Source organism: Pelodiscus sinensis, chromosome 4, assembly GCF_049634645.1.
Source record: "Pelodiscus sinensis isolate JC-2024 chromosome 4, ASM4963464v1, whole genome shotgun sequence".
Classification (NCBI taxonomy): Eukaryota; Metazoa; Chordata; order Testudines; family Trionychidae; genus Pelodiscus; species Pelodiscus sinensis.
This window is the reverse complement of record NC_134714.1, coordinates 127,194,854-127,330,765: the sequence shown is the minus strand read 5'-3', so window position 1 is coordinate 127,330,765 and position 135,912 is coordinate 127,194,854. Positions and strand designations below refer to the sequence as shown.

Sequence of the window (135,912 nt, the reverse complement as noted above, 5' to 3'; positions counted from 1 at the left end):
AGGTCTCCATCAGGTGTAGCTGTTGTAGAATTTCCCCCCTTAGATTTAGGCAGCTGCTGCCAGCAGTACTGCCTTATTAGCTCAGCGACTGACTGGAGGGCAGCAGCTGCTGGCCAGGAGCCACCTATAAAGATAATACTGTTGTCAGCAGCACCCAGACAGCAGATGCTGAGAACTAAGCATGGCAATGCTAGAACCTGCCACCCCCGCCACCGAATAGCCTGCCACCTGCCCCTCAGCGGGTGATGAGACTCTTGGTTTCCACACCATCACATTTTAGATAGAAACCGTGAAGCTGACCATTATGAAAATCCTATGAGTGTGCAATGGAGCAACACGAAGCATGAATTTGTTAGAGCCCCACCCCTGAGGCTGGCACATGCTGGAGAGACAGGAGATGTTTCTAGTGCCATTGGGCCCAATACTGAGCCCAGGGTTTTCCTGGCCACCCTGTTGGCCCTCACCCCTGCTCCATGGGAGTTGCTGGGCCAGGGGACTTAGGTGGGGTGGTGGCTGCCACTGGGCCAGGGTGCTCTGGCAGGAGCTGTTGCTGGCCCTGGGGTGTGGATAACACAGTGGCACAGGCTGGGTTGGTGCTGGAAGCCCTGGCTCTCCTGCAGCCTCTGTACAGGATGGTTTTCCTGCTCCACAAGGTCATAGATGGGGTAGCCCCGCGCATGCATCTGCTTGGCTGTCATGGTGCTGATCACCTGCATGTAGCCGCGGCCACGGTACTGGGGCAGGGTGTTGCTATGCCCCATGGCACCAAAGGGGTCCAGGAGGCTCCAGCTGATGGGTGGCTGCTGGCATTTAGGAAGCAGAACCTGGGGAAGTGGAGGACCAGGTTGACCAGATATCGCCGCTGTGCTCAGTCCCCCCCCATAGGGCCATGTCTCATTCAGCATATTAGTGTGAAAGAGCCTCATGGCGGACTCCAGCCTGAGAGAACAGAGAGGGGCAGGGTAGTGGCAAGGGGAGAGAGTGGGGGAATGACACACTGGGCCTCTCCTCTCTGTGGGGCTGCAGTGGCTACTATTTGAAACCCCAGGGGTGGGCGGGGGTTAGCCCACCCACTTCTAAAAGCCCCCCCCCCAGCCTTGTGATCAACTGATTCTGCAGGACAAATAATGAAAAACAGTCAAAGGGGGGGCGGGTCAAAGGTTTAAAACCAGGGAACCGGATGGGGACACGGAGCAGAGAACCTCGGACAGCGCCCACTGCTCCTCAGAGCTGTCCATGGAGCCAGTGGACGCCGCCCGGAGGAACTCTGCCCGGATACGTGAAACTAGGGAGGAACAGAAGTAGGCCCCACAGTCGCAGAGTATCCTCTCGTCCAGCATCCTCCCCCTGGCGCTGTATATGGCAGCTTTTGCCAGGGCCAGGAGTAGGTTGACAAGGAGGTCTCGTGAATTTGTGGGGTCACGGATGGGGTGTGTGTAAATGAAAAGGTGTGGGGAGTAACGCAACCAGAACCTCATCTGGAGGAGCTGGAATAGGGGCTGCAACCTGGCGCACTCTAGGTATGCATGTGCCAGGTTTTCCCTCACACCACAAAGGGGCAGGTGGCTGGGATGGGGATGAACTGCACCAGGTACACACGTGTGCTCATGGCTCCGTGAAGGAGCCACCAGCTGATGTCCCCGATGGGCTGTGGGATTCAGAAGGAATAGACACTGGACCTTCTGGGTTCCCCACCCTCAAGAGGTCTTAGATGTCCTGCTACATGGTGTCGGGGCGGGACACAAGGGTGAGGAAATGCAACGTGCAGAGCACGAGCATGTACAGATGGTCTCTGGGCATCTACTTGGAAGCAGACTGGCTGCAGATCCTGCAGCCGGCTGAGGCTCCAGGAATGGGGATGCGGGGGAGGGAAGCGTGGAACAGGGGCTTGTAGTGAGGGGGAGTACCCTCTCAGTGGGCTCGCTGCAGGGAATAGAAAGTGGGCTGCGACAAAGCCACCTTCACCTCCTGGACTATGCACAGGGAGGTTCAGGGGGTGGAGTCTCATGCGCTGAGTGAGCGCTCACAGGTCCACCCAGTCCCTCTTGTCATAGTCCAGGAGCCTTGGTGGTTTCTGCCAGGATCAGCCTCCGGCACACCGAGGGGGATTCCGCCACCTGCACGCACAAGGCTGGATTGTGGAGCAGAGGCTCTTTGAGGAGATCTGCTCCCTTGGTGGACACAATGGACCTGATCACCAAGAACAGCTTCCAGGTCTGGAGGAGGTCCTGGTAGAATTCCGGCAGCTCTGGGAGGTCTCACGGAAGACCGCTCCGGTGGATGAAAGAGCTGCCGGTCGTATCGGAGCCCTCGGAGGTGGCAGAGGGAGGCGTGCACCAATGTGCTCCACACCTTACTATCTGCCCTATAGAGGAGTCTCTGCAGGCGGAAGGTCCGGACCTGGCTGCGCATGCAGACCAGGCTCTGCCCCCCACTCCCTTCTCCAGGGGAAGACACAGGACCCCTACAGACACCCAGTGCAGTCCTAGCCAGAAGAACTCCAGGGCTATCCTCTGGAGTCTGATGGGCACGAGATGGAGGGCTTCTGAGAACTCGGCCAGAGAGAAAGGCAGCTCCAGCTACTCCTGGTCACCCATGCTGACCGTCGGGAGTTTGGTCCAGAGTACCCTGCCGGTGTCGGCATGTCAGATCCAGGGAGAATAAGCTGGCGTAGAAGGCCCTGGCCCTTCGGCGTGTCTCCTCCGGATCCGTGAGGGGGGTGCCGTTCTCCACCAGAAAGCAGAGGACGTGCTTTTTGGCCCCCCTCTTTTTCTCCAGAAGAAGCAGAAGCCCCGATCCATCTCCCGAAGGAGATGGATGCGAGATCGAACAAAGGCACCCCGGGCCTGGTGCTCAAGGGCCCAGAGCTCCTTCCGCTTCTCCTAGTGCGCTTCGCGGAGGGGTGGATCCTCGGGGTCAGATGCCAGGTGCCTCTCAAGCTTTAAAACCTCCAGCTCCAGCTGCTCCATCGCCACATCCCTCTGCCGGCTGGTGTCCCAGGAGTAGCTGCAGCAAAAGAGCTGGGCGCTCACCTTCCCCACGTCCCACCATTGCTGTGCCGAGGGAAAGGCGGGCCACTGCCCCCGCCAGGCTAGCCAGGACTCCCGGAAGGATGCCATGAAGCCTACATCCTCCATCAGGCTATTGTTAAAATGCCAGTAGGCTGGCCCCAGCCTCTGCACTCAGAGAGGCCTTCACAGCCACCAAATGGAAGTCCGTGAAGGGGTTGGCCAGATGCTGGAGGAGTGGGCCCGTGGTAGGTGGAAATGTGATAAATAAATGTCCAACCAGGAGTAGGGCGCCCGATCGTCCCCCCACCCGGATGTAGGTGAAGGCGGTGGTGTTGTCTGGGTGGTGGTTGCGCCAGATGTCCACCAGGGAGTGGTGGTCTATGATCTCCTTGAAGATGCCTGCTGCGGCCTGGAGGTTCTCAAGTCCTGAGCGATCCCGCTTCTCAAGGGTGGTGTTGAAGTCCCTTCCCAGGACCAGGCATTTGCGAGGATCCAGGGTGCTGAGGAAGGTGGTCGCCTGCTGATAAATGGTCCTCTGATACCCCCATTTCCACCCTGCGGTGCCTGAGCACTCTAGTGCCTGCCCTGTCCCCAAGCAGCCAGAGGGCAGGCCATGGGCATTTCTGATCCATGTGCACCCTCCCGCCCCCCCCCCCCCCCCAGGCAGACACTGACCGGATCTCAGGCATGATGCTGGGATTCGGGTGGAGGTAGGTGAAATACTTGGTTGCCTCCAGCTGTAGCCCCTTGTCCTTGATGACGTCACTGGCGGTCTCATACACCCCATCCTGGAGCCCTGCAGGGTTTAGTGAGCAGTGGGAGCCCTGAATGGGGAATGTGGCTGTGAGGGCCCTAGCCTGGCGTGTGAGGAGGAGAGGGGACCAAGGCAAACAACTACCAGCAGGCAGGTCTCAGGAAAGGTTCAAGCAGAACCATGGCCATGGGGAAACATGGGAGCAGCTTGTGACCCCTGAGAGTTCAGGGTCTGGCAGCATCAGGGGGGACATGCAGTGGCTGTGGGGCGCAAGAGAAGGCAGCCATAGGCGTTACCGCAGATGCGAAAAGTCCGACTCCCGTTAATGGCGCCTGTGCTACCCAGAAAGGCCTGGTAGGCACCCAGGTTCCGGTAAAACGCTGCGTACATGTTGGTGTAGAAATCAGTTGTCTGATACCACTTACTGTGGGGACAGGGAGCTAAGTAGGAAACTCCCAATGGAATGAGTGATGTGCTGCTGTAACCTTGAGTAGGCTAGACTTGACTGCCCTTCTTCAGTGTCTAAAGAAACCCCCACTTCCACTGTAGTACTGGAGACCCAGAGTTTAGTCCGTAAGACATTTCAGCAAGAATTGCACAGTGTCAGGCTCCCTACATTCAAGTTCCAAAAGAATGAATTTAATTGAATGACTTTATAAAATTGTATGAAGAAACAATCTAATTCTTACAACAGAATACAGCTATTGTATACTCCACAAATTATATCTATAATTACAATAAACATAAGTAAAGAGAAAACTAAAAGTGAAATTTGAACAGTTCAGTCCACACACAGTAAGAAAAGACTGATAGGTCCTAAGAGCTTAGATTTGGTTCACCAAAGTCTCAGTTTGTGCCCATGATATCAAATCTGCACCATGTGTGAAGTCTCTCTCCACTTGCTTGTAGGGAATCCTCAGTTGGAGTCCAGGCAGACTCTTCCTCTGCTATGGCCACGGCTAGGTAGGCAGCCAGCTCACTGATTAACTAGTCAGTTAGCTCACAAGTGAACAGACTTAAAGAAACCCTATTACAAGAACATACCAAAAACCCTTGAGAATAACAATAGAAATGACTCTTTTCCCCACTGCTACATTTACAGAGGAGCTGAAGAATCACAAAGACTGAGAAAGTGAACTAGAACAGTTTGACTAAAATCAAAACAGCATTGAAAGCAGACAATTAACACAAGTTATTTTCCCTCTCAGGTTCCCCTAGCTCTAAGTAGCATTGGCCTGAGCCCATGGTAGAGGATTAACATCACCACCTGCTGCAAAGTGCTGCAGAGTGAGGAACAGCAGCTAGGCCTCTACTCCTGGCTTAGCTGCTTCCAGCTCACACGGGCCTTAGAAAAGCATCTGTCCCGCCTGCTTGCTCATGAAGTCTGACCCCAAACTACTAGACCCAACTCCAGAAGTGTCTGGGTGCAGTGCTGAATCTGCCCCATAACACTCAACTCACTCCTACCTCCCCCCATAGGGGTCTCTTAAAGAGATAGCTCCCTATTAAGTGCATGGGTTACACTGCCACCCCACCCTGAGCCAGCCTGGCCCCTGGTGTGATGCCCTCTGATGGGAAAGGGCCCCAAATCCCAATCCCCCCCCCATTAGCCAGCCTGGCCCCCTCATATCCAGCTCCCCCTCCAAGAAAGGTCCAGGTCCCATTCTTCACCCCATTGAGTCAGCCAGGGCCCAGGTGTAGTGCGGTGGCTATGGGGTGGCACCTCTGTGTGGCTTGGTGAGGTTGGCTTTGAGCTCAGGCCACAAATCCACCAGCACCTCATGCTCTGCCTGGTTCCAGCTGTTTATGTTCATCACAGCACCATGGACCTGCCAGAGACTGGAGGGAGGGGTATCAGAGCTGGGGGAGGGGCAGCAGTCCCCCCTCCCACGAGTCAGGCAGAAACCCCCAAGTTTTACCAGAGTTTCAAGAGTTGGGATCTTTTGCACCGTGGCAGAGATTTTTGCCCTTCTCCAAAATGGCCGCCTTCTCCCCTCCCTGCTGATGCCACAGGCTGCCCTTAGTGAAGATGGCCACATGTGATAAAAGGGGTGTTTTTTGGATTATTTTTATGAATCCTATGTTTGCCTCAGTTTCCTCCATGCGTTGCCTGGCTCCCCAGTGTGTGTGGGGGGAACTAAGTGTGGCCTCAGGGCAGCCTAAGAGACATGGGGAGCAGGCGGGTCACCCCTGGGTTAGGCCGAATAAATTCAGTTGTCCAGGAATTGGCTGAACTGACCCAGATCGGAGCAGAGCTCAGCTCCAGGACAGAGGCCTGTCAGGAGTGGGGAGAAAGCTCCAGTGAGACCATGTGCCAGTGGGCTAACAAACCTTTCCCTGGTTGGAAAAGCTGCCTGGTGTCTCTGCAAACATTGGCCATACGAACCATCTAAACATCCTGGGGGGGAAGCAGGTCAGTGGTAAGGGTACATGCAGGGGCGGTAATGACCATGGGAGGCAGGGCAGGGATGTGGGGAGGGGGTGGGGGCGTCGGCACAGGGATCATAGGAGTCAGAGCAGTCATGGGGGCACACGCCCTCCTAACTCTGGGGTTTATTTTCCTTATTGGTGGCCCTTGGGGGGGGGGGGAAGAAGGGGCTGGTAATATCCCCCAAGTACACTTGAGACGTGATAGGCTGGCATGGAGCTAGCTGGCTATACTGGGTGAGCAGCAGGTATTGGTGCTGGGTTTGGACTTTGGGAGATACAAGGATTAAGTGCTGCGGGGAACAGCCAGTGCCTGTGGGGACAGATCTGTTTCTTCATGCTGTCCCCTGACCCAGTGGTTGGGGGCCTGCCCATAGCCAGCCAATCCCCATCCTGTCCATAGGGAGAGACCTTTCTCCCCAACTCCCATCACTGTCCCAGGAAGTGGCACATGGGGGGCAAAAGACGGGTCCAGGGACCTCTCAGCTTTGCCAAAAGAACACATGCTATGGGCTGACCCTACAATAACAAACAAGTCTGGCTACGGCCCTGGTGATCATAGACCCTTCAATGACAAACCCAATGTGCATAGGAGTTGCTCACACTAAGGCAGAAATTTTTATCTTCTCAGAGCAGCATTTCCTGTGGATTCTCCTCTCCCTCTAAGTAGCAGAACTTCCTGCAGTTAATTGAGGTTTTCAAGCTAAAAATCACTTTTCATGAGAATTTGCACAAGTGTTGCTAGGATCTTCCCAGACCCAAGCAATGGTGGGTCCAGACCTCAACGGAGTGACATTTCTTTCTAAGAGGCAACTCATTTTCACACTATTTTTTCCTCAAAATTTTTTAAAATTTGTGTTTGATAGTCAAGACCCTACTGTGAGAGGCTTCAGAACTTGGTTAGTGTTGTGTAATGGGCAAATCACATGTAAAGAGTTCTGAGGTAAACCACGGTTTTCTGTGGAGTTAATATGGAGTCTTTGAACTCTGACCCCTGGGCTCCATTTTGTCACCTCGCCTGTGAACAGCCAAGGTCCTGGGCCTGCACTAGCTCTGGCGGGATGGGACTGTTTTTTCCCGCCAAAACCAGCACCCAACATTCCATCACCTCAGAACTTTTCCTGCCCAAGAGACTATATAAGGCGCCACTTAGCGCTTGCCTGTGGCTGTCTGAGACCGTGTTTGCGGTACGGGCCTCCGCGCTGCCCAGACCGACCCTCCATGGGCAGCAGCACTCCCGAGACGAGGGTGAGGAAGGAAAAGCCTGCGTGGCGCATCAACAACATCTTCCTAAGGAGAAAGCCACTGACTTGTCGCGAATCCTGCAGCCGAGTCACCCTCTTCCTCGAGGGCTTCTCCACTGGCGAAATGGCCATCCTTCGCGGGACTCCCCAGAGTTTCCTCCTCAAAGGCTTCAACTTAGCCGGAGAGTCGTAGGTCCTGGACCTCGTTGCCGCGCTCTCATCAGCAGCACCTGCATTGCAGGTAGGACACAGGTCTCCGTTTGGGGGTGGTTTTATGGAGCCACGGGGAAGTTTGATAAGGTTGGAAACTGAGCTTCAAGCTTCGGGCATCAGTCACTGTTCACTGTAGAGTGTGTGTGTTTATTGACCCCTTTGTCCCAACACTGATACAGTTCCCTTGCTTATACTTTACCTACTGTCTCCTCTTTCTTTGTATTGATGTGAGTTTGGTTAGTCCGCAGGTGACACATCCTGGAAAATAGGTGGATCTGCACCTTCGGAGAAGGGGCTTTCTTATTTTTATTCCCTCTGTAGTTTAAAGGGAATTGTCTTCCTCCCCTGGGCTGTGTCCAGACTCAGGGGTTTTTTCGGGAAAAGTAGCCTTTTTCCGAAAAAACTTCCCCTGCATCCAGACTCAAGCCGCGTTCTTTCGAAATTAAATCGAAAGAACGCGGCTTTTCTTTTGATGGCGGTAAACCTCATTTCACGAGGAAGAACGCCTTCTTTCGAAAGTTCCTCTTTCGAAAGAAAGCGTTCTTCAATGTAAATAGGGCTTCTTCAAAAGAGAGCATCCAGACTCACTGGATGCTTTCTTTCGAAAAAGCAAGCCGCTTTTTCGAAAGTTCCGTGTGCAGTCTAGACGCTCTCTTTCGAAAGAGGCTTGCAGTCTAGACATAGCCCTGGAGGTCACATTTTCTGGCGACCACAGCAGGGCCTGTTTGGGAATAAACCACCCATTTTGGTCCTGTGAGCGTTCGATATTGGGTTTTTGTTTGTGACCGTGACTAACGGCCCAACTGACCCGGGAAGGGAGTGGTTTGGGTAAAAACCTCCCCTTTCTGAAACTGGTGGCAAAGGGAAGGAATTTAATTCCGTCCTACAGAAATCCTGCCTCAGTGGTCAGGGTTGTAGGGATGCCTGGCCCCCTCACCGATACGCCGTTAGCAGTGCTGGCAGGCCCCTTACTGGTGTTTAGTGTCCCTCTATGAAGGCGTGGACATGGGGCCATACTGGGCCCTATAAGGGTTGCCACCTTTCTTAAGCTGGCAATAATTAAGGTTGGAGGGGTGAGCTACCTCTAGTGTTCCCAGTAAGCTAAGTGCTTGAGGGGGAGGGGGGTGGCAGCTGCCCAGGAGACATTCAGGTGCCACCCAGCTGATTAGCACAATGGCCAAGGTGGCCACAGACAGCAGCCTGTGTCTTTACTGGTGGTGCACAATCACACATGCCTTGGTGCACTTAAGAAAAATTTATTCTGCTCATGGATGGACAAAATTAGAGAGAATATTGGCTACCACCTCCTGAAAATTGGAAATGGCTTTCTTAGGCCATAAGAGCTGCAATATTTTGCTGGGCCCTGCTTTATTGCTAGGGTCTTATTTGGAAGCAGTTTTCTTTTACGGCCTTTCTGTCATCTTTTGCGATGTAGCCTTTTGCAAAGGTCAGTAAGCTATCAAGCCTGCCCAAGACAGATTGCCGTTGTTTTTGCAACTTTTCTGTTAGCTAAAGGTTTAATGGGACCCAAGGAGACAAACCCTTTAACTGCTTTTAGTTCCAAGTTAGATTAAATGAACTCGGACTTTTGAAGCAGGAGGCCTTCCACTTAAGATATCCCATTGGAACAAAAACTGGAGTCCTCACCCTCTCAGTGTTTTGAGGAGGACCTGCCTAATACTCAGGGATGCACATTGGCTCTTATAGTGACTACCATAAGGAGATATGATCAGATATTGCTGGTGATCAAGCAAGAGAGTAAGGCCCTCACCCCAGAGCAAGTAGGGCTCTTGGGAAACAGATGGGACCTTGAAATAAGGAAACTGTATTAAATTAGTTGGCTAAACTGTAAGTGACAGCAAATCTTAGTCAAGATGATGTAATGACACTTAAGAAAATGTATGTCCACTGAGGAATTTGCTATTCTACCCTATGGAACGCTAGTTGATATGAATGCTGATCAGTCAACTGTATATAAAAGTATATTGAACTTGTACTTCCCTAATGAGAATATTATGAGTAAGGCATATGCTGAAAGGCAAACACTAGATGAACACCCAGAAAAGTACATTTTATGAAAAAAAATTAGTGTTTTGGTTGGCTGGTGTGGGAGTGAACTAGGGAAGGAATAGCACAGTTGAGTAATTGATTAACTGATAAGCAAAAGATTATAGGTTAATGCTATAGACTACATGCATCCCCCCCCCCCCCCCCTCGCCCAGTAATTTTTTTAGCAGTCTGGTCAGCAGCCTTGCTCAGATCTGGGTCGCGCTGGGTTCAGGAGCACAGACCACCACTCCCTCCCTCCCTCCCTCCGTGCCCCCCTCTCCCCTGGTCAAGGGCTGCTGCCACCTCTGTATCAGAGGCAACATCATGGGACAACAGTCAGCCAGTCTGTGAGGCGAGCTGGCTTTTAAACTGGCTCCTCTTGTGGACCAGCTCCTGCTTGGCATCCTGCACTGCTGCCATGGATACGGAAGCAGCAGCACGGAGTGACAGAGGGCTCCTCGGGAGTGGGGTCAGAGCCCACTGGCTGCCACCCCTCTGACCAGGAACTATAGAATAGTTGAGTAACCAATAAGAATTCATGAGGTTAATCAACTATTCAGCTGACCGATTTATTTAACATCCCTAGTGTGAACAATGGTGGTGTGATTGACTGGGATATCCTGGAACTGAGGGAGTTGTTTGTATGGTTTGTTAGCCAGTATAAGGCTGAGACTAGACTTCCCCACAACACCTCCTGCCTAATTCTTGGTCTATTGCTTTGATTTAGGATTGCACTGGGAGCCCCCAGGCTGGGCCCGCTTTGGCCTTTTCTCTGCTCTGTGTCTCTCAGCCCTGTCCCAAGGCCCTGGGATGTTTGGTGTCTATTTGCTGTGGCCAGGATTTCACAGGGGCCACTATCAGCACAGGGGAGCATCCATGGGGTGCTAGCTGGGCAGGTTTCCACTACCCCAAGATGGAAGCCCCTTGGCATGGGGCTGTCATGGTTCATTCCCCGCCAGGAGCAACGCAATCAGTATCTGCCCTGACTCAGCTTGATGCGTGACACTCAACTTGAATCCAGGCTCGGAGTCATCAGGCTGGTCTGGCAAAGCTAAGCTGAAGGCTGGGGCCCTGCTGGCAGCACAGCTGCCTCAATATCCAGCTCTTTGGGATCCATCTTGGCTTGTCTCTGTGAGTTCCTGGGAGGCTGAGTTTCTGGGGTTCTCCAACACAGTTGCCTCCCTCGCACCCTGTCTTTTGGTTCCAAGCTGCAGTGTTGCTGTGTCCACGTCTCCCACTCCCTTGTCTCCCAGGTGGCCAGCACTAAGTGACGGGCAAACTGCGGCATTAATGCCGCCTAGAAATTTCAAGGGCCCTTCCCAAATGTGGAGCCCAGCAAAACTGCCAGGTCCGAACACCAGGCAGTGAGGAGTCCAGGGGCCGGCCTATGGGCCTGAACTCTACCCCTGTCCAGAGCCCTGGGCTCCATCTGCCCTGAGTGTGTTAGGTGCGGCTGTACAGAATGGGGGAGGGGTTTGCTAGAGCAGCTCGGCAGAGCTGGGTGTGAGACGTGGTGGTTTCAGGGGCTGTTCCCCCTCAGCAGAGTAAAGCCCATTTCCTGCGCTGTGGGATCAAAGGAAAGGTGCCGGGGTAGCCTGGGATCCAGGTTGCCTCATTGTGAGTTATGCACATTGTGTCACTACTGCGGCAGTGGGTCTGGCAAGGGACTGTCAGGAGGTAGGTGAGCACATGGGAGAGGTAAATGTCAGTTTTGTTGGAGATGGTGGCATTGTGCACCCAAGGGGGGGTGAGGCTGAGGGGGGTACAATTGAGCAGCTGTGGGTGGAGCAGGCTGGGGCCGTGTGTACACTGAAAATGCTGCAGCCCCAGTTCTGCACGGGGCTTAGCTCAGCGTAACCACATCCTTCCGGAGGGGGGATTTTCACTGGCTCAGTGTAACTCTCGGTAGTGTTGACCAGCCCTTAGTGTCCGTCTGCTAGGCTAGCCTATGGAGCCCCTGCTCAGTGCATTAGTTTATGGCCCTCTAACTTGGTGGTAGTTATGACATGTGAAAAGACACCAGTGTCTTCTCCCTACCCTCCACCATCCCCTCCAACATACAGCCTTTTTCCTGCCCCAAATTTCCATGTCCCCCTCTTTTTCTTGTTCCACTGAGTTACAAACAGTTTGAAGTCAGCTGTGCACAGTGCATTGGTAGGTGCTTATGTGAAGAAAATCTATTCTTTCAGAGGTTGAGTGGCTGTATTTTGGAAAAACTTCAACAAATAGTTTAGTAGCACTTTGAAGCCTAACAAAACATGTAGATGGTATCATGAGCTTTCATGGGCACAGCCCACTTCAGATCGAAATCTTATTCAAATGACCTCAAATGTGGGTCACTAACCCTGCGTTGTAACCCCAGGAGGTGCTCCAAACTGGAAGACAATCCAAGTAAGCATGGAGATCATAGAGAACTCAGAAAAATTGGTTTTAAAAAGAAGCCTTTTTCTATTGTAACCATAGCCAACCTGGTACCCAGCTGTCATATTATATGAAATGAGCACCAGCTACTTTGCTGTTTCCAGATCCCTGGCCTGGGATAATCCTGCAAATACGGTGGCTCTGAGCAGTGTGATGGGGTCCATGACATCCACTGAAGGAGTGCATCCCATGGCAATGATGCAGCTTGGGACAATAGCTCCATTTGTCTTGGGTGTGCTCAGTCTTCCTCCTCTGGCCAGTTCTCAGGAGCCTGTGCTATGCACTGAGCCTGGTAGGTCTCAGCTCCTCACTCCACTCTAGTGGTGTAGTTTTGGTGCATGCTTCCAGGATGGCTACACTCTGCTCCCTGCTAGTGGGACAGGGCTTCCCTGGATTCTGGCTGGCACTGGGGGCAGGGAAAGGAGGTCAGGGTTCCCCACATCCCAGCACACATGAGAAGAGACAAGGAAAAGGTAAAAAAACAAACCTGCAAAGTGCCATGGACCCACAGATCCTGGCCCCTGCATAGGGTAGGGAGAGGGGCTCAAAAGGTTCTGAGGGGGGCCTCACATACCCCCAGTGGGCAGGACCTTCCAATATCAGGGCACATTGGGAGAGAGAATGTGGCTGATACTCATTTCCCTTCCCTGTTACCATCTCATCACCCCTCCCAATATCCAACTCCCTCACTGGAACCCCCTAATGCCTCTGATCTCCCCGTAAATCCCTTCCTTTTGCTGCAGTCTCATTCCCCTGCAGTCATATTTCCCTCTCCCAGCAAGCCCTCACTCATGGCATTTATTTATTTGTTACTTCAGGTGACACTTAACCTAGTATTTGCTGTCCTGCAGGTACAGTGTCCCCAAAGGATATGATTAAAAACCCCGTTAGCAGGGGAAAGATGTCACAGCGGGAACAGCTCGTTCTCAGACTTCTGCCAAGGGTCAGACGTGAACTTACAGCCATTTAACCACCATGGGGCCATACCACCCCTGAGTCACAGGGCACTATGGCTGGCATAGAGCTGTATTGGGTGGGAGGTTTTTATAGTTGCTAAGCTACCTGAGAGCCAAGGAAGGGTCAGCAAAGGGGAACTGGGCTACTGGACACTACGTGCTTAGGACTTAGGGCAGACAGTTGTGGTAGATACACCCAAGAATAGGGTCTTAGCAAATTCATGACTGTGAAAAATGTGTTATGGAGCATGAAATCTGATCTCCTCCATGAGGTCTGGCTGTTGAGCGTGTCTGTCATCGTTAGCTTTCTGCAGCTGTTACCTTTACAAAGTGGACAACCAGCTCTCCAGGAGACCCCTCTGAAGGTAGTGCTGTCGCCAGCAGCTGCTTAGAACTATGGATGGCAATCCTATGACCTGCTGCCAACCCTGAATGTCCTTCAACCTGCCCCCACGGCTGGTGGGTGAGGAGACTCCTGGTTTCAACACCATCAAATTTCAAATTAAAGTGCATGAAGCTTATGATTTATTAAAATCCTATGACTGTGCAATAGACCAAAATGGACCATATATTTGGTGGGACATAGTCCCTGAGGCTGGTAAATGTGATGGAGAGGTGCTGGAGAGATCAGAGATGTTTCTGGCTCCACTGGGCAATATGCTGAACCCAGAGTTTTCCTGGCCACCCTGTTGGCCTTCAGCCCTGCCCCATGGAAGTTACTGAGCCAGGGGACTTAGGTGGGGCGGTGGCTGCCGCTGAGCCAGTGTGCCCTGGCAGAGGCTGGCGCTGTCCCTGGGGTGTGGATAATGCAATGGCACAGGCTGGGCTGGCGCTGGAAGCCCTGGCTCTCCTGCAGCTTCTGTATAGGTTGGTTTTCCGGCTCCACAAGGTCATAGATGCGCATGCGTCTGCTTTGCTGTCTCAGTAATGACCACCTGCATGTAGCCACGGCCACGGTACTGGGGCAGGGTGTAGCCGTGCACCATGGCACCAAAGGTGTCCAGGAGGCTCCAGCTGACAGGATGGCTGCTGGCGTTCAGGAGGCAGAAGCTGGGGAAGTAGAGGACCAGATTGGCCAAATATTGCCAGCTCTGCTTGGTACCCCCATAGGGCCATGTCTCATTCAGCAGGTCAGTGTGGGATGTCCAGGAACGATAGCCTCATGGTAGAGTCCCGCCTGAGAGAGGAGAGAGGGGCAGGGTTGCACCAAGGAGGAGGGAGGAATTGGTGGGCTCAGGGGGTAGGGTATGGGAAATGGAGCCTCTCCCCTCTGGGGGGGCATCAGCTCCAATCAGACCTTGGGGCTGCAGAATTTGCTGGCTCATGGAAGTGGGGAAGATGAGGTCTTGCCCCACTAATGCAGGTGGGCGTAGTGCTGTCATGTCCCTGATCAGCAGGTCTCAAAGGGGTGGTCCCTTCAACATGGCAGCTTCTCCCCATTCCCAGAGCCTTCTCTGTGGGCCTGAGTAAGGCACCAAAGTCCTAATGAGCTTTGGGAAGGGTGGGCAGCCCTACCCTGGGGGACCCTGTGGCTGGCTAAGCCATGGCATGAGGCAGGTGGCTGGGGGCTTTCCGTTCTCTGCCTGGGCTGCTTGCCACAGTGCAGATTTGGGGCAGGGTGGAATTCAGGCAGCTCTTGGGGAAGGGCATCATTTGTTATTGAGCAAGGGAGGCCATTGCCACCTAGTGGTGGTCTTGCCCCCTCCCCCACAGATCTATCTGCTCGGCTTTTTGCACCAGCAGCCTTTGCAGGATGCACCTGCAATTATATTTCAAAAGGGCTGTTTGAACATGACACCGCTAGTCTTGCGGAGACAGGAGCCCCCACTCCTATCTCCACCATGCTCAGCCTGAGCTCTCTAGTACCTGCTCTATCCCTGAGCAGCCAGACATTTCTGATCCATGTGTACCCACAAGCAAACACTGACCGGATCTCAGGCATGGTGCTGGGTTCTGGGTGGAGGTAGGTGAAGTACTTGTATGCCTCCAGCTGTAGCCCCTTGTCCTTTGCAATGTCCCGGGAAGTCTTGTACACCCCGTCCTGGAGCCCTGCAGGGGTTATTGATAGGCCGTGAGCAGTGGGAGCCCTGAATGGGTAATGTGGCTGTGGGGGGCCCAGCTTGGCATGTGAGGAGGAGAGGGGACCAAGGCAAACCATCAGCAGGCAGGTCTCAGGAAAGGTTCAAGCCCTGAGGCCATGGGGGTGTGAGGGAGCAGCTTGTGACACCTGAGAGTTCAGGGTTTGGCAGTGTCTGGGGGTGCAGGGTTTGCCCTGATGCTGGGGGGAGGGGCATGCAGTTGCTGTGGAACGCAAGAGAAGGCAACCCCAGGCATTACCATAGATGCAGAAGGTCTGACTCCAGTTAATGGCTCCTGCACTGCCCAGCAGGGCCTGGTAGGCACCCAGGTCTGGTAAAATGCCGCGTACATGTTGGTGTAGAAATCAGAGTCGTCTGATGCCACCTGCGGTGGGGACATGGAGCCAAGTGGGACACTCCCAATGGAATGACTGATCTCCCTTCCCCCCCCCACCCAGCCAGCCTGGTCCCCACCATAGTGCCCCTTAATAGGAGAGGCCCCAAATCCCAATCCTGGCCCCCCTCCAGCCAGTTTGGCCCCCTCCCTGGGGCAGATAAGAGCCAGCTCCCCCTCCGGGGAGAGGGCCAGATCGCATTCCTCATCCCATTGAGCCAGCCAATCCCTGAGGTACAGCACAGGGCCTGTGGGGGCACCTCTCTGCATGGCCGGGTGATGACAGCTTTGAATTGGGGCCACGAATCCACCAGCACCTCGTGCCCAGCTGGGTTCCCGCGGTTTATGTTCATCACAGCACCATGGACCTACCAGAGACCGGAGGGAGGGGTATCAGAGCTGGGGGAGGGGCAGCAGTCCCCCCTCCCACGAGTCTGTCAGGAGCCTCCCAAGTTTTAACAGCAATTTCCAGTCTCTCATGTTCTCCTGCACCTTAATGGAGATTTTTGCCCTTCTCCAAAATGGCCGCCTTCTCCCCTCCCTGCTGATGCCACAGGCTGCCCTAAGTCAAGAAGGCTACGTGACAAAACCGGTGTGTGTGTGTTTGGACTATTTTTATTAATCCTATGCGTTCCTCAGTTTCCACCATGCATTGCCTGGCTATCCAATGTGTGTGAGGGAGGGACTAAGGGTGTGTCTAGACTACATGGCTCCGTCGACAGAGCCATGTAGATGAGGTTTCTAGACATAGGGAAATGAAGCGGCGATATAAATAATCACTGCTTCATTTACATAAAAATGGCTGCCGTGCTGTGCCGATTAGCTGTTTGGCGGCACAGCGTGGTAGTCTGGATGCTCCGTTATGCCTCGTGGAATGGTTCCCTATGTCTAGAAACCTCATCTACGCGCCTCTGTCGATGGAGCCATGTAGTCTAGACATACCCTAAGTGTGGCCTCAAGGCAGCCTAAGAGATATTGGGGGACAGGCGGGACACCACCTTGGCTGGATAGAGTGAAGACAGTCATTCAGGAATTGGCTGAACTGATCCAGACCCCATGACTCAAGGACAGCCGCTTTCTGGCAGGCAGCCAAACAGAGCCCTGCTCAGGGACAGAGGCCTGTCAGGAGTGGGGGAAAAAGGTCTCACCAGAGCTACCTGAGGAAGATCTGACATGTGCCAGCAGTTAATGAGCAATTCCCTGGTTGGAAAAGCTGCTGAGTATCTCTGCAAACACTGGCCATATGAATCATCTAAACACAGGGGCTGTGTCTAGACTGCATCCCTTTTCCGTAAAAGGGATGCAGATTAGACACATCGCAATTGCAAATGAAGCTGGGATTTAAATCCCCCCCACTTCATTTGCATAAACATGGCTGCCACTTTTTTCCGTCTCGGAGCTTTGCCAGAAAAAAGCGCCAGTCTAGACGGGGATCTTTCGGAAAATAAAGCCTTTTCCGAAAGATTCCTTATTTTAAGAGGAATAAGGGATCTTATGGAAAAGGCTTTATTTTCTGAAAGATCCCTGTCAAGACTGGCGCTTTTTTCTGGCAAAGCTCCAAGCTGGAAAAAAGTGGCAGCCATGTTTATGCAAATGAAGCAGGGGGAGGGGTTAAATTTCATTTGCAATTGCGATGTGTCTAATTTGCATCCCATTTACGGAAAAGGGATGCAGTCTAGACACAGCCATAGTGTGGGGAGTAGGTCAGTGGTTATAGTATGTGCAGGGCTGCAATGGCCATGGGAGGCAAGGCCGGAATGAAGACACAATGGCCGGGGGAGCTAGGGCAGCAATGGGACCGCAGTGGATGGAGGAGGCAAGGCAGAGATGGGGCTGCAGTGGCGGGGGAAGGCAGCACAGCCACGGGGGCACAGAGGGGCAATGCCTAAGCACACCTGGGTTCAGGGACTGGTACCCAGCAATGACCACAGAAAGGGGGAAGCGGAGCCAAGTCTCATCTCATCCCCCACCCACCCTCCTGATCCTGGGGTTTATTCTCCTCCTTGGTGATCTCTGGGGCTGGTGGCCCACAATATGGGGTATGAGAGAAGGGGCTGGTGATGCCCCTATACACTTGAGGAGGGAGGCAGAGCTGTCAGCTCTCTGATAGGCTGACATGGAGCCAGCTGGCTACGCTGGGTGAGCAGCAGGAATTGATGCTGGGTTTGGACTTTGGAAGACACAAGGGTTGAGTGAGGTGGGGGCAGCTAGGAGAGCAGCCAGTACTTGTGGGGATGGACCTGCCCTCTCCGTTCTATCCACTGTCCCAGCGATTGGAGCCTGCCCACAACAAACCAATTCCCGCCCTATCCCTGGGGGAGGAGGGGGGGAGATAACTTTCTGCCCACTCCCATCTCTGCCCCAGGATGCAGTGCATGGGGCAAGATGGATCCAGATCACCGGCAGTGTCTCAGGCAGGCCCCTCCACAGTGTCCCTTCCAGCAGCCGCAGCTTGGAGGAGCAGCTCAGGATCAGCATCGCCGGTGGGGATAAGCCCAGCCCTCCTGTACATGGCCAGGGCCCCTGCATGACACCCAGCTGCTGCTCCATGGTGGGCAAGGCCCAGGCGCATGGTCCCTGGGCTCCCTCTCTCCCCACCCCTCCGTACACATAAGGGGAGCATGATGGCACTCACATGTGGAGCCCTCCTCGGCCTCGGACGACACAGCCGATGTACTCTGTGAGGTGCCTCGGGGGTCCTGGGTCCTGGGCAGGCTCCCTGCAGGCTCCTGGCTCTTGGTGTCCTCCTCCTCCTCCTCGGAGTCAGGGACGAGTCCCTCTGCCCCGGGGTCGATCACCACCCGGGGGGCATGGACGGTGTGAACCCCCAGGATGCAGTCGAGGGCCTCAAAGTGGGGGCAGGTCTCCGGGTTGGCCTCTGGCTGGAAGGCCCTGGAGTAGGACTGTCGCAAGTCCTTAATTTTGCAGCGGACCTGCTCCCAGGTCCTCATGTGGCCTCTGGTGGCCAGGCTGGCAGCCATGCGGCTGTAGACGGCCGTGTTCCTGTGGATAGTGCGGAGATCATGGATGTTGGAGGCTTCCCCCCAAACCTTGATGAGGTCCATGATCTCCGCACTAGACCTGGCGGGCGCCCGCCTCTTGCGGCCCCTGCCTCTTGCGGCTCCGGGCAGGCTCCTGTGAGCCGCCTGCCTGGTCCCGGGAAGAGGGGGAGGGCTGGGTGGCAGCGGGTGGCTGGCTCATGCCATGCCAGGTGCAGGGTCTGCTGGCTGGGTGCTGGCAGGCTTGCAACTGGCACAAGCACCGTAGCCAGACCATGCCTCTTTAAGGGCTCCGAGGCTGGGAGGGGGGCAGAAGAGTTTCCCTGGTTGTGGCCACCAGGGCAACCTGGGAAGGGGTAGCCTCCCACTAGTTCGAATTAAGTGGCTACACAGCCCTGAATTCAAACTAGGCGTTAGTCCTCGTAGAATGATGTTTACCTAGTTCGAATTAAGCGCTCCGCTAGTTCGAATTAAGTTCAAACTAGCGGTTTGCATGTATAGTGCATAGTAAAGTTAATTTGAACTAACGGCTGTTAGTTCGAATTAACTTTGTAGTGTAGACATACCCTAACTCACTGGCCAGGAGAGTTAAATGTGAGGAGGAGAAGAGCGGGGGCTTCTCTTGGTCCGGACTGATGCTCCGATCTTGACAAGATATGTACAAGACACCACATCTTTTCTAGGACTTTTCTCCCATCCAGTTCTATACATTTTGCTGTGTCAGCTCTCAATCAATCACCATCGGTATTTTCGCATCTATTTGTCTGGAAGTCATTTTTCTTTGTCATCTGATGACAGTATGTTGATGCCTTCTTCCCAGTATTTGTCTAAAAGGGGTGCTTGCTCATAATTCCAAAGCCATCTAAATGTCCTGCACTGGTCTGTCTTATATTGGGCCCAATTGATGGTACTATGGCACCCCCGAGTCTTCCAGCTTCTTTAATCATCTGGATTTAAACTGCTGAACCTGCGGGTTATTTTTCTCCAAACACTCATATTCCACACTCATTCACTCCCCCTCTCCAGGAACTACACAATTGTGACATGGGAAAAGAGATACAATTGCCTTAGTAAGATATCAGTCTACTTCCAATACTAAGCTTCTGTGAGTACAAACTTTTAATCATTCAACATATTTTTTATAACGCAATCTGTATTCTAATTACTTCCAAGAGCAACAGTATGAGCATGCTGAATCGCAATTATTCTTCTGATCTCTTTCTGCTTTGACATCAGATACAGAAACAAACAATGTGCCTGCTGGATCTTTATTAAGGGCCTAGAACAGTGTTTCTCAACTTTATTTAAAAAAAAAAAAAAGTACCCCCAGTACTTATAGTTTTCAGATACACACAATTTTTTTCTACCGTTGCAATGCTTTTGTTTAAACAACTTAATCGTAGCCGGACGGGGGATGACATTTTTTGGTGTAAAAAGTACAAAAAAGCGCCGTAAAACTTAAAAGTTTTCTCCAAATTTCAGTTGTGTTGACATACATCCCCCCCCCCCGACTTCTTTTGAGTACCGCTAAAGGTATTCGTACTACTGGTTGAGAAACACTGGCCTAGAAGACTATTCTTCCCTGCTAATCAGAGAAGGGCAGCCGGGCGAGTTATAGTTTAACATTTATTCTCACGCTAATCCATTAAGCAGATTACATAAAACATTCTTAAACTCTGTTGTCTACACCAGTATGGCTGCACTCTGCTGCCTGCCAGTAGGACAGGACTTCTGTGAATGCCAGCTCATACTGAGGACAGGGAAAGGAAGTCAGATACCCCTTAAAGGGACAGTGTCCCCCAGATCCCACACACATGAGGGGAGACAAGGGGTCAGACACCCCTCTAAAGCGTTATGGGCCCACATATCCTGGCTCCTGCATAAGGGGAGGTGAGCCACTCAGAGGAGCCCCCTTGAGGAAGAGGGGCCCCAAGATTCGGGAGGGGGGCTCTGTTTCCACCAAAGGGACAGGTCTTCCCAATCCCAGGGCACACATTGGAAGAAAGAATGTGGATGATAGTCCCGCCCCTCCCTGCCACCATCATATCATCCCTCCCAATATCTAGCTTCCTCATCTGAAACCCCCCCCAATGCCTCTGATCTCCCCATAAATCCCTTCTTTTTGCTGCAGCCCCAGTCCCCTGCAGCCCTATTCCCCTGCCTCCTATTACCCTCTCCCAGCAAGCCCTCACTCATGACATGTTTTATTTGCTACTAGGTTAAGTGTAGCCTGAAGGATTCTCTGTCCTGCAGATACATTGTGCCCAAATCATAAGATTAAAAACCCCTTTGGCAGGAGAAGATGGGAACAGCTTGGGAACAAGCAGTGGGAACAGCTTGTTCTCAGATTTCTGCCAGGTGTCAAGGTGACCTTACTGCTATTTAACTATCCTGGGGCTGTATCACTCCTGAACCACAGGGCACTATGGTTGGCACAGAGTTGTATTGAGCGGGAGGTTGTTATGGTTGCTAGGTTCTCTATGTCTACACTGCAGGATTTTTCTAGGATACCAGAGGACACCACATCCAGAGAATGCATTTGCTCTTCTGCTTTTTTTTTCTTTTGGAAGCCCTGTCTTCCTCATTTGATAAGGAGAATGGATCTTCTGAAAGAGGGAGATTTTCCAAAATCTGGCCCAGCGTAGACAGGCCAAATTTCAGAAAAGCCTCTTCTGAAAAAAAAAATTGGAAAAAACGATGCAAAAGGCAGAGCGCATTTTGCATAGCTTTTTAAGAAAAAAAAAAAAGCTGTAGTGTAGGCCTGGCCAGAGAGCTAAGGAAGGGGGAGCTGGGCTGCCAGACATTCTGCCGTTAGGGTTAGGTTAGGTTCCACCCAGGGAGGCTGGTTATGGAGCTACAGTAGCTCGCCCCAAGAGTAGGATGTTACCAAATTCATGGCTGTGAAAAATGCATTGAGGAGCATGAAATCTGGTCTCCTCTATGAGGTCTGGCTGTTGCAGGGCATTTGCAGGATTGCTACTGTTAGCTTTCTGCAGTTGCTGGCAGCAGCACTTCATTTAGAAGGTGGGCGACCAATGAGAGCAGCAGCTGCTGGCTGGGAGCCCAGCTCTGAAGGCAGGACCTCCGCCAGCAGCAGCTCAGTAAATAACACCTCAGAAGTAAGGGTGGCAATTCTGTGGTCCCTCACCATAGCCTTCAACTTGCCTGATATTGCATCAGTAGACTCATTTCAGATTAAAATGCATGAAATCATGAAGCTGATGATTATTAAAATCCTATTAAATTGATCAAAATGGACCATGGATTTGCTAGTGCCTGGGATACATGCTGGAGAGACGGGAGATGTTGCTAGTTCCATTGGGTCCAATACCAAGCCTGGGGTTTACTTGGCCACCCTGTTGACCCTGAGCCCAGCTCCATACAAGCTGCAGGTAGGGGACTGAGGTGGGGTGGTGGCTGCCACTGGGCCAAGGTGCTCTAGCAGGGGCCATCACTGGCCCTGGTGTGTGGATAATGCTGTGGCACGGGCTTGGGTGACGCTGAAAACCCTGGCTCTCCTGCAGCCTCTGTGTAGGATGCTTTTCCTGCGCCACAAGGTCACAGATGGGGTGGGGTAGTGTAGTGAGCAGGGGTGGCCGCTCACTGACCCCTAGGGGGAAGAACCCCTCTTTGAGCCCAGGTGGCATGAGATGGGTCCTGCCCATTTAATTCCCCAGAGGCCCAGGGGTGGGGGCAGGGAGCATAAAAGCCCAGCCCAGGAGCTCAGTGGTGACCCAGCTGCCAGAGGAAGCGGAGGCCTGCCCTGAGCTCTCATGCCAGGAGGGCCCTGCGGATCTGGCAAAGACTGAAGACTGGCCCAGATCGCCGGGCCCAGGCTCAAAGGAGGAGACTTTTTTTATCCTACTCCAGAACGCAGAGTACCAGGCCTCCGAGAACCCGCACCTTGGGTTACCAGGTAGACCTCCACAAAATACCAGACACACTTCATCATGGGCGGGGGCTGGAGGCTGCGGGGCTGGCTGGGAGGAAGGAGGGTGGGAGGCAGGGTTGGGGGGTGATTGGGGGCCACGGGGCTGGCCAGGAAGAAGGGGGGGAGCAGAGCTGATGGGGGGGGGGGGAGGGTGCAGCCACTGGCCACAGCCAGAGTCCAACAGGCTGTGCCCCCGGCAGGCACTCCCTTTAGTTGCTAGTAGAAGCCAGGTGGGGATGGGGGAGTGACTCGGAGCCACTCCCCCCTCCAGGCTTCTGCACCCAACCAGAGGCTCCCAGCTGGGAGGCGGAGCCGCGATTGGCGCTGGGATCCTCTGGTTGTGCGCAGAAGCTGGGCTGATTGGCTTTTGCATGTGACCACAGGACTCCCAGTGCCAATCGCGGCCCTGCCTCCCAGTCACTCCCCCGCCCCTGCCAGGTTTCCATCCGGCACCCAGCCGGAAATTCAGAAAATACCGGGCATAGCACATGTCCGGTATTTTCCAAATTTTTCTACTGGACAGAGGGCGCAAATACCGGACTGTCACACCTGGCAACCCTACCCGCAGCTGACTGGGAACCAGGTAGAGACCGAGAGTTTGGAAGTGGCTCGGGGGAAGCTGACGATGGTCAGGTTAACCTAATAACCTTTTAACGTGTTGGCATGTTGCGGATTGGATTCCCCGCTGATCCCAGTGGCCACCAAGGCTGCCACTGCTAGGGTCCTGGGCCAGGATGTGGTGGAGTAGGAAGGGCCCACGTCCCCCCTGCAACCCCATGTTCTGGGTGGCAATGTCCCCCTCCTCACTTGTGCCTGGGAACTGTGTTGGTTTGCCTGCCCTACCTGAACCAGGGCTGGGTTGTATTGACATTGGACTGGTGTGTGCATTGCTCCCTGTCCCGCCCTCAGGCCCTGTGGTTTAAAAGGGGCTGCTGGACCAGTAGTTATAGGCCTGAGCGCAAGTCAGGGCCCAGGAGCAAACCAGCCAGCTTACAGGCAGCCCTGTGCCTGCATCTGCTTAGCTACCACAGTGTTAACCACCTGTATGTAGGTGTACCCACAGTACTGGGGTAGGATGTAGCTGGACACCATGGCACCAAAGGGGTCCATGAGGCTCCAGCTGATAAGGTGGCTGCTGGCATTCAGGAGGCAGAAGCTGGGAAAATGGAGGATCAGATTGGCCAGGTATTGCTGCTCTGCTCGGTCTCCCCCTGTAGGGCCACGTCACATTCACATATTGGTGTGGGAGATGTCCACGGGTCAGGATCTCATGACAGAGTGAATTTGGGGAGAGCAGATGGGCCAGGGTAGGAGCAAGGGGAAGGAGAAACAGACAGGCTCAGGGGTGAGGAATGGGACACAGAGTCCTTCCAATCCAGCGTGGGGCTAGGAGCTGCCTGGTTTTGTGACGTGTGGCACATGGGACCTTGCCCCACTAATGCTGGTGGGAGCGGCGTTGTGTCATGTCTCTGAACAGCGGTGCTCCGATGGGTGTCTCCTTCACCACGGCAGCTTCTCCCCATTCTCAAAGTGCTCCTTGGGGCCAAGACTGAGCTAGGGGCCTGAGTGAGCTGCCAATGTCTGAACAGGCTTTGGGGAGGGAAGGCACCTCTGCCCCAAGGTGGCCATTTTGCCTTGTGGGACCACTTTGTGGGGGAGGTTGCCTGTGGAAGAAGTGAGGCCAAAATCTGTTTGAGCTCAGCCTGGTCAGTTTGTCAAAGTGCAGCCTGGGCAGCAGTTGGACAGAGGCATAATTTGCTGTGGAACAAGGGCCCCCCCTCCCATGACATGATCCCTCAACAGGTTTATCTATGGTGCTGTTTGCCGTATCTGGCTTTGCAGGATGGAACGTCTGTGACGGACCGGGCCGTGTCTGGGCACAGCTGAAGGCGTCCGCTCAGGGCGAATTGCTCAAATCCGGGGCTCCTTACAGCCCCCCCTGACTGGTGACCTCTCCAAATAGGCCACGAACCAGTCTCACAGAGCGCTTCAGCTGCCTGCCTGAAGCCTCCCGAGCAAAACCCCTCCGACACCCCAGCAATATCCGTGCCCCAGATGGCCCAGGGCCTCATACACAGGTGGGGGGTCCTAGCACCCAATCCCACCTACCCCGAACAAGTTCTGTCCGGTTCCAAGAAGCCAGCCACAGATCCCTGGTCAATTTACCCTCTGGATCTTACCCACAAATCACGCTGGGCCAATCCTTTAGAATCTATATCTAAAGGTTTATTATTACAAGAAAGAAAAGCGTGAGAGTGAGGTTATTAAAGTACAGTACGTTACATGCATCGAATCTCCCAGTCCTCGATGCAGGCTCTAGCAGAGATGTTGCAGCTGCTGGTTAAAAGTCCTTATTGCACATCCTACGATCAGGATGGGTTCCCAGGTCTTCCGGGCTCTTCAATCCCTGCAGTGCTGCCTCTGGGATGAAGTGCTGAGCTGAGAACAAAATGGCATCGACCACATGGCCTCTTTATACCTCCTTCCTGGCCTCTTCTAGTATGTAGCAGGTCACCTGTTCCTCAGCCTCTCTGTGTTCCCTGCTGGCTGCTCTCAGGACAGCCCCCATTCTTTGGGTGTGTCTTTGGCCCATTGAGAACCATTGTTCCACAGGTAATTAGCATGTCCACAGGCTCCACAGGCTCGGCCCTGCCCAATGCTTAACCACATGCAGGGAAATCTTCAGTTTCCACACAGATTACAGATCTACACACACAGACATTATATACTCACATAAACAGTGTACACAGGATCAGAAAACAACAAGCTCCCATTCAATACCCCACATGGCTCCCTTTCATACAGATTTCTGGGGCCAACACCCCCACCTAGGGGTGCAGCAGCGATCTGGCTGCTTCCCTCCAATTCGGTAACGTGACACCCCCAACGCAAAATTGATGCAGGAAGTGATGCCAGTAACATCACTGAGGGCATCACAGGCCTCCCCAACCAAAATGGTGGCATGCCTCAGTTTCCCTTCTTACACAGGACCTTCTGGCTGGAACCCTTTTTGTCCTGTAAGAAGTTCCAAGACCAGTTACAAGTGTTAACCACGAAATAGCAACATCACAATGTCCCCTTACATACCGTCTGTCGTTTGGTACATCTCCAGACAGATTACATGGTATTTTCATAGGATCATGCACATCGCATACCTTTACAATTCTCTGCAACAATAGTACATTGGTTACAAGAATTAACATCAGTAGCAAGAACAATCCTATCTCAGGTGTATACTGAAATTCTCCGTCAGGCCACTTCTCTGGCCCCACACCATTGCAGTTTTGGCCCTTCAGGTTTAAACTGCAAATCTTCTTGGCCAAAACAAGTCCTGCCCCTCCCCCTTGTCCTCTGGGCTCCAGGCCTGAAACCTCTGGCCTGACCAAGACAAAGGGCTGGCTGGGTGTGACTCCCTGGCTCACAATGGCCCTGGAATTTCCCCCCTTCCCCCACTCAGTGGGGTAACAGCAGTGAGCTGTAGACTCCCAAGTCTCTCCTCTGTCCACCTCCAACCTCTGGTTCCACATGGAACCAGATATCAACTTCCCTGATTGAGTATGAGTGTCCACCGTGTCCAGAGATGGGAGCATAACTGCCATCTCCTGCGTCCTAGGGAGGGTGACCACACAGCTGTTCTGCTCTGCATACTTAGCTACCCAGCCCTTCTCCTGAATCTGAGACACTAACTTCCCACTCTCCTCACTCACCTGGGAACAATCCTGTCCCACACACACTGACTTCCCAGCAAGCTGGTCACCCACAGTCACTGGGTTAGCAGCCTGCTCCAGTTCTCTGGATGTTCCTGCCTCATCTGGAACAACCCTCAGTCCCTCTGAGACTTCTCCAACACCATCCACACTGGGTTTCCCTAAACCCAAGTCATTGGAGTCACTGTTAACAGACAAATTCTGTCTGTCAGGCACCAAAACAAGTGCCTCACACAAGAAGCTGCTGCCGTTTACAGGCAGAGCTTTCTCCTGAATGCCTTCTCCCAGCAAGGCCCTGTCACCTCCCTCAGTCACAGCAAACTGCTTGCTACAAGCACTGCCAGGACTCTCCTTCCTATGAGCTTCCTTAGGCAGCAGTTCACCCTTCCCTGGCTCTGCAGTAGCATTGCCCTGCTGAGCCCCAACCAATTCCTCCTGCAATTCCCTTACTCCCTGAGTCATCTCTGGCCCCTCAGGTGGATTCACAAACAATCCCCTCTCAGGCACACAGACAGACTCACAAGAGACAGGGTCAGAGGCATCTTCACTCCCTGTGCAGCTCTCTAGATGGCTGTAAACGTCCACACCATCATTAGGCACCAGAGTTAACACACCCTCATTCTCTCCTTGTGCCCGGGCTAAGGGGTCTCCCTGCTCCCACCGAGTAGCTCCCCCCTCTGCCAGCAACACAGCAGCATCAGGCACAATATCAGGGTCACCACTGTCTGGTCTCTGGGGTTCTGGTAAAACACTGACTGACTCTACCTGAGTCACCTCATCCCTCTCCCCAGCAGACACAAACCTTGGGCCACCCCCTTCCTGGGCCTTAGCCATATCCAGACCCAACTCTGGGACAACCACACTGTGTGACGGACCGGGCCGTGTCTGGGCACAGCTTAGGGCGTCCGCTCAGGGCGAATTGCTCAAATCCGGGGCTCTTTACAGTCCCCCTGACTGGCGACCTCTCCAAACAGGCCACAAACCAGTCTCACAGAGCGCTTCAGCAGCCTGCCTGAAGCCTCCCGAGCAAAACCCCTCCGACACCCCAGCAATATCCGTGCCCCAGATGGCCCCGGGCCTATACACAGGTGGGGGGTCCTAGCACCCAATCCCACCTACCCCGAACAAGTTCTGTCCGGTTCCAAGAAACCAGCCACAGATCCCTGGTCAATTTACCCTCTGGACCTTACCACAAATCACGCTGGGCCAATCCTTTAGAATCTATATCTAAAGGTTTATTATTACAAGAAAGAAAAGCTTGAGAGTGAGGTTATTAAAGTACAGTACGTTACATGCACCGAATCTCCCAGTTCTCGATGCAGGCTCTAGCAGAGATGTTGCAGCTGCTGGTTACAAGTCCTTGTTGCACATCCTACGATCAGGATGGGTTCCCAGGTCTTCCGGGCTCTTCAATCCCTGCAGTGCTGCCTCTGGGATGAAGTGCTGAGCTGAGAACAAAATGGCATCGACCACATGGCCTCTTTATACTCCTTCCTGGCCTCTTCTAGTCTGCAGCAAGTCACCTGGTCAGAGGCCAATCTCTGCTGGCAGCCCTTGGGTCTCCGCCCTCCTGCTTTAGGTGTGTCTTTGGGCCATCAAGGGCCATTGTTCCACAGGGCTTTGCTACCCAGCCTGTCCATAGCAATGCTCAACCACATTCACAGAAATATTCAGCTTCCACACATATTACAGATTCCTACCTACACACATAGACATTATACATTCACATAAATAGCGTACATAAGATCAACAAACAATTCAATCCCCATTCAATCCCCCCATACCAATTTCTGGGGCCAACACCCCCACCCAGGGGTGCAGCAGCGATCTGGCTGCTTCCCTCCAATTCAGCAACGTGACACACTGCTCTCAGCCTTCACAGGCTGTGGGGCACCTTCCTCAGACACAGGAAGAAACTCTTCCCCACACACAGACAGACAACCAGAGACAGTTTCACCCTTGTCCCAACACCCCTGGCTAATCTCAGGCATACAGCTGGCCACTGGGACAGCTTCCTTTACTGCCCCCTTGCTACTTCCACCAGCCAAATTGCCAGCTTGCACACACTGTGCTTCTTCACACAAATCAACTTCAGCTTGTGCAGGTTCAATTCCACAAACCTCACCAGCCACCAACTCCTCAACTAAAACTTCACTTTGGCCAGCCACTCCAGGCTGCCTCAGAGAAACACTTCCCTGATTTCTGGGCTCTTCTTGCCCTGGTTCTGATTCCAGCCTCACCTCTGAGGCATCAGACGGGCCCTTACCCACAGGCTCACATGTAGAGACACTTTCCCCTTGGTTACAGGGAGACTGACCAGCTCCAGGAAACTTTTCATACCCACATGCACCCCCTTCCCAAACCTCCCTGTTAGCTACAGGTAACACAAAAGGTTTGCATTTACACATGCTTTGGGGTTGGGTTTTCACATCAGCTGGGTAAAATACGTCTGCCATATCATAAGCATACCCCATACCCACAGAGTTATACATTGAACCTTCAGGAGGATACAGTCTCTCTTGTTCTTTTAGTCCCTTAAGCTGGAGGTCAAGTCTAGCATGTTCCTCCTTGGCTAGGGCCATCTTCTTCACATGCTCTACCTCTTCCCTCCGCTGTCTCTCAGCATATTCTGCCTTTTTCTCCTCAAGTTCTGCTTTTCTCATCTCAAGTTCCCGATCCAGCTCCTTCTGTCTCTTAGCAATTTCTTCATCTGCCTTCTGCCTTCTTTCAGCAGCTTCCTTGGCTTGCTTCTGATCCCTTTCATCCACATCTCTGGTTAGTAACAACACTACCAGATCTAGTTTAGAGGCCCTTTTCCTAAAGGCAATGCCTCTCCCCAAGCACAAATCCTTCAGAGCACTTTTGCTCAGACTCTCATATAATTCTGGGATCATCACAGCGGCTCTTTAATCAACCAAACTCTCAACACCAAAAATCAAATTTAGACAGCGTGGGGTCCTGATCCCAAAGCTCAATTGACCAAGATCTGTGGATCCTGCCGACTATGCCACTGTGACGGACCGGGCCGTGTCTGGGCACAGCTGAAGGCGTCCGCTCAGGGCGAATTGCTCAAATCCGGGGCTCCTTACAGCCCCCCCTGACTGGTGACCTCTCCAAATAGGCCACGAACCAGTCTCACAGAGCGCTTCAGCTGCCTGCCTGAAGCCTCCCGAGCAAAACCCCTCCGACGCCCCAGCAATCTCCGTGCCCCAGATGGCCCCGGGCCTATACACAGGTGGGGGGGGGGGTCCTAGCACCCAATCCCACCTACCCCGAACAAGTTCTGTCCGGTTCCAAGAAACCAGCCACAGATCCCTGGTCAATTTACCCTCTGGATCTTACCCACAAATCACGCTGGGCCAATCCTTTAGAATCTATATCTAAAGGTTTATTATTACAAGAAAGAAAAGCGTGAGAGTGAGGTTATTAAAGTACAGTACGTTACATGCATCGAATCTCCCAGTCCTCGATGCAGGCTCTAGCAGAGATGTTGCAGCTGCTGGTTAAAAGTCCTTATTGCACATCCTACGATCAGGATGGGTTCCCAGGTCTTCCGGGCTCTTCAATCCCTGCAGTGCTGCCTCTGGGATGAAGTGCTGAGCTGAGAACAAAATGGCATCGACCACATGGCCTCTTTATACCCTTCCTGGCCTCTTCTAGTATGTAGCAGGTCACCTGTTCCTCAGCCTCTCTGTGTTCCCTGCTGGCTGCTCTCAGGACAGCCCCCATTCTTTGGGTGTGTCTTTGGCCCATTGAGAACCATTGTTCCACAGGTAATTAGCATGTCCACAGGCTCCACAGGCTCGGCCCTGCCCAATGCTTAACCACATGCAGGGAAATCTTCAGTTTCCACACAGATTACAGATCTACACACACAGACATTATATACTCACATAAACAGTGTACACAGGATCAGAAAACAACAAGCTCCCATTCAATACCCCACATGGCTCCCTTTCATACAGATTTCTGGGGCCAACACCCCCACCTAGGGGTGCAGCAGCGATCTGGCTGCTTCCCTCCAATTCGGTAACGTGACAACGTCAAACACAGCTTTGCCCCCCGAGTTCTTCTGAAATGACACCTCCGGTGCTGGGGGAGCTAGGAACCCCCCTCCCACCGCACCCCTGTGCCTGAGCTGTGTCCTGTCTGCAGGATCCCTGAGCAGCCAGAAAGCAGACCCCAGGGGCAGGCCAATCCCAGCGGGATCTGCCATGTACCTGGGGTCCAGGTGAGATGAGCGGGGCCAGCCGGCTACTCCATGGACCCCGCCCGGCTTCTACTAGCAACTAGAGGGAGTGCCTGCCGGGGGCGCGGCCTGGTGGACTCCAGCTGCGGCCAGTGGCTGCTCCCTCCACCCCCCCCCCAGCTCTGCTACCCCCCCTTCCTCTGGCCCCCCCGGTCCCCGATCCCCCCCAGCTCTGCTGCCCGCCCCACCCTTCCTCCCGGCCAGCCCCGTGGCCTCAGGCTCCCTCCCCCCCTCCAGCCCTGCCTCCCATTCCCCTTCCTCCTGGCCAGTCCCATGGCCCCCGACACCCCCAGCCCCACCTCCTGCCCCCCTTCCTCCTGGCCAGCCCCCCCCCCCCCCCCCAAGATCGAGTGTGCCCGGTATTTTGCAGGGGGTCTACCTGGTAACCCTAGTGGTGGGATGTGGGAGGAGGAAAGTGAAGTTGTTGGATGCCTCAAACTCCCCCCTCCCACCCGGGCAATGTCTCTGATACACTCTGTCCTGGAACCATGTGTTGGTGGTGCCAGGCCTTGAGCAGTGGGAGCTCTGAAAAGGAACATGGCTGTCGAGGCTGAGCCTGCTGTGCGGGGACTTGAGGAGGCCAAACTGATCCACTGTGGCGTTGGTCTCACAAAAGGAAGCCTGCATCAGGTGAGCCCCGTCCTGAGCAGTGGTTTAATGGTTGTGTGTGGGAGGGGAAGTGTGGAATGATCAAAGGGCATAGCTAGAAATGAGGGGGGGCAGCTTCAACTTGTCCCCTTGGGTACTTTTCAAAAGGAAGCCCTGGATATTTGACCTAACACTTGTTGCTGCAGACACCAAACCGCAGACCAGGTCACCCCTCCAGACCACTGTGGCTTTCATCTCTTCGGTGGTGGGACACAAAGCCGACACTTTCTGGGAACAAAAAGCCCCTTTTAGGGACAATTTTATTTGAAAAGCTGGTGGATAAATGGGAAACTGTTGTGTGGCCCTAGCTGTGATTCTGCCACCCCCTTGCCCACATGGTTCCAGCCATGCCAGGGAGCAAGGCAGAGAAACACTCAAAGCTGTCTGCAATAATCAGTTTAATTGCAACTTGGATCACAAAGCACAAAATGGTTCCTGCTATCAGCCAATGACAGTGGGCGGAGTAAAGGGGATTTGGGTGCCTTGTGTTGGTGGTGCTGATTATAACAAGTCTGGGTGGCTTTTGGGTGTAACCTCAGGTCAGGAATCCTGGGGGGTTGTGGCGTTTGATTTGAGGATAATCAACATCTCTGGGAGGTATTTAACCCTTGAGTTACTCGGACAGGCTGTCCCCTGAGGGAGTCCTTGATAAGGAAACTCCCTTGGGCTGGCTGCTATCCAGGGGGAACAACCACATGGATCCCGTGTTAGAAGCGTTATGGCCAGAGCTCACCACTTAAGGAGGCCAATTGTACAGCTCCTGCCTCCCTGTTTAAAGCTGCTGTGTTTGTCCGGTCCAGGAGAAGGGAAATGGTTCTGAGGAGAGCAGGCTGACCCTGGCAGAGATGTGACGGGGAGGTGGAGAGGGACAGGGTGAGAGGGAGATCAGGGTGATGTCTCTGGCAGTTTGGATGACACATTGCTGATGGAGGAGTTAGAGTGGCAATACACAGAGGTAGCTGTTCAAAGGAAAGCAGGGGAGAAGGAGCGGAGCAGATGCAGGGGCAGGTGGACACTTAGCTTGATTGGCTGCAAGGTCATTGAATCACTACTGGGATGTCTGGCAGAGGAAGCGAGCTGGAGCAGTGTAGGGGAAGTGGAGTGGGGGTGCTGTGTGTAAGGGGTGGACAGTAGGGTCCACTGAGGAGGGCAGGATATGGGGTTCAGAAGTGTAGGACAGACCCTGTAAGGTTGGGCATGGGGCTATGGGGGAGGGGCAAGGTCTGTGAGGCTGGAGGTGGGAGATGTTAGTGGTTCCACTTGGCTTAACAGCCAGACTTGTCTGCCCTTCCCATGTGAGCTGCCCTGGGACACTAGGCTGGGGACTCGCTTGCTGCCCTGGGGGTTAGCGTGGGGGCCCTGTTCAGTACTGCATTGTGGAGGATGAAGTAGCACAGGCTGGGCTGGGGCTGGAAGCCCTGTTGCTCCATCAGCCTCTGCATGTTGAAATTCTCCACCAGCACGTTGCCGTAGCTGGGGTAGCCTAGTGACTGCAGCCACTTGGCCATCACGTTAGTCAGCACCGTACTGTAGCCTCGCCCCCGGTGCTGGGGCAGAGTGTAGGTGGGCCCCAGGGCACCAAATGCATCTGAAGCCAACCAGCTGACAGGGCGGCCGGTGGCATCCAGGAGGCAGGCACTGGGGAAGTGGCGGATGAGGCTGGCCAGGTATTTCCTGCTCTTCTCATTGCTCCCAAAGAGCCACATTTCATTCAGCAAGTCGACATGGGAGGCATCCAGGGACGAGAGCCTCACAGCCGGATCCAGCCTAGGGGGGCAGAGAGCAGCAGTGTAGAGCCCCAAGGATAAGGGATGGGAACCCCAGAATGATGAGACTGGCCCAAAGATTATGAAGTTTTAAAAAAAATACGATGTTGTATTGCTGGTCTCCCTTGAGAGCTTATCTCCCCTGTCCCCAACCCTGCCAGTGCTCTATGATTTATTATGGTGATAGCCACCCCCCATCTTCTCACCAGCTAACTTTCTGCCCTATCCATTCTATCCCTGCACAGGCACCCTTAGCACTGTGTCCATCCCCACAGCCTTCTGTTGGCATCTCCTGGGTTTTTCCTCCCCTCCCTGCGGGGGCTGCTGGGGCCTCCACTCTGCCCTTACTAGGTGTTCCTGTGGTGGGGGGGGAGTAGGCACATTGTGCTATCTCATTGCTCACAGCAGGGGAAGGGAAGGAGGGACAGGAACTGCCTGAGATGCTGAGCAATTTCTGCTTGCCCTTCCCAGGAGAAGGTGTCATGCTACTGCATGAAAGAGAGGAGTAGGGACCTCTTACTGTAGCAGCTTTCATTGGCTCTTCTGCAAGGCATTGTGTGGGAGAGGCAGCCAATCACATTGGGCTGCCCCATCTCCAATGCCAGGTGGGAGCAATTCCTAAGATGGCGTTTGGAAATCGCGCTCTAGAACAGGCCAGACTTAGGGGACTTCAGAGGGGTTAATGAGAGAGCCAAATAGAGAGGTGAGCGGTTGCCTTTTTGGGGGATGGAAATTGCAGGGTTAGTTCTGATCTGGCCCGAGCAAGGAGAGATCTGCTGGCCCAGGGGTGGGGAATGGGACATGGACGGAGCTTTTCCCCTCTTACTGGCAGTGCTGCCCAATGTCCCTTCTTGTTAGAATGGCGCACTTCCTCCTCTTAGAGACACTCCCCTCGACTCCTCAATTCACCTCCAGGGTACTTTAACCTGGGTCCAGGTGAAAATCTAAGCTCTGTATATGCTGAGGGTGGGGAAGGCTCCTCTCTAACCTGGGCCAGGCAAAATGTGGTGCTGGAATGGGGGGAGCTTGGCCACTCAGTGCCCAAGCTGATAACTGATTGCAGGGGTGTCTGGTGCCACTGGCAGGGCCCTATTGGTGGCACAGAAGCCATTTGGATCTGGGTCTCCTGGCAGAGGTTAGAGGTCCTGCGTAGGCACCGAAGGGATCTCCCCATCCCATGGGTGGTGCCAGCCCATGGCTACACTCTCCTGTCTCTGCGGATGTCATCGCTTTCAGGCTACACTCTCCTGTCTCTGCGGATGTCATCGCTTTCAGGCTCTCTCCACAGGCTCTGCAGTGCTGAATGCTTTGGAAGGGACCTTACAAGGAAGAACCGCAAGGGAACACCATCCACTGGAAGGCATGGGATGCGTAGTCCTAGGGATGGGGGTTCCACGACCACCACCCCAAAAGAAGATGATGGGTGGTGGTGGTCGGGGACTCCCTCCTAAGAGGGACTGAGCCATCCATCTGCTGTCCGTACCTGGAACCTTGAGAGGCGTGCTGCTTACCAGGAGCTCGCATTCAGGATGTGACTGAGAGGCATACCAAACTGATCAAACCTACGGGTCTCTACCCCTTCCTGCTTCTTCATGTGGGAACTAACGATACAACCAAGAATGACCTTCTGCGGGTTACTGCAGATTATGTAGCATTGGGAAGAAGGATCCAAGAATTCGGAGCACAAGTGGTGTTCTCGTCCATCCTCCCTGTTGAAGGGAAAGGACTGGGCAGGGATCGTCGAATTGAGGAAGTAAATGCGTGGTTGTGCAGGTGGTGTTGCAGAGAGGGCTTTGGTTTCTTCGACCATGGGACTCTGTTCTAGGCACAAAGATTGTTAGGAAGAGATGGGATCCACCTAACCAAGAGACGAAGGAGTATCTTTGCGGGCAGGTCTACTGAGAAGAGCTTTAAACTAGGTTCGTTGGGGGACGGTGACCAAAACCCTGAGGGGAGTGGGAAAGTCAGATACTGGGAAAGAAATGAAAAGAGGAACAAGCAACAAAGGAGGACCCCTGATTCGAATGGCAAAGATAGGGCAATCAACTGGTTATCTAAGGTATTTGTACATTAATGCGAGAAGCCTGGGCAACAAACAGGAAGAACTGGAGGCCCTGGCCCAGTCCAAGAAATATGATTTAATTGATATAACAGAGACTTGGTGGGATGACTCGCATGACTGGAGTGCTGTCATGGAAGGGTATAGAATGTTCAGGAAGAACAGGCAGGGGAGAAAAGGAGGAGGAGTTGCACTATATGTAAGAGAACACTATGATTGCTCTGAACTGCAGTATAAAGATGGAGAAAAATCTGTTGAGAGTCTATGGGTTAAGTTTAGAGGAGCAAACAACAGCAGTGATGCTGTGGTTGGTGTCTGCTATAGGCCACCGAATCAGGTGGATGAGGTAGATGAGGCTTTCTTCAGACAACTGAGAGAAGCTTCCAGATCGCAGGCCCTGGTACTTGTAGGGGACTTTAATCACCCTGACATCTATTGGGAAACCAATATGGCAGTACACAGGCAATCCAGGAAGTTTTTGGAGAATGTTGGGGATAACTTCTTGGTACAAGTGCTGAAGGATCTGACCAGGGGCTGTGTGCAACTTGACCTTCTGCTCACAAACGGGGAGGAACTAATAGGGGAATAGAGGTGGGTGACAACCTGGGAAGCAGTGATCACGAGATGGTAGATTTCAGGATCCTGACCAAAGGAAGAAAAGAGAGTAGTAAAATACATACGTTGGACTTCAAAAAAGCAGATTTTGACTCCCTCAGAGACCTCATGAGCAGAATCCCCTGGGATGCTAACATGAAGGGGAAAGGAGTCCAGTACAGCTGGCAGTATTTTAAAGAAGCCTTATTGAAGGCACAGAGAGAAACCATCCAGATGCATAGCAAGAGAGGCAAACATGGTAGGAGACCGGATTGGCTTACAGGGGAAATCCTTGGTGAGCTGAAGCACAAAAAGGAAGCTTACAAAAAGTGGAAACTTGAACAAATGACCAGGGAGGGGTTTAAATGTATAGCTCGAGATTGCTGGGTGGTTATCAGGAAAGCGAAAGCGCAAATGGAATTGTGACTGGCTAAGGATGTGAAGGATAACAAGAAAAGTTTCTACAGTCATGTTAACAAGAAGAAGGTGATCAGAGAGGGTGTGTGGCCCCTACTGGATGAAGAAGGTTACTTAGTGACAGATGTTGTGGGGAAAGCTGAAGTACTCAATGCTTTCTTTGCCTCTGTATTCACGGACAAGGTGGGCTCCCTGGCTAATGTGCTAAGTGATGTAAGATGGGATGAAGATGGACAGCCCTTGGTGGGTAAAGAACAGGTTAGGAACTATTTAGAAAAGCTAAATGTATACAAATCCATGGGTCCGGACTTAATGCATCCAAGAGTACTGAGGGAGCTGGCAAATGTCATTGAGGAGCCTTTGGCCATTATCTTTGAAAAGTCGTGGAGATCGGGAGAAATCCCGCGGGATTGGAAAAAGGCAAATGTAGTGCCCATCTTTAAGAAAGGGAAGAAGGACGATCCAGGGAACTATAGGCCGGTTAGTCATACTTCGGTTCCTGGAAAAATCATGGAAAGGATCCTTAAGGAATCTATTTTGAGACACTTGGAGGAGAGGAAAGTGATTAGGAATAGTCAGCATGGGTTCACAAAAGGCAAGCCGTGCCTGACCAGATCTGATTAGCTTCTATGACGAGGTAACTGGCTCTGTGGACATGGGAAAGTCAGTGGATGTGATATACCTTGACTTTAGCAAAGCTTTTGATATGGTCTCCCACAGTATTCTTGCCAGCAAGTTAAGGGAACGTGGATTGAATAAATGGATGGTAAGATGGATAGAAAGATGGCTAGAAGGACTGGTCCAGCAAGTAGTGATCAATGGCTCGATGTCAGGATGGCAGTCGGTTTCTAGCGGAGTGCCCCAAGGTTCAGTTCTAGGACTGGTTTGGTTCAATATCTTTATTAATAGCCTGGATGAGGGGATGGATTGTACCCTCAGCAAGTTTGCAGATGACACTAAGCTAGGGGGAGAGGTAGATACCCTTGGGTATGTCTACACTACCCTCCTAGTTTGAACTAGGAGGGTAATGTAGGCATACCGCACTTGCAAATGAAGCCCGGGATTTGAATTTCCCGGGCTTCATTTGCATAAGCGGGGAGCCGCCATTTTTAAAACCCCGCTGGTTCGAACCCCGTGTAGCCGCGCTGTACGGGGTTCGAACCAGCGGGGTTTTAAAAATGGCGGCTCCCTGCTTATGCAAATGAAGCCCGGGAAATTCAAATCCCGGGCTTCATTTGCAAGTGCGGTATGCCTACATTACCCCGCTAGTTCGAACTAGTGGGGTAGTGTAGACATACCCCTTGAGGGCAGAGATAGGGTCCAGAGTGACTTAGACAAATTGGAGGATTAGGCCACAAGAAATCTGATGAGGTTCAGCAAGGACAAGTGCAGAGTCCTGCACTTGGGATGGAAGAATCCCAAGCATTGTTACAGGCTGGGGACCAACCAGCTAAGTAGTAGTTCTGAAGAAAAGGACCTGGGGGTTACAGTGGATAAGAAGCTGGATATGAGTCAACAGTGTGCCCTTGTAGCCAAGGAGGCTAATGGCATATTAGGTTGCATTAAGAGGAACATTGCCAACAGATCCAGAGACATCATTATTCCCCTTTATTCGGCTCTTGTGAGGCCACATACGGAGTATTGTCTCCAGTTCTGGGTCCCCCACTACAAAAAGCATGTGGACACATAGGAGAGGGTCCAGTGGACCAAAATGATTAGGGGGCTGGAGCATATGACCTATGAGAAGAGGCTGAGGGAGTTGGGTCTGTTTAGTCTGCAGAAGTGAAGAGTGAGGGGGGATTTGATAGCAGCCTTCAATTTCCTGAAGGGAGGTTCCAAAGAGGATGGAGAGAGGCTGTTCTCAGTAGTGACAGATGGCAGAACAAGGAACAATGGTCTCAAGTTGTGGTGGGAGAGGTCCAGGTTGGATATTAGGAAAAACTATTTCACTAGGAGGGTGGTGAAGCACTGGAATGGGTTACCTAGGGAAGAAGCGGAGTCTCCATCCCTAGAGGTGTTTAAGTCTTGGCTTGACAAAGCCCTGGCCGGTTTGATTTAATTGGAATTGGTCCTGCCTAGAGCAGGGGGCTGGACTTGATGACCTTCTGAGGTCTCTTCCAGTTCTATGATTCTATGGGCTCAGCACCAGTCCCACTGGGTTTCTGTTGGTACCAACAGGACCCCAGGGCCCAAGGCTCTTCATGAGGAACAGCCAGCCAGAGTTTGGACATCCCAATGCCATGCTGGCCAGTGCCCCCGCCTCTCCGACTGTTTCCTGATCCAACATCCCCCCTCCTCTCCTCGGTATGGGGCCCTGCGACGCAGGCAGACACTGACTTGATCTTGGGCATGGAGCTGGGATCCGAGTGGAAGTAGGTGAAGTAGCGGAGCACGTCCAGCTTGGCCCCTCTGGTCGTGGCAATGTCTCTGGAGGCCTCATAGAGCCCGTCACGGAGCCCTGCAGGGGGCAGTGATTGGCCGTGAGCCATAGGGACAGGGAGTGAAGGGTGATGAGAAAAGGGCCCATGTATGTGGGACGTCCAGCCTGGCACAGGGGGCAGGAGTCTGAACTTCTAAACCCACCTGCCCCAGGCCTCAGGGAAGGGGATGTGGTCAGCTGAACCAATCTGAGCCCATATCTGGCAAGGGGCTACCCCATGTACGCCAGCCCCCCATATTGCTCTTGGGAACATCCTTAGAATTTTTGGGGAACAGAGGGTTTGGGGCTGGCAAGATCCTGGGGTTGGGAACAGGACAGCACAGATACTCAGTTGCTGGGGGGGCTCTCCCCAGTGCTGTGCGCCCGTGGATGCGGAAGGCCTGGTCCCAGTTGACAGCACTGCCCAGCAGGGTGCGGCAGGCGCCCAGGTCCCGGTAGTGCACTGCATACGTGTTGGTGCAGAAATCAGAGTCGTCCGATGCCACCTGCCGGGGAGACATGGAGTCAGGTGGGGAACTGCCAATGCAATGACTGATCAGCTGCCCCCTCACCACACTCTACCACTGCTGAACCACTGTGCAAACTCGACCCCAGTCTGGGGTCTCCTAGAGGTGAAAGGCTGCATGTCCCAGTCCCAGCCCCCAAGCCAGCCTCTCCCCTGTGGGGTGATGAAGAAGAAGGGCCTAAATCTCAATCCCTCTTCCCTCCCTGAGCCAACCTAAGTCTCTACAGCTCCCCTAGAGAGGAAATGCCCTGGGTCCCATTCCACAGGCCGTTCCCCCTTCCTTGGACTGAGCCCTCGGGCGACGGATCATCTTGGTGGCTGCGAGTTGGCACCTTTCTGTGAGGCCGAGTGAGGACGACTTTGAACTCAGGCCACGAATCCACCAGCACCTCCTGCCCAGCCGGGTTCCCGCCGTTTATGTTCATCACAGCACCGTGGACCTGCCAGAGACAGAGTCTCCTAGGCTCCTACAGCAATTGGAAAGCCCCACGGGAAGTCATCCAGTCCCGTCCCCTGCCCTCTGGTATGATCAAGCACCACCAGCACATGGAGGTGTTGGGAATCAGAGCTGGGGGAGGGGCAGCATTTCCAGCAGCAGTTCCAGTTTTCCCAGCTCTGTTGGGAGACTCCCGGGCTACGTCTAGACTGGCATGATTTTCCGCAAATGCTTTTAACGGAAAATCATTTGTGGAAAAGAGCGTCTACATTGGCACGAGCGCTTTTGCGCAAAAGCACTTTTTACGGAAAAGCATCCGTGCCAATCTGGACGCGATTTTGCGCAAGAAAGCCCCGATTGCCATTTTCGCCATCGGGGCTTTTTTGCGCAAAATGGTTCTCAGTTATCTACACTGGCCCTCTTGCGCAAAAGCATTTGTGCAAGAGGGTCTTTTCCCGAATGTGAGAGTCATTGTATTTGCGCAAGAACACTGATGATCATACATTAGATCGTCAGTGTTCTTGGGCAAATTCAAGTGGCAAATGTAGACAGCTGGCAAGTTTTTCCCGCAAAAGCAGTTGCTTTTGCGGGAAAAACTTGCCAGTCTAGACGCAGCCCTGATGTTTACTGAGGGGTTTTGGGATCCCTTGCACATTGTGGGAGATTTTAGACCTTCTGCAAAATGACCTCCACCTCCCATTCCTGCCCAAGGGTCTGGCACCACAGGTTTCACTTAGTCAACATGGTCTCCTCATAGGGTTCCCAGTTCACTGTGCACCTGTGAGGCCTCTCAGGAGAGCTACAAATGATGCCCTTCTGATGATCAGAGCACCTTCAGCTTGGTATTTTGTTTGTATGGGTGGTGCACATTTGTACATGCCGCAGTGCACATCAATAAATTATTTCTCACATGGATGAAAAAAATCTGCACTTGGATGGAAAAGATTAGAGGGGACATTGGTAACCACCTCACAATGGATTCAGTGGTCCAAGGCCAGGGAAGCTGACTGCTCAATGCTCTGTGAGCTACAGATGGGTTGTTCTGGGGAAAGGAAGTAGCAGCAAGGAGAACAGTGGAGAGGCTGGGTATGGAGGATGTGGCATGCACAAGCGGTTAGGGTGAAGGTCAGGGAGGAGGAAAGGAGAATGATGGACGTGCGCTGGGCCTGTTTCTAACCACCCTGGATCTACTCTCTCACTTTTCGTGTTTGACCCTGCCTAGAAGCCAATGGGCTTGTATCGCAGTGGAGACCCTGTGTGTATGTGTATTGCGGGGACCAATGCACTGTGACCGCTCTCACACACTGGAGCCATGTGACTGCACAGGGACATGGAGGGAGCCAGAGCAACCCAGCTCCCTGATTGCCTGGCACAGAGCCTCCCTGTGCAGTGATTGGCTCACAGAGTCCTCCTGTGCTGTAATTGGTTGATATGGAGCCAACCTGCCCTTTGATTTGCTGGGGGGTCCCCCTGGCTGTACTGGTTGAGCAGCAGGAATTGATGCTGTGTTTGGAGTTTGGGAGACAGGAGATGTGGGTGGGGATGGGGTGGCCGAGAGAGAAGCCAGAACATGGGGGGGAAGGTGCTGTCTGCAAGCAGGGTCTGAATCAGTAGTTCCATACAGATAGCTGGAATGGGATAGGAATCCAGGATGGGGTTATGTTCACTCAGTTTGCTTAGGCCTGCTAGGTATTCAACAGTTAGAATGGCGTGTTGCCCATTGTAACCAATGGATGGTGTGGGGTCACAACTGTGTTAACTTTAAATGCAGGAACTGCAAGATATGGCCACTAATGCAGGCAGTTATTGGGGGGACAGAGAAAAGTCAGACTGTGTTTAACTGAGTTCAGAGGAGAGAGAATCTGTCAGTGTACAGAATCTGGAATGGACGAGCCTTCTTCTGCCAAAACTGAGTCAAGTCTCCTCCCGTTCCAATGATGGAGCTAGAACAGACACCAGAAGGCAGCTGGTGGGAGCGGATGGTGGGAGCAGCTGGCAGGAACGGCCCATTCAAGCAGTGGGAGACAGCAGGTGGAGTGGCCTGTGGAAGCAGCAGCAGGCGGCCGGTGTAGCAGCTGGTGGGAGCAGTTGGACAATAACCGGTGGGAGCAGTGGTATGATACGTGATAACTGGTATGAGATGAGGACTAAACATCGTGACGCAAAAGATTCTCCCTGTGGATTCGCGGGTGCTGTGTTGCTTACAGGTTTACTTTGTTTTGTGTGTATCTGCTAGATTACTGTTATTGAACAGACTGTTTCTATCTCCGACAAAGTGCTTGCGAGAGGGGAAGAATTGCCTTTAAAGGGGCCCAATCGGTAGGTTGAAATTTTCCCAGTTTGCTGGGTGGGGGCTTGAGCCAACTGATCACATTGCTGAAGGAACCCCCCCAGATACTGAACCCGGCCCTTCTGGCTGCTGGCTGCTCCTGGCAGAAGGGTTACATGTGCATAGGCAGCCAATCCCCACCCCATCCCTGGGGAGAGAACTTTCTTTCCCACTCCCATCCCTGTCTCAGGAAGTGGCACATGGGGGTGAAAGACAGGTACAGTCACCAGCAGTGTCTCAGGCAGGCCCCTCCTTAGTGTCCCCTCCAGCAGCCGAAGCTTGGAGGAACAGCTCAGGATCAGCATCTCCAGTGGTGGAAATGGGCCCTCGGCAGCTTCTAGCAAACACAGAGCAGGGTACACCCTGGGGGTAGAGACCCATCAGTTCCCTACAACCCTCATTGTCCCCGCCTCCCTGGAGAAATGCAGAGTGTCTGCAGCCTCCCAGCCCTGTCAAAATAGCAAACTCTATGAGGTGACCGCACAATAACAAGCCAGTCTGGCTGTAGCCCTGTGATCATGAGACCCTACAATAACAAATCCAGTGAGCATGGGTGTTGCTCACACCAGGGAACCAATGCTTGTAATCTCATGGCAGCTTTGCCTGTGACTTGACTTGAGAATTTGCACTAATGTTGTCTGGATGTTCCCAGACCCAAACAGCAGTGGGTGAGGACCTCAAGTGACAGATTTCTCATCTAAGAGGCATAGAAATCTTTATTCTTTTTTCACACAATTTTGTTAAGCTGTGTTAGTGAGAGTCATGACCCTGCAATAACACTCCTGCCTGGGTGCAGCACCCTGCTCCCCAGAGACCCTACAACAATAATAGGTCCCGTCTGTATCTCTATGGCCCAGCCTTTCTAGGGCAGGTCTGTGCAGGCCTAGGGTGGCCCCAGTAGGTCCCACTCACCTGGGCAGTCTCAGCGCTGGGTTGAGGTGCAGCCCCAAAGAAGTTGGAGGGACAGGGAGCTTGTGGGGCAGTGAGGTCTCTGCCAGACAGCAGCTGGTTCTGATCCCTCCTTCAGGGGCTGTTCCAGCCTTTTATCCCTGAGCGAATGACTCATTAACAGAGTCTGTTTCTGGCTGGGAGCTGGGCCATTCATGTCCCTGCAGTAGCAAGGCAGGGTCAGGCTCCTTCCATGGGCTGAGGGGGGCGAGGTGATTTCCTGAGGCCGGTGGAGAAGAATGTTGAGGAGTCACAAGCACGGCCGGGAGTGGGGTTCAGGCAACCAACTCAGCTGGTCCTCTTCAGTCCTAACCCACATCCCCGGCTGTCCCAGCTCACGGCTCACTCATGGCAGCTCCTGCCTAACTCTGTCTCTATTATTTGACTCTGAGTTGCACTGGAAGCCCCAGTCTGGGCCCTCTCTTTGGCTTTGACCGTCCCTCTGCTCTGTGTCCTTTCCAGCCCTGTCCCAAGGCATGTGTGCCCTGGGATGCTCAGTGCCTATTTTCACCATGCTGTGGCCAGGATCTCACAGGGGTACTAGCAGCATTGACACAAACAGCTATGGCGTGCCGGCCGTGCAGGTTTCCACCTACCCTAAAATGGAATCCCCTGGACATGGGGCTGCCACAGTTCATTTCCCTGCCAGGAACAATGCAATCAGTATCTGCCCTGATTCAGTTTCATATGTGTGACTCAGGTGCAATCCAGCCTCAGAGAGGCATCAGGCTGGACTGGCAAAGCTGAGCTGAAGGCTGAGGCCATGCTGGCAGCAATAGCTGCCTCACTAACCAGCTCTCTGGTATCCATCTTGGTTTGTGTCTCCATCTTTGTGTGAGTTCCTGGGATGCTGAGTCTCGGGGGCTCTCACAAACACGGTTGCCTCCCTTTCGCTCTGTCGCTTGCATTGACATCTCCTGGTCCCTTATGTGCCAGGTGGCCAGCACTAAGTGATGGGCAAACAGCGGCGTTAATGCTGCCCAGAGATTCCAAAGACCCTTTCCGAATGTGGAGCCCAGCAAAACACCAGGTCTGAACTCCAGGCAGTGAGGAGTCCAAGTGCTGGCTCATGGTCCTGAACTCTACCCCTTCCCAAAGCCCTGGGCTCCAGCTGCCCTGAGTGTGTTAGGTGTGGCTTACGGAACAAGGGAGGGGTAAAGCCCCATTTCCTGCTCTGTGCGCGATCTAAGGAAAGGTGCCCAGCTGGCCTGTGAGACCCAGGTTGCCTCTTTGTGAGTTGTGCACATTGTGCACATTGTGTCACTGTTGGGGCAGTGGGTCTGGCCAGGGACTGTCAGGAGGCAGGTGGGCCCATGGGAGAGGTAAAGGTCAGTTTTTTTGGAGATGGCGGCATTGTGCACCCAAAGGGAGGTGCTGTGTGGTCTTTGGTGTCTGTGGCTGGTTCATGGCCCCAAAACTCAGTGGCTATTCATGGTGTGTGTGAAAAGCCTGGTGCATGCTCCCAGGATGGCTACATTCTGCTCCCTGCCAGCGGGACAGGGCTTCCCTGGATGTTGGCTTTCTCTGGGCACAGGGACAGTTGGTCAGATACCCCTGTGATGTAGTGTCAGTACCATGGTGGTTGCTGTGTTTGGCCAGAGGGCTGTGGATGACCCCTACTGGTGTCTGTCTGTAAGCACTGTCCAGCAGGGGGCGTCTTGAGGGCCCCCATGGCAGTGACCGAACTGGTTCTACCAATGAAAGGAAGGGATGGAACAAAGGCAGTGAGTGTTGGGGGAAGGAGCAGTTTCTGGCTGGAATCATGAAGGAGAGAGACTATGGAGGGGGCTGGGAGACTCAGAGCCAAGGCACCCCATCTCTAGGGGTCTGAGGCATCCTGGCCCAGACTCCTGTAGCCACGTCACGTCTAGGCTGCGCTGTATCCTGGAAAAGCAATAAACACTCTATTGTACTGGCTGGCAGAGTCTGTTCTCGCTGCTATGGGGCTTCATGATCAGAAAACACTATAATGTGCCAGGACCTCCAAATCCCGGCACCTGCACAGGGGTGAGGAGAGGGACTCAGAGACCACTTGAGGTAGAGGAGCCCCGGGATTCTAAGGGGAGCATCCAACACTCTCAAAAGGAGCAGGCCTTTGCAATTGTATTGGAAGAGAGAATGTGTATGATACTCCCTCCCCCTCGCTGCCACCATCGTATCACCCCTCCCAATACTCAACTTCCTCATCTGAACCCCCTAATGCTTCTGATCTCCCTGTAATTCTCCTCCTTGTGCTGCAGTCTCAATCCCCTGCAGCCCTATTCCCCTGCCTCCCAACTCCCTCTCCCCACAAACTCTCACTCATGGCATTTATTTATTGATTACCAGGTTAAGTGTAGCCTGAAGTATTCCCTGTCCTGCAGGTACAGTGTCCCCAAAACATAAGATTAAAAATGCCTTTAGCGGGGCAGGACGTCACATCGGGAATAGCTCATTCTCAGACGTCTGCCAAAGGTCAGAGATGACCTTAGGAACATTTAACTACGATGGGGCCGTGCCACCCCTGAGCCGCAGGGCGTTGTGGCTAGCAAAGAGCAGGGTGGCGGATAGAGGAGGAAGAACACGCTTGCTCAGGGGTGGGGAATAGGGCTCAGAGCCCATCCACTCTGGCCCTGGGCAACTGTCTTGTTTCGTCTTGTTTCGTGAGGTGTGGACACAGGGCCATGCCCCACTAATGCAGGCGGGAGTGGCGCTGTGTCATATCTCTCATCAACGGCGCTCTGAGGGGGTGTTTGCTTCATCAAGGCAGCTTCTCCCCATTCCCAAAGCGCTGCCTGGGACCACAGCTTGAGCTGCGGCCCGGAATGAGCTGCCAATCCCTGAACAGGCTTTGGGCAGGGAAGGGACCTCTGTCCCAAGTGGCCGTTTTCCCTTGGGCAGGAGGCTGGTGGAAGAAGTGAGGCCGGTGTCTGTCTGAGCTCGACCTGGGCAGCAGTTGGGCAGAGGCATGAATTACTGTCCCACCAGTTATTCTGCAGCTCAGTTTGCCTGGATTTGCAGGATGGCAAACAGAGCTTTGCCCCCCAGTTCCTCTGAAATGACACAGCTGGTGTTGGGGAATCCAGGAACCCCCCGCTCCAACCGCACTCCTGTGCCTGAGCGGTCCTATGTCTGCAGGGTCCCTGAGCAGCGAGAGAGCAGGCCACAGGGGCCGGGCCAGTCCCAGTGGGACCTGCCATGTACCTGGCCCCAGACGGGGTGAGGAGCGGGACCAGCCGGACAGTCCATGGACCCTTTGCCTAAGCAGCCAAGCGTGGCAGCAGGTGAGGAGTCCTGGGAAGGCCTCCTTAAACCTACGCCAACAAGGCCCCAATCACCAGGGCTGGGTGGGGGGGCGGGTGGCCCAGCTGGCATCTCTCAAAGGGGAGGGCCCAGGCCAGCCTGATGCCAGGCTCTGGGATGAGGCAACAGCTGGCACTGAAGGGGCATCGGATTAATGGTTGTGTGCAGGGAAGTGAATCAAAGGGCAGAGCTGGGGACACTGAGGGGCAGGTCTGGGTGTTTCCTTAACTGTGTAACTAGAGCCAGGTGAGTTCTCACAGCCGTGGTCCCCCACTGGATGCTGGTTTCTCCCTCCCCTTCATCTCAGCTCTGCTTGTGTCTTACACACCCAGTGCTTGGGAGCTGGGAAGTGTTTCCCTTCAAGTGCCCACAGCTGAGCTGTTGAGTGATTCTAGAGCTGGGGCATCTCCAACTGGTCCCCTTGTGTATTTTTCAAAAGGAAGCCTGGATATTTGACACAACACTTGTTGCTGCTAAAACCAGTCTCCAGACCATGTTATGCCCCCAGATCACTGTGGCTTTCAGCCCTTCAGGGGTGGGACACAAAGCCGACACTTTCTGGGAACAAAGCAACCCTTTATAGGGAAAATTCATTTTAAAACCTGGTGGATAAACAGTCAACTGCTGTGTGGCCCTAGCTGTGATTCCGGTGCTCCCCTCACATACATGGTCCCAGCCGTGCCAGGGAGCAAGGCCAGGAAACACTCAAAAGTGTCTGCAACAATCAGTTTAATTGCAGCTGGGATGACAAAGCACAAAATGATTGCTGCTGTCAGCCAATGACAATGGGTGAGGATAAGGGAATGTGGGTGCCTTGGCTGACTGGTGCTGAATTGAACAGGTCTGGGTCCCTTTTGGATGTAACCTCAGGTCAGGAGTCCTGGGGGTTTGTGAAGTTTGGTTTGCGGATAATCAGCATCCCTGGCAGGAATTTAACCCTTGAGTTACTGAGACAGGCTGTCCCCTGAGGGAGTCCTTGATAAGGACACACTTTGGGGCTGCCTGGTATCCAGAGGGAACAACCACATGGATTCTGTTATAAGCGTTATGGCCAGAACTCACCGCTCAAGGAGGCTGCTACAGGAAGAGATGTGACTGGAGGGTGGAGAGGGAAGGGGCGGTGCAGGAAATCGGGTGAGGTCTCTGGCAGGGTGAGGAGAGGGTGACACACAGATGATGGAGGAGTTAGCAAGTTAGCAAGGCAATACAGGGAGCAGGCTGCCCCAGGGAATGCAGGGGAGGAAGAGCAGAGCAGGTGCAGGTGAATACTTAGCTTGATTGGCTGGCAGACCATTGAGCTGTTGCTGGGGTGTCTGGCAGGGGAAGTGGAATAGGGAGGTGCTGTGTATGTCCGGGGGCACACAAAGGAGAGCAGGCTATGGAGCTGGGCAGACCCTGTAAAGCTGGGTATGGGGCTGTGGGAGAGGGGCAAGGCCCTGAGGCTGGAGGTGGGAGATGTTAGTGGTTCCACTTGGCCTAACAATGATCCCCAGACTTGCCCACCCCTCTCTTGTCAAGTGCTCTGGGTCGCCAAGTTGGGGACTCGCCCGCTACCCTGGGGGGTAGGGTGGGGGCTCTGTCCACTGCTGTGTTACATTGGATGAGGTAGAACAGGCTGGGCAGGCGCTGGAAGCCCCCTTGCTCCTGCAGCCTCTGCATGTGGAAGTTGTCCACAGCCACATAGCCGTAGCTGGGAAAGCCTAGTGAATGGAGCCGCTTGGCCATCACGTTACTCAGCACCCTGTTGTAGCCCCGCCCCCGGTGCTGGGGCAGAGTGTAGGCATGTCTCAGGGCACCAAACGCATCTGAAGCCAACCAGCTGACAGGGCGGCCAGTGGCATCCAGGAGGCAGGCACTGGGGAACTGGCGAATCAGGCTGGCCAGGTACTTCCTGCTCCTCTCGTTCCCCCCAAAGCGCCACGTCTCATTCAGCAGGTCGACATGGGAGACATCCAGGGATGAGAGCTTCACAGCTGGGTCCAGCCTAGGGGGACAGAGAGCAGCAGGGCGGAGCCCCACAGGTCAGGGATGGGGACTGAGACCCCCAGAATGATGAGACTGGCCTGATGATCTTGGGGCTTTAAAAAAATATGATGCTGTATTGCTGGTCTCCCTTGAGAGCTGATCTCCCCTGGCCCCAACCCTGCTAGTGCGCTATGATTTATTATGGTGATAGCCACCCCGTCTCCTACCTCCTCATAGGGGCATACCCCACCCCTCCCCCAGCTAATCATTCTGCCCCAGATGTTCTGCCCCTGTACAGGAACTCTCAGCCCTGTGCCCACCCCACAGCCTCCCCTTGGCACCTCCTGGGTTCTTCGTCCCTTCCCTGTCCTGTGGGGGCACCTGCTGGCTCCCCTCTGCTGTTCCTAGGCCAGCTGGCCTAGAGATGTGGGGAGCAGGCACACTGTGCTGTCCCATCACTCACAATGGGAGGAAAAGGAAGGAGAGGAACTGCCCTGGGATACTGAGCAATTTCTGTTCCCATGAGAAGGTGTCACGCTACTGCGGAGCCTCTTACTACAGCAGCTTTGATTGGCTGCTTTTCCCCAGTATGTCCTGTGGGAGAGGCAGCTGGTCAGACTGGGCTTTCACACACACACCCGCCCAAGCGGTGCGGAATTCTCATGATGGTATTTGTAAGCCGGTTTTAGACCTGGCCAGACTTGTGGGACTCGGGAGGGGAAAGACAGAATCAAGTGATGAGGTGAGGAGCTACCTTGCTTGGGGGATAGAAATGGGAACCAGAGTCTTTCTCTCCTGGGGGGCAGCTCTGATCTGGCCCCAGCACATGGGATATCCATTGGGCCAGGGGTGGGAAATAGGATGTGGGGACTTTCCCTTTATACCCACATGACAGCAACACTGCCAAATGTCCCTTCTTGTTAGAACTGAGCACTTCCTTCCTCCTTTTGGGAGAGACCCCCCCCCCCCCACTGCCCACATCACCCCCTGGGTACCTGCCCCTCCCTGGGTCCAGGTGAAAAGCCAAGTTCTGAACAGGCTGTGGGCAGGGCAGGCTCCTCTATACCCTGGGCCAGGTGAGACGTGGAGCAGGGATGTGAGGAGCGTGGCCACTCAGCGCCTTCTGGGTTTCCTAGCAGAGGGCAGGGCCCTGTGCAGGTGCTGAAAGGATCTTGCCACCCAATGGGTGGTCCCAGCCCATGGCCAAACTCCACAGTCCCTGCGGGTCCCTGAGGGAGGCTGGGCTCAGCGCCAGTCCCACTGGGATTCTGCTGGTGGCAACAGAACCCCAGTGCTCCAGGCCCTTCATGGAGAGCAGCCTGACAGAGCTTGAACATCCAAGTAGCCTGCGGGCCAATGCCCCCACCTCTCAGCCTGCTCCCTGCTCCACCACGCTCCACTCCTCCCCCAGTGCCTGGCTATGGAGCCCTGCGGCGCAGGCAGTTACTGACCGGATCTCAGGCATGGAGCTGGGATCAGGGTGGAAGTACATGAAGTAGCGGTACACGTCCAACTTGGCTCCCTTGGTCTGGGCGATGTCCCTGGAGGCCTCGTACACACCGTCACGGAGCCCTGCAGGGGGCAGTGATGGGCCGTGAGCCATGTGGCCCATAGGGGAATGGTTATGAGAAAAGGGCCCATACATGTGGGGAGCCCAGCCTGGCACAGGGGGCAGGGGTCTGAGCTACCAAATCCACCTGCCCCAGGCTTGGGGTTCGGAACAGGACAGGACAGATGCTCAGTAGCTGGGGGGCTCTCCCCGGTGGTGTGGGCCCCACGTTACCGTGGATGCGGAAGGCCTGGTCCCAGTTGATGGCGCTGCCCAACAGGGCCCGGCAGGCGCCCAGGTCCCGGTAGTGCACTGCACACGTGTTGGTGTAGGAATCAGAGTCATCCGATGCCACCTGCCGGGGGGAGACATGGAGCCAAAAGGGGAACTCCTATGGAATAACTGATCTGCCTGCCCCCCTTTGCAATCTTGGCCCCTTCTCCGCGGTTCCTTAGAGGTGAAGGGCTGCAAATCTCAATCCCAGCCCCCAAGCCAGCCTTCCCTGAGAGGGCCCTAGAAGAGTAAAGATCTAAATCAAATTCCTGTCCCCTCCCTGAGCCAACCTGTCTCCCATTCTAGGCCCCCTACAGAGGAAACACCCCAGGTCCCATTCCATGCTGTTCCCCCAGGTCAGGTGCAGCATGGTGGCTGTGGGGCTGCACCTCTCTGTGTGGCCGGATAAGGACAGCTTTGAATTCGGGCCATGAATCCATCAGCACCTCGTGTCCAGCCAGGTTCCCGCGGTTTATGTTCATCACGGCACCATGGACCTGTCAGAGACAGAGACAATCCTGCGCTCCCAGAACTGGAAGGCACCTTGAGAGGCCATTAAGCCCAGTCCTCTTCATTCATGGCAGGATCGAGCACCACTTGGAGGTGTTGGGAGCCAGAGGCAGGGCAGCAGTTCCAGCTTTTACAGCTCTGTCAGGAGCCTCCCGATATTTACTGAGGGGTTTCAGCATCTCGTGAGCCCCTGCACATTGGGGGAGATTTTGCCCTTTTGAAAAATGTCTGTTGTCTTCCATTACTGCCTATGGGGCTGACACCACAGGCTGCCTTTAGTGAAGATGGTCGCCACCCGGGTTCCCTGTAAGATGTGCATTTGTGCAGCTCCACAGGAGTAATTCAAATGCTTCCTAGATGTTTAGCAGGGAGCCCATGGCTAGGGTTTTTTTTTCCTACAGGTGGTGACATTCCCACATGCCTCAGTGCACATAGAAATTATTTTACACTTGGATGGAAAAAATCTGCAAATTAGCCGCCACCTCACAATGATTTCAGTGGGCCAAGGCCAGGGAAGCAGGTTGTCCCAGGTTCTGAGAGGCAGAGATGGGGGGTCAGGGGATCGTGAATAGCAGCGCGGAGAAGAGGCTCTGAGGGGTGGGGAGGGACAGCGGAAGGCACTAGGGGTTTGGCTGAAGGACAAGGAGGGAAAAGGGAGATGGGGACATGGGCCACGGTGTTTCTAGTCACCCTGGGTTTACTTTCCTAATTTTTGGGTCGGATCCTGCTGTGTGGCCCTTGGGCTTATATCGCAGAGGAGATCCTGAGTGTGTGTGAGCGTGGGGACAAATGGACTGTGACCCCTCCTATGCACTCACACACATTTGAACCATGTGAAGGGCCTGGAGTCATGAAGGGAGCCAGAGTGACCAGCTTGCTAAGTGTTTGGCACTGAATCTGCCTGTGCAATGATTGCTTCATATGGCAAGAATCTTCCGTATGATTGGCTGGGGGGTCCCGCTGGCTATGCTGGGTGAGCAGCAGAAATAGGTTCTGGCTTTAGATTTTGGGAGACAGGAGATGTGGGTGGGGATGGGGTAATCAAAGAGCAGCCAGAGCGGGAGAGGGTCCTGCCTGCAGCCAGCCAATCCCTGCCCCATCCCTGGCAAGAGAGAACTTTCTGCCCCACTCCCATGACTATCCCAGGAGGTGCCGCGTGGGGGGAAGGCAGGTTCATTTCACCAGCAGAGTCTCCGACAGGCTCCTCCGCAATGTCCCCTCCAGCAGCCGCAGCTTGGAGGAGCAGCTCAGGAGCAGCATCTCCGGTGGGGACAGGCCCTCGGCAGCTTCCAGCAATGACTGCGCAGGGGACGCCCTGGGGGGCAGAGACACATTAGTTCCCTGCAACCTCCCTGCTCCCACCTCCCTGGAGACTCACAGGGTGTCTGCAGCCTCCCAGACCTGCCCAAATAGCAAATCCTATTGGCTGACCCCTCTGTAACAAACCAGGCGGATGCAGCTCCTGTGCCTGGGTGTTGTTCACACTATTCCACCAATGGCTGTTTTCTCAGAGCCGCATTTCCTGAGGGTTTTCCTCTCCCCTACGGATCAGAACTTCCCTGCAGTTAATCCTGGAGCTTTTCACTTTAAAAATCCCTTTTCATGGGAATTTGCACAAGTGTCTCTTGGACGTTCCCAGACCCAAGCAGTGGTGGGTCAGCACCTCGACTGGACAATTCCCTTTGAAGAGAGAACAAACCTTCCCACTATTTCCCCCACTTTTTCGAGCTGTGTTTGTCTGGGTCAGGACCCTCCCATAACGCACCAGTCTGGGTTCAGCGCCCTGCTCACCATAGACCCTACAACAATAATACGTCCTGTGTGGCCCCAGGGCAGGACTAGGCAGGCCTAGGGTGGCCCCAGTAGCTCCCACTCACCTGGGCAGTCTCAGCACTGGGATAAGGTGCAGCCCCAAAGAAGTTGGAGATACAGAGAGCTGGTGAGGCAGAGAGGTTCCTGCTGGACAGCAGCTGGTTCTGTCCCTGCTGGTCTCTCTCTCGGGGGCTGTTGTAACATTTTATCCCTCAGCAAATGAACCATTAACAGAGTCTGTGCCTGGCTGCGAGCTGGGACAGTCACGTCCCTGCCGTAGCAAGGCAGGGTCAGGCTCCTTCCATGGGCAGAGGGGGAGAGGTGATTTCCTGGGGCCGGTGGAAAGGAATTTTGAGGAGACGTGAGTACGGCCAGGAGTGGGGCGCAGGCGACCAGCTCAGCTGGCTCCTCTTGAATCCTGACCCACGTCCCCGGCGATCTCAGCTCTGGGCTCTCCCATGGCAGCTCCTGCCTCACTCTGTCTCTCTTAAACAGAAGCCTTCGCTATCGTAACAGTAGCTAACCTGGTGCTCAGCTGGCGTATTGTATGAAATCATTCAGCAGCCGCTTTGCTGTCTCCAGATCCCTGGCCTGGGACAATCCTGCAAGTACGGGGCCCCTGAGCAGCGTGACGGGTCCATGGATCTCGGTGGGTTGGCATCCGCAGGAGTGCACCCATGTCGATGATGCAGCTTGGGACAATAGCTGCATACACCTCAGTGGGTGCTCCCAGCCCCCCTCATCTGACCAGTACTCAAGAGCCTGTGCCATGCACCGAGCCTGCCTGTTCTCAGCTCCTCACCCTACTCTAGTGGTGTGATTTAGGCGCATCTGGTCTGCGCTCTGCTCCCTGCCAGCATCACAAGGCTTCCCTGGATGCTGGCTCACACTGGGGGCAGGGAAAGTAGATCAGACACCCCCTAGAGGGCAGGGTCCCCCAGATCCCAGCACACATGGGGGAGACAAGTGTTCATATACGAATGTAGTTGTGGCAATATGGCCCATGAGGTTGAGGGCCAAGAGTACTCGAACCCTGTGATTGCCCCGACAGGTATCTATTAGCAGCGGTATTGACTGAAACCTGACCACAGGTAGAAACGCTCTTTCTGCCTTGGAGTCCAACCTCGCCACAATGAACTCTAAGTATTGGGTAGGGAGCAATATTGATTTGCCCTCATTCCCTACTAGTCCGAGAGACTGGAAAGTTCGCACCCTGCCTACCTGCGAAGGCGATCGGGCCTTTATAAGATAGTCGTCTAGGTAGGGGAATATGATCACCCCGTTGAGTTGCAGATGAGCACTGATAACTGAGAGCACTATTGTGAACACTCGAAGTCCGAATGGAAGGACCCTGTATTGATAGTGATTTTTGCTGACAACAAACCTGAGAAACCACCTGTATGCGGGGTGGATCGTAACAGGGAAATAAGCCTCCTGTAGGTCGAGAGCAACGAACCAGTCATTCTGCTCTAAGGCTGGGATAACTCATGCAAGGGTCACCATTTTGAAATGCTGTTTTTGAAGATATTTGTTTAGTTGCCTGAGATCCAAGATCGGTCTCCAACCCTCGGTTTTTTTGTGAATCAGGAAATAAGGGAATAGAAGCCTTTCCCTCTGAATTCATGCAGCACTCATTCTACCGCGCCGATCTACAGCAGATGATTTATTTCGGCTGGTTTGGGGGGGTTGTAGGTGGGATAGAGAGGAAGGGCATGGCATAACCGGTTCTGATTATCTCTTGCACCCATCTGTCGCTGGTAATGTTTGTCCAGTGCTGGTAAAATAGGCGTAGGTGATGGTGAAACAGTGGGATGGTAACCGGTCAGACTGGTTGAGTGCTCCCAACCAAGCAGTCAATCCTGCTGCTTGGGATTGGGTTGGTTTTGCGGACGGTTATTCTGATTCTGATGCCTGCTGCAACCTGGAGAAATGAGGCCCTTCACATGACAACTGCAGTGGCAGTGGCCCTGGCTGCAGTGTCTGCTACATCAGCTGCTATCTGTAAGCTGGTCCTGGTGGCAGGGTAACCATCCTGAACAATAGCCTTCAGAATGGGTCTCAGATTCAGGTAGAGACTCCATGAGGGTTGTCAGTTCTGAGCAGTTGTCGAAAATATGCTTAGATCAATGTGCCAAATAGTTGGCTATTGGAAGAAGAAGTGTTGATGATGTACACACCTTCCTTCCAAATAAATCCAGCCTCTTTGAATCTTTATCTGATGTTTGGCCTCTATTTTGTGCCACCCATGCTCTTTGTCGTTCCGCATCAACCACCAAGGAGTTGGGGAGCGGGTGGATGAATAAGAACTCTGATCCCTTGGGGGGACAAAATATTTCTTGTCCGCCTTCTTGTTTGTAGGCAGTACTGATTCTGGGGTCTGCCACAACTCATTGGTGACTTCCAATATGGCCTTATGTAGGGGAATTGACAGTTTAGGAAAATGAGATGTCTCGAGATTCTTGAATAGCCGGTGGTGTTTCCCTTAGATTTCAGTGAGCTGCATCTCCTGAGAGAGAGCTACTCTTTTGAAAAGCTCTTTAAATTGCCTGAGATCATCGGGGGAGAGGTATCCCCTGGTATAACCACCTCGTCCGGTCAGGATGACGATGGATCAGTAGGCGATATCTCAGGCTGGTGTGTTTCCTCCAGTAGGGGCTGCCCTTCCTTTACGTAAGTCTGGGTGGAGGAGCGGGGACCTTGAGTCACGTCGGGAACAGGGCGGGTCAGTCACCGGTGAGTATCTCACAGAGGAATCGTGTGTCCTAGATCTAGGAAGTGATCTGGACGAGCAATGATAGGAGCCGTGGTATGGCAAATGAGTTCTATAGCACGTACAGTTCTTGTATGGTTCCCGATAATTATAGGAGGAACAAGATGGCGAGCGGTCGGTGCCGCCCTTGGCATTGGTGCTGGTTTGGCTTGAGCGGAACTTGTTGGTGCCGACGGCGCTGACATACCGGGAATGGAATTTGACTGTGCCAGAGATGTCAGTGCCAATAAATGGTATGTGGTTGGCACCGAAGATCTGGATTTCACTGATTTGGACGTGCTGTGTGCACCGTAGACACACCTGAAGTGCCCGGTTTACTGCCAATGCTCAATCTTCCATGCGAAGTAGCAGGTAGAGAGCAGGTTTTACCTACCAGCCCTGTGCTCTTGGGAGCCAGGGAGTGACATTCATGGAAAACCATCCTCCCCCCTTCCCCTAAGCCTTTGCTAGAATCAGACAAAGCAATGAAAAGGCCAGGGAAGACACACCTCAACTAATTAAGGAAACACCCCAACCTCATCTGCATTGAAGATAGAACCGATTAGCATACAGAATGGAGATCAGCTCTTCCACTGCAGGAACCGCAGTGAACTATGGGATACTGAAAGCAGAGAAGCACTGCCTGATGGGAAATCTCTTCTCCAGATGCTAATGATCCTCGGCCTACTCACACCCAAATTAGTCATTATCAGACCAATTCTAGTAATGATCCTATTGACATCCCAAATACTGAAACTGCCTAGTTTCATTGTGAGCTCCTTCAGGGAACATCACCCATAACGAGGGATGACCAGTTTCTATTGTCCCTCCTCTTCCTCTTTGAACTATTGTCCTATCCCTATAAAACTCCTATCCTTGCTCCAAGAAAAATTGTTCTGATCCTGGATTTAAACTGCATCAGTCCCATTGAGACTTCTTCATCTCCTGTCTGATCATGCTGGGGGCTCTTCTCTGCTTGTCTCCTGCCCTCTGGATCCCCAGCTACCATCATCAGCTGGGAACCCCGATCAGTGCAAGCTCCACGGAGTGGTGAGCTCTCTCTCTCTCTCTCTCTCTCTCTCTCCCCCATCAACTACCTCTCTAGGCATAGCCTCCTGACCCTGCCCTGTCTAAACTGTTATATGGTTACCTAACAATTGTGATCAGTTTCAATTGAGATTTAATACTGTAACTGTTTGATATCTATTCACTACTCAGAAATAAATAACTTTCATTGTTAAGCTGGTTGCTTCTCTCTCTTTCTCTTTTGCTCAGTTTTCCTCAAGGGGTGTTTTGGCTTCCCCATTCGCTCTGTAACAACGCTTCTTGTACCCAAGCTAAAGATCCCTGTAGTGCTCAAAATCCTGTGGGGTTTGCTCATCGTGTGGTTCATAGAATCATAGAGCAGGAAAAGACCTCAGGAGGTCATCAAGTCCAGCCCCCTGCTCTAGGCAGGACCAATTCCAACTAAATCAACCCAGCCAGGGCTTTGTCAAGCCAAGACTTAAACACTTCTAGGGATGGAGACTCCACTACATCCCTAGGTAACCCATTCCAGTGCTTTACCACCCTCCTAGTGAAATAGTTTTTCCTAATATCCAACCTGGAACTCTCCCACCACAACTTGAGACCATTGCTCCTTGTTCTGCCATCTGTCACTACTGAGAACAGCCTCTCTCCATCCTCTTTGGAACCTCCCTTCAGGTAGTTGAAGGCTGCTATCAAATCCCCCCTCGCTCTTCGCTTCTGCAGACTAAACAGACCCAAGTCCCTCAGCCTCTCCTCATAGGTCATATGCTCTAGTTCTCTAATCATTTAGGTTGCCCTCCGCTGGACCCTCTCCAATGCGTCCACATCCTTTTTGTAGTGGAGGAGGCGGGGCCCAGAACTGGACACAATACTCCAGATATGGCCTGACTGGTTTACCAGTGAATGATTGTGGTGGGAAAGTGGGGATAGGGAAGTGCTGAACCTGGGGGTGTATGAGGATTTCAGCTTAAAGTGCTGTTTAATTCAGCCCATTGAGTCCAAAGGCACATGAGGGTCATAGAATCATAGAATCATAGGGCATTGCTGTCAAACCCAGTCAGCTGAGTCCAGGGACATATGTGGGGGGTCAGCTTGTGAGTGCTGATTACCCAGTCCTCTCAGATGTGCTCTGTTAGTGGGTGTGAGTGTCTGTGGGTACGTCTACACTACAGCGCTAGTTCGAACTAGCGCATCTAGAACTAAAAACTAGTTCGAACTAGCGTTTTGCTAGTTCGAACTAGCACGTCCACACTGATTGGACGCAGGGGGGCATTTAAGGGCAGCTGAAACCGGTTCTGGCAGGGCATCAGGTCAGCAGTTGCTTTGTGTGGCTGCTGTCTGAGGCTATCTGAGGCTCGTGCTTAAAGGGACCCCCCCTGGACAGCCGGTTCTCAGCTTTTCCTGCTTCCTTGCCAACCTCACCGAGGGACAGCAAAGCGTTGGTCTCTGTGCCCGTCTGTGTCGGTGCTTCCCTTCGGGGGGGCCGCCGCAGGTGGCAACATGGAGCCACGGCTCGCCCTGCACCTTCTGGTGCACGTTCTGGACTTGCTGCTGCAAGCCTGCCAGCAATGGCTCGAGGCTGCCTGGCACCACCTGGGGAACGTCAGCCCCCTGCCTCTCCGCCTGGCCGCCCTGGGGGCCGTGGAGGAGCCGCGGCGGTGCCCCGGCACCGGCGTGCCCCGCCGCATCTGGCGTCTGGACACCAGCAGCGACTGGTGGGAACCGCATCGTCCTGGAGCGCTGGGACGACCGACAGTGGACCCAGAACTTTAGGATGAGGAGGGACACCTTCCTGGAGCTCTGCGAGTGGCTCGCCCCTGCCCTGCAAAGAAGGGACACTCGCATGAGGCCCGTCATCCCCCTCCAGAAGCGGGTGGCCATCGCCTTCTGGAAGCTCTCCACGCCGGACAGCTACCGATCCGTCGGGAACCAGTTCGGCGTGGGGAGATCCACTGTCGGAGCAGTGCTCATGCAGGTACGGCGCTCGTCGGCCACCGAGCCGGGGGGGAGGGGGGCTGCGAGGAGGGGATGGGCCGCCCCAGGGACAAAGGGGGGGGCGGGAGGAGGCGAAGGCGCCCCGCACCGGAGGGGTCGGGCTGTCCCGGCCGTACTACACGCCGCCAGGGGGGTTGCTTCCGGGAGTGGGGCGCGGGGCACTGCCAGGGCACGCACGCTCCCAGCCACCCGGGCGCCCCACTGATTGACGCTTTGCTGTGTCTCTCTCCGCAGGTGGTCAAGGCCATCAACCGGGTGCTGCTCCGCAGGGTGGTCCGCCTCGCCGACCCGGACGCCGTCATCCGGGGATTCGGCGCCCTCGGCTTCCCCAACTGCGGGGGGGCCATCGACGGGACGCACATCCCCATCCGTGCCCCGGAACACCAGGCGTCCCGGTACGTGAACCGCAAGGGGTACTTCTCCGTCATCCTGCAGGCCGTGTGTGACCACCAGGGACAGTTCACGGACATAAATGTGGGCTGGTCCGGCAAAGCACACGACGCACGGGTGTACCGCAACTCCTCCGTGTGCCAGCGGCTGCAGGCCGGGACCTTCTTCCCCGACCGCCACATCAGGGTCGGGGACGTGGACATGCCCGTCTGCCTGGTGGGGGATGCCGCCTACCCACTGCAGCCATGGCTCATGAAGCCCTACACGGGGCACCTCAATCCCTCCCGCCAGGCCTTCAATAACAGGCTGAGCAGGGCCCGCATCGTGGTAGAGGGGGCCTTCGGGCGACTGAAAGCCCGCTTTCGATGCCTCCTCACCCGTCTGGACCTGGCCGAGCACAACATCCCTCCCGTGGTGGCGGCATGTTGTGTGCTCCACAATTTGTGTGAGCGGAAAGGGGAGGCTTTCCTGCCAGCCTGGATGGCTGAGGCTGACCGCATGGCTGGACACTACGGTCAGCCCCGCACCGCCGCCGTCCGGGAAGCCCAGCGGGGGGCCATCCGGATCCGGGAAGCCCTGCGGGAGAGCTTCCAGGTGGAGGAGGAGGAGGACTGACCTCTCCCTGCATGCCCCACCGGGGCCTTCTTCCACCCTACCCCCCCCTTCCCCTTTCCCCTCCCTACCTACTGTCAAATAAAGACACCTGTTTTTCCAACAAAAACGTCTGTTTATTTCACAGAACTGGGGTGGGGGAGGGAGGAATGAAGGTGGGAGAAGGGAGGGGGAAACCGGGGACGAGGGAGCTGGAAGGGGAGGGGAGGGAAGGGAGGAAGGGAAAGGAAAGCTCAGGGGTGGGAGTCCGGCTGCCTCTCCCGTCTCGCCACACTGCGGGTCCGGGGGCGTCGGTGGGGAATGGTTGTGGAGGGGGGGGCAGAGAGGACAGGGGGTGTGGAGGAAGCAGGAGCGGAAGCAGGAGGAGCAGGGGGAGCAAGAGGGGGAGCAAGAGGGGGAGCAAGAGGGGGAGCAAGAGGGGGAGGAGGAAATGGGAAGCGGTCCAGCAGGCTCTGGAGGTGGCCTCGCAGGGCACGGCCCTGCTCCTCCAGGGCCTCCAGACTCCTCTGGCGCAGCCTGAGGTCCTCCTGGACCCAGTGGTCCTGGAGACGGAGCTGTCGGTCCAGGAACCGGAGATGCCGCCTCTGGTAGTCCTCCTGGTTCCTGGCTGTCCTGCTTGCCCGGGTGCGGGCGGCTGCTGCAGGCGGTGTGGTGCGCCCTGCAGGCCCCGGTGCTACAGCTGTGGTGCAAGAAGACCAGCGGTCAATGACCCCAGGGGCCCAGGTGTGTGAAACCCAGCTCCCCTCTGCAAGGCCAGGGCCCCTGCAGGATCCCCAGCTGCTGCTCCGTGGTGGGCAAGGCCCAGGCGCACGGTCCCGGGGCTCCCTCTCGCCCCAGCCCCCCGTATACATAAGGGGAACACGAGGGTACTCACAGGTGGACGCCTCCCCGGCCTCTGATGATGCAGGCGAGCGGCTCTGTGGGGTGCCTCGGGGGTCCCGGGTCCTGGGAAGGCTGGCGGCAGGCTCCTGGCTCTCAGAGCCCTCCTCCTCCTCCTCCGTGTCCAGGAGCGGTCCCTCTGCCCCGGGGTCAATCACGTCCCGGGGGGCAGGGACGGCATGAGGCCCCAGGATGCGGTCCAGGGCATGGAAGTGGGGGCAGGCCTCCGGGTCAGCCCCTGGCAGGCAGGCCCGGGAGTAGGACTGCCGCAAGTCCTTAATTTTGCAACGCACCTGCTCCCGGCTGCGCTGGTGGCCCCTGGCGGCCAGACTGGCAGCCATGCGTCCATAGACGGCCGCGTTCCGGTGGCTAGTGCGGAGATCGTGGACATTGGAGGCTTCCCCCCAAACCTCGATGAGGTCCACGATCTCCGCACTTGACCAGGCGGGCGCCCGCCTTTTGCGCCCCCGGGCAGGCTCCCGGGAGCCGCCAGGCTGGTCGTGGGGAGCAGTGGAGGGCTGGGAGCCCTCGGATGGCTGGCTCATCCTGTGGCAGGTGCAGGCTGTGCAGGCACGGGTGCTTGCAGCCTTGCAACTGGCACAAAGTGAGTAGCCAGCCCGTGGCCCTTTAAGGGCTCCGGGGCCGGGAGGGGGGCAATAGAGTTTCCCTGGTGTTGGCCAGAGTGGCCACCAGGGAAACCTGGGAAGCCTTAGCCTCCCACTAGTTCGAACTAAAGGGCTACACAGCCCTTAGTTCGAACTAGCTAGTTCGAACTAGGCGTTAGTCCTCGTAAAATGAGGTTTACCTAGTTCGAACTAAGCGCTACGTTAGTTCGAATTAAGTTCGAACTAACGGAGCGCTAGTGTAGCGCCTAGGAAAGTTAGTTCGAACTAACGTCTGTTAGTTCGAACTAACTTTCTAGTGTAGACATACCCTGTGTGTGTTGCTAAGGTGGGAAGAACCCCATCCTGAGGAATCTAGTTCCTGCAGGAAAGCTCCAGTGGGAGGGGGAATTCGCAGGCAGAGGAAATAGGGTTGCAGTGATCTGGGGCTGAAGCAAAGGGTGGGGAATATGGGAAGATCAGAGGCATTAGGGGGTTCAGGTGAGGGAGCTTGATATCGGGAGGGGTGATATGATAGTGGCAAGGAAGGGGCAGGAGTATCGTTCTTCTAATAAGTGCTCTGGGATTGGGAGGTTCTGGGCTTTGGGGGTGTCTGAGGCCACAGTCAGAATCCTGTGGTCCCTCTACCTTATGGAGGACCTGACCTACTCTCCATGCCCCTATGCAGGTGCCAGAATCTGCAGTTCCATGGCCCTTTACAGGGGTGTCTGAACACTTGTCTCCCCTCATGTGTGCTGGGATCTGGGGGACCCTTCCCTCTAGAGGGGGCCGGTTCTACTTTCCCTGTCCCCAGTGCAAGCTAGGATCCAGGTAAGCCTTGTGCTGCTGGCAGAGAGCAGAGCGCAGACCAGATGCGCCTAAATCACACCACTAGAGTAGGGTGAGGAGCTGAGAACAGGTAGGCTCGGTGCATGGCACAGGCTCCTGAGTACTGGTTAGATGAGGGGGGCTGGGAGCACCCACTGAGGTGTATGCAGCTATTGTCCCGAGCTGCATCATCGACATGGGTGCACTCCTGCGGATGCCAACCCACCGAGATCCATGGACCCGTCACGCTGCTCAGGGGCCCCGTACTTGCAGGATTGTCCCAGGCCAGGGATCTGGAGACAGCAAAGCAGCTGCTGAATAATTTCATACAATACGCCAGCTGAGCACCAGGTTGGCTACGGTTACGAAAGCGAAGGCTTCTTTTTAACAGAGACTCAGAGTGAGGCAGGACCTTCCTTGGGGGAGCCCATGGCTGAGATAGCCGGGGACGTGGGTCAGGATTCAAAAGGAACCAGCTGAGCCCAGGCATGGCAGGAGCCAAACAGGGACACACAGGATGTATTATTGTTGTAGGGTGTCTGGGGAGCAGGGTGCTGCACCCAAACTGGTGCGTTTTTCACGTCCAAGTGACACTTGTGCAAATGCCCATGAAAAGGGATTTTTAAAGTGAAAAGCTCCAGGATTAACTGCAGGGAAGTTCTGATCCGTAGGGGAGAGGAAAATGCTGCTCTGAGAAAACAGCCATTGATGCAATAGTGTGAACAACGCCCAGGCACAGAAGCTGCATTTGGCTCCCTTGTTACAGTGGGGTCAGCCAATAGGATTTGCTATTTGGGCAGGTCTGGGAAGCGGCAGACACCCTGTGAGTCTCCAGGGAGGTGGGAGCAGGGAGGTTGCAGGGAACTGATGCGTCTCTACCCCCCCAGGGCGTCCCCTGCGCAGTCATTGCTGGAAGCTGCCGAGGGCCCGTCCCCACCGGAGATGCTGCTCCTAAGCAGCTCCTCCAAGCTGCGGCTGCTGGAGGGGACATTGCGGAGGAGCCTGCCTGAGACTCTGCTGGTGAAATGGACCTGCCTTCCCCCCACATGGCACCTCCTGGGATAGTAATGGGAGTGGGGCAGAAAGTTCTCTCTTGCCAGGGATGGGGCAGGGATTGGCTGGCTGCAGGCAGGACCCTCTCCCGCTCTGGCTGCTCTTTCGATTACCCCATCCCCACCCACATCTCCTGTCTCCCAAAGTCTAAACCCAGCACCTATTCCTGCTGCTCACCCAGCATAGCCAGCGGGATCCCCCAGTCAATCATGCGGTAGATTCTTGCCATATTAAGCAATCATTGCACAGGCGGATTCCTTGCCAAACATTTACCAAGCTGGTCACTCTGGTTCCCTTCATGACTCCAGGCCCATCACATGGTTCAAATGTGTGTGAGTGTGTGTGGAGGGGTCACAGTCCATTTGACCCTTCGCTCACATACACTCAGGGTCTCCCCTGCAGTATAAGCCGAGGGGCCACACCGCAGGGTCCGATCCAAAAATTAGGAGAGTAAACCCAGGGTGACGAGAAACAGCGCGGCCCATGTCCCCATCCCCCTTTTCCCTCCTTGTCCTTCAGCCCAACCCCTAATGCCTTCCCCTGTCCCTCCCCACCACTCACAGCCTCTTCTCCGCGCTGCTATTCACGATCCCCAGATCCCCTATCTCTGCCTCTCAGAGCCTGAAACAACCAGGTTCCCTGGCCCTGGCCCACTGAAATCATTGTGAGGTAGCGGCCAATGTGCCCTCTAATCTTTTCCAAGTGCAGATTTTTTCTATCCAACTGTAACAATTTCTATGAGCACTGAGGCATGTGGGAATGTCACCACCTGTAGAAACAAACCCCTGGCTGTGGGCTCTCTGCTAACCATCTGGGAAGCGTTAGAATTACTCCTGAGCAGCCACACAAGAGCACAGATTATAGGAAACACGGGTGGCGACCATCTTCACTAAGTGCAGCCTGTGGTGTCAGCCCCATAGGTAATAAATGGAAAACAAAGGTCATTTTGCAGAAAGGCAAAATCTCCCCCAATGTGCAGGGGCTCACGAGATGCTGAAACCCCTTAATAAACATCGGGAGGCTCCTGACAGAGCTGTAAAAGCTGGAACTGCTGCCCCTCCCCTGCCTCTGGCCCCCAACACCTCCAAATGGTGCTCGATCCTGCCATGAGTGAAGGGGACTGGGCTTAATGGCCTCTCGAGGTGCCCTCCAGTTCTGGGAGCGCAGGATTGTCTCTGTCTCTCACAGGTCCATAGTGCCGTGATGAACATAAACCGCGGGAACCTGGCTTGACACGAGGTGCTGATGGATTCATGGCCCGAATTCAAAGCTGTCCTTATCCGGCCACACAGAGAGGTGCTGCCCCACAGCCACAGCTCTGCATATGGGGGAACGGCTTGGAATGGGACCTGGGGTTTTGCTTCTTTAGAGGCTCAGAATGGGAGGCGGGTTGGCTCAGGGAGGGGACAGGAATTTGATTTAGACCCTTCCTCTTCAAGGGCCCACAGTGGAAATGCCGGTTTGGGGGCTGGGATTGAGATATGCAGCCCTTCACCTCTAGGGGACCACGGAGAAGGGGCCAAGATTGCAAAGGGGGGCAGGCAGATCAGTTATTCCATAGGAGGTCCCCTTTTGGTCCATGTCTCCCCTTGGCAGGTGGCATCGGATGACTCTGATTTCTACACCAACACGTGTGCAGTGCACTACCGGGACCTGGGCGCCTGCCGGGCCCTGCTGGGCAGTGCCATCAACTGGGACCAGGCCTTCCGCATCCACGGTAACTTGGGGCCCACACCACCAGGGAGAGCCCCCCAGCTACTGAGCATCTGTCCTGTCCTGTTCCAAGTCCCAAGCCTGGGGCAGGTGGATTTGGTAGCTCAGACTCCTGCCCCCCTGTGCCAGGCTGGGCTCCCCACATGTATGGGACCTTTTCTCATAACCATTCCCCTATGGTCCACATGGCTCACGGCCCATCACTGCCCCCTGCAGGGCTCCGTGACGGGCTGTACGAGGCCTCCAGGGACATCGCCCAGACCAAGGGGTCCCAGCAGGAGGTGATCCACTACTTCATCTACTTCCACCCGGATCCCAGCTCCTTGCCTGAGATCCAGTGAGTGACTGTCTGCGCTGCAGGGCCACATGGCTGGGGAGGGAGGGGTGGAGAGTCGTGGAGCAGGGAGCACGCTGAGAGGCAGGGGCACTGGCCAGCACGGCACTGGGACGCCCAACCTCTGAGGTGTTGAGCACTGGGGTCCTGTTGCCACCAGCAGAATCCCAGTGGGACTGGCGCTGAGCCCAACCTCCCTCAGGGACCCGCAGGGACTGGGGAGTGTGGCCATGGGCTGGGACCACCCATTGGGTGGCAAGATCCTTTCAGCACCTGCACAGGGCACTGCCCTCTGCCAGGAAACTCAGAAGGCGCTGAGTGGCCACGCTCCGCACATCCCTGCACCACGTCTCACCCGGCCCAGGGTAGAGAGGAGCCTGCCCTGCCCACAGCCTGTTCAGAACTTGGCTTTTCACCTGGACCCAGGGAGGGGCAGGTACCCAGGGGGTGATGTGGGCAGTGGGGGGGGGGTGTCTCTCCCAAAAGGAGGAAGGAAGCGCTCTGTTCTAATAAGAAGGGACATTTGGCAGTGTTGTCGTCAAGTGGGTATAAAGGGAAAGTCCCCGTGTCCCATTCCCCACCCCTGGCCCAGTGGATATCCCATGTTCTGGGGCCAGATCAGAGCTACTCCCCACGAGAGAAAGGCCCTGGGTAACATTTCTATCCCCTGAGCAAGACAGCCCCTCGCCTCATCACTTAGCTCATCACCTCATCACTTACCTCCACCTCCCTCCCCACCCAGCCCAAGTCCCACAAGTCTGGACAGGTTTGGAGCCCAGCTTACAAAGACCATGTGTATGAAAGCCCAGTCTGATTGGCTGCCTCTCCCACACGACATGGTGGCTGTGTCTACACTGGCCACTTGAATTTCCCAAAAGCACTGACTTCCTACTGTAAGAAATCAGCTTCTGAAATGAAAATTTCCCTGAAAAGGGGCCGTTTGCTCCCAGAAAGTGTCAGCTTTGTGTGCAACCCCTGAAGGGCTGAAAGCCACAGTGGTCTGGAGGTGCGACCTGGTCTGGGGACTGGGGTCTGCAGCAACCAGGGTCAGGCCTTCCTTCTGAAAACTGACCAATAACACTGCTTGGAACTGATCCACCTCATTAGAGTGTCACTAAATATCCTTCTTGTGGGAGCCTTTATCTTCCTCCCTCCCAAGCACCAGGTGTGTATGACACGAGCAGAGCTGCGTTAGCGGGGAAGGGGAAACCCTCAACCAGCACGGTAGTGGGAGGAGCACGGCAGTGAGAGCTGATCTTGCTCTAGTCGTCTATATAGTAGCCCAATGTCTGTGACTCCGTAATGCTGAAACGCTGGCTGTTCCCTCTGGGCGGCGCTGTTGCCTCCCGCTGTGGCCGCTCAGCCGGGCCACTACATGGGAACAAGCAGCACAAGTGTGCTGCATGGGGAACGCGGGGCCCAAACGGCCGCTTGCTGCTGCGCAGCGGCCCATCTGAGTGGCCCATGGCTGAGTGCCACGGCGGGAGGCAATAATGCCGTCCAGAGGGAACAGCCAGGGGATGGGGCCTGGATGAGCGTGCATCTCTGACATCAGGAAAGGGTGCCAGATTCAAAAGGAGGAAAGTGGAAGCAGGGGCGGATGAAAGTGCCGCGGGGCCCCAGGCAGCGAAATTTTGTGGGGCCCCTCCTTTGACACAGCACATGCGCTGTGGCGCCATGGCGCATGCATGGAGCCTCAGGAAGCGTGGGACCCGGGGCAGCCGCCCCGCTCGTCCTGCCCTAAATCCACCGCTGAGCAGAAGAGACACAAAAGATGCGGAGGAGACAGAGAGGAGAATAGAGGAGGTGGAGGACAGAGAGAAACAGAGTGAGACACACAGCAGGAGAAGGAGAAGAGAAACATAGAGGCTACATCTAGACTACGTCCCTTTTTCGTAAAAGGGATGTAAATTAGACGTATTGCAATTGCTAGTGAAGCGGGGATTTAAATCTCTATGAAATAAGGAATAAGGGATCTTTCGGAAAAGACTTTATTTTGCGCAAGATCAGCGTCTAGACTGGTGCTCTTTTCCGGCAAAGCACTGTGAGGAAAAAAAGCAGCAGCCATTTTTATGCTAATGAAGTGGGGGAGATTTAAATCCCCGCTTCATTAGCATTTGGGATACATCTAATTTACATCCCTTTTACGAAAAAGGGATGTAGTCTAGATGTAGCCAGAGTGAGAGGTGGGAGGGAGAGAAGAGAAAGAGAGAGAAGAAGAGAGAGGCAGGAGGCGGACAAGAGCTGAGGCTATGTCTAGTCTGCAAGCCTCTTTCGAAAGAGGCTTTTTCGAAAGATACTTTTGAAAAAGCCTCTTTCGAAAAAGAGCATCTAGACTGCAAGCGGAACTTTCGAAAAAGCAAGCCGCTTTTTCGAAAGGCAGTCTGGATGCTCTCTTTTGAAAAACCCCTGTTTGCATTCAAGAACGCCTTTTTTCAAAAGAGCACTTTCGAAAAAAGGCGTTCTTCCTCGTAAAATGAGGTTTACCACCGTCGAAAGAAAAGCCGCGTTCTTTCGATTTAATTTCGAAAGAACGCGGCTGCAGTCTAGACACAGGTGAAGTTTTTTCGGAAAAAGGCTACTTTTTCGGAAAAAACCCCTGAGTCTGGACACAGCCTGAGAGAGAGAGGGTGAGGCAGTAGGAGGAGAAGAGGAAGAGACAGAGAGGCCGTTTGCTCTGCTTGTTCCCGCACAGCGGCCCAGCTGAACGGCACAGAAGTCAGCCGAGCGCCAGAGTGGGAGGCTAAGGGGGGTGCGGGGTGGTGACGTACACGCCCAGGGGGTGGGGCCTGGACGAGTGCGCATCCCCGATGGAGACAGAGGAGAGCAGAGAGAGTGTGAGAGGCAGGAGGAGGAAGGGAAGAGAAAGGGAGAGTGAGAGGCAGCCTCACTTCTTCCACCAGCCACCTGGCCCTTTAAATGGCCCCGTCAGGCAAAATGCCTGCCCAGACCAGAGGTGCCTTCCCTCCCCAAAGCCTGCTCAGGCATTGGCAGCTCACTCGGTCCCCCAGCTCAGGCTCTGGCCCCCAGGGGCACTCTGGGAATGGGGTGAAGCTACAGTGATGAGATGTCCCTGATCAGTGAGTCTCGAAGGGGGTATGACAACGCTGCTCGCGTCTGCCTTAGTGGGGCAAGACCCCAAGTCCCACACGTCACTAAACCAGCCAGGGAGTCAGGCCAGTTTGGCAGGACTCTGTGCCCTATTCCCCAGCCCTGAGCCCACCTGTTCCTCCCTCCACTTGCTCCTACCCTGCTCCCTGTGCCCCCAGGCTGGACTCTGCCATGAGATGCTGACCCCTGGATGTCACCACACCGACCTGCTAAATAAGACATGGCCCTACAGAGGCACCAAGGGTGTGGTGACACCTGGCCAGCCTGTTCCAGCACTTCCCCAGCTTCTGCCTCCTGAATCCCAGCAGCTACCCTGTCAGCTAAAGCCCCATGGACCCCTTGGTGCCATGGTGCACGGCTACACCCTGCCCCAGTACTGTGGCCGTGGCTACATGCAGGTGGTCAGCACCGTGACAGCCAAGCAGACGCATGCGCAGGGCTACCCCATCTATGACCTTGTGGTACAAGAAAACCAACCTGTACAGAGGCTGCAGGAGAGCCAGGGCTTCCAGTGTCAGCCCAGCCTGTGCCACTGTGTTATCCACACCCAGGGAGAGCAACAGCCCCTGCCAGGGCACCCTGGCCCAGCAACTTCTATGGGGCAGTGTTCAAACTATGAGCCTCCTGACCCATATGAGGCTGTGGGGGCATTTTGAAGGTTATTGGGGAGAATGACGGGGGCACTGGCCCTTTAAGGGATAAAACCCATCCTTGGGAGAAGGCTGAGAGCATGTCGGCCACAGCTGAGGCAGATGTAACTAATTAGGGCCCAGCTAGGCCTGTATAAATAAGGGCTCCTAGAGGGAGGACAGCACAGATCTTCCTGCTTTAGCTGGGGGAGCAGGAGGGATCTGGTTCCTGGGGAAGCCGGGGAAAGGCAGGCAGGCAGGGGAGCTCTGGCCTGATGTCATAATCAGGCTGTAGGGCCTGAGGGTACTAAGCCTGCAGAGAAACAGCCAGGATAGGCAAAGACGGCAGGTCCGTCCCCTCTTGCTAATGCTGAGTGGCCACTTCAGACTGCAGTTTGCCCCTGAGCAGGGCTAGACCGGGGCACTGAACATGAGGCTGTCAGCAGGCTGGATCCAGTCCACCCACCCGCCCTTTCAACTGGCCCAGGGCAACTCCCAGCCCCACCCTCTAACAAGTTGCCTGGGAGCCACTAGGGAAGCCCACGCTGTTCAGCTCCTGCTATTTAAAAGGCTCATGGGTTCCTGACGGCTGCTAGCAATGTGTTAGAGGTGGGCTAGGAGTTGTGATCCCAGAAGCTTAGAGGAGGTGTTACGTACCTGGCGTGAATGCAAAATGTGTGCTCCCCATCCCCCACCGCCGTGTGGCAAGGCCCCAAACCTGGTGCACGGCTGAGCCTGGCCCTGGGGGCGGGGAGGAAGCTTGTAGCGCATCTTACCTCACCCCCACTAGTTTGGGGCCACGCCCCGCACGCGCTAGCCCTGCAGGAGAGGTGAAGGAGGGTCAGGCGGGGGGCAGAGAGGCGGGTCTAGCTGATGGCGGTGAGCAGAGGAGCAGCAGGCAAGCAGAGGGATGACCAAGGCAGTGGAGGGGGACTAAATTGGTGCCCCACTAGTGTGCAGCTGGGGGCAATCACCCCATCCCTCCCCCGGCCTTCCTCACTACACCACTGTAAACAATTCACCTATTAGGATACTTATTGTTTAATTAATTATTTAGTTTACTAACTACAGACTAATATAAGTTATAACGTTTGTGGTTTCCATTCTGTTAAATCATTTTCTCTCTTTAGGTTCATGTCTTACATAAAAAATGTCAAATTCTTACACTATGTACGTTTTATAAAACACAAGAGAAATGAATGTTATACAATCTAAATATGAATTTCATCATTATATTTCAATCAAGGATTTAAAACCAGTCATAGAAAATGAGTAACTTGTTGCTTTAATGAATAAAAAGTAAAAAAGATTTTGAATAGATCAAATTTATTGTAAGCTTCCTAACTGCCTAGTTACTTACCTTGTTAACCTAATTGTTTTTCATACTATCGCACAGCAATAAACTACACGAGAGTTATGAATGTAAGAAATTAACTTACCTGTTAAAATAACTCAGACAAACTTTTAAATACAACTAACACCCAACACGAGAATCCCCCTGTCACGTTGCTGAATTGGAGGGAAGCAACCAGACCGCTGCTGCACCCCTAGGTGGGGGTGTTGGCCCCAGAAATTGGTGTGGGGGGAGCCATGTGGGGTATTGAATGGGAGATTATTGTTTGTTGATCTTATGTACGCTATTTATGTGAGTGTATAATGTCTATGTGTGTAGGTAGGAATCTGTAATCTGTGTGGAAGCTGAATATTTCTGTGAATGTGGTTGAGCATTGCTATGGACAGGCTGAGTAGTGAAGCCCTGTGGAACAATGGCCCTTGATGGCCCAAAGACACACCTAAAGCAGGAGGGCGGAGACCCAAGAGCTACCAGCAGAGAGAGGCTGAGGACCAGGTGACCTGCTGCATACTAGAAGAGGCCAGGAAGGGTATAAAGAGGCCATGTGGTCGATGCCATTTTGTTCTCAGCTCAGCACTTCATCCCAGAGGCGCACTGCAGGGATTGAAGAGCCCGGAAGACCTGTGAACCCATCCTGATCGTAGGATGTGCAATAAGAACTTTTAAACCAGCAGCTGCAACATCTCTGCTAGAGCCTGCATCGAGAACTGGGAGATTCGGTGCATGTAACGTACTGTACTTTAATAACCTTACTCTCATGCTTTTCTTTCTTGTAATAATAAACCTTTAGATATAGATTCTAAAGGATTGGCCCAGCGTGATTTGTGGGTAAGGTCCAGAGGGTAAATTGACCAGGGATCTGTGGCTGGTTTCTTGGAACCGGACAGAACTTGTTCGGGGTAGGTGGGATTGGGTGCTAGGACCCCCCACCTGTGTATGAGGCCCGGGGCCATCTGGGGCACGGATATTGCTGGGGTGTCGGAGGGGTTTTGCTCGGGAGGCTTCAGGCAGGTTGCTGAAGCACTCTGTGGGACTGGTTTGTGGCCTGTGTGGAGAGGTCACCAGTCGGGGGCTGTAAGTAGCCCCAGATTTGAGCAATTCGCCCTGAGCGGACGCCCTCAGCTGTGCCCAGACACGGCCCAGTCCGTCACACCCCCTCACTTTCTTGAAGGCACTTGGAGCAGTAAGGCTGAGGATACACTACAAGCGTGGCTTTGTCTGCCACGAGGACTTTTTCCTTCAGGCTGCTGTGAGATTCTACCTTGAGTAAAGGAGAGAGGTCTCTCTGAGCTGCTCTTCCTAATTTCACACAAGCCATTTAATGAAAGGCATAGATATCAAGATTCAAGGCCAGTCTTGAGCAGACTGCCTTGCCGGGTATTCACAATCACAACATCCGAACATGTATAAGACTTTTAGTTGAGGATAGCTGGAATGGGATAGGAATCCTGGATGGGGTTATGTTCATTCAGTTTGCTTAGGCCTGCTAGGTATTCAACAGTTAGAATGGCGTGTTGCCCATTGTAACCAATGGATGGTTTGGGGTCACAACTGTGTTAACTTTAAATGCAGGAACTGTAAGATATGGCCACTAATGCAGGCAGTTACTGGGGGGACAGAGAGAAGTCAGACTGTGTTTAACTGAGTTCAGAGGAGAGAGAATCTGTCAGTGCACAGAATCTGGAATGGACGAGCCTTCCTCTGCCAAAACTCAGTCAAGTCTCCTCCCTGTTCCAATGATGGAGCTAGAACAGACACCAGAAGGCAGCTGGTGGGAGCGGATGGTGGGAGCAGTTGGCAGGAACGGCCCATTCAAGCAGCGGGAGGAGGCGGGTGGAGTGTCCTGCGGGAGCAGCAGCAGGCGGCCGGCGCAGCAACTGGTGGGAGCAGTTGGCCGACAACCAGTGGGAGCAGTGGCAGGGGACAGGTGCAGTGGCTGGAGGGAGCAGTGGCAGGGGACAGGTGCAGTGGCTGGTGGGAGCAGTGGCAGGGGACAGGTGCAGTGGCTGGTGGGAGCAGTGGCAGGGGACAGGTGCAGTGGCCGGCGGGAGCAGTGGCAGGTGGCTGACAGGGGCAGCAGTGGCCGACATTGCCACATGCTCAACAAGGGGAGACATCATGGAGATGTACCTGTGGACTCTGGGTCTGGAGGCAGGTGAGCCCACAGGAGAGGTCAATGTCAGTTTTGTTGGAGATGGAAGCATCATGCACCCAAGGGGGGGGCGAGGCTGAGGGGGTTACAATTGAGCAGCTGTGGGTGGAGCAGGCAGAGGCCGTGTCTATACTGAAAATGCTGCAGCCCCAGTTCTGCCCTCTAGCGCTGTCTGAACGGGGCTTAGCTCAGCGTAACCACGTCCTTCCAAGGGGGGATTTTCACTGGCTCAGTAACTCTGTCCTGTCGCCCAGCCCTTAGTGTCCATCTGCCAGGCCAGCCTCGGGAGCCCCTGTTCAGTGCAGTGCCCTGGCGCAATGTGCGTGGGTGTGTTGTGGGCGTCCTGGGGCATTGCTGCTCCCCTGCACTCTTGGCTCCAGTGGAGTGAAGAGAATGCTGGTGCTGTGTGATCTCTGGTGTGTGTGGCTGGTTCATGGCCCCAAAACTCAGTGGCTATTCATGGTGTGTGTGAAAAGCCTGGTGCATGCTCCCAGGATGGCTACATTCTGCTCCCTGCCAGCGGGACAGGGCTTCCCTGGATGTTGGCTTTCTCTGGGCACAGGGACAGTTGGTCAGATACCCCTGTGATGTAGTGTCAGTATCTTGCTGGGCTGAGGGCTGTGGATGACCCCTACTGGCCTCTGTCTGTAAGCACTGTCCAGCAGGGGGTGTTTTCAGGGCCCCCATGGCAGTGACCGAACTGGTTCTACCAATGAAAGGAAGGGATGGAACAAAAGCAGTGAGTGTTGGGGGAAGGGGCAGTTTCTGGCTGGAATCATGAAGGAGAGAGACTATGGAGGGGTCTGGGAGTCTCAGGGCCAAGGCATCCCTTCTCTAGGGGTCTGAGGCATCCTGGCCCAGACTCCTGTAGCCACGTCACGTCTAGGCTGCGCTGTATCCTGGAAAAGCAATAAACACTCTATGGGTATGTCTACACTACAGCGCTAGTTCGAACTAACTTAGTTCGAATTAGTTAATTCGAACTAAGCTAATTCGAACTAACGCGTCTAGAACTAAAAACTAGTTCGAATAAGCGTTTTGCTAATTCGAACTAGCAAGTCCACATTGAGTGGACTCTGAACAGGGCTTAAGGATGGCCGGAAGCAGTGCCGGCAGGGCATAAAAGGAGGACTTAGAGCATGGAGATGCTGTCTCAGGCTAGCCGAGGGCTGCGCTTAAAGGGTCCCGACCCCCACCCCGGACACACAGTTCTAAGGGGTGCCCCGCTTACAAAGAAGTTCTGGCTTGGAGTGCCCGGAGTACCCACACTGGGCACATCACACCACTCGGCCATCAGCCCGGCTGCACTTGCCACAGGCTGCCATCTGGGGAGAGGGGGCAATCGGGGGGCTGCAGGAGAGCTTCCACCCCCAGAAGCCCGCAGAGCCAGCCCAGTCCTCCCCATCGGGGGCTCGTACCCCATTCCTCCCTCACCTCCTTCCACTTACCCTTCCCTAGCCCCCCTTCTTATTGATGTTCAAAATAAAGATAACGTTTCTTCCAACATTGACTCTGTCTTTATTGAACAAAACTGGGGGAGACTGGGAAAAGGAGGTGGGAGAGGGGAAGAGAAAGGCTGGGAGAAGGGAGGGCAACTAACATGATCAGGGGTTGGGAACAGGTCCCAGATGAAGAGAGGCTACAGAGACTGGGACTGTTCAGCTTAGAAAAGAGGAGACGGAGCGGGGACAGGATAGAGGTCTCTAAAAGCAGGGGTTGGGTGGAGAGGGTGCATTCAGAAAAGTTCTTCCTGAGTTCCCATAAAGAAGGACTAGAGGACACCAAAGGAAAGGAATGGGTAGCAGGCTTGAAACTAGTAAGAGAAAGTTGTTCTTCTTGACAAAGCAAATAGTTAACCTGCGGAACTCCTTGCTGCAGGAGGCTGTGAAGGCTACAACTAGAACAGAGTTGAAAGGGAAGTGAGATCAAGTCATGGAGGTTGGGTCCATGGAGTGGTATTAGCCAGGGGGTAGGAGTGGTGTCCCTGCCCAAAGTTTGTGGAAGGCTGGAGAGGGATGGCACGAGACAAATGGCTTGGTCACTGTCTTCAGTCCATCCCCTCCAGGGTCCCTAGGGTTGGCCGCTGTTGGCAGACAGGCTACTGGGCTAGATGGACCTTTGGTCTGACCCAGTACGGCCATTGTAAGCTCAGGGCTCAGGGTCGGGGGTCTCAGTGGACCCCCTTGATTTTCATGCACACCTGCTCCTGGGTGGCCAGGCTGGCAGCTCTCCTGCCCTAGCCGGCCACTTTCCTGTGCCTAGTGCGGAGATCATGGACGAGGTCCACGATGTCCGCACTAGCCCAGGAAGGTGCCCGCCTCTTGCGGTCCAGGGCAAGCTCCCGGGAGCCGCCAGCCTGGTCCCGGCAAGAGGGGGTGGTCTGGGGGACATCGGGTGGGTGGCTCTGTGCCGTGCCAGGTGCAGGGTCTGCTAGCTGGGTGCTGGCAGGCTTGCACCTGGCACAGGCACCGTAGCCAGCCCGTGCCCCTTTAAGGGGTCCGGGGCCGGGAGGGGGGCATAGAGTTTCCCTGGTGTTGGCCAGAGTGGCCACCAGGGAAACCTGGGGAGGGCTAGCCTCCCACTAGTTCGAACTAAAGGGCTACACAGCCCTTAGTTCGAACTAGCTAGTTCGAACTAGGCTTAGTCCTCGTAAAATGAGGTTTACCTAGTTCGAACTAAGCGCTCCGTTAGTTCGAATTAAGTTTGAACTAACGGAGCGCTAGTGTAGCGCCTAGGAAAGTTAGTTCGAACTAACGTCCGTTAGTTCGAACTAACTTTTCAGTGTAGACATACCCTATTATACTGGCTGGCGGAGTCTGTTCTCTCTGCTACGGGGCTTCATGATCAGGGGGACCCTGAACTTGCTGTCACAACCCCCCAGAGAGGCAACATCCCCCAGATCCCAGGACTCTTGAGGCGAAACAAGACAAGGGGTCAGAAAACACTATAATGTGCCAGGACCTCCAAATCCCGGCACCTGCACAGGGGCGAGGAGAGGGACTCAGAGACCACTTGAGGTAGAGGAGCCCTGGGATTCTAAGGGGAGCATCCAGCACTCTCAAAAGGAGCAGGCCTTTGCAATTGTATTGGAAGAGAGAATGTGCATGATACTCCCCCCCCCCTCGCTGCCACCATCGTATCACCCCTCCCAATACTCAACTTCCTCATCTGATCCCCCTAATGCTTCTGATCTCCCTGTAACACTCCTCCGTGTGCTGCAGTCTCAATCCCCTGCAGCCCTATTCCCCTGCCTCCCAACTCCCTCTCCCCACAAACTCTCACTCATGGCATTTATTTATTGATTACTAGGTTAAGTGTAGCCTGAAGTATTCCCTGTCCTGCAGGTACAGTGTCCCCAAAACATGAGATTAAAAATGCCGTTAGCGGGACAGGACGTCACATCGGGAACAGCTCGTTCTCAGACGTCTGCCAAAGGTCAGAGGTGACCTTAGGGACATTTAACTATTATGGGGCCGTACCACCCCTGAGCCGCAGGGCGTTGTGGCTGGCATAGAGCTGTTTCGGGTGGGACTTGGTTAAAGTTGCTAGGCTGTTTGAAAGATAACGTTGGGTCAGTGAAGGGAAACGGATGCAGAGAACCTGGTAATGGAGCTGTGGGACTTGGCCCCAGGAGTAGGGCCTTAGCAAATTTGTGACTGTAAAAGTGCGCTATGGACCATGAAATCTGGTCTGTTGCATGAGGACTGGCTATTGCAAGGTACTGGCGGATTGTCCCCCTTCGCTTTATGCAGCTGCCGGCAGCAGCGATTCATTTCGAAGGTGAGTGACCAACTGGAGGGAAGCAGCTGCTGGCCAGGAGCCCAGCTCTGAAGTGAAGGCAGATTCCTTGCCAGCAGCAGCCTAGTTAACAGCTCCTCAGAACGGGGGGCGGAGGGGTATCAATCCTATGATCCCACCAATGGCTTTCAATGTGCCCCCACAGCCTAATATTGGTTCATATTGGGGTTCAGAACCATCACATTTCAGATTAAAATGTGTAACACCACGAAGCTGATGGTTATTGAAATCTTATGACTGCAATGGACCAAAATGAAGCATGAATTTGTAACGGCCCCAGCCCTGAGGCTGGGACATGTAACAGAGAGGTGCTGGAGTGACGTCTGCTTGGCTGTCACAGGGCTGATCACCTGCATGTAGCCACGCCCACGGTACTGGGGCAGGGTGTAGCCGTGGACCATGGCACCAAAGGGGTCCATGAGACTCCGGCTGACGGAGTGGCCGCTTGTAGCCAGGAGGCAGAGACTGGGGAAGTGACAGAGCAGGATGGCCAGGTATCGCCTCTTTGCTCGGTCCCTCTGCAGGGCTACGTCTCGTTCAGCAGATCAGTGTGGTGACGTCCAGGGCTAAGAGCCTCCTGACGGGGTCCAGCCTGAGGGCACCGGGAGCAGGGTGGCAGATAAAGGAGGAAGAACACGCGTGCTCAGGGGTGGGGAATAGGGCTCAGAGCCCATCCATTCTGGCCCTGGACGACTGTCTTGTTTCATGAGGTGTGGACACAGGGCCATGCCCCACTAATGCAGGCGGGAGTGGCGCTGTGTCATATCTCTGATCAACGGCGCTCTGAGGGGGTGTTTGCTTCATCACGGCAGCTTCTCCCCATTCCCAAAGCGCTGCCTGGGACCACGGCCTGAGCTGGGGGCTGGAATGAGCAGCCAATCCCTGAACATGCTTTGGGCAGGGAAGGGACCTCTGTCCCAAGTGGCCGTTTTCCCTTGGGCAGGAGGCTGGTGGAAGAAGTGAGGCCGGTGTCTGTCTGAGCTCGGCCTGGGCAGCAGTTGGGCAGAGGCATAAATTGCTGTCCCACAGGTTATTCTGCAGCTCAGTTTGCCTGGATTTGCAGGATGGCAAACGGAGCTTTGCCCCCCAGTTCCTCTGAAATGACACAGCTGGTGTTGGGGAATCCAGGAACCCCCCGCTCCAACCGCACTCCTGTGCCTGAGCGGTCCTGTGTCTGCAGGGTCCCTGAGCAGCCAGAGAGCAGGCCACAGGAGCCGGGCCAATCCCGTGGGACCTGCCATGTGCCAGAGGTGGGTGGGAGCAGAACCAAATGGAGAACTGCTGATGGAATCAGGGATCTGCCTGGTCGTCCCCTCTCCACTCAGCCTGGCCTCTGTCCTGGGGCCGGTGAGAGGGAACAAGGCTTCGTGTCCCAATCCCCACTCCCTGAGCCAGTCTGGCCCCACAGGTTCAGTGTGGCTGCTGAGGGGCAGCACCTCTCAGTGCCGATGGTGAGAACAGCTTGGAACTGGGGCCATGTATCCACCTGCACCTTGTGCCCACCCCAGCCGGGTTCCCGTGGTTTCTTTTCATTCCAGGGCTGTGGGTCTGCCAGAGGCAGGGGGCAGATTGAGCAAAATCATAAAACACTTTCCAAGGGGACCCTTTGCCAAAGGAGACAAGAGGGGCAGCAGGCGAGGAGTCCTGGGCAGCCCTCCTTAAACCTACACAAACAAGGCCCCAATCACCAGGGCTGGGTGAGGGGCGGCCCAGCTGGCATTTCTCAAAGGGTAGGGCCCAGGCCAGCCTGATGCCAGGCTCTGGGATGAGGCAATAGCTGACACTGAAGGGGCATCAGATTAATGGTTGTGTGCAGGGAAGTTAATCAAAGGGCAGAGCTGAGGGACAGGACTGGGTGTTTCCTTAACTGTGTAACTAGAGCCAGGTGAGTTCTCACTGCCGTGGTCCCCCACTGGATGCTGGTTTCTCCCTCCCCTTCATCTCAGCTCTGCTTGTGTCTTACACACCCAGTGCTTGGGAGCTGGGAAGTGCTTGCTCTTCAAGTGCCCACAGCAGAGCTGTTCAGTGATTCTAGAGGTGGGGCATCTCCAACTGGTCCTCTTGTCTATTTTTCAAAAGGAAGCCCTGGATATTTGACCCAACACTTGTTGCTGCTAAAACCAGTCTCCAGACCATGTTATGCCCCCAGATCACTGTGGCTTTCAGCCCTTCAGGGGTGGGACAGAAAGCCGACACTTTCTGGGAACCAACCAACCCTTTATAGGGAAAATTTCATTTTAAAACCTGGTGGATAAACAGTCAACTGCTGTGTGGCCCTAGCTGTGATTCCGGTGCTCCCCTCACATACATGGTCCCAGCCGTGCCAGGGAGCAAGGCCAGGAAACACTCAAAAGTGTCTGCAACAATCAGTTTAATTGCAGCTGGGATGACAAAGCACAAAATGATTGCTGCTGACAGCCAATGACAATGGGGGTATGTCTACACTACCCCGCTAGTTCGAACTAGCGGGGTAATGTATGCATACCGCACTTGCTAATGAAGCCCGGGATTTGAATTTCCCGGGCTTCATTAGCATAAGCGGGGAGCCGCCATTTTTAAATCCCGAGGAGTAACGGTAGTTCGGAATAGGACCCTAGTCCGAACTACCTAGTTCGAGCCCCGTGTAGCCGCGCTACACGGGGTTTGAAGCAGCGGGGATTTAAAAATGGCGGCTCCCCGCTTATGCTAATGAAGCCCGGGAAATTCAAATCCCGGGCTTCATTAGCAAGTGCGGTATGCATACATTACCCCGCTAGTTCGAACTAGCGGGGTAGTGTAGACATACCCTGGGTGAGGATAAGGGAATGTGGGTGCCTTGGCTGACTGGTGCTGAATTGGACAGGTCTGGGTCCCTTTTGGGTGTAACCTCAGCTCAGGAGTCCTGGGGGTTTGTGAAGTTTGGTTTGCGGATAATCAGCATCCCTGGGAGGAATTTAACTCTTGAGTTACTGAGACAGGCTGTCCCCTGAGGGAGTCCTTGATAAGGACACACTTTGGGGCTGCCTGGTATCCAGAGGGAACAACCACATGGATTCTGTTATAAGCGTTATGGCCAGAACTCACCGCTCAAGGAGGCTGCTACAGGAAGAGATGTGACTGGAGGGTGGAGAGGGAAGGGGCGGTGCAGAAAATCGGGTGAGGTCTCTGGCAGGGTGAGGGGAGGGTGACACAGGGATGATGGAGGAGTTAGCAAGTTAGCAAGGCAATACAGGGAGCAGGCTGCCCCAGGGAATGCAGGGGAGGAAGAGCAGAGAAGGTGCAGGTGAATACTTAGCTTGATTGGCTGGCAGACCATTGAGCTGTTGCTGGGGTGTCCTGCAGGGGAAGTGGAATAGGGAGGTGCTGTGTATGTCCAGGGGCACACAAAGGAGGGCAGGCTATGGAGCTGGGCAGACCCTGTAAAGCTGGGTATGGGGCTGTGGGAGAGGGGCAAGGCCTTGAGGCTGGAGGTGGGAGATGTTAGTGGTTCCACTTGGCCTAACAATGATCCCCAGACTTGCTCACCCCTCTCTTGTCAAGTGCTCTGGGTCGCTAGGCTGGGGACTTACCCGCTGCCCTGGGGGGTAGGGTGGGGGCTCTGTCCACTGCTGTGTTACATTGGATGAGGTAGAACAGGCTGGGCAGGCGCTGGAAGCCCCCTTGCTCCTGCAGCCTCTGCATGTGGAAGTTGTCCACAGCCACATAGCCGTAGCTGGGGTAGCCTAGTGAATGGAGCCGCTTGGCCATCACGTTACTCAGCACCCTGTTGTAGCCGCGCCCCCGGTGCTGTGGCAGAGTGTAGGCAGGCCTCAGGGCACCAAACGCATCTGAAGCTGCCCAGCTGACAGGGCAGCCAGTGGCATCCAGGAAGCAGGCACTGGGGAAGTGGCGGATCAGGCTGGCCAGGTACTTCCTGCTCCTCTCGTTCCCCCCAAAGCGCCACGTCTCATTCAGCAGGTCGACATGGGAGACATCCAGGGACGAGAGCTTCACAGCTGGGTCCAGCCTAGGGGGGCAGAGAGCAGCAGGGCGGAGCCCCAAAGGTCAGGGATGGGGACTGAGACCCCCAGAATGATGAGACTGGCCCGATGATCTTGGGGCTTTAAAAAAATATGATGCTGTATTGCTGGTCTCCCTTGAGAGCTGATCTCCCCTGGCCCCAACCCTGCTAGTGCTCTATGATTTATTATGGTGATAGCCACCCTCGTCTCCTACCTCCTCATAGGGGCATACCCCACCCCTCCCCCAGCTAATCATTCTGCCCCAGATGTTCTGCCCCTGTACAGGAACTCTCAGCCCTGTGCCCACCCCACAGCCTGCCCTTGGCACCTCCTGGGTTCTTCCTCCCTTCCCTGTCCTGTGGGGGCACCTGCTGGCTCCCCTCTGCTGTTCCTAGGCCAGCTGGCCTAGAGATGGGGGAGCAGGCACACTGTGCTGTCCCATCACTCACAATGGGAGGAAAAGGAAGGAGAGGAACTGCCCTGGGATACTGAGCAATTTCTGTTCCCATGAGAAGGTGTCATGCTACTGCGGACCCTCTTACTGCAGCAGCTTTGATTGGCTGCTTTTCCCCAGTATGTCCTGTGGGAGAGGCGGCCAGTCAGACTGGGCTTTCACACACACACCCGCCCAAGCGGTGCGGAATTCGGATGATAGTATTTGTAAGCTGGTTTCAGACCTGGCCAGACTTGTGGGACTCAGGAGGGGAAAGACAGAATCAAGTGATGAGGTGAGGAGCTACCTTGCTTGGGGGATAGAAATGGGACCCAGAGTCTTTCTCTCCTGGGGGGCAGCTCTGATCTGGCCCCAGCACATGGGATATCCACTGGGCCAGGGGTGGGGAATGGGATGTGGGGACTTTCCCTTTAAACGCACTTGACGGCAACACTGCCAAATGTCCCTTCTTGTTAGAACTGAGCACTTCCTTCCTCCTTTTGGGAGAGACCCCCCCCCCCCCACTGCCCACATCACCCCCTGGGTACCTGCCCCTCCCTGGGTCCAGGTGAAAAGCCAAGTTCTGAACAGGCTGTGGGCAGGGCAGGCTCCTGTCTACCCTGGGCCAGGCGAGACGTGGTGCAGGGATGTGAGGAGCGTGGCCACTCAGCGCCTTCTGGGTTTCCTGGCAGAGGGCAGTGCCCTGTGCAGGTGCTGAAGGGATCTTGCCACCAATGGGTGGTCCCAGCCCATGGCCACACTCCCCAGTCCCTGCGGGGTCCCTGAGGGAGGTTGGGCTCAGCGCCAGTCCCACTGGGATTCTGCTGGTGGCAACAGAACCCCAGTGCTCCAGGCCCTTCATGGAGAGCAGCCTGACAGAGCTTGGACATCCAAGTAGCCTGCTGGCCAATGCCCCCACCTCTCAGCCTGCTCCCTACTCCACCATGCTCCACTCCTCCCCCAGTGCCTGGCTATGGAGCCCTGTGGTGCAGGGAGTTACTGACCGGATCTCAGGCATGGAGCTGGGATCGGGGTGGAAGTAGATGAAGTAGCGGTGCACGTCCAGCTGGGACCCCTTGGTCTGGGCGATGTCCCTGGAGGCCTCGTACACACCGTCACGGAGCCCTGCAGGGGGCAGTGATGGGCCGTGAGCCGTGTGGACCATAAGAGAATGGTTATGAGAAAAGGGCCCATACATGTGGGGAGCCCAGCCTGGCACAGGGGGCAGGGGTCTGAGCTACCAAATCCACCTGCCCCAGGCTTGGGTTTCAGAACAGGACAGGACAGATGCTCAGTATCTGGGGGGCTCTCCCCGGTGGTGTGGGCCCCAAATTACCGTGGCTGCGGAAGGCCTGGTCCCAGTTGATGGCGCTGCCCAGCAGGGTGTGGCAGGCGCCCAGGTCCCGGTAGTGCACTGCATACGTGTTGGTGTAGAAATCAGAGTCGTCCGATGCCACCTGCTGGGGGACACATGGAGCCAAAAGGGGAACTCCTATGGAATAACTGATCTGCCTGCCCCCCTTTGCAATCTTGGCCCCTTCTCCGCGGTTCCTTAGAGGTGAAGGGCTGCAAATCTCAATCCCAGCCCCCAAGCCAGCCTTCCCCCTGAGGGCCCTAGAAGAGTAAAGATCTAAATCAAATTCCTGTCCCCTCCCTGAGCCAACCTGTCTCCCATTCTAGGGCCCCTAGAGAGGAAACACCCCAGGTCCCATTCCATGCTGTTCCCCCAGGTCAGGTGCAGCATGGTGGTCCCATTCCAAGCCGTTCTCCCAGATGCAGAGCTGTGGCTGTGGGGCTGCACCTCTCTGTGTGGCCGGATAAGGACAGCTTTGAATTCGGGCCATGAATCCATCAGCACCTCATGCCCAGCCAGGTTCCCACGGTTTATGTTCATCACGGCACCATGGACCTGTGAGAGACAGAGACAATCCTGCGCTCCCAGAACTGGAAGGCACCCTGAGAGGCCATTAAGCCCAGTCCCCTTCATTCATGGCAGGATCGAGCACCACTTGGAGGTGTTGGGAGCCAGAGGCAGGGCAGCAGTTCCAGCTTTTACAGCTCTGTCAGGAGCCTCCCGATATTTACTGAGGGGTTTCAGCATCTCGTGAGCCCCTGCACATTGGGGGAGATTTTGCCCTTTTGAAAAATGTCTGTTGTCTTCCATTACTGCCTATGGGGCTGACACCACAGGCTGCCTTTAGTGAAGATGGTCGCCACCCGGGTTCCCTGTAAGATGTGCATTTGTGCAGCTCCACAGGAGTAATTCAAATGCTTCCTAGATATTTAGCAGGGAGCCCATGGCTAGGGTTTTTTTTTCTACAGGTGGTGACATTCCCACATGCCTCAGTGCACATAGAAATTATTTTACACTTGGATGGAAAAAATCTGCAAATTAGCCGCCACCTCACAATGATTTCAGTGGGCCAAGGCCAGGGAAGCTGGTTGTCCCAGGTTCTGAGAGCCAGAGATGGGGGATCTGGGGATTGTGAATAGCAGTGAGGAGACGAGGCTGTGAGGGGTGGGGAGGGACAGCGGAAGGCACTAGGGGTTTGGCTGAAGGACAAGGAGGGAAAAGGGAGATGGGGACATGGGCCGCGCTGTTTCTAGTCACCCTGGGTTTACTTTCCTAATTTTTGGGTCGGATCCTGCTGTGTGGCCCTTGGGCTTATATCGCAGAGGAGATCCTGAGTGTGTGTGAGCGTGGGGGCAAATGGACTGTGACCCCTCCTATGCACTCACACACATTTGAACCATGTGAAGGGCCTGGAGTCATGAAGGGAGCCAGAGTGACCAGCTTGGTAAATGTTTGGCAAGGAATCCGCCTGTGCAAAGATTGCTTCATATGGCAAGAATCTACCGCGTGATTGGTTGTGGGTGTCCCACTGGCTATGCTGTGTGAGCAGGAGGAATAGGTGATGGGTTTGGACTTTGAGAGACAGGAGATGTGGGTGGGGATGGGGTAATCGAAAGAGCAGCCAGAGCGGGAGAGGGTCCTGCCTGCAGCCAGCCAATCCCTGCCCCATCCCTGGGGAGAGAGAACTTTCTGCCTCACTCCCATTACTATCCCAAGAGGTGCTGTGTGTGGGGACGGAAGGTCCATTTCACCAGCAGAGTCTCAGGCAGGCTCCTCCGCAATGTCCCCTCCAGCAGCTGCAGCTTGGAAGAGCAGCTCAGGAGCAGCATCTCCGGTGGGGACGGGCCCTCTGCAGCTTCCAGCAATGACTGCGCGGGGGACGCCCTGGGGGGCAGAGACGCATCAGTTCCCTGCAACCTCCCTGCTCCCACCTCCCTGGAGACTCACAGGGTGTCTGCAGCCTCCCAGATCTGCCAAAATAGCCAGTCCTATTTGCTGACCCCACCATAAACGAGGCGGATGCAGCTCCTGTGCCTGGGTGTTGTTCACACTATTACACCAATAGTTGTTTTCTCAGAGCAGCATTTCCTGAGGGTTTTCCTCTTCCCTACGTATCAGAGGATAGCTCAGTGGTTTGTACATTGGCCTGCTAAACCTGGGATTGTGAATTAAATCCTTTCAGAGGTGATTTGGGGCAAAAATTTGTTAGGGATGGTACTTGATCCTGCTGTGAAGGTAGGGGACCGCACTTGATGACCTTTGAAGGTCCCTTCCAGTTCTAGGAGATAGGCAATCTCTATTAATGTATAACTTCCCTGGAGCTTTTCACTTTAAAAATCCCTTTTCATGAGAATTTGCACAAGTGTCACTTGGACGTTTCCAGATCCAAGCAGTGGTGGGTCAGCACCTCGACTGGACAATTCTCTTTGAAGAGAGAACAAACCTTCCCACTAATTCCCCCACTTTTTTGAGCCTCTCATAACGCACCAGTCTGGGTGCAGTGCCCTGCTCACCATCGACTCTACAACAATAATACCCCAGGGCAGGACTGGGCAGGCCTAGGGTATCCCTAGTAGCTCCCACTCACCTGGGCAGTCTCAGCACTGGGATAAAATGCAGCGCCAAAGAAGTTGGAGGACCAGGGAGCTCGTGGCGCACTGAGGTTCCTGCTGGACAGCAGCTGGTTCTGTCCCTGCTGGTCTCTCTCTCGGGGGCTGATCCAGCCTCTCTCGGGGGCTGTTGTAACATTTTATACCCGACAAATGAACCATTAACAGAGTCTGTGCCTGGCTGGGAGCTGGGCCAGTCATGTCCCTACACTAGCACGGCAGGGTCAGGCTCCTTCCATGGGCAGAGGGGGAGAGGTGATTTCCTGGGGCCAGTGGAAAAGAATGTTGAGGAGACATGAGCATGGCCAGGAGTGGGGCGCAGCTGGTTCCTTTTGAATCCTGACCCACGTCCCCGGCGATCTCAGCTCTGGGCTCTCCCATGGCAGCTTCTGCCTCACTCTGTCTCTCTTAAACAGAAGCCTTCGCTTTCGTAACCGTAGCCAACCTGGTGCTCAGCTGGCGTATTGTATGAAATTATTCAGCAGCTGCTTTGCTGTCTCCAGATCCCTGGCCTGGGACAATCCTGCAAGTACGGGGCCCCTGAGCAGCGTGACGGGTCCATGGATCTCGGTGGGTTGGCATCCGCAGGAGTGCACCCATGTCGAAGATGCAGCTTGGGACAATAGCTGCAAACACCTCAGTGGGTGCACCCAGCTCCCCTCATCTGACCAGTACTCAGGAGCCTGTGCCATGCACCGAGCCTGCCTGTTCTCAGCTCCTCACCCTACTCTAGTGGTGTGATTTAGGCGCATGCTGCCAGAATGTCTGCGCTTGGCTCCCTGCCAGCAGCACAAGGCTTCCCTAAATGTTGGCTCGCACTGGGGGCAGGGAAAGTAGATCACACACCCCCTAGAGGGCAGAGTCCCCCAGATCCCAGCACATATGAGGGGAGACAAGTGTTCAGACACCCTGTAAAGAGCAATGGAACTGCAGATTCTGGCACCTGCGTAGGAGCATAGAGAGCGACTCACATCCCCCTTAAGTTATAGGGACCACAGGATTCTGAATGGGGCCTCAGACACCCTCAAAAGGCCAGAACCTCCCAATCCCAGAGCACATATTAGAAGAAAGAAGGTGGCTGATACTCCCGCCCCTTCCTTGCCATTATCATATCACCCCTCCCGATATCCAACTCCCTCACCTGAACCCCCTAATGCCTCTGATCTCCCCATATACCCTAACCTTTGCTTCAGCCCCAGATTGCTGTACCCCTATTCCCTCTGCCTGCTAATTCCCCCACCCCTCACTCACGTTACTAGATTAAGCGTTGCCTGCGTAATTTGCTGTCCTGCAGGTACAGTTTCCCCAAAGGACAAGATTAGAACTCCTTTTAGCAGGGGCAGTATGTCACAGCGGGAACAGCTCCTTCTCAGACTTCTGCCAAGGGTCAGAGGTGACCTTACAGCCATTTAACCACCATGGGGCAGTAACACCTCTGAGCCACAGGGCACTAAGTCTGGCATAAACTAGTATTGGATGGGAGGTTGTTATAGTTGCTCAGCTGGCTGAGAACCAAGGACGGGACAGTGAAGAGGAACTAGGATGCAGGACACCATGGCTGTGTCTAGACTGGCATGATTTTCCGGAAATGCTTTTAACAGACAAATTTTCCATTAAAAGCATTTTCCGAAAAGCGTGTCTAGATTGGCCACGGACGCTTTTCCGCAAAAAAGCCCCGATCGCCATTTTCGCGATCAGGGTTTTTTTTTTTTGCAGAAAACAAATCTCAGCTGTCTACACTGGCCCTTTTGCGCAATAGTTTTGCGCAAAAGGGACTTTTGCCCGAACAGGAGCAGTATAGTATTTCCGCAAAAAGCACTGATTTCTTACAGTAGGAAGTCAGTGCTTTTGCGGAAATTCAAGCGGCCAGTGTAGACAGCTTTTCTGGAAAAGAAGCTGATTTTCCTGAAAAATTGGCCAGTCTATACATAGCCCATGGATACATCTACACTGTGAGAGAAAGTTGAGTTTACAAAGGCAACTTCAGTTACGCTAATTGCATAGCGTTGCTGAATTTGAAGTAGCTTGACTTGACATTTGACAGTATCTTTGACTTTCCTTACTACTCACGAAATGAGTTACAGACGTCAGAGTTAGAAACCCTTTATTAAAAATTAGATTGAAATAACATGAGTGTAGATTCGCACTCGCTCATTTCAAAATAACACGAGTTATTGAAATAAGCATGCAGTGTAGACCTAGGCTATGTGTTTAGGACTTAGGGTAGGTTCCGCCCCGGGAGGCTGGCCTCAAGAGTAAGGGATTAGCAAATTCGTGGCTGTGAAAATTAGTTTGGGAGCATGAATTCTGGTCTCCTCCATGAGGCCCGGCTGTTGTAGGGAGGTTGCAGGATTGTCACCCTTAGCTTTCTGTAGCTGCTGGCGCCAGCACTTCATTTAGAAGGTGGGTAACCGACTTTGAGAGAAGCAGCTGCTGGCCGGGAGCCCAGCTCTGAAGGCAGGATCCCTGCCAGGAGCAGCCTCGTTAGCACCTCCTCAACTAAGGGTGCCAATTTCATGATTCCCCCCCTGACTCCCATCACAGGGCGGGCACTTTCCCTCCCCCTCTTCCCCTCTGGCACCTTCCACTGGTTACTCCAGGAATTGGCACTCCTGCCTCGGAGTGCCCTTTGCTGGTTGGTGTCCCAGGCTCTGGGGCAGGTCTCCTGCTGGTTCAGCTCCGAGTCCCTCCTGACCACGGTAGTGGACACACTTGATCTCAGATGGCGGGAGGGGGGAGGGGGCGGGGCTGGCCAGGGGAGCGTTGGTGGTGTGAGGAGGGAAGCATCCAGCGGGAATGAGGGCCGGCCGGAGGAGAACCAGCTGCCAGGGAGTGGGGCTAGCCGGGGATAGAGGGGAGCGAGAGGGGGAGAACTGGCCAGCGAGAAGCGGGACTGGCCTGGCCGCAGGCAGATCCCCGGGTGCTGCCCATCTGGCGCATGGTCCCAGCAGGGCGCATGGGCGAGTCTGGCCCCAGGAATTCCATACCGCCCCAGCCCTATCCCACCCCACCCCTCTCTTCTCTACTGTGCAGTTGCGTACTGTCTGGCTGGTAGCGTGTCTAACCGACAGTCAGTACAAAACTCCGTACTGATACTCATGATAATAATAAAACCTTAATTAGAAAATCCTGGACATTTATATGTCTGGTATTTTCTCAATTTGTTTCCCGGACAGAAAGCTCAAATACTGGACTGTCCGGTTCAAAACCAGACACCTGGCAACCCTAGTGTCAGCCTCATACTCAGTACCCTGGACTAGCCCCTGCTCAGGGGCAAACTGCAGCCTGAAATGGCCACTCAGCATTAGCCAAACGGATGGACCTGCTGCCTTTGCCTATCCTGGCTGTTTCTCTGCAGCCTTAGTACCCTCAGGCCCTGCAGCCTAGGAGTGAGGTAAGCCAGACCTCCCCAGCTCTGCCTGCCTCTCCCCAGCACTATGTCTCGGGAAGCCCCCAGCAGCTAGGCCCCTCCTGCTCCCGCAACTAGAGCAGGAATATCTGTGCTGTCCTCCCTCCTGGAACCCTCATTTATACAGCCCTAGCTGGGCCCTAACTGTCTATCTCTACCTCAGCTGTGGCCGACATGCTCTCGGCCTTCTCCTAAGGATGGGCTTCATCCTTAAAGGGCCAGTGCCCCCGTCAACCGCTCCCAAAAGCCTGCATCCTGCCTCATAGTGGGTCAGGAGATTCATAGTTTGGACACTACCCAATTTAAGATTAAAATGTGTGAAACCATGAAGCTGACGAATATGAAAATCCTGTGAGTGGGCAATGGACCAACAAGAAGCATGAATTGGTTAGAGCCCCGCCCCTGAGGCTGGCACATGTGACAGAGAGGTGCAGGTATCGCTTTTTTTCTCTGTAGGGCCACATTTCATTTAGCAGGTCAGTGTGGTGATGTCCAGGGATCAGAATGTCTTGGCAGAGTCCAGTCTTGTTGACCGCGGTGCATCCAGACTACCGCGCTGTGCCGCCAGACAGCTGATAGCACAGCACGACGGCCATTTTGATGTAAACGAAGTGGTGATTATTTAAATTGCCGCTTCATTCTCCTATGTCTGGTCAACTCATCTACATGGCTCCGTCGACAGGGCCATGTCGTCCAGACACACCCAAAGGGGGTATCTCACCATGGCAGCTTCTCCCCATTCCCAAAGCACCTCCTGGAGCCAGAGCCTGATCTGGGGGCTGGAATGAGCTGCCAATGCTACAGGTCTGGGGAGGGAAGGCACCTCTGGTCCGGGCAGGCATTGTGCCTGGTGGGGCCATGTAACGGGGCAGGTGGCTGGTGGAAGAAGTGAGGCTGGTGTCCGTCTGCGCTCAGCCTGGGCAGCTTGCCAAGGTGCAGCCTGCGGAACAGTTGGGCAGAGGCATAATCAGCTGTGGAGCAAGGCCCCCTCTAGACACTGATCCCCCGACAGGTTTATCTGCGGCGCTGTTTGCCGTACCTGGCTTTGCAGGATGGAATGTCAAACAGAGCTTTGCCCCCAGAGTTCTTCTGAAATGACACCTCTGGTGCTGGGGAAGCCAGGAACCCCCCTCCCACTGCACCCCTGTGCCTGAGCTGTGTCGTGTCTGCAGGGTCCCTGAGCAGCCAGAGAGCAGACCGCAGGGACAGGCCATTCCCAGCGGGATCTGCCATGTGCCTGGGGCTCAGCGTGAGGCCAGACGGCCAGTCCATGGACCTTCCACTAAGGGAGAGGCCCTGAGCAGTGGGAGCCCCGAAGGGGAACGTGGCTGTGGGGGGCTGAACTTGCCGTGCGGGGACTTGAGGAGGCCAAACTGACCCACTGATGCTCTGGTCTCACAAATGGGGGCCTGCATCAGTCGAGCCCGGTCCTGAGCTTTGGGGCTCTTAGGTGCAGCTTGGTGGGAACTGGAGACACCTGTAGACTCGCAGGCTGGCGCTGCAGGGGAGCATTAGAGTGAGTGGCCCCACATACTGAGGGGACACGCGGTGGCTGTGGGACTTAGGAGGAGGCAGCCCCCGATGTAGCTGTGGATACGGAAGGCCTGATGTCAGTTGATTGTGCCCAGCAGGCCCGGGAGAACTCTGTGTCCATGTGGGTGTAGCAGTCAGAGCTGTGTGATGCTGCGGCGGGGGCCTGTCAGGGCTATTCTCCACTCTGACACTCTGGCTACATCTACACTGGCATGATTTTCCGGAAATGCTTTAAATGGAAAAAAAAGTTTTCCGTTAAAAGCATTTTCGGAAAAGCGCATCAAGATTGGTAGGACGCTTTTCTGCAAAAGCACTTTTTGCGGAAATCATCCGTTGCCAATCTAGACGCGGTTTTGCACAAAAAAGCCACTATCGCCATTTTAGCCATCGGGGCTTTTTTGTGGAAAACAGTACTGTGCTGTCTACGCTGGCCCTCTTGCTCAAATGATTTGCGCAAGAGGGCTTTTGCCTGAACGGGAGCAGCACAGTATTTCCGCAAGAACACTGACAATCTTACATGAGATCGTCAGTGTTCTTGAGGAAATTCAAGCGGCCAGCGTAGACAGCTGGCAAGTTTTTCCGCAAAAGCAGATGATTTTGCGGAAAAACTTGCCAGTCTAGACACAGCCTCTGAGTGCAGAAGGTGAAGGCGGAAAAGACTTTACATATACCTTGCTGCTACAATCACTGGATACACAAACTTCCCCCAGAATCACAATACTTAGATTTGGGAGGAGGGGTTGCTCCCACCATCAAGTGATTTTTATCCGTAAAACCAGGATGAACTCTTGCACCTATCCCCAGGATACCCCAAGAAAAAAGATAAAGAGAGAGGTTAGAAATAACCCCACTCCAGCCAGGTTCCCACTGTTAAGAAGAGCTATTGGAACCCGGCTGGAATGGGTTTTTTTTCTTTTACCTCCCTCTCTCTCTCTTTTTTAAGCTCTCTTGCTTTTCAAGTTCATCCTAGCACTGTGGATCCACCAGACGTAGGGGGCAGATTGAGCAAAGTCAGAAAACTCTTCCAAGGGAGCCCTTTGCCAAAGCAGCCAAGCATGGCAGCAGGTGAGGAGGCCTTGGCAGCTCTCCCTCGCCCTACATAAACAAGGCCCAAATCACCAGACCTGGGTGGTGGGCGGCCCAGCTGGCATTTCTCAAAGGGTAGGGCCCAGGCCAGCCTGATGCCAGGCTCTGGGATGAATGTCATGTTACCGAATTTGAGGGAAGCAGACAGATCACGGCTGCACCAATAGGAGGGGGTGTTGTCCCCAAAAATGGAATAAAAGGGGGCCATGTAAGGTGTTGAATAAAAGCTCACTGTCTGCCAATCCTATGTACGCTAGTCATGTGACTGTATAATGTCTGTGTGTGAAATTATAAGCATGTACTTTGTATGGATACTGAATATTTCCCTGCATGTGGTTGAGCACTGGGCAGAGCCCGGCCTATGGACATGCTAATTAGCGAGGCCCTGTGGGACAATGGCACTCAATGGGCCAAGGACACACCTAAAGAATGAGGGCTGACACCTAAGGGCTGCCAGCAGGGAACACAGGGATAGGCCGCTGGCCAGGTGACCTGCTGCAGCCAAGAAGAGACCATGAAGGATGTATAAAGAGGCCATGTGGTCAACTCCATCTTGGGACTCAGCTCAGCACTTCATCCCAGATGCAGCAGTGCAGGGATCGAAGAGCCGGAAAGAACTGTGGACCCATCCTAACCTAGGATGTGCAACAAGGACTTTTAAGCCAGCAGCTGTAACATCTCTGCTAGAGCCTGCATCGAGACCTGGGAGATTCGATGCATGTAATGTATGATTCTTTAGCAATCTTACTATCATGCTCTTCTTTCTGGTAGCAATAATCCTTTAGATGTTAGATGCTAAAAGATTGGCTCAGCATGATTTGTGGGTACAATCCGGAGGGTAAATTGACCAGGGATCTGTGGCTGGTTTCTTGGAACCGGACAGAACTTGTTCGGGGTAGGTGGGATTGGGTTCTAAGACCCCCCACCTGTGTATGAGGCCCGGGGCCATCTGGGGCACGGATATTGCTGGGGTGTCGGAAGGGTGTTGCTCGTGAGGCTTCAGGCAGGCAGCTGAAGCGCTCTGTGGGACTAGTTTGTGGCCTCTTTGGGAAGGTCTCCAGTCTGGGGGCTGTAAGGAGTCCCAAATTTGAGCAATTTGCCCTGAGCAGACGCCCTCTGCTGTGCCCAGACCAGCTCGGTCTGTCACAATGAGGCAACAGCTGGCACGGTTGGGGCATCGGATTAATGGCTGTGTTCGGGGGAGTGAATCAAAGGGCAGAGATAGGGACACTGAAGGGCAGGACTGGGAGTTTCCGTATTGTATAGCTAGAGCCAGGTGAGTTCTCACTGCCGTGCTCCCCCACTGGGTGCTGGTTTCCACTTCCCCTCTAACCCAGCTCTGCTTGTGTCATACACACCCGGTGCTTGGAGCTGGGAGGTCCTTGCTCTTCAAGTGCCCCGAGCGAAGCTATTTAGTGATTCTAGAAATGAGGTGGGGCAGCTCCTTTGGGTGATTTTCGAAAGGAAGCCCTGAATATCTGACCTGACACTTGCTGCTGCAGACACCAAGCTCCGGACCAGGTCACCCCCCCAGGCCACTGTGAGTTTCAGCCCTTTGGTGGTGGGACACAAAGCCGACACTTTCTGGGAGCAAACATCCCCTTTACAGGGAACATTTTATTTGAAAAGCTGGTGGATAAATGCGAAACTCTTGTGTGGCCCTAGCTGTGATTCTGGTGCCCCCCTCACATACATGGTCCCAGCCGTGCCAGGGAGCAAGGTCGAGAAACACACAAAGGTGTCTGCAACAATCAGTTTAATTGTAGCTGGGATCACAAATCAGGAAATGGTTCCTGCTATCAGCCAATGACAGACAGTAAGTGGAGATAAGTGGACAGCACTTGTCTTGGTGGTGCTGAATCTACCCAGTCTGGGTCGCTTTTGAGTGTAACCTCAGGCCAGGAGTCTTGGGGGATTGTGAAGTTTGATTTGAGGATAATCAACATCTCTGGGAGATATTTAAATCTTGAGTGACTGCAACAGGCTGTCCCTTGAGGGAGTCCTTACTAAGGGAACAGTCTCAGGCTGGCTGCTATCCAGGGGGAAGAACCACATGGATCCCGTGCTAATGTGTTATGGCCAGAACTCACAGCGCAAGGAAGCTGATTTTGCAGCCACTATCACAAGTTTAAAGCTGCTGTTTGTCCGGATCAGGAGAAGGGAAATGAGCTGAGGAGAGCAGACTGACCCGGGCAGAGATGTGACGGGGGGTGGAGAGGGACAGGGTGAGAGGGAGATCGGGGTGATGTCTCTGGCAGTTTGGGGAGAGGATGACACATTGCAGATGGAGGGGTTAGAGTGGCAATACACAGAGGAAGTTGCCCCAAGGGAAGCAGGGGAGAAGGAGTGGAGCAGATGCAGGGGTAGGTGGACACTTAGCTTGATTGGCTGCAAGATCATTGAGTCACTACTGGGGTGTCTGGCAGAGGAAGCGAGCTGGAGCAGTGTAGGGGAAGTGGGGTGGAGGCAGTGTAGGGGAAGCGGGGTGCAGAGTAGGGTCCACCAAGGAGGGCAGGATATGGGGTTCAGAAGTGTAGGACAGGCCCTGTAAGGCTGGGCATGGGGCTATGGGGGAAGGGCAAGGTCTGTGAGGCTGGAGGTGGGAGATGTTCGTGGTTCCACTTGGCTTAACAGTGATCCCCAGACTTGTCTGCCCTTCCCATGTGAGCTGCCCTGGGACACTAGGCTGGGGACTCACCCGCTGCCCTGGGGGTTAGCGTGGGGGCTCTGTTCAGTACTGCATTGTGGAGGATGAAGTAGCACAGGCTGGGCTGGCGCTGAATGCCCTGTCGCTCCATGAGCTTCTGCATATGGATGTTCTCCACCAGTACGTTGCCGTAGATGGGGTATCCTAGTGACTGCAGCCGCTTGGCCATCACGTTAGTCAGCACCGTACTGTAGCCGCGTCCCCGGTGCTGGGGCAGAGTGTAGGCAGTCCCCAGGGCACCAAACGCATCTGCAGCCAACCAGCTGACAGGGCAGCCGGTGGCATCCAGGAGGCAGGCACTGGGGAAGTGGCGAATCAGGCTGGCCAGGTTCTTCCTGCTCCTCTCGTTACCCCCAAAGAGCCACGTTTCATTCAGCAGGTCGACATGGGAGACATCCAGGGATGAGAGCCTCACAGCCGGGTCCAGCCTAGGGGGGCACAGAGCATCAGGGCAGAGCCCCAAGGCTCAGGGATGGGAACCCCCAGGTGAAGAGACTGGGCCGAAAGTCATGAGGTCTTTAAAAAAATACGATGCTGCATTGCTGGTCTCCCTTGAGAGCTGATCTCCCCTGTCCCCAACCCTGCCAGTGCTCTATGATTTATTATGGTGATAGCCACCCCCCATCTCCTCGCCAGCGTATCTTTCTGCACCATCCCTTCTGCCCCTGCACAGGCACCCTCGGCCCTATACCCATCCCCACAGCCTCCCCTTGGCACCTCCTGGATTCTTTCTCCCCTCCCTGCCCTGTGGGGGCTGCTGAGGCCTCCCCTTTGCCCTTACTAGGTGTTCCTGTGGTGGGGGAGCAGGCACATTGTGCTGTCTCTTCACTCACAGCAGGGGAGGGGAAGGAGGGACAGGAACTGCCCTGGGATGCTGAGGAATTTCTGCTCCCATGAGAAGGTGTCCCGCTACTGCAGGAAGGAGAGGGGCAGGGACCTCTCACTGCAGCAGCTTTGATTGGCTCCTCTGCAAGACATTGTGTGGGAGAGGCAGCCAATCAGACTGGGCTGCCCCACTCCAACCCCAGGTGGGGCAATTCCTTTGATGGGCTTTGGAAATCGGGCTCAAACCAGGCCAGACTTAGGGGGCTTCAGAGGGGTTCATGAGAGAACCAAACAGAGAGGTGAGCGGTTGCCTTTGGGGGGATGGAAATTGCAGGGCGTTTCTCCCAAGGGGGGTTAGTTCTCATCTGGCCCGAGCACAGGGAGATCTGCTGGCCCAGGGGTGGGGAATGGGACATGGGCGGGGCTTATCCCCTCTTACCCACACGGTGGCAGTGCTGCCCAATGTCCCCTCTTGCTAGAATGGGGCACTTCCTCCTCTTGAGAGAGACCCTCCCCGCAACTCCCCAATTCACCCCCAGGTACCTCCCTGGGTCTTGGGTGAAAATCCAAGCTCTGAATGGGCTGAGGGCAGGGCAGACTCCTCTCTAGCCTGGGCCAGGCACAATGTGGTGCAGGAATGGGGGGAGCTTGGCCACTATTGGTGGCCCAGAAGCCATTTGGATGTGGGTCTCCTGGAGGAGGGTAGAGATCCTGTGCAGGCGCTGAAGGGATCTCCCCAGTCCATGGCTACTCTCCCCAGAACCTGCGGGCTCCGTGCCAGTCCCACTGGGAATCTGTGGGTACCAACAGGACCCCAGGGCCCCAGGCTCCAAATGGGGAACAGCCAGCCAGAGCTTGAACATCCCAGTGCCCTGCTGGCCAGTGCCCCTGCCTCTCAGACTGTTTCCTGCTCCAACATCCCCTCTCCTCTCCTCGCTGTGGGGCCCGGCGACACAAGCAGACACTGACTGGATCTCGGGCAAGGAGCTGGGATCCGAGAGGAAGTAGGTGAAGCAGCGGAGCACGTCCAGCTTGGCCCCTTTGCTCCTGGCGATGTCCCTGGAGGCTTCGTACAGCCCGTCACGGAGCCCTGCAGGGGGCAGCCATGGGCCATGAGCCCTGAGGACAGGGGACTGAAGGGTGATGGGAAAAGGGCCCATGTATGTGGGGAGCCCAGCCTGGCACAGGGGGCAGGAGTCTCAACTTCTAAACCCACCTGCCGCAGGCCACAGGGAAGGGGCTGTGGTCAGGTGAACCAATCTGAGCCCATATCTGGCAAGGGGCTGCCCCATGTACGCCAGCCCCCCAAACTGCTCTTGGGAACATCCTTAGAATTTTGGGGGAACTGTGGGTTCGAGGCTGGTAAGATCGTGTAGTTTGGAACAGGACAGCACAGATACTTAGTTGCTGGGGGGGCTCTTCCCAGTCCTGTGGGCCCCACGTTACCGTGGATGCGGAAGGCCTGGTCCCAGTTGACAGCACTGCCCAGCAGGGTGCGGCAGGCACCCAGCTCCCGGTAGTGCACTGCATACGTGTTGGTGTAGAAATCAGAGTCATCCGATGCCACCTGCCGGGGGGACACATGGAGCCAAAAGGGGAACTCCTATAGAACAACTGATCTGCCTGCCCCCCTTTGCAATCTTGGCCCCTTCTCCGCGGTTCCCTAGAGGTGAAGAGCTGCACATCTCAATCCCAGCCCCCAAGCCAGCCTTCCCCCGAGGGCCCCAGGGGAGTAAAGGTCTAAATCAAATTCCTGTCCCCTCCCTGAGCCAACCTGTCTCCCATTCCACGGCCCCTACAGAGGAAACACCCCAGATCCCCGTCCATGCTGTTCCCGCAGGTCAGGTGCAGCATGGTGGCTGTGGGGCAGACCTCTCTGTGTGGCCGGATAAGGACAGCTTTGAATTCGGGCCATGAATCCATCAGCACCTCGTGTCCAGCCAGGTTCCCGCGGTTTATGTTCATCACGGCACTATGGACCTGTGAGAGACAGAGACAATCCTGGGCTCCCAGAACTGGAAGGAACCTCGGGGGGGCCATTAAGCCCAGTCCCCTTCACACATGGCAGGATCGAGCACCACTTGGAGGTGTTGGGGGCCAGAGGCAGGGCAGCAGTTCCAGCTTTTACAGCTCTGTCAGGAGCCTCCTGATGTTTACTGAGGGGTTTCAGCATCTCGTGAGCCCCTGCCCATTGGGGGAGATTTTGCCGTTCTGCAAAACGACCTTTGTCTTCCATTATTACCTATGGGGATGACACCACAGGCTGCCTTTAGTGAAGATGGTCGCCACCTGTGTTCCCTGTAAGCTGTGCATTTGTGCAGCCACTCAGGAGTAATTCAAATGCTTCCCAGATGGTTAGCAGAGAGCCCACAGCAAGGGGCTTGTTTCTACAGGTGGTGACATTCCCACATGCCTCAGTGCACATAGAAATAATGTTACAGTTGGATAGAAAAAATCTGCGCTTGGAAAAGATTAGAGGGCACATTGGCCAGCACCTCACAATGATTTCAGTGGGCCAAGGCCAGGGAAGCTGGTTGTTCCAGGCTCTGAGAGCCAGAGATGGGGGATCTGGGGATCGTGAATAGCAGCGCGAAGAAGAGGCTGTGAGGGGTGGGGAGGGACAGTGGAAGGCACTAGGGGTTGGACTGAAGGACAAGGAGGGAAAAGGGAGATGGGGACATGGGCCGCGATGTTTCTAGCCACCCTGGGTTCACTCTCCTAATTTTTCGGTCAGACCCTGCTGTGTGGCCCCTGGGCTTATATCACAGGGGAGACCCTGAATGTGTGTGAGCGAAGGGACAAATGGCCTGTGACGCCCCCTCCCCTCCCGCCTCCACACACACACATTTGAACCATGTGAAGGGCCTGGAGTCATGAAGGGAGCCAGAGTGACCAGCTTGCTAAGTGTTTGGCACTGAATCCGCCTGTGCAATGATTGCTTCATATGGCAAGAATCTTCCGTATGATTGGCTGGGGGGTCCCGCTGGCTATGCTGGGTGAGCAGCAGGAATAGGTTCTGGCTTTAGATTTTGGGAGACAGGAGATGTGGGTGGGGATGGGGTAATCAAAGAGCAGCCAGAGCGGGAGAGGGTCCTGCCTGCAGCCAGCCAATCCCTGCCCCATCCCTGGCAAGAGAGAACTTTCTGCCCCACTCCCATGACTATCCCAGGAGGTGCCGCGTGGGGGGAAGGCAGGTCCATTTCACCAGCAGAGTCTCAGGCAGGCTCCTCCGCAATGTCCCCTCCAGCAGCCGCAGCTTGGAAGAGCAGCTCAGGAGCAGCATCGCCGGTGGGGACGGGCCGTCGGCAGCTTCCAGCAATGACTGCGCAGGGGACGCCCTGGGGGGCAGAGACACATCAGTTCCCTGCAACCTCCTGCTCCCACCTCCCTGGAGACTCACAGGGTGTCTGCAGCCTCCCAGACCTGCCCAAAGAGAAAATCCTATTGGCTGACCCCACCGTAACAAACCAGGTGGATGCAGTTCCTGTGCCTGGGTGTTGTTCACGCTATTGCACCAATGGCTGTTTCTCAGAGAAGCATTTCCTGAGGGGTTTCCTCTCCCCTACGTATCAGAACTTCCCTGCAGTTAATCCTGGAGCTTTTCACTTTAAAAATCCCTTTTCCTGAGAATTTGCACAAGTGTCACTTAGACGTTCCCAGACCCAAGCAGTGGTGGGTCAGCACCTCGACTGGACAATTCTCTTTGAAGAGAGAACAAACCTTCCCACTATTTCCCCCACTTTTTTGAGCTGTGTTTGTGAGGGTCAGGACCCTCTCATAACGCACCAGTCTGGGTGCAGGGCCCTGCTCAACATAGACCCTACAACAATAATACCACAGGGCAGGACTGGGCAGGCCTAGGGTGGCCCCAGTAGCTTCCACTCACCTGGGCAGTCTCAGCGCTGGGATAAGGTTCAACCCCAAAGAAGTTGGAGGGACAGGGAGCTCGTGGAGCAGAGAGGTTCCTGCTGGACAGCAGCTGGTTCTGTCCCTGCTGGTCTCTCTCTCGGGGGCTGTTGTAACATTTTATACCTGAGTAAATGAACCATTAACAGAGTCTGTGCCTGGCTGGGAGCTGGGACAGTCACGTCTCTGCCGTAGCAAGGCAGGGTCAGGCTCCTTCCATGGGCAGAGGGGGGTGAGGTGATTTCCTGGGGCCAGTGGAGAAGACATGAGCACGGGCAGGAGTGGGGCGCAGGTGACCAGCTCAGCTGGTTCCTTTTGAATCCTGACCCACGTCCCCGGCGATCTCAGCTCTGGGCTCTCCCATGGCAGGTCCTGCCTCACTGTCTCTCTTAAACAGAAGCCTTCGCTATCGTAACCGTAGCCAACCAGGTGCTCAGATGGCGTATTGTATGAAATCAATCAAGCTGCTTTGCTGTCTCCAGATCCCTGGCCTGGGACAATCCTGCAAGTACGGGGCCCCTGACCAGTACTCAGGAGCCTGTGCTATGCACCGAGCCTGCCTGTTCTCAGCTCCTCACCCTACTCTAGTGGTGTGATTTAGGCTCATGCTGCCAGAAAGTCTGCGCTCTGCTCCCTGCCAGCGGCACAAGGCTTCCCTAAATGTTGGCTCGCACTGGGGGCAGGGAAAGAAGATCAGACACCCCCTAGAGAACAGGGTCCCCCAGATCCCAGCACACGAGGGGAGACAAATGTTCAGACACCCTGTAAAGGGCCATGGAACTGCAGATTCTGGCACCTGCATACAAGCATGGAGAGCGGCTCATATCCCCCTTAAGGTAGAGGGACCACAGGATTCTGAGTGGGGGCTCAGACACTCCTAAAGTCTAGAACATCCCAGTCCCAGAGCACATATTAGAAGAGAGAATGTGGCTGATACTCCCGCCCCTTCCTTACCACTATCATATCACCCTTCCCGATATCCAACTCCCTCACCTAAACCCCCTAATGCCTCTGATCTCCACCTATTCCCCAACGTTTGCTTAAGCCTCAGATTGCTGTACCCCTATTCCCTCTGCCTGCTAATTCCCCCACCCCGCAAGCCCTCACTCACGTTTCTAGATTAAGCGTTGCCTGCGTAATTTTCTGTCCTGCAGGTACAGTTTCCCCAAAGGATAAGATTTAAACTCCTTTTAGCAGGGGCAGTATGTCACAGCGGGAACAGCTCATTCTCAGACTTCTGCCAAGGGTCTGAGGTGACCTTACAGCCATTTAGCCACCATGGGGCCGTAACACCTCTGAGCCACAGGGCGCTATGGCATAAACTAGTATTGGATGGGAGGTTATTATAGTTGCTCGGCTGTCTGAGAACCAAGGACGGGACAGTGAAGAGGAACTAGGACGCAGGACACCATGGCTGTGTCTAGACTGGCAAGTTTTTCTGCAAAAGCAATTGCTTTTGCAGAAAAGTTTGCCTGCTGTCTACACTGGTCTCTTGAATTTCTGCAAGAACACTGATGATCTCATGTAAGAAATCAGTGCTTCTTGCAGAAATATTATGCTGCTCCCGTTTGGGCAAAAGTTCTTTGGTGCAAAAGCTTTTGCGCAAAACGGCCTTTGTAGACAGCTCAGATTTGTTTTGCACAAAAAGCCCTGATCGTGAAAATGGCGATCGGGGCTTTTTTGCGGAAAAGCGCGTCTAGATTGGCATGGACGCTTTTCCGCTAAAAGTGCTTTTGCAGAAAAGCGTCCGTGCCAATCTAGATGCTCTGTTCCGAAAATGCTTTTAACGGAAAACTTTTCTGTTAAAAGCATTTGCGGAAAATCATGCCAGTCTAGACGTAGCCCCAGTGCTTGGGAACTGGGAGGTGCTTGCTCTTCAAGTGCCCCCAGCGAAGCTATTTAGTGATTCTAGAAATGAGGTGGGGCAGCTCCCTTGGGTGATTTTCAAAAGGAAACCCTGAATTTCTGACCTGACACTTGTTGCTGCAGAAACCAAACTCCAGACCAGGTTACCCCCCACCCCAGGCCACTGTGAGTTTCAGCCCTTCACTGGTGGGACACAAAGCCGACACTTTCTGGGAGCAAACAGCCCCTTTTCAAGGGCAATTTTATCTTAAAAGCTGGTGGATAAATGCGGAACTGTTGTGTGGCCCTAGCTGTGATTCTGGTGCCCCCCTCATGGACATGGTCCCAGCCGTGCCAGGGAGCAAGGTCGAGAAACACACAAAGGTGTCTGCAACAATCAGTTTAATTGTAGCTGGGATCACAAATCAGGAAATGGTTCCTGCTATCAGCCAATGAGAGACAGTGGGCGGAGTTAATCACTTGTCTTGGTGGTGCTGAATCTACCTAGTCTGGGTCGCTTTTGAGTGTAACCTCAGGCCAGGAGTCTTGGGGGATTGTGAAGTTTGATTTGAGGATAATCAACATCACTGGGAGCTATTTAAACCTTGAGTTACTGCAACAGGCTGTCCCTTGAGGGAGTCCTTACTAAGGGAACAGTCTCAGGCTGGCTGCTATCCAGGGGGAAGAACCACATGGATCCCGTGCTAATGTGTTATGGCCAGAACTCAAAGGTCAAGGAGGCCGATTTTGTAGCCCCTACCTCCCTGTTTAAAGCTGCTGTTTGTGCGGTCCAGGAGAAGGGAAATGAGCTGAGGAGAGCAGACTGACCCGGGCAGAGATGTGCTGGGGGGTGGAGAGGGACAGGGTGAGAGGGAGATCGGGGTGATGTCTCTGGCAGTTTGGAGAGAGGATGACACATTGCAGATGGAGGGGTTAGAGTGGCCGTGTCTGGGCACAGCTGAGGGTGTCCGCTCAGGGCAAATTGCTCAAATCCGGGGCTCCTTACAGCCCCCCTGACTGGTGACCTCTCCAAATAAGCCACAAACCAGTCCCACAGAGCGCTTCAGCTGCCTGCCTGAAGCCTCACGAGCAAAACCCCTCCGACGCCCCAGCAATCTCCGTGCCCCAGATGGCCCCGGGCCTCATACACAGGTGGGGGGGTCCTAGCACCCAATCCCACCTACCCCGAACAAGTTCTGTCCGGTTCCAAGAAACCAGCCACAGATCCCTGGTCAATTTACCCTCTGGACCTTACCCACAAATCACGCTGGGCCAGTCCTTTAGAATATATATCTAAAGGTTTATTATTACAATAAAGAAAAGCATGAGAGTAAGGTTATTAAAGTACAGTACGTTACATGCATCGAATCTCCCAGTTCTCGATGCAGGCTCTAGCAGAGATGTTACAGCTGCTGGCTTAAAAGTCCTTGTTGCACATCCTAGGATCAGGATGGGACCACAGTTCTTTCCGGCTCTTCGATCCCTGCACTGCTGCCTCTGGGATGAAGTGCTGGGCTGAGTACCAAAATGGAGTCGACCACATGGACTCTTTATACATCCTCCCTGGTCTCTTCTTGGCTGCAGCAGGTCACCTGGCCAGCGGTCTATCCCTGTGTTCCCTGCTGGCAGCCCTCAGGTGTCAGCCCTCATTCTTTAGGTGTGTCCTTGGTCCATTGAGTGCCATTGTCCCACAGGGCCTCGCTAATTAGCATGTCCATAGGCCGGGCTCTGCCCAGTGCTCAACCACATGTAGGGAAATATTTAGTATCCATACAAAGTACATGCTTATAAATTCACACACAGACATTATACAATCAGTTGAACAGCATACTTAGAATTAGCAGACAGTGAGCTTCTATTCAACACCCCACATGGCCCCCTTTTATATCATTTTTGGGAGCAACACTCCCCCATGGGTGCAGCCGTGATCTGGCTGCTCCCCTCAAAATCCAGTAACGTGACAAAAACACGGAACAAGTTGTCCCAGGGAATGTAGGGAAGGAGAAGCAGATGCAGATGGACACTTATCTTGATTGGATGGAAGATCATTGAGCTGTTGCTGGGGTGTCTGGCAGGGGAAGTAGAATAGGGAGGTGCTGTGTGTGTCTGGGGGAAGAGGTCCACCAAAGAGGCCAGGTTATGGAGCTGAGCAGAGAAGGACAGACCCTGTAAAGCTGGGTACGGGGCTATGGGAGAGGGGCAAGGCCTTGAGGCTGGAGGTGGGAGATGTTAGTGGTTCCGCTTGGACAAACAATGATCCCCAGACTTGCTCACCCCTCCCTTGTCAAGTGACCTGGGCCGCTAGGCTGGGGACTCTCCCTCTGCCCTGGGGGTTTGCATGGGGGCTCTGTCCACTGCTGCATTACATTGGATGAGGTAGCAGAGGCTGGGCAGGCGCTGGAAGCCCCATCGCTCCTTCAGCCTCTGTGTGTGGAAGTTGTCCACGGCCACGTTGCTGTAGATGGGGTAGCCTAGAGAATGGAGCCGCTTGGCCATCACATTAGTCAGCACTGTATTGTAGCCGCGCCCCCGGTGCTGGGGCAGAGTGTAGGCATGTCTCAGGGCACCAAACACGTCTGAAGTGACCCAGCTGACAGGGTGGCCGGTGGCATCCAGGAGGCAGGCACTGGGGAAGTGGCGGGTCAGGTGGGCCAGGTACTTCCTGCTCCTCTTGTTCCCCCCAGAGACCCACGTCTCATTCAGCAGGTCAACATGGGAGACATCCAGGGACGAGAGCCTCACAGCCGGATCCAGCCTAGGGGGGCAGAGAGCAGCAGGGCAGAGCCCCAAGACTCAGCGAGAGGGACTGAAACCCCAGACTAATGAGACTGGCCCGACCATCGTGAGGCTTTAAAAAAATATATGATGCTGGATTGTTGGTCTCCCTTGAGAGCTGATCTCCCCTGGCTCTAACCTTGCCAGGGCTCTATGATTTATTATGGTGATAGCCACCCGCATCTCCTACCGCCTCATCTGCCCATCTCCTCCCCATCTAGTCATTCCGCCCCATATGTTCTGCCCTTGCACAGACATCCTCAGGTCTGTGCCCAGCCCCACGGTCTCTTCGTGGCACCTCCTGGGGTCTTCCTCCCCTCCCTGCCCTGTGGGGGCTGCTGCAGGCTCCCCTCTGTCCTTCCTATGCCAGGTGCTCTGGAGATGTGGGGAGCAGGCACACTGTGCTGCCCCATTTCTCACAGCCGGGGAGGGGAAGGAGGGAGAGGAACTGTCCTGGGATGCTGAGGAATTTCTGCTCCCATAAGAAGGTCCCACTACTGCAGGAGACAGAAGAGCAGAGACCTCTTACTGCAGCAGTGTTGATTGGCTGCTTTTACCCACTATGTCATCTGGGAGAGGCAGCCAGTGAGACTGGGCTTTCATGCACACGGTCTTTGTAAGCCGGGCTCCAAACCTGTCCAGATTAGTGGGACTCAGGCTGGCTGGGGCGGAGGGTGGGGGGAAGTGATGCGGTGATGAGCTAAGTGAAGAGGCGAGGGGCTGTCTTGCTCTGAGGATGGAAATGGGACCCAGGGCCTTTCTCTCTCAGGGGCAGCTCTGATCTGGCCCCAGCACATGGGATATCCTCTGGGCCAGGGGTGGGGAATGGGACACGGGGACTTTCCCTTTATACCCACTTGACGGAAACACTGCCAAATGTCCCTTCTTGTTAGAACTGAGCACTTCCTTCCTCCTTTTGGGAGAGATCCCTCCCCCCACTGCCCACATCACCCCCTGGGTACCTGCCCCTCCCTGGGTCCAGGTGAAAAGCCAAGTTCTGAACAGGCTGTGGGCAGGGCAGGCTCCTCTCTACCCTGGGCCGGGTGAGACGTGGTGCAGGGATGTGAGGAGCGTGGCCACTCAGCGCCTTCTGGGTTTCCTGGCAGAGGGCAGGGCCCTGTGCAGGTGCTGAAAGGATCTTGCCACCAATGGGTGGTCCCAGCCCATGGCCACACTCCCCAGTCCCTGCGGGTCCTTGAGGGAGGCTGGGATCAGCGCCAGTCCCACTGGGATTCTGCTGGTGGCAACAGGACCCCAGTGCTCAACGCCTCAGAGGTTGGGTGTCCCAGTGCCGTGCTGGCCACTGTCCCCGCCTCTCAGCGTGCTCCCTGCTCCACGACTCTCCACCGCTCCCTCCCCAGCCATGTGTCCCTGCGGAGCAGACAGTCACTCACTGGATCTCAGGCAAGGAGCTGGGATCGGGGTGGAAGTAGGTGAAGAAGCGGAGCACGTCCAGCTTGGCCCCCTTGGTCTGGGCGATGTCCCTGGAGGCCTCGTACAGCCCGTCACGGAGTCCTGCAGGGGGCAGTGATGGGCCGTGAGCCATGTGGACCAAAAGAGAATGGTTATGAGAAAAGGGCCCATACATGTGGGGAGCCCAGCCTGGCACAGGGGGCAGGGGTCTGAGCTACCAAATCCACCTGCCCCAGGCTTGTGGTTTGGAACAGGACAGGACAGATGCTCAGTAGCTGGGGGGCTCTCCCCAGTGGTGTGGGCCCCACGGTACCGTAGATGCGGAAGGCCTGGTCCCAGTTGATGGCGCTGCCCAGCAGGGCCCGGCAGGCGCCCAGGTCCCGGTAGTGCACTGCATACGTGTTGGCGTAGAAATCAGAGTCATCCGATGCCACCTGCCGGGGGGAGACATGGAGCCAAAAGGGGTACTCCTATGGAATAACTGATCTGCCTCCGTGCCTTTGCAATCCTGGCCCCTTCTCTGGGGTTCCCTAGAGGTGAAGGGCTTCATATCTGAGTCCCAGCCTCCAAACCGGCGTTTCTCCTGAGGGCCTTTGAAGAGGAAGGGTCTAAATCACATTCCTGCCCCCTCTCTGAGCCAACCCGCCTCCCATTCTGGGCCCCTAAAGAAGCAAAACCCCAGGTCCCATTCCATGCCGTTCCCCCAGATGCAGAGCTGTGGCTGTGGGGCTGCACCTCTCTGTGTGGCCGGATAAGGACAGCTTTGAATTCGGGCCATGTATCCATTAGCACCTCCATCCCGTGTCCAGCCAGGTTCCCGCGGTTTATGTTCATCACGGCACTATGGACCTGTGAGAGACAGAGACAATCCTGCGCTCCCAGAACTGGGAGGCACCTCGAGAGGCATTAAGCCCAGTCCCCAGATCTGTCAGGAGCCTCCTGATGTTTATTGAGGGGTTTCAGCATCTCGTGAGCCCCTGCACATTGGGGGAGATTTTGCCTTTCTGCAAAATGACCTTTGTCTTCCATTATTACCAATGGGGCTGACACCACAGGCTGCGCTTAGTGAAGATGGTCACCCCCCGTGTTCCCTATATGTGCTCTTGTGCAGCTGCTCAGGGGTAATTCTAACACTTCCCCAGGAGTAACGGTAGTTCAGAATAGGAAGCCTAATCTAAACTACCTAGTCCGTACTGCGTGTAGCCGCGGGCATGGAGTCCAAACTAGCGGGTATTTAAAAATGGCGGCGCCCGGCAAGATGCAAATGAAGCCCGGGAAACTCAAATCCCAGGCTTCATTTGCAACATCAGTCGTCTACATTAACCACCTTAGTTTGAATTAGGGTGGTAGTGTAGACATACCCAGAGAGCCCACGGCTAGGGGTTTGTTTCTACAGGTGGTGACATTCCCACATGCCTCAGTGCACATAGAAATTATTTTACACTTGTATAGAAAAAATCTGCGCTTGTAAAGAAAAGATTAGAGGGCACATTGGCCGCCACCTCACAATGATTTCAGTGGGCCGAGGCCAGGGAAGCTGGTTGTCCCAGGCTCTGAGAGCCAGAGATGGGGGATTTTGGGATCGTTAATAGCAGCATGGAGAAGAGGCTCTAAGCGGTGGGGAAGGACAGTAGAAGGCACTAGGGGCTGGGCTGAAGGACAAGGAGGGAAAAGGGGGATGGGGACATGGGCCGCGCTGTTTCTAGCCACCCTGGGTTCACTCTCCTAATTTTTGGGTCAGACCCTGCTGTGTGGGCCCTGGGCTTATATGACAGGGGAGACCCTGAGTGTATGTGAGCGCGGGGACAAATGGACTGTGACCCCCCCCCCCCCACACACACACACACATTTGAACCATGTGAAGGGCCTGGAGTCATGAAGGGAGCCAGAGAGACCAGCTTGCTAAGTGTTTGGCAAGGAATCCGCCTGTGCAATGATTGCTTCTTTGGCACAAATCTGCCGTATGATTGGCAGGGGGGCGGGAGGGGCGGGGCGTCTCCCACTGGCTATGCTGGGTGAGCAGCAGGAATAGGTTCTGGCTTTGGACTTTGGGAGACAGGAGATGTGGGTGGGGGTGGGGTAATCGAAAGAGCAGCCAGAGCGGGAGAGGGTCCTGCCTGCAGCCAGCCAATCCCTGCCCCATCCCTGGCAAGAGAGAACTTTCTGCCCCACTCCCATTACTATCCCAGGAGGTGCCGCGTGGGGGGAAGGCAGGTCCATTTCACCAGCAGAGTCTCCGGCAGGCTCCTCAACAATGTCCCCTCGAGCAGCCGCAGCTTGGAGGAGCAGCTCAGGAGCAGCATCTCCGGTGGGGACGGGTCCTCGGCAGCTTCCAGCAATGACTGCGCAGGGGACGCCCTGGGGGGCAGAGACGCATCAGTTCCCTGCAACCTCCCTGCTCCCACCTCCCTGGAGACTCACAGGGTGTCTGCAGCCTCCCAGACCTGCCCAAAGAGCAAATCACATTGGCTGACCCCACCGTAACAAAACAGGCGGATGCAGCTCCTATGTCTGGGCGTTGTTCACACTATTGCACCAATATTTGTTTTCTCAGAGCAGCATTTCCTGAGGGTTTTCCTCTCCCCTATGGATCAGAACTTCCCTGCAGTTAATCCTGGAGCTTTTCACTTTAAAAATCCCTTTTCATGGGAATTTGCACAAGTGTCACTTGGACGTTCCCAGACCCAAGCAGTGGTGGGTCAGGACCTCAAGTGGAAAACGCACCAGATTGGGTGCAGCACCCTGCTCCCCAGACACCCTACAACAATAATACATCCTGTCTTTCCCTGTGTGGCTCCTGCCATTCTCGGGCTTAGCTGGTTCCTTTTGAATCCTGACCCAGGTCCCCGGCGATCTCAGCTCTGGGCTCTCCCATGGCAGCTCCTGCCTCACTCTGTCTCTCTTAAACAGAAGCCTTCGCTTTCGTAACCATAGCCAACCTGGTTCTCAGCTGGCGTATTGTATGAAATCATTCAGCAGCTGCTTTGCTGTCTCCAGATCCCCGGCCTCGGACAATCCTGCAAGTACGAGGCCCCTGAGCAGCGTGACGGGTCCATGGATCTCGGTGGGTTGGCATCCGCAGGAGTGCATCCTTGTCGATGATGCAGCTTGGGACAATAGCTGCATACACCTTAGTGGGTGCGCCCAGCCCCCCTCATCTGACCAGTACTCAGGAGCCTGTGCCATGCACCGAGCCTGCCTGTTCTCAGCTCCTCACCCTACTCTAGTGGTGTGATTTAGGTGCATCTGGTCTGCGCTCTGCTCCCTGCCAGCATCACAAGGCTTCCCTGGATGCTGGCTCGCACTGGGGGCAGGGAAAGCAGATCAGACACCCCCTAGAGGGCAGGGTCCCCCAGATCCCAGCACACATGAGGGGAGACAAGTGTTCAGATACCCCTGAAAAGAGCCATGGAACTGCAGATTCTGGCACCTGCATAGGGGCATGGAGAGTAGGTCAGATCCCCCTTAAGGTAGAGGGACCACAGGATTCCTCAGACACCCCCAAAGCCCATAACCTCCCAATCCCAGAGCACTTATTAGAAGAAAGATACTCCTGCCCCTCCTTGCCACTATCATATCATGCCTCCCGATATCCAGCTCCCTCACCTGAACCCCCTAATGCCTCTGATCTCCCCATATTCCCCACCCTTTGCTTCAGCCCCAGATCACTGCAACCCTATTTCCTCAGCCTGCGAATTCCCCCTCCCCTCAAACCCTCACTCACGGAATTTATTTCGTTGTTACTGGTTGAAGCGTTGCCTGAATAATTTGCTGTCCTGCAGGTACAGTTTCCCCAAACCATAAGATTAAAACTCCCTTTAGCAGGTGCAGTATGTCACAGCGGGAACAGCTCGTTCTTCTTTGAGTGATGTCCCCGTGGGTGCTCCACTCTAGGTGGTGGGTTTGCCCCGGCGCCGCAGGACGGAGATTTTTCGCAGCAGTAGTCCGGCCGGACCACACATGTGAGGGGAGCGTCTCGTGGCGTTCGCACCCTTTCACGCTACTTGGTCCAGTCTGAACCAGTTCCTCTCAACCGCCTCAGGCTGCAGGCGGAGGAAACCTCTCTCCTTGGAGCTCTTCTCTTCGTGAGGAATTCAAGCTTGTTTCTTATCTCTGGTTTGCTCAGTTTATACTTACCTTCTCCTTCCATTCCTAGTTTAAAAAATTCACATTAAAGTTAAAAGTTACAGTTTAATGTAGTTACCATACGCGGAACGAGGTGTACAGATAGTTCGGAATAGGAAGCCTATTCCGAACTACCCAGTTCATGCCGCGTGTAGCCGCGGGCACGGAGTCCGAACCAGTGGACATTTAAAAATGGCTTCATTTGCAAGTTCGAATGCCTACATTAACCACCCTAGTTCGAACTAGGGTGGTGGTGTAGACATACCCATATGGAGCTGAATTCTCCCTGCTGCCAATTCTCCCTTCCACTGGAGCTCTCCTGCAGGAACTAGATTCCTCAGGATGGGGTTCTTCCCACCTTAGCAACACACACAGACACTCACACCCACTAACAGAGCACGTCTGAGAGGACTGGGTACTCAGCACTCACAAGCTGACCCCCCACATATGTCCCTGGACTCAGCTGGCTGGGTTTGACAGCAATGCCACACTGCACCCCCATCTGCCTGTGGACTCAATGGGCTGAATTAAACAGCACTTTAAGCTGCCATCCTCATACACCCCCAGGTTCAGCACTTCCCTATCCCCACTTTCCCACCACAATCATTCACTGGTAAACCAGTGTCCAGTTCTGGACCCCCCCCCCCCCACTGCAAAAAGGATGTGGACGCATTGGAGAGGGTCCAGCGGAGGGCAACCTAAATGATTATTGGGTTGCAGCATATGACCTATGAGGAGAGGCTGAGGGACTTGGGTCTGTTTAGTCTGCAGAAGCGAAGAGTGAGGGGGGATTTGATAGCAGCCTTCAGCTACCTGAAGGGAGGTTCCAAAGAGGATGGAGAGAGGCTGTTCTCAGTTGTGACAGATGGCAGAACAAGGAGCAATGGTCTCAAGTTGTGGTGGGAGAGGTCCAGGTTGGATATTAGGAAAAACTATTTCACTAGGAGGGTGGTGAAGCACTGGAATGGGTTACCTAGGGATGTAGTGGAGTATCCATCCCTAGAAGTGTTTAAGTCTTGGCTTGACAAAGCCCTGGCTGGGTTGATTTAGTTGGGATTGGTCCTGCCTAGAGCAGGGGGCTGGACTTGATGACCTCCTGAGGTCTTTTCCAGCTCTATGATTCTATGAACCACACGATGAGCAAACCCCGCAGGATTTTGAGCACTACAGGGATCTTTAGCTTGGGTACAAGAAGCGTTGTTGCAGAGCGAATGGGGAAGCCAAAACACCCCTTGAGGAAAACTGAGCAAAAGAGAAAGAGAGAGAAGCAACCAGCTTAACAATGAAAGTTATTTATTTCTGAGTAGTGAATAGATATCCAACAGTTACAGTATTAAATCTCAATTGAAACTGATCACAAATGTTAGGTAACCATATAACAGTTTAGATAGGGCAGGGTCAGGAGGCTATGCTTAGAGAGGTAGTTGATGGGAGAGAGAGAGAGAGAGAGCTCACCACTCCATGGGGCTTGCACAGATTGGGGTTCCCAGCTGATGATGGTAGCTGGGGATCCAGAGGGCAGGAGACAAGCAGAGCAGAGCCCCCAGCATGATCAGACAGGAGATGAAGAAGTCTCAATGGGACTAATGCAGTTTAAATCCAGGATCAGAACAGTTTTTCTTGGAGCAAGGATAGGAGTTTTATAGGGATAGGACAATAGTTCAAAGAGCAAGAGGAGAGACAATAGAAACTGGTCATCCCTCCTTATGGCTGATGTTCCCTGAAGGAGCTCACAATGAAACTAGGCAGTTTCAGCATTTGGGATGTCAATAGGATCATTACTAGAATTGGTCTGATAATGACTAATTTGGGTGTGAGCAGGCCTGGGTTCATTAGCATCTGGAGAAGAGATTTCCCATCAGGCAGTGCTTATCTGCTTTCGGTATCCCATAGTTCACTGCGGTTCTGGCCTTGGAAGAGCTGATCTCCATTCTGTATGCTAATCGGTTCTATCTTCAATGCAGATGAGGTTGGGGTGTTTCCTTAATTAGTTGAGGTGTGTCTTCCCTGGCCTTTTCATTGCTTTGTCTGATTCTAGCAAAGCCTTAGGGCAGGCATGTCCAAAGTCCGGCCCGCGGGCCAATTGCGGCCCGTGTTCTGATTTAATACGGCCCCCCAGGTAATTTGGCAATATCTATCTTTTATGGCCCCCAACGAATCCATATGTATTGAGATGAATACATTGTAAAATCTCAGTTAATGTCAGTTGGTCTAAATCAGTTATAAATATATTTGGACACAACATGTATACTTGGTGTTATGTTCCTGTTCATATTTTTTTAACTTAAAAGTTGACAGACAACCTTTATTACCAATAATATGTAATGTACTTTACAATGTTCCTGACATATATTTCAGCTTCCTGGATTTTTTTTTTTATCTGGCCTTCAGATATGAAAGGCAGAGTGATTTAACACTTGTTTAGATGGGTCATCCATGTGACGAAATGAAAAGTATGCCGTTTTCAATAAACTTTGCATAAAATAGTTAATTTGCATTTAATTTTAATGGTTCAAAGAATGTCAGGCAAAATGGTCGGCCCTCACGCATGTTCACTTCATCAAATCTGGCCCTCTTTGAAAAAAGTTTGGACACCCCTGGCTTAGGGGAAGCGGGGAGGATGGTTTTCCATGAATGTCACTCCCTGGCTTCCAAGAGCACAGGGCTGGTAGGTAAAACCCGCTCTCTACCTGCTACTTCGCACGGAAGATTGAGCATTGGCAGTAAACCGGGCACTTCAGGTGTGTCTACGGTGCACACAGCACATTCAAATCAGTGAAATCCAGCTCTTCGGTGCCAACCACATACCATTTATTGGCACTGACGTCTCTGGCACAGTCAAATCCCATTCCCGGTATGTCAGCGCCGTCGGCACCAACAAGTTCCGCTCGAGCCAAACCTGCACCAATGCCAAGGGCGGCACCGACCGATCGCCATCTTGTTCCTCCTATAATTATCAGGAGCCATACAAGAACTGTACGTGCTATCGAACACATTTGCCATACCACGGCTCCTATCATTGCTCGTCCAGATCACTTCCTAGATCTAGGACACACGATTCCTCTGTGAGATACTCACCAGTGACTGACCCGCCCTGTTCCCGACGTGACTCAAGGTCCCCACTCCTCCACCCAGACTTACGTAAAGGAAGGGCAGCCCCTACTGGAGGAAACACACCAGCCTGAGATATCGCCTACCGATCCATCGTCATCCTGACCGGACGAGGTGGTTATACCAGGGGATACCTCTCCCCTGATGATCTCAGGCAATTTCAAGAGCTTTTCAAAAGAGTAGCTCTCTCTCAGGAGATGCAGCTCACTGAAATCTAAGGGAAACACCACCGGCTATTCAAGAATCTCGAGACATCTCATTCTCCTAAACTGTCAATTCCCCTACATAAGGCCATATTGGAAGTCGCCAATGAGTTGTGGCAGACCCCAGAATCAGTACTGCCTACAAACAAGAAGGCGGACAAGAAATATTTTGTCCCCCCAAGGGATCAGAGTTCTTATTCATCCACCCGCTCCCCAACTCCTTGGTGGTTGATGCGGAACGACAAAGAGCATGGGTGGCACAATATAGAGGCCAAACATCAGATAAAGATTCAAAGAGGCTGGATTTATTTGGAAGGAAGGTGTGTACATCATCAACACTTCTTCTCCCAATAGCCAACTATTTGGCACATTGATCTAAGCATAATTTCGACAACTGCTCAGAACTGACAACCCTCATGGAGTCTCTACCTGAATCTGAGACCCATTCTGAAGGTTATTGTTCAGGATGGTTACGCTGCCACCAGGACCAGCTTACAGATAGCGGCTGACGTAGCAGACACTGCAGCCAGGGCCACTGTCACTGCAGTTGTCATGTGAAGGGCCTCATTCCTCCAGGTTGCAGCAGGCATCAGAATCAGAATAATTATCCACAAAACCAACCCAATCCCAGGCAGCAGGTTTGACTGCTTGGTTGGGAGCACTCAACCAGTCTGACTGGTTACCATCCCACTGTTTCACCGTCGCCTACGCCTATTTTACCAGCACTGGACAAACATTACCAGCGACAGATGGGTCCTAGAGATAATCAGAACCGGTTATGTCATACCCTTCCTCTCTATCCCACCTACAACCCCCCCAAACCAGCCGAAATAAATCATCTGCTGTATATCGGCGTGGTAGAAAGAGTGCTGCACGAATTCAGAGGGAAAGGCTTCTATTCCCTTATTTCCTGATTCACACGAAAACCGAGGGTTGGAGACCGATCTTGGATCTCAGGCAACTAAACAAATATCTTCAAAAACAGCATTTCAAAATGGTGACCCTTGCATCAGTTATCCCAGCCTTAGATCAGAATGACTGGTTCGTTGCTTTCGACCTACAGGAGGCTTATTTCCCTGTTACGATCCACCCCGCACACAGGTGGTTTCTCAGGTTTGTTGTCAGCAAAAATCACTATCAATACAGGGTCCTTCCATTCGGACTTCGAGTATTCACAATAGTGCTCTCAGTTGTCAGTGCTCATCTGCAACTCAACGGGGTGATCATATTCCCCTACCTAGACGACTATCTTATAAAGGCCCGATCGCCTTCGCAGGTAGGCAGGGTGCGAACTTTCCAGTCTCTCGGACTAGTAGGGAATGAGGGCAAATCAATATTGCTCCCTACCCAATACTTAGAGTTCATTGTGGCGAGGTTGGACTCCAAGGCAGAAAGAGCGTTTCTACCTGTGGTCAGGTTTCAGTCAATACCGCTGCTAATAGATACCTGTTGGGGCAATCACAGGATTCGAGTACTCTTAGCCCTCAAGCTCATGGGCCATATTGCCACAACTACATTCGTATATGAACACTTGTCTCCCCCATGTGTGCTGGGATCTGGGGGACCCTGCCCTCTAGGGGGTGTCTGATCTGCTTTCCCTGCCCCCAGTGCGAGCCAGCATCCAGGGAAGCCTTGTGCTGCTGGCAGGGAGCAGAGCGCAGACCAGATGCGCATAAATCACACCACTAGAGTAGGGTGAGGAGCTGAGAACAGGCAGGCTCAGTGCATGGCACAGGCTCCTGAGTACTGGTCAGATGAGGGGGGCTAGGAGCACCCACTGAGGTGTATGCAGCTATTGTCCCAAGCTGCATCATTGACATGGGTGCACTCTTGCAGATGCCAACCCACCGCGATCCATGGACCCGTCACGCTGCTCAGGGGCCCCGTACTTGCAGGATTGTCCCAGGCCAGGGATCTGGAGACAGCAAAGCAGCTGCTGAATGATTTCATACAATACGCCAGCTGAGCACCAGGTTGGCTACGGTTACGATAGCGAAGGCTTCTGTTTAAGAGAAACAGAGTGAGACAGGAGCTGCCATGGGAGAGCCCAGAGCTGAGATCGCCGAGGACGTCGGCCAGGAATAAAGAGGAGCCAGCTGAGCTGGTCGCCTACACCCCACTCCTGGCCGTGCTCACGTCTCCTCAAAATTCCTTTCCACTGGCCTCAGGAAATCACCTCTCCCCCTCAGCCCATGGAAGGAGCCTGACCCTGCCTTGCTACGGCAGGGACGTGACTGTACCAGCTCCCAGCCAGGCACAGACTCTGTTAATGGTTCATTTGCTGAGGGATAAAATGTTACAACAGCCCCCGAGAGAGAGACCAGCAGGGACAGAACCAGCTGCTGTCCAGCAGGAACCTCTCTGCCCCACCAGCTCTCTGTATCTCCAACTTCTTTGGGGCTGCACCTTATCCCAGCGCTAAGACTGCCCAGGTGAGTGGGAGCTACTGGGGCCACCCTAGGCCTGCCTAGTCCTGCCCTGGGGCCACACAGGACATATTATTGTTGTGGGGTCTATGGTGAGCAGGGCCCTGCACCCAGACTGGTGCGTTATGGGAGGGTCCTGACCCAGAGAAACACAGCTCAAAAAAGTGGGGGACATAGTGGGAAGGTTTGTTCTCTCTTCAAAGAGAATTGTCCAGTCGAGGTGCTGACCCATCACTGCTTGGGTCTGGGAACGTCCAAGTGACACTTGTGCAAATTCCCATGAAAAGGGATTTTTAAAGTGAAAAGCTCCAGGATTAACTGCAGGGAAGTTCTGATCCGTAGGGGAGAGGAAAACCCTCAGGAAATGCTGCTCTGAGAAAACAGCCATTGGTGCAATAGCGTGAACAACACCCAGGCACAGGAGCTGAATCCGCCTGGTTTGTTACGGTGGGGTCAGCCAATAGGATTTTCTCTTTGGGCAGGTCTGTGAGGCTGCAGACACCCTGTGAGTCTCCAGGGAGGTGGGAGCAGGGAGGTTGCAGGGAACTGATGCGTCTCTGCCCCCCAGGGCGTCCCCTGCACAGTCATTGCTGGAAGCTGCCGAGGGCCCGTTCCCACCGGAGATGCTGCTCCTGAGCTGCTCCTCCAAGCTGCGGCTGCTGGAGGGGACATTGCGAAGGAGCCTGCCTGAGACTCTGCTGGTGAAATGAACCTGCCTTCCCCCCACGCGGCACCTCCTGGGATAGTCATGGGAGTGGGGCAGAAAGTTCTCTCTCCCCAGGGATGGGGCAGGGATTGGCTGGCTGCAGGCAGGACCCTCTCCCGCTCTGGCTGCTCTTTGATTACCCCATCCCCACCCACATCTCCTGTCTCCCAAAATCTAAAGCCAGAACCTATTCCTGCTGCTCACCCAGCATAGCCAGCGGGACCCCCCAGCCAATCATACGGAAGATTCTTGCCATATGAAGCAATCATTGCACAGGCGGATTCAGTGCCAAACACTTAGCAAGCTGGTCACTCTGGCTCCCTTCATGACTCCAGGCCCTTCACATGGTTCAAATGTGTGTGTGTGGAGGTGGGGGGGGGGGGGGCGGGGGGCTTCACAGTCCATTTGTCGTCCCCCCCCACACACACACTCAGGGTCTGCCCTGTGATATAAGCCCAGGGGCCACACAGCAGGGTCTGACCCAACAATTAGGAGAGTGAACCCAGGGTGACTAGAAACAACGTGGCCCATGTCTCCATCCCCCTTTTCCCTTCTTGTCCATCAGCCCAACCCCTAGTGCCTTCCACTGTCCCTCCCCACCCCTCACAGCCTCGTCTCCTCACTGCTATTCACATTCCCCACACCCAGGGCTGGCCCAAGGTATTCTGGCACCCTGGGCACGGGTGCACGGCACCACCCCCGGGTGCACAGCACATACGCGGCCCCGCCCGTGGTGAGTGGGCCCGTGTGACGGACCGGGCCGTGTCTAGGCACAGCTGAGGGCGTCCGCTCAGGGCGAATTGCTCAAATCCGGGGCTTCTTACAGCCCCCTTGACTGGTGACCTCTCCAAACAGGCCACAAACCAGTCCCACAGAGCGCTTCAGCTGCCTGCCTGAAGCCTCCCGAGCAAAACCCCTTCGACACCCCAGCAATATCCGTGCCCCAGATGGCCCTGGGCCTATACACGGGTGGGGGGTCCTAGCACCCAATCCCACCTACCCCGAACAAGTTCTGTCCGGTTCCAAGAAACCAGCCACAGATCCCTGGTTAATTTACCCTCTGGACCTTACCCACAAATCACGCTGGGCCAATCCTTTAGAATCTATATCTAAAGGTTTATTATTACATGAAAGAAAAGCATGAGAGTAAGGTTATTAAAGTACAGTACGTTACATGCATCGAATCTCCCAGTTCTCGATGCAGGCTCTAGCAGAGATGTTGCAGCTGCTGGTTTAAAAGTTCTTATTGCACATCCTAAGATCAGGATGGGTTCACAGGTCTTCCGGGCTCTTCAATCCCTGCAATGCTGCCTCCGGGATGAAGTGCTGAGCTGAGAACAAAATGGCATCGACCACATGGCCTCTTTATACTCCTTCCTGGCCTCTTCTAGTCTGCAGCAAGTCACCTGGTCAGAGGCCAATCTCTATATTTCCTGCTGGCTGCCCTCAGGTGACAAATCCCATTCTTTGGGTGTGTCCATAGCCTATTGAGAGTCATTGTTCCACAGGGCTTTGCTACTCAGCCTGTCCATAGCAATGCTTAACCACATTCACAGAAATATTCAGCTTCCACACAGATTACAGATTCCTACCTACACACATAGACATTATACACTCACATAAATAGCGTACATAAGATCAACAAACAATAATCTCCCATTCAATACCCCACATGGCTCCCCCCACACCAATTTCTGGGGCCAACACCCCCACCTAGGGGTGCAGCAGCGATCTGGCTGCTTCCCTCCAATTTAGCAACGTGACAGCCCGCCCCCCTTGGGAGCACAGGTCCGCCCCCCCCTAGGGTGCGCGAGCCTGCACCCAGGGCGCAAGGTGTATGCGCGGCCCGGCTACAGCAGCTGGTGTGCAATTCGGGCCATTCCCGGTGCACTGAGCCCCTACCTGTGGGCTCTCTGCTAACCATGTGGGAAGAATTTCCATTACTCCTAAGTGGCTGCACAAATGCACAGCTTACAGGGAACACGGGTGGCGACCATCTTCACTAAGGGCAGCCTGTGGTGTCAGCCCCATAGGCAGTAATGGAAGACAAAGGACATTTTTCAAAAGGGCAAAATCTCCCCCAATTTGTAGGGGCTCACGAGATGCTGAAACCCCTCAATAAACATTGGGAGGCTCTTCACAGAGCTATAAAAGCTGGAACTGCAGCCCCTCCCCTGCCTCTGACCCCCAATACCTCCAAGCAGTGCTCGATCCTGCCATGAGTGAAGGGGACTGGGCTTAATGACCCCTCGTGGTGCCTTCCAGTTCTGGGAGCGCAGGATTGTCTCTGTCTCTCACAGGTCCATGGTGCCGTGATGAACATAAACCGCGGGAACCTGGCTGGGCATGAGGTGCTGATGGATTCATGGCCCGAATTCAAAGCTGTCCTTATCCGGCCACACAGAGAGGTGCTGCCCCACAGCCACCATGCTGCACCTGACCTGGGGGAACAGCATGGAATGGGACCTGGGGTTTTGCCTCTATAGCGGCCCAGAATGGGATGCAGGTTGGCTCAGGGAGGGGACAGGAATGTGATTTAGACCCTTCCTCTTCTAGGGCCCTCAGGGGGAAGACTGGTTTGGGGGCTGGGATTGAGATGTGCAGCCCTTCAGCTCTAGGGAACCCCAGAGAAGGGGCCAGGATTGCAAAGGCACGGAGGCAGATCAGTTATTCCATAGGAGTTCCCCTTTTGGCTCCATGTGTCCCCCCGGCAGGTGGCATCGGATGACTCTGATTTCTACACCAACACGTACGCAGTGTACTACCGGGACCTGGGCGCCTGCCGGGCCCTGCTGGGCAGCGCCATCAACTGGGACCAGGCCTTCTGCATCCACGGTAACGTGGGGCCCACACCACCAGGGAGAGCCCCCCAGCTACTGAGCATCTGTCCTGTCCTGTTCCAAGCCCCAAGTCTGGGGCAGGTGGGTTTGGTAGCTCAGACTCCTGCCCCCCTGTGCCAGGCTGGGCTCCCCACATGTATGGGCCCTTTTCTCATAACCATTCTCTTTTGGTCCACATGGCTCACGGCCCATCACTGCCCCCTGCAGGGCTCCGTGACGGGCTGTACGAGGCCTCCAGGGACATCGCCCAGACCAAGGGGGCCAAGTTGGACGTGCTCTGCTACTTCACCTACTTCCACCCCGATCCCAGCTCCATGCCTGAGATCCGGTCAGTAACTGTCTGAGCCGCCGGGCTCCATAGCCAGGCACTGGGGTAGGAGTGGAGTGTGGTGGAGCAGGGAGCAGGCTGAGAGGTGGGGGCATTGGCCAGCAGGCTACTTGGATGCTCAAGCTCTGTCTGGCTGCTCCCCATGCAGGGCCTGGAGCACTGGGGTCCTGTTGCCACCAGCAGAATCCCAGTGGGACTGGCGCTGAGCCCAGCCTCCCTCAGGGACCCCGCAGGGACTGGGGAGTGTGGCCATGGGCTGGGACCACCCATTGGTGGCAAGATCCTTTCAGCACCTGCACAGGGCCCTGCCCCCTGCCAGGAAACCCAGAAGACGCTGAGTGGCCACGCTCCTCACATCCCTGCACCACGTCTCACCTGGCCCAGGGTAGAGAGGAGCCTGCCCTGCCCACAGCCTGTTCAGAACTTGGCTTTTCACCTGGACCCAGGGTACCCAGGGGGTGACGTGGGCAGTGGGGGGGGGGGGGCTCTCCCAAAAGGAGGAAGGAAGTGCTCAGTTCTAACAAGAAGGGACATTTGGCAGTGTTGCCGTCATGTCGGTATAAAGGGAAAGTCCCCACATCCCATTCCCCACCCCTGGCCCAATAGATATACCATGTGCTGGGACCAGATCAGAGCTGCCCCCCAGGAGAGAAAGGCTCAGGGTCCCATTTCTATCCACCAAGCCAGGTAGCTCCTCACCTCATCACTTGATTCTGTCTTTCCCCTCCCGAGTCCCACAAGTCTGGCCAGGTCTGAAACCGGCTTACAAATACCATCATGAGAATTCCGCACCGCTTGGGCGGGTGTGTGTGTGAAAGCCCAGTCTGACCAGCTGCCTCTCCCACAGGACATACTGGGGAAAAGCAGCCAATCAAAGCTGCTGTAGTAAGAGGCCCGGCAGTAGCATGACACCTTCTCATGGGAACAGAAATTGCTCAGTATGCCAGGGCAGTTCCTCTCCTTCCTTTTCCTCCCCTGTTGTGAGCAATGGGACAGCACAGTGTGCCTGCTCCCCCATCTCTAGGACAGCTGGCCTAGGAACAGCAGAGGGGAGCCTGCAGCAGCCCCCACAGGACAGGGAAGGGAGGAAGAACCCAGGAGGTGCCAAGGGGGGGTTGTGGGGCTGGGCACAGGGCTGAGATTTCTGTACGGGGGCAGAATGATTGGCTGGGGCAGAATGATTATATGGGGGGGATATGCCCCGATGAGGAGGTAGGAGACGGGGGTGGCTATCACCATAATAAATCATAGAGCACTGGCAGGGTTGGGGCCAGGGGAGATCAGCTCTCAAGGGAGACCAGCAATACAGAATCATACTTTTTTAAAGCCTCAAGATCGTCGGACCAGTGTCGTCATTCTGGGGTCTCAGTCCCCATCCCTGACCTTTCGGGCTCCGTCCTGTTGCTCTCTGCCCCCCTAGGCTGGATCCGGCTGTGAAACTCTCGTCCCTGGATGTCTCCCATGTCGACCTGCTGAATGAGACGTGGCTCTTTGGGGGGAACGAGAAGAGCAGGAAATACCTGGCCAGCCTGATTCACCACTTCCCCAGTGCCTGCCTCCTGGATGCCACCGGCCGCCCTGTCAGCTGGTTGGCTTCAGATGCGTTTGGTGCCCTGATGCATGGCTACACTCTGCCCCAACACCGGAGGCGCGGCTACAACAGGGTGCTGAGTAACGTGATGGCCAAGCGGCTCCATTCACTAGGCTACCCCAGCTACTGCAACGTGGCCGTGGACAACTACCCCATGCAAAGGCTGCAGGAACAAGAGGGCTTTCAGCGCCAGCCCAGCCTTTGCCACTACATCCAATGTAACGCAGCAGTGGACAGAGCCCCCATGCTAACCCCCTGGGCAGCAGGTGACTCCCCAGCCTAGCGGCCCAGAGCACTAGATAAGGGAGGGGTGGGCAAGTCTGTGGATCACTGCTAGGCCAAGTGGAACCACTAACATCTCCCATCTCCAGCCTCAGGGCCTTGCCCCTCTCCCACAGCCCCATAACCAGCTTTACAGGGTCTGTCCAGCTCCATAGCCTGCCCTCCTTTGTAGACTCCTGCCCCCAGACACACACAGCACCTCCCTATTCCACTTCCCCTGCGGGACACCCCAGCAACAGCTCAATGATCTTCCACCCAATAAGGTAAGTATTCACCTGCACCTGCTCTGCTCTTCCTCCCCTGCATTCCCTGGGGCAGCCTGCTCCGTGTATTGCCTTGCTAACTTGCTAACTCCTCCATCGTCCCTGCGTCACCCTCCCCTCACCCTGCCAGAGACCTCACCCGATTTCCTGCACCGCCCCTTCCCTCTCCACCCTCCAGTCACATCTCTGCCCGCAGCAGCCTGCTCTCCTCAACATTTTACCCTTCTTAGGAGGGGACAAACAGCAGCTTTGAACAGAGTGTTAGGGGCTGCACAATCGGCCTCCTTGAGTGGTGAGTTCTGGCCATAACGCTTGTAACAGGATCCATGTGGTTGTTCCCTCTGGATACCAGCCAGCCCCAGAGTGATCCCTTATCAAGGACTCTCTCAGGGGACAGCCTGTCTCAGTAACTCAAGGGTTAAATTCCTCCCAGGGATGTTGATTATCCTCAAACCAAACTTCACAATCCCCCAGGACTCCTGACCTGAGGTTACATCCAAAGGGGTCCAGACCTGTTCAATTCAGCACCAGTCAGCCAAGGCACCCACATTCCCTTCTCTTCACCCACTGTCATTGGCTGCCAGCAGCAATCATTTTGTGCTTTGTCATCCCAGCTGCAATTAAACTGATTGTTGCAGACACTTTTGAGTGTTTCCTGGCCTTGCTCCCTGGCACGGCTGGGACCATGTATGTGAGGGGGGCACCGGAATCACAGCTAGGGCCACACAGCAGTTGACTGTTTATCCACCAGGTTTTAAAATGAAATTTTCCCTATAAAGGGTTGGTTGGTTCCCAGAAAGTGTCGGCTTTGTGTCCCACCCCTGAAGGGCTGAAAGCCACAGTGATCTGGGGGCATAACATGGTCTGGAGACTGGTTTTAGCAGCAACAAGTGTTGGGTCAAATATCCAGGGCTTCTTTTTGAAAAATACACAAGAGGACCAGTTGGAGATGCCCCACCTCTAGAATCACTGAACAGCTCTGCTGTGGGCACTTGAAGGGAAACACTTCCCAGCTCCCAAGCACTGCGGCTACGTCTAGACTGGCATGATTTTCCGGAAATGCTTTTAACGGAAAAATTTCAGAACAGAGCATCTAGATTGGCACAGACGCTTTTCCACAAAAGCACTTTTTGCGGAAAAGTGTCCGTGCCAATCTAGACGCGCTTTTCCGCAAAAAAGCCCCGATCGCCATTTTCGCGACTGGGGCTTTTTTGCGCAAAAGAAATCTAAGCTGTCTACAGTGGCCCTTTTGCGCAAAAGTTTTGCCCTTTTGCCTGAATGGGAGCAGCATAGTATTTCTGCAAGAACACTGACAATCTTACATGTGATCATCAGTGCTTTTGCTGAAATTCAATCGGCCAGTGTAGACAGCTGGCAAGTTTTTCCGGAAAAGCGGCTGATTTTCCAGAAAAACTGGCCAGTCTAGACACAGCCTGCGTGTGTAAGACAGAAGAAGAGATGAGATGGAGGGGGAGGAGAAACCAGCATCCAGTGGGGGACCACGGCAGTGAGAACTCACCTGGTTCTAGTTACACACTAAGGAAACACCCAGTCCTGCCCCTCAGTGTCCCCAGCTCTGCCCTTTGATTCACTCCCCTGCACACAACCATTAATCTGATGCCCGTTCAGTGCCAGCTGTTGCCTCATCCCAGAGCCTGGCATCAGGCTGGCCTGGGCCCTACCCTTTGAGAGATGCCAGCTGGGCTGCCCGCCATTTAGGTCTGGTGACTGGGGCCTTGTTTGTGTAGGTTTAAGGAGGGCTGCCCAGGACTCCTCAACTGCTGCCCCTCTTGTCTCCTTTGGCAAAGGGTCCCCTTGGGAAGAGTTTTATGATTTTGCTCAATCTGCCCCCTGCCTCTGGCAGACCCACAGCCCTGGAATGAAAAGAAACCATGGGAACCCGGCTGGGGTGGGCACGAGGTGCGGGTGGATACATGGCCCCAGTTCCAAGCTGTTCTCACCATCGGCACAGAGAGGTGCTGCCCCGTAGCTACCGTACTGCACCCGCAGGGCCAGGGTGGTTCGGGGCGTGGGGATTGGGACACGGGGCCTTTTCTCTCTCACCGGCCCCAGGCCAGAGGCAGGGCTGAGTGGGGAGGGGACGACCAGGCAGATCCCTGATTCCATCAGTAGTTCCCTATTTGTCTCTGTCCCCCTCTCCCTTCCGGCAGGGGGCATCGCCCAGCTCTGCCTGCTCCAGCCACAGGGACACAGAGTTCTCCTGGGCTGTGCTGGGCACGATCAACTGAGGTCAGGCCTTCTGTTTCCATGGCAACCTCTTCCTGAGCCCCACAACCACTGCATGTCCCCCACCCAGCCTCTGGGGCCACACTCCAGTGCTCCCCTGCAGCGCCAGCCTGTCAGTCCCCAGGTCCCACCTGATGTAGGCTCCTGCTTGTGAGACCAGCACGGCAGTAGGTCGGTTTGGCCACCTCAGGTCCCCGCATGGCAGGCTCAGCCCCCCACAGCCACGTCCCCCTTCAGGACTCCCACAGCTCAGGGCCTCTCACCGCAACCACCCTGCTACAGGACGGGGTGAATGAGAGACATTGCCCAGGTCGGCGGGGAGCAGTTTGAGGCATCCAACAACTTCAGTTTCCTCCTCCCACATCCCAGCGCCAGGCTGAGATCCAGTTGGTGTCTGCCCTGGAGGTGGGCACAGGGGTGGGCAGCTCTGTGAAAGGTCCATGAACTGTCCAGCTGGCCCCGCTCCTCACGCCGCCTGGGGCCAGGCACATGACAGGTCCCACTGGGACTAGCCTGGCCCCTGTGGCCTGCTCTCTCACTGCTCAGGGACCCTGCAGACACAGGACTGCTCAGGCACAGGAGTGCGTTTGGAGCGGGGGGTTCCTGGCTTCCCCAACACCAGCTGTGTCATTTCAGAGGAACTGGGGGGCAAAGCTCCGTTTGCCATCCTGCAAATCCAGGCAAACTGAGCTGCAGAATAACCGGTGGGACAGCAATTTATGCCTCTGCCCAACTGCTGCCCCGGCCGAGCTCAGACAGACACCGGCCTCACTTCTTCCACCAGCCTCCTGCCCAAGGGAAAAACAGCCACTTGGGACAGAGGTCCCTTCCCTGCCCAAAGCATGTTCAGGGATTGGCTGCTCATTCCAGCCCCCAGCTCAGGCCGTGGTCCCAGGCAGCGCTTTGGGAATGGGGAGAAGCTGCCGTGATGAAGCAAACACCCCCTCAGAGCGCCGTTGATCAGAGATATGACACAGCGCCACTCCCGCCTGCATTAGTGGGGCATGGCCCTGTGTCCACACCTCACGAAACAAGACAGTCGCCCAGGGCCAGAGTGGATGGGCTCTGAGCCCTATTCCCCACCCCTGAGCACGCGTGTTCTTCCTCCTCTATCTGCCACCCTGCTCCCAGTGCCCTCAGACGGGACTCCGTCAGGAGGCTCTTAGCCCTGGACGTCACCACACTGATCTGCTGAACGAGACGTGGCCCTACAGAGGGACCGAGCAAAGAGGCGATACCTGGCCATCCTACTCTGTCACTTCCCCAGTCTCTGCCTCCTGGCTACAAGCGGCCACTCCGTCAGCCGGAGTCTCATGGACCCCTTTGGTGCCATGGTCCACGGCTACACCCTGCCCCAGTACCGTGGGCGTGGCTACATGCAGGTGATCAGCCCTGTGACAGCCAAGCAGACGTCACTCCAGCACCTCTCTGGTACATGTCCCAGGCTCAGGGCTGGGGCCGTTACAAATTCACGCTTCATTTTGGTCCATTGCAGTCATAAGATTTTAATAATCATCAGCTTCGTGGTGTTACACATTTTAATCTGAAATGTGATGGTTCTGAACCCCAATATGAACCAATATGAGGCTGTGGGGGCACATTGAAAGCCATTGGTGGGATCATAGGATTGATACCCCTCCGCCCCCCGTTCTGAGGAGCTGTTAAGTAGGCTGCTGCTGGCAAGGAATCTGCCTTCACTTCAGAGCTGGGCTCCTGGCCAGCAGCTGCTCCCCTCCAGTTGGTCACTCACCTTCTAAATGAATCGCTGCTGCCGGCAGCTGCATAAAGCGAAGGGGGACAATCCGCCAGTACCTTGCAATAGCCAGTCCTCATGCAACAGACCAGATTTCATGGTCCATAGCGCACTTTTACAGCCACAAATTTGCTAAGGCCCTACTGCTGGGGCCAAGTCCCACAGCTCCATTACCAGGATCTCTGCATCCGTTTCCCTTCCCTGACCCAGCCTTAGCTTTCAAACAGCCTAGCAACTTTAACAAAGTCCCACCCGAAACAGCTCTATGCCAGCCACAACGCCCTGCGGCTCAGGGGTGGTACGGCCCCATAATAGTTAAATGTCCCTAAGGTCACCTCTGACCTTTGGCAGAAGTCTGAGAACGATCTGTTCCCGATGTGACGTCCTGTCCCGCTAACGGCATTTTTAATCTCATGTTTTGGGGACACTGTACCTGCAGGACAGGGAATACTTCAGGCTACACTTAACCTAGTAATCAATAAATAAATGCCATGAGTGAGAGTTTGTGGGGAGAGGGAGTTGGGAGGCAGGGGAATAGGGCTGCAGGGGATTGAGACTGCAGCACACGGAGGAGTGTTACAGGGAGATCAGAAGCATTAGGGGGTTCAGCCCCCGACTGGTGACCTCTCCACACAGGCCACAAACCAGTCCCACAGAGTGCTTCAGCAACCTGCCTGAAGCCTCCCGAGCAAAACCCCTCCGACACCCCAGCAATATCCGTGCCCCAGATGGCCCCGGGCCTCATACACAGGTGGGGGGTCCTAGCACCCAATCCCACCTACCCCGAACAAGTTCTGTCCGGTTCCAAGAAACCAGCCACAGATCCCTGGTCAATTTACCCTCTGGACCTTACCCACAAATCACGCTGGGCCAGTCCTTTAGAATCTATATCTAAAGGTTTATTATTACAAGAAAGAAAAGCATGAGAGTAAGGTTATTAAAGTACAGTACGTTACATGCACCGAATCTCCCAGTTCTCGATGCAGGCTCTAGCAGAGATGTTGCAGCTGCTGGTTTAAAAGTTCTTATTGCACATCCTACGATCAGGATGGGTTCACAGGTCTTCCGGGCTCTTCAATCCCTGCAGTGCGCCTCTGGGATGAAGTGCTGAGCTGAGAACAAAATGGCATCGACCACATGGCCTCTTTATACCCTTCCTGGCCTCTTCTAGTATGCAGCAGGTCACCTGGTCCTCAGCCTCTCTCTGCTGGTAGCTCTTGGGTCTCCGCCCTCCTGCTTTAGGTGTGTCTTTGGGCCATCAAGGGCCATTGTTCCACAGGGCTTCACTACTCAGCCTGTCCATAGCAATGCTCAACCACATTCACAGAAATATTCAGCTTCCACACAGATTACAGATTCCTACCTACACACACAGACATTATACACTCACATAAATAGCGTACATAAGATCAACAAACAATAATCTCCCATTCAATACCCCACATGGCTCCCCCCACACCAATTTCTGGGGCCAACACCCCCACCTAGGGGTGCAGCAGCGGTCTGGCTGCTTCCCTCCAATTCAGCAACGTGACAGGGGGATTCTCGTGTTGGGTGTTAGTTGTATTTAAAAGTTTGTCTGAGTTATTTTAACAGGTAAGTTAATTTCTTACATTCATAACTCTCGTGTAGTTTATTGCTGTGCGATAGTATGAAAAACAATTAGGTTAACAAGGTAAGTAACTAGGCAGTTAGGAAGCTTACAATAAATTTGATCTATTCAAAATCTTTTTTACTTTTTATTCATTAAAGCAACGAGTTACTCATTTTCTATGACTGGTTTTAAATCCTTGATTGAAATATAATGATGAAATTCATATTTAGATTGTATAACATTCATTTCTCTTGTGTTTTATAAAACGTACATAGTGTAAGAATTTGACATTTTTTATGTAAGACATGAACCTAAAGAGAGAAAATGATTTAACAGAATGTAAACCACAAACGTTATAACTTATATTAGTCTGTAGTTAGTAAACTAAATAATTAATTAAACAATAAGTATCCTAAGAGGTGAATTGTTTACAGTGGTGTAGTGAGGAAGGCCGGGGGAGGGAGGGGGTGATTGCCCCCAGCTGCACACTAGTGGGGCACCAATTTAGTCCCCCTCCACTGCCTTGGTCATCCCTCTGCTTGCCTGCTGCTCCTCTGCTCACCGCCATCAGCTAGACCCACCTCTCTGCCCCCCGCCTGACCCTCCTTCACCTCTCCTGCAGGGCTAGCGCGTGCGGGGCGTGGCCCCAAACTAGTGGGGGTGAGGTAAGATGCGCTACAAGCTTCCTCCCCGCCCCCAGGGCCAGGCTCAGCCGTGCACCAGGTTTGGGGCCTTGCCACACGGCGGTGGGGGATGGGGAGCACACATTTTGCATTCACGCCAGGTGCGTAACACCCCCTCTAAGCTTCTGGGATCACAACTCCTAGCCCACCTCTAACACATTGCTAGCAGCCGTCAGGAACCCATGAGCCTTTTAAATAGCAGGAGCTGAACAGCGTGGGCTTCCCTAGTGGCTCCCAGGCAACTTGTTAGAGGGTGGGGCTGGGAGTTGCCCTGGGTCAGATGAAAGGGCGGGTGGGTGGACTGGATCCAGCCTGCTGACAGCCTCATGTTCAGTGCCCCGGTCTAGCCCTGCTCAGGGGCAAACTGCAGTCTGAAGTGGCCACTCAGCATTAGCAAGAGGGGACGGACCTGCCGTCTTTGCCTATCCTGGCTGTTTCTCTGCAGGCTTAGTACCCTCAGGCCCTACAGCCTGATTATGACATCAGGCCAGAGCTCCCCTGCCTGCCTGCCTGCCTGCCTGCCTTTCCCCGACTTCCCCAGGAACCAGATCCCTCCTGCTCCCCCAGCTAAAGCAGGAAGATCTGTGCTGTCCTCCCTCTAGGAGCCCTTATTTATACAGGCCTAGCTGGGCCCTAATTAGTTACATCTGCCTCAGCTGTGGCCGACATGCTCTCAGCCTTCTCCCAAGGATGGGTTTTATCCCTTAAAGGGCCAGTGCCCCCGTCATTCTCCCCAATAACCTTCAAAATGCCCCCACAGCCTCATATGGGTCAGGAGGCTCATAGTTTGAACACTGCCCCATAGAAGTTGCTGGGCCAGGGTGCCCTGGCAGGGGCTGTTGCTCTCCCTGGGTGTGGATAACACAGTGGCACAGGCTGGGCTGACACTGGAAGCCCTGGCTCTCCTGCAGCCTCTGTACAGGTTGGTTTTCTTGTACCACAAGGTCATAGATGGGGTTGCCCTGCGCATGCGTCTGCTTGGCTGTCACGGTGCTGACCACCTGCATGTAGCCACGGCCACAGTACTGGGGCAGGGTGTAGCCGTGCACCATAGCACCAAGGGGTCCATGGGGCTTTAGCTGACAGGGTAGCTGCTGGGATTCAGGAGGCAGAAGCTGGGGAAGTGCTGGAACAGGCTGGCCAGGTGTCACCACACCCTTGGTGCCTCTGTAGGGCCATGTCTTATTTAGCAGGTCGGTGTGGTGACATCCAGGGGTCAGCATCTCATGGCAGAGTCCAGCCTGGGGGCACAGGGAGCAGGGTAGGAGCAAGTGGAGGGAGGAACAGGTGGGCTCAGGGGCTGGGGAATAGGGCACAGAGTCCTGCCAAACTGGCCTGACTCCCTGGCTGGTTTAGTGACGTGTGGGACTTGGGGTCTTGCCCCACTAAGGCAGACGCGAGCAGCGTTGTCATACCCCCTTCGAGACTCACTGATCAGGGACATCTCATCACTGCAGCTTCACCCCATTCCCAGAGTGCCCCTGGGGGCCAGAGCCTGAGCTGGGGGACCGAGTGAGCTGCCAATGCCTGAGCAGGCTCTGGGGAGGGAAGGCACCTCTGGTCTGGGCAGGCATTTTGCCTGACGGGGCCATTTAAAGGGCCAGGTGGCTGGTGGAAGAAGTGAGGCTGCCTCTCACTCTCCCTTTCTCTTCCCTTCCTCCTCCTGCCTCTCACACTCTCTCTGCTCGCCTCTGTCTCCATCGGGGATGCGCACTCGTCCAGGCCCCACCCCCTGGGTGTGTACGTCACCACCCCGCACCCCCCTTCGCCTCCCACTCTGGTGCTCGGCTGACTTCTGTGCCTTTCAGTTGGGTCGCTGCGCGGGAACAAGCAGAGCAAACGGCCTCTCTGTCTCTTCCTCTTCTCCTCCTACTGCCTCACCCTCTCTCTCTCTCTCAGCTCTTGCTCGCCTCCTGCCTCTCTCTCCTTCTCTCTCTTCCTCTTCTCTCCCTCCCACCTCTCACTCTGTCTACATCTAGACTACGCCCTTTTTCGTAAAAGGGATGTAAAGTAGACGTATCACAATTGCTAATGAAGCGGGGATTTAAATCTCCCCCGCTTCATTAGCATAAAAATAGCTGCCGCTTCTTTTCTGCATGGAGCTTTGCCGGAAAAAAGCACCAGTCTAGACGCTGATCTTGCGCAAAATAAAGCCTTTTCCGAAAGATCCCTTATTCCTTATTTCATAGAGATTTAAATCCCCGCTTCATTAGCAATTGCAATACGTCTAATTTACATCCCTTTTACGACAAAGGGACGTAGTCTAGATGTAGCCTCTATGTTTCTCTTCTCCTTCTCCTGCTGTGTCTCTCACTCTGTTTCTCGCTGTCCTCCACCTCCTCCATTCTCCTCTCTGTCTCCTCCGCATCTTTTGTGTCTCTTCCGCTCAGCGGTGGATTTAAGGCAGGACGAGCGGGGCGGATGCTCCGGGCCCTGCGCTTCCTGAGGCTCCATGCATGCACCATGGCGCCACAGTGCATGTGTTGTGTCAAAGGAGGGCCCTGCGAAATTTCGCTGCCCGGGGCCCCGCGGCACTTTCCTCCGCCCCTGCTTCCACTTTCCTCCTTTTGAATCTGGCACCCTTTCCTGATGTCAGAGATGCACGCGCATCCAGGCCCCATCCCCTGGCTGTTCCCTCTGGACGGCATTATTGCCTCCCGCCGTGGCACTCAGCCATGGGCCACTCAGATGGGCCGCTGCGCGGCAGCAAGCGGCCGTTTGGGCCCCGCGTTCCCCATGCAGCACACTTGTGCTGCTTGTTCCCATGTAGTGGCCCGGCTGAGCGGCCACGGCGGGAGGCAACAGCGCCGCCCAGAGGGAACAGCCAGCGTTTCAGCATTACGGAGTCACAGACATTGGGCTACTATAGAGACGACTAGAGCAAGATCAGCTCTCACTGCCGTGCTCCTCCCGCTACCGTGCTGGTTGAGGGTTTCCCCTTCCCCTCTAATGCAGCTCTGCTCGTGTCATACACACCTGGTGCTTGGGAGGGAGGAAGATAAAGGCTCCCACAAGAAGGATATTTAGTGACACTCTAATGAGGTGGATCAGTTCCAAGCAGTGTTATTGGTTAGTTTTCAGAAGGAAGCCCTGACCCTGGTTGCTGCAGACGCCAGTCCCCAGACCAGGTCGCACCTCCAGACCACTGTGGCTTTCAGCCCTTCAGGGGTTGCACACAAAGCTGACACTTTCTGGGAGCAAACGGCCCCTTTTCAGGGAAATTTTCATTTCAGAAGCTGGTGGAGAAAAGGGAAACTCTTGTGTGGTCCTAGCTGTGAATCTGGTGCCCTGCTTGCCCACTCAAAGGTGTCCGCAACAATCGGTTTAATTTCAGCTGGGATCACAAAGCACAAAATGTTTCCTAGTCCACCCCCCAATGACAGGGGTGGAGTAAAGGGGATGTGGGTGCCTTGGCTGACTGGTGCTGAATTGAGCAGGTCTGGGTCTATTTGGGTTCAACCTCACATCAGGAGTCCTTGGGGATTGTGAAGTTTGGTCTGAGGGAGGCATTTAACCCTTGAGTTACTGAGACAGGCTGTCCCTTCAGGTTGTCCTTGATAAGGGAACACTCTCAGGTTGGCTGCTATCCAGGGGGAACAGCCACATGGATCCTGTGTTACAATCTTTATGGCCAGAACTCCCTGCTCAAGGGGATGTTGCTGAATGGGGACTGATTTTGCACAGATCCTATCACCCTCTTTAAAGCTGCTGTGTTTGTCCCATCCAGGAGAGGGGGAAAAGAGCTGAGGAGAGCAGGCTGCGTTGGACAGAGATGTGGGGAGGGGGGGGGGGTAGAGGGCATGGAGAGGGAAGGGGTGGAGCAGGAGATCAGGTGAGGTGTCTGGCAGGGTGAGGGGAGGGTGACACACGGATGATGGAGGAGTTAGAGGCACAATACACAGAACAGGTTGCCCCAGGGAATGCAGGGGAGGAGGAGTAGATGCGGGTGGACACTTAGATTGACAGGATGGAAGATCATTGAGCTGTTGCTGGGGTGCCCGGCAGGGGAAGTGGAATAGGGAGATGCTGTGTGTGTCTGTGGGCAGGTGTCCACCATAGAGGGCAGCTTATGGTGCTGGGCAGAGAAGGACAGACCCTGTAAAGCTGGGTACGGGGCTATAGAAGAGGGACAAGGCCTTGAGGCTGGAGGTGGGAGATGTTAGTGGTTCCACTTGGCCTAACAATGATCCCCAGACTTGTCCACCCCTCTCTTGTCAAGTGACCTGGGCCGCTAGGCTGGGGACTCGCCCTTTGCCCTGGGGGTTTGCATGGTGGCTCTTTCCAGTGCTGTGTTACATTGGACGAGGTAGAACAGGCTGGGCAGGCGCTGGAAGCCCTGTCGCTCCTGCAACCGCTGCATCTGGAAGTTCTCCACAGCCACGTTGCCGTAGATGGGGTAACCTAGTGAATGGAGCCGCTTGGCCATCACGCTAGTCAGCACCCTGTTGTAGCCGCGCCCCCGGTGCTGGGGCAGAGTGTAGGCAGCCCCCAGGGCACCAAACACGTCTGAAGTGTCCCAGCTGACAGGGTGGCCGGTGGCATCCAGGAGGCAGGCACTGGGAAAGTGGCGAATCAGGCTGGCCAGGTATTTCCTGCTCCTCTCGTTCCCCCCAAAGCGCCACGTCTCATTCAGCAGGTCGACATGGGAGACATCCAGGGATGAGAGCTTCACAGCCGGGTCCAGCCTAGGGGGGCAGAGAGCAGCAGGGTGGAGCCCCAAAGGTCAGGGATGGGGACTGGGACCCCAGATAGTTAAGACTGGCCCGACGCTCATGAGGCTTTAAAAAAAATACGATGCTGCATGGCTGGTCTCCCCTGAGACCTGGTCTCCTCTTGCCCCAACCCTGCCAGTGCTCTCTGATTTATTATGGTGATAGGCCCCCTCCCCCATCATCTGCTACCTTCTCACCTGCCCATCTCGTCCCCAGCTAGTCATCCTGCCCCATCCGTTGTGCCCTTGCACAGACATCCTCAGCCCTGTGCCCTAACCCATAGCCTCCCGTTAGCACCTCCTGGGTTCTTCCTCCCCTCCCTGCCCTGTGGGGGTTGCCATAGGCTTCCCTCTGTCCTTCCTATGCCAGGTGGCCTAGAGTTGTGGGGTCACTGTGCTGCCCCATTGCTCACAGCAGGGGAGGGGAAGGAGGGAGAAGAACTGAATTGGCATGCTGAGTAATTTCTGCAGCCATGAGAAGGTGTCACGCTACTGCAGGATGTAGAGGAAGACAGATCTCTTACTGAAGCAGTGTTGATTGGCTGCTTTCCCCCAGTATGTCGTGTAGGAGAGGCAGCCAATCAGACTGGGCTTTCACACACATACCCCTGCCCAAGCAGAGGGTAATTCTGATGACTGTCTTTGTAAGCCGGACTCCAAATCTGTCCAGACTTGTAGGGTGGGGGGAATGGCAGAGCCAAATGATGAGGCGAGGGGCTGTCTTGCTCTGGGGATGGAAAGGGGTCCCAGGGCCCTTCTCTCCTGGGGGGCGCTCTGACCTGGCCTCAGCACATGGGATATCCATTGGGCCAGGGCTGGAGAATGGGACGCGGGGACTTTCCCTTTATACCCACATGACGGCAACACTGCCAAATGTCCCTTCTTGTTAGAACTGAGCACTTCCTTCCTCCTTTTGGGAGAGATCCCCCCCCACTGCCCACATCACCCCCTGGGTACCTGCCCCTCCCTGGGTCCAGGTGAAAAGCCAAGTTCTGAACAGGCTGTGGGCAGGGCAGGCTCCTCTCTACCCTGGGCCAGGTGAGACGTGGTGAAGAGATGTGAGGAGCGTGGCCACTCAGCGCCTTCTGGGTTTCCTGGCAGAGGGCAGGGCCCTGTGCAGGTGCTGAAGGGATCTTGCCACCAATGGGTGGTCCCAGCCCATGGCCACACTCCCCAGTCCCTGCGGGGTCCCTGAGGGAGGCTGGGCTCAGCGCCAGTCCCACTGGGATTCTGCTGGTGGCAACAGGACCCCAGTGCTCCAGGCCCTGCATGGGGAGCAGCCAGACAGAGCTTGGACATCCAAGTAGCCTGCTGGCCAATGCCCCCACCTCTCAGCCTGCTCCCTGCTCCACCACGCTCCACTCCTCCCCCAGTGCCTGGCTATGGAGCCCGGCGGCTCAGACAGTTACTCACCGGATCTCAGGCATGGAGCTGGGATCGGGGTGGAAGTACATGAAGTAGCGGTGCACGTCCAGCTGGGACCCCTTGGTCTGGGCGATGTCCCTGGAGGCCTCGTACAGCCCGTCACGGAGCCCTGCAGGGGGCAGTGATGGGCCGTGAGCCATGTGGACCATAGGGGAATGGTTATGAGAAAAGGGCCCATACATGTGGGGAGCCCAGCCTGGCACAGGGGGAGGGGTCTGAGCTACCAAACCCACCTGCCCCAGTGTGACGAGGCCCAGAGACGGGGCCCCTTGGCCTGGTCCCGGTTCATGAAAGCTCTCGGGTCCCTTAGTTGTTCCTTATTGGTCCCGCCACTTCACCCCCAGCCCAGTCATACGATGGCCTCTTTAGCCTGCCAGGCAGAGAAGGATGAGGGTGGCTTCTCCTCCAGCTAGCTCTACGCACCCTTCTCCGAGGGCACAGGAGGGAGAGAGGGGCCCGGGCCCACCCGCACTCACGGGCCCCAGCCCAGGGCCCTAAGGACAGGGACCTTTAGTGGTCCCATCTGGCTGGCGGGATATCTGCCACAGCTTGCCAACCCACGGGCTCTGAAATGCCCTGCCCTGGGCTGCTTCCTCTCCCCCTCTGGTGCTTTACCTCCCGACCGTCCTGGGTTGTAGTTGCTCACGCTGGCTCGTGCTCCGGGGCCCAGTTCCCTCACCAGCACCCCTCTGACCACTTTCCACTCCCGGGTAAACTGCCCCCACTTGCCCGGTGGCCAGCGTCTTTTCAATCCAGTGCCACCGCAGCGTCCCATGTGATGCCACTCTGACGTCCTGCAGGTGGCTCTCCCCCACCCCCGTCACTTTGGGGCCATGCCAGGGCCACGGTGCCTACAACCGCAAGGCGCTCCGTGGCCCGTGAGCACCCGGCACAATGCCAGTGCCCCATTCCTGGTGCCGCGAACTGAGCGCTCGTGGTGGTGGTTACAGTGAACGGCTGCGGGGCCCCGTCACACCCAGGCTTGGGGTTTGGAGCAGGACAGGACAGATGCTCAGTAGCTGGGGGGCTCTCCCCAGTGGTGTGGGCCCCATGGTACCGTGGATGCGGAAGGCCTGGTCCCAGTTGATAGCACTGACCAGCAGGGTGCGGCACGCGCTCAGGTCCCGGTAGTACACTGCGTACGTGTTGGTGTAGAAATCAGAGTCGTCCGATGCCACCTGCCGGGGGGAAACATGAAACCAAAAGGGGAACTCCTATGGAATAACTGATCTGCCTGCCCCCTTATGGAATCTTGGACCTTTCTCTGGGGTTCCCTAGAGGTGAAGGGCTGCAAATCTCAATCCCAGCCCCCAAACTGGCCTTCCTCCTGTGGGCCCTAAAAGAGGAAGGGTCTGAATCAAATTCCTGTCCCCTCCCTGAGCCAACCTGTCTCCCGCTGTGGGCCTCTAAAGAGGCAGTACCCCACATCCCATTCGATGATGTTCCCCCAGATGCAGAGCGGTGGGGCAGCACCTCTCTGTGTGGCCGGATAAGGACAGCTTTGAATTCGGGCCATGAATCCATCAGCACTTCATGTCCAGCCACATTCCCGCGGTTTATGTTCATCACGGCACTGTGGACCTGTGAGAGACAGAGACAATCCTGCGCTCCCAGAACTGGAGGGCACCTCGAGGGGTCATTAAGCCCAGTCCCCTTCACTCATGGCCAGATTGAGCACCACTTGGAGGTGTTGGGGGTCAGAGGCAGGGGAGGGGCAGCAGTTCCAGCTTTTACAGCTCTGTCAGGAGCCTTCTGATGTTTACTGAGGGGTTTCAGCGTCTCGTGAGCCCCTGCACATTGGGGGAGATTTTGCCCTTTTGAAAAATATCCTTTGTCTTCCATTACTGCCTATGGGGCTGACACCACAGGCTGCCCTTAGTGAAGATGGTCACCACCCGTGTTCCCTGTAAGCTGTGCATTTGTGCGGCCACTCAGAAGTAATTCAAATGCTTCCCAGATGGTTAGCAGAGAGCCCATGGCTAGGGGCTTGTTTCTACAGGTGGTGACATTCCCACATGCCTCAGTGCACAAAGAAATTATTTTACACTTAGATGGAAAAAATCTGCACTTGGAAAATATTAGAGGGCACATTGGCCGCTACCTCACAATGATTTCAGTGGGCCAAGGCCAGGGAAGCTGAGATATGGAGATGGGGGGAGTGGGGAACGTGAATAGCAGTGAGGAGATGAGGCTGTGAGGGTTGGGGAGGGACAGTGGAAGGCATTAGAGGTTGGGCTGAAGGACAAGGAGGGAAAAGGGGGATGGGGACATGGGCCGCGCTGTTTCTAGCCACCCTGGGTTCACTCTCCTAATTTTTGGATCAGACCCTGCTGTGTGGCCCCTGGGCTTATATCAAAGGGGAGATCCTGAATGGACTGTGACCCCTCCCACCTCCACACACACACTTTTGAACTATGTGATGGGCCTGGAGCCATGGAAGGAGTCAGAGTGACCAGCTTCCTAATTGTTTGGCATGGAGTCCATCTGTGCAATGATTGGTTCCTATGGCGCGAACATGCCATATGATTGGCTGGGGTGGAGGGTCCTGCTGGCTATGCTGGGTGAGCAGCAGGAATAGGTGATGGGTTTAGACTTTGGGAGACAGGAGATGTGGGTGGGGATGGGGTAATCAAAGAGCAGCCAGAGCGGGAGAGGGTCCTTCCTGCAGCCAGCCAATCCCTGCCCCATCCCTGGCAAGAGAGAACTTTCTGCCCCACTCCCATTACTATCCCAGGAGGTGCCGCGTGGGGGGAAGGCAGGTCCATTTCACCGGCAGAGTCTCAGGCAGGCTCCTCCGCAATGTCCCCTCCAGCAGCCGCAGCTTGGAGGAGCAGCTCAGGAGCAGCATCTCCGGTGGGGACGGGTCCTCGGCAGCTTCCAGCAATGACTGCGCAGGGGACGCCCTGGGGGGCAGAGACGCATCAGTTCCCTGCAACCTCCCTGCTCCCACCTCCCTGGAGACTCACAGTGTGTCTGCAGCCTCCCAGACCTGCCAAAATAGCAAATCCTATTGGCTGACCCCACCGTAACAAACCAGGTGGATGCAGCTCCTGTGTCTGGGCGTTGTTCATGCTATTGCACCAATGGCTGTTTCTCAGAGCAGCATTTCCTGAGGGTTTTCCTCTCCCCTACGGATCAGAACTTCCCTGCAGTTAATCCTGGAGCTTTTCACTTTAAAAATCCCTTTTCATAGGAATTTGCACAAGTGTCACTTGGACGTTCCCAGAGCCAAGCGGTGGTGGGTCAGCACCTCGACGGGACAATTCTCTTTGAAGAGAGAACAAACCTTCTCACTATTTCCCCCACTTTTTGGAGCTGTGGTTTTCTCAGTCAAGACCCTCCCATAACGCACCAGTCTGGGTGCAGGGCCCTGCTCACCATCGACCCTACAACAATAATGCGTCCTGTGTGGGCCTGTGTGGCCCCAGGGCAGGACTGAACAGGCCTGGGTGTCCCCAGTAGCTTCCACTCACCTGGGCAGTCTCAGCACTGGGATAAAATGCAGCCCCAAAGAAGTTGGAGGGACAGGGAGCTCGTGGCGCAGTGAGGTTCCTGCTGGACAGCAGCTGGTTCTGTCCCTGCTGGTTTCTCTCTTGACAACTGTTCCATCTTATACCTGCGTGAATGAACCATTAACAGAGTCTGTGTGGCTGGGAGCTGGGCCAGTCATGTCCCTGCAGTAGCAACACAGGGTCAGGATCCCTCCAGGGACAGAGGGGGGCGAGGTGATTTCCTGGGGCTGATGAAGAAGAATGTTGAGGAGACACAAGCACGGCCGGGAGTGCGGCTCAGGCAGCCAGCTGAGCTGGTCCCCTTCAGTACTAACCCACATCCCTGGGCTCCCCATGGCGCTTTCGGTCTCTCTTAAACAGAAGCCTTCACTACTGTAACCGTTGCTGACCTGATGCTCAGCTGGCGTATTGTATGAAAAAGAATTTTGAGGAGTCATGAGCACGGCCAGGAGTGGGGCGCAGGCGACCAGCTCAGCTGGCTCCTCTTGACTCCTGACCCACGTCCCCGGCGATCTCAGCTCTGGGCTCTCCCATGGCAGCTCCTGCCTCACTCTGTCTCTCTTAAACAGAAGCCTTCGCTATCGTAACCGTAGCCAACCTGGTGCTCAGCTGGCGTAATGTATGAAATCAATCAAGCTGCTTTGCTGTCTCCAGATCCCTGGCCTGGGACAATCCTGCAAGTACGGGGCCCCTGAGCAGCGTGACGGGTCCATGGATCTCGGTGGGATGGCATCCGCAGGAGTGCACCCATGTCGATGATGCAGCTTGGGACAATAGCTGCATACACCTCAGTGGGTGCTCTCACCCCCCTCATCTGACCAGTACGCAGGAGCCTGTGCCATGCACCGAGCCTGCCTGTTCTCAGCTCCTCACCCTACTCTAGTGGTGTGATTTAGGTGCATGATCCCAGAATGGCTGCTCTCTGCTCCCTGCCAGCGGCACTGGGCTTCCTTGCGTGCTGGCTCGCAGGGGCAGGGAAAGTGGGTCAGACGCCTTCTAGGGGGTCCCCCAGATCCCAGCACACATGAGGGGAGACAAGTGTT

The 135,912-nt window shown here is 54.7% G+C and overlaps 9 protein-coding genes and 1 pseudogene across 13 annotated transcripts; 2 read left to right on the top strand and 8 right to left on the bottom strand.

Moving 5' to 3' along the window:
* Positions 1-497: 497 nt before the first annotated feature.
* LOC142829324 (glycine N-acyltransferase-like protein 3) lies at positions 498-4,155 on the bottom strand. Its single transcript, XM_075928805.1, has 4 exons — positions 4,062-4,155; positions 3,687-3,807; positions 3,319-3,511; positions 498-824 (listed from the first exon to the last, which is right to left on the bottom strand). The coding sequence occupies exons 1-4, from the start codon at positions 4,153-4,155 to the stop codon at positions 498-500; spliced, it is 735 nt and encodes a 244-aa protein (XP_075784920.1).
* Positions 4,156-13,808: 9,653 nt separating this feature from the next.
* Positions 13,809-18,346, bottom strand: LOC142829323 (glycine N-acyltransferase-like protein 3; annotated as a pseudogene).
* Positions 18,347-31,714: 13,368 nt separating this feature from the next.
* LOC142829276 (glycine-N-acyltransferase-like protein 3) lies at positions 31,715-43,028 on the bottom strand. Its single transcript, XM_075928548.1, has 6 exons — positions 42,540-43,028; positions 41,855-41,990; positions 39,195-39,302; positions 38,719-38,842; positions 38,255-38,375; positions 31,715-32,848 (listed from the first exon to the last, which is right to left on the bottom strand). The coding sequence occupies exons 2-6, from the start codon at positions 41,930-41,932 to the stop codon at positions 32,395-32,397; spliced, it is 885 nt and encodes a 294-aa protein (XP_075784663.1). The 5' UTR covers positions 41,933-41,990; positions 42,540-43,028; the 3' UTR covers positions 31,715-32,394.
* Positions 43,029-46,569: 3,541 nt separating this feature from the next.
* LOC102449608 (glycine N-acyltransferase-like protein 3) lies at positions 46,570-112,884 on the bottom strand. Of its 2 annotated transcripts, XM_075928534.1 has the most exons (7): positions 112,830-112,884; positions 52,032-52,090; positions 51,337-51,469; positions 50,034-50,141; positions 49,606-49,726; positions 49,274-49,394; positions 46,570-47,841 (listed from the first exon to the last, which is right to left on the bottom strand). In XM_075928534.1, the coding sequence occupies exons 3-7, from the start codon at positions 51,412-51,414 to the stop codon at positions 47,334-47,336; spliced, it is 936 nt and encodes a 311-aa protein (XP_075784649.1). In that variant the 5' UTR covers positions 51,415-51,469; positions 52,032-52,090; positions 112,830-112,884; the 3' UTR covers positions 46,570-47,333. The 2 variants fall into 2 exon arrangements, with proteins under 2 accessions (XP_075784649.1, XP_075784650.1); XM_075928535.1 differs by lacking the exon at positions 112,830-112,884 and having other exon boundaries at positions 52,032-52,103.
* Positions 61,899-70,138, top strand: LOC142829275 (glycine N-acyltransferase-like protein 3). The gene is made up of 4 exons (XM_075928547.1): positions 61,899-62,070; positions 63,700-63,820; positions 64,033-64,153; positions 69,021-70,138. The coding sequence occupies exons 1-4, from the start codon at positions 61,918-61,920 to the stop codon at positions 69,103-69,105; spliced, it is 480 nt and encodes a 159-aa protein (XP_075784662.1). The 5' UTR covers positions 61,899-61,917; the 3' UTR covers positions 69,106-70,138.
* LOC142829272 (glycine N-acyltransferase-like protein 3) lies at positions 77,967-83,724 on the bottom strand. The gene is made up of 6 exons (XM_075928533.1): positions 83,549-83,724; positions 82,713-82,845; positions 81,409-81,516; positions 80,944-81,064; positions 80,612-80,732; positions 77,967-79,179 (listed from the first exon to the last, which is right to left on the bottom strand). The coding sequence occupies exons 1-6, from the start codon at positions 83,707-83,709 to the stop codon at positions 78,726-78,728; spliced, it is 1,098 nt and encodes a 365-aa protein (XP_075784648.1). The 5' UTR covers positions 83,710-83,724; the 3' UTR covers positions 77,967-78,725.
* On the bottom strand, positions 91,338-97,125 carry LOC142829273 (glycine N-acyltransferase-like protein 3). Of its 2 annotated transcripts, XM_075928540.1 has the most exons (6): positions 97,017-97,125; positions 96,336-96,468; positions 95,003-95,110; positions 94,577-94,697; positions 94,100-94,220; positions 91,338-92,733 (listed from the first exon to the last, which is right to left on the bottom strand). In XM_075928540.1, the coding sequence occupies exons 2-6, from the start codon at positions 96,411-96,413 to the stop codon at positions 92,280-92,282; spliced, it is 882 nt and encodes a 293-aa protein (XP_075784655.1). In that variant the 5' UTR covers positions 96,414-96,468; positions 97,017-97,125; the 3' UTR covers positions 91,338-92,279. The 2 variants fall into 2 exon arrangements, with proteins under 2 accessions (XP_075784655.1, XP_075784656.1); XM_075928541.1 differs by lacking the exon at positions 97,017-97,125 and having other exon boundaries at positions 95,003-95,145; positions 96,336-96,404.
* Positions 97,111-119,585, top strand: LOC112546493 (glycine N-acyltransferase-like protein 3). Of its 3 annotated transcripts, XM_075928537.1 has the most exons (7): positions 97,111-97,127; positions 112,882-112,940; positions 113,503-113,635; positions 115,941-116,048; positions 116,355-116,475; positions 116,688-116,808; positions 118,229-119,585. In XM_075928537.1, exons 3-7 carry the CDS (start codon positions 113,558-113,560, stop codon positions 118,680-118,682), a joined length of 882 nt encoding a protein of 293 aa, XP_075784652.1. In that variant the 5' UTR covers positions 97,111-97,127; positions 112,882-112,940; positions 113,503-113,557; the 3' UTR covers positions 118,683-119,585. The 3 variants fall into 3 exon arrangements, with proteins under 3 accessions (XP_075784652.1, XP_075784654.1, XP_075784653.1); XM_075928539.1 differs by lacking the exons at positions 97,111-97,127; positions 115,941-116,048 and having other exon boundaries at positions 112,811-112,940; XM_075928538.1 differs by lacking the exons at positions 97,111-97,127; positions 112,882-112,940 and having other exon boundaries at positions 113,619-113,635; positions 115,906-116,048.
* On the bottom strand, positions 100,451-105,554 carry LOC142829274 (glycine N-acyltransferase-like protein 3). The gene is made up of 4 exons (XM_075928546.1): positions 105,295-105,554; positions 103,383-103,503; positions 103,051-103,171; positions 100,451-101,636 (listed from the first exon to the last, which is right to left on the bottom strand). The coding sequence occupies exons 1-4, from the start codon at positions 105,370-105,372 to the stop codon at positions 101,183-101,185; spliced, it is 774 nt and encodes a 257-aa protein (XP_075784661.1). The 5' UTR covers positions 105,373-105,554; the 3' UTR covers positions 100,451-101,182.
* A 7,970-nt stretch (positions 119,586-127,555) lies between the features above and the next one.
* LOC102463433 (glycine N-acyltransferase-like protein 3) lies at positions 127,556-134,967 on the bottom strand. The gene is made up of 6 exons (XM_075928544.1): positions 134,831-134,967; positions 134,128-134,260; positions 132,831-132,938; positions 132,415-132,535; positions 131,346-131,466; positions 127,556-129,906 (listed from the first exon to the last, which is right to left on the bottom strand). Exons 2-6 carry the CDS (start codon positions 134,203-134,205, stop codon positions 129,453-129,455), a joined length of 882 nt encoding a protein of 293 aa, XP_075784659.1. The 5' UTR covers positions 134,206-134,260; positions 134,831-134,967; the 3' UTR covers positions 127,556-129,452.
* Between the last annotated feature and the right edge of the window lie 945 nt (positions 134,968-135,912).

Excerpts from the sequence above, each read along its gene's own strand:
- LOC142829324 (XM_075928805.1), bottom strand. The coding sequence starts at position 4,155 with ATGTACGCAGCGTTTTACCGGAACCTGGGTGCCTACCAGGCCTTTCTG. Across the intron at positions 3,808-4,061 it reads TCGGACTTTTCGCATCTGCG|GGCTCCAGGATGGGGTGTAT; the intron begins GTAACGCCTATG and ends TAAACCCTGCAG. Across the intron at positions 3,512-3,686 it reads AGCATCATGCCTGAGATCCG|CACCCTGGATCCTCGCAAAT; the intron begins GTCAGTGTCTGC and ends CACCTTCCTCAG.
- LOC142829276 (XM_075928548.1), bottom strand. The coding sequence starts at position 41,932 with ATGCTGATCCTGAGCTGTTCCTCCAAGCTTCGGCTGCTGGAGGGGACA. Across the intron at positions 38,843-39,194 it reads TCACTCGGCCTCACAGAAAG|GTGGCATCGGACGACTCTGA; the intron begins GTGCCAACTCGC and ends TCTCCCCGGCAG. Across the intron at positions 32,849-38,254 it reads AGCTCCATGCCCAAGATCAA|GCTGGATCCGGCTGTGAGGC; the intron begins GTCAGTGTCTGC and ends CTGCCCCCCTAG.
- LOC102449608 (XM_075928534.1), bottom strand. The coding sequence starts at position 51,414 with ATGCTGCTCCTGAGCTGCTCCTCCAAGCTGCGGCTGCTGGAGGGGACA. Across the intron at positions 49,395-49,605 it reads CCAGGCCTTCCGCATCCACG|GGCTCCGTGACGGTGTGTAC; the intron begins GTAACGTGGGGC and ends TGCCCCCTGCAG. Across the intron at positions 47,842-49,273 it reads AGCTCCATGCCTGAGATCCG|GCTGGACCCAGCTGTGAAGC; the intron begins GTCAGTAACTGC and ends CTGTCCCCCTAG.
- LOC142829275 (XM_075928547.1), top strand. The coding sequence starts at position 61,918 with ATGCGTCTCTACCCCCCCAGGGCGTCCCCTGCGCAGTCATTGCTGGAA. Across the intron at positions 62,071-63,699 it reads GCCTGCCTGAGACTCTGCTG|GTGGCATCGGATGACTCTGA; the intron begins GTGAAATGGACC and ends TCCCCTTGGCAG. Across the intron at positions 64,154-69,020 it reads AGCTCCTTGCCTGAGATCCA|GTTCATGTCTTACATAAAAA; the intron begins GTGAGTGACTGT and ends TTCTCTCTTTAG.
- LOC142829272 (XM_075928533.1), bottom strand. The coding sequence starts at position 83,709 with ATGTTACAACAGCCCCCGAGAGAGGCTGGATCAGCCCCCGAGAGAGAG. Across the intron at positions 82,846-83,548 it reads CCAGTGCTGAGACTGCCCAG|GGCGTCCCCCGCGCAGTCAT; the intron begins GTGAGTGGGAGC and ends TCTGCCCCCCAG. Across the intron at positions 80,733-80,943 it reads CCAGGCCTTCCGCAGCCACG|GGCTCCGTGACGGTGTGTAC; the intron begins GTAATTTGGGGC and ends TGCCCCCTGCAG.
- LOC142829273 (XM_075928540.1), bottom strand. The coding sequence starts at position 96,413 with ATGCTGCTCCTGAGCTGCTCTTCCAAGCTGCGGCTGCTGGAGGGGACA. Across the intron at positions 94,698-95,002 it reads TTATCCGGCCACACAGAGAG|GTGGCATCGGATGACTCTGA; the intron begins GTCTGCCCCACA and ends TCCCCCCGGCAG. Across the intron at positions 92,734-94,099 it reads AGCTCCTTGCCCGAGATCCA|GCTGGACCCGGCTGTGAGGC; the intron begins GTCAGTGTCTGC and ends GTGCCCCCCTAG.
- LOC142829274 (XM_075928546.1), bottom strand. The coding sequence starts at position 105,372 with ATGCTGCTCCTGAGCTGCTCCTCCAAGCTGCGGCTGCTCGAGGGGACA. Across the intron at positions 103,504-105,294 it reads GCCTGCCGGAGACTCTGCTG|GTGGCATCGGATGACTCTGA; the intron begins GTGAAATGGACC and ends TCCCCCCGGCAG. Across the intron at positions 103,172-103,382 it reads CCAGGCCTTCCGCATCTACG|GACTCCGTGACGGGCTGTAC; the intron begins GTACCGTGGGGC and ends TGCCCCCTGCAG.
- LOC112546493 (XM_075928537.1), top strand. The coding sequence starts at position 113,558 with ATGCTGCTCCTGAGCTGCTCCTCCAAGCTGCGGCTGCTGGAGGGGACA. Across the intron at positions 113,636-115,940 it reads GCCTGCCTGAGACTCTGCTG|GTCCATGGTGCCGTGATGAA; the intron begins GTGAAATGAACC and ends TGTCTCTCACAG. Across the intron at positions 116,476-116,687 it reads CCAGGCCTTCTGCATCCACG|GGCTCCGTGACGGGCTGTAC; the intron begins GTAACGTGGGGC and ends TGCCCCCTGCAG.
- LOC102463433 (XM_075928544.1), bottom strand. The coding sequence starts at position 134,205 with ATGCTGCTCCTGAGCTGCTCCTCCAAGCTGCGGCTGCTGGAGGGGACA. Across the intron at positions 132,536-132,830 it reads TTATCCGGCCACACAGAGAG|GTGGCATCGGACGACTCTGA; the intron begins GTGCTGCCCCAC and ends TCCCCCCGGCAG. Across the intron at positions 129,907-131,345 it reads AGCTCCATGCCTGAGATCCG|GCTGGACCCGGCTGTGAAGC; the intron begins GTGAGTAACTGT and ends CTGCCCCCCTAG.